Here is a 144179-nt window from a genome sequence, read left to right as displayed (position 1 = left end):
TGCCTGTTATACCACGTACACACGACCATACTTTTTGGCAGACTAGGTCCGAAGGTCTTCTCAACAGATTTTCGGCAAATTTTCCGATGGACTTTCCAAACGAACGGACTTGCCTACACACAAACGGACTTCTTCTTCTGGGCTCCTCCGCTATCTTCTGCTCTTTTGCTGCTTTTTTGCTAGCAGTGGCCCATTTTTTTCTGTCGTCTTCTTCCCTGTTCTCTTCTTCCGATGTTGAGACAACGCTCTCTCCCACTATAATGCTGTGTGCACGGTGCGTAACAACTTATATAGGCATGGGGCGGGGTCACGGGTGATGACCTGTGGTAACCCCGCCCCTTATGACGGCACAGACGGCACAGTCCCAGCATGCCCCGGGAGTCCCCACCCACTTTCCTGACCGGCTGGGCTGCATGCTCGGATAAGGGTCTGGTATGGATTTTGGGGGGGACCCCCACACAGTTTTTTTGGCATAGGGGCTTCCCCTTAAAATCCATCACAGACCTAAGGGACATTGTCGCTTCTCTCTCGCGCTCGCTGCAATAGGAAAAATAGGATTTTTTGTACTCACCGTAAAATCCTTTTCTCTGTAATTCGCCGACCGACACAGCTCCTCTCTTAGCCATTGGATTGCTATGCCCACCACCAGGAGAATACTAGGCATTACTTGTTATGTAACACTCAGAACATTCCAGTTCCGCCCAGGGGGCGGTCCCCTGGGTAACAACCCTCCAGCCTGCCATGCAGTCATCAGTACGTCAACAGGCAGTATAACATAAAGAGAAAAAGGAGGGGCGGGTGCTGTGTCGGTCGGTGAATTACAGACAAAAGTATTTTACGGTGAGTCCAAAAAATCCTATATTCTCTTATATTCACCAACCAACACAGCTCCTCTCTTAGCCATTGGGACGTCCCCAAGAAGTGCCAAACGAGGGGTGGGAAAATAGCATAAAATCCACCATGGCAAGTGTGAACTAGTGAAACTTTACCCACAAAAAACAACAGTGCGTGGAGAAATCCACCACAAAACCAGGGTACCCTAAACAGGAGTGACTACCCACAACCGCACCAAAGCTGTGGAATGTAATGCAACAGCGCATTAAATTAACGGTACTGCATTTTTAATCGAAAAAACAGGAAAAATAAAATATATTTCACATTCAATTGCAACTACACGGCCGTCTGCAAAACTTTGCGGCCAACACAGGCATCAGCCGATGCACTGACGTCTAACCTGTAGAACTTGGTAAACGTGTGGACAGACGACCAGGTCGCCGCTTTACATACCTGAGTGACAGACGCTTGGTGTCGGAAGGCAACAGACGTTCCGATTGCCTTTGTGGAGTGGGCCATGACCGGAAAGGGGGGCACCTGTCCCTTCAAGGCGTAGGCTTGTACTACAATCCGTCTGATCCACCTGGAAATGGTGGCCGAGACCGCCATGCCTTTCTTTGGACCAGCCACCGAAACAAACAGTGAGTCTGACTTCCGAGAGGGAGCAGTGGCAGACAAATACACCTTTAGAGCCCGAACCACGTCCAGAGCATGAAGGGCCACTTCCTTAGGGTGTTTTGGCTTAGGACACAGAGATGGAAATACAATGTCCTCATTGATATGAAAAGCCGAGACCACTTTTGGCAGAAAAGACTGTTGCGGACACAATACCACCTTATCCTTGTGGATAACCAGATAAGGCAACTTGCATGACAAAGCCGCCAGTTCTGAAACCCTCCTGGTCAATGTGATGGCCACTAGACAGACCACTTTCTGGGAAAGCATCAACAGGGGAATCTTCAGGTTCAGATCCCACGGGGGTAACGGTGGATGCACCGGAGGGACTACATGTCGCACCCCCTGAACACAGGTACTTCTTAATGAGTGAGATGCCAGGGGTCGCTGAAAAAAAGACAGCCAGGGCTGATATTTGCCCCTTAACGGTGCTTAACATCAATTTCTACTCCTTGCTGAAGAAACAGCAGGATCTGGGATATAGAAAAGGAGCGCGGATGCCATCCTTTCTCCTCACACATGGAGATGTAAGCCTTCCAGGTACGATGATATATCTTCTAAGAAGAAGATTTCTGTGCCCTCAACATCGTTGGGATCACCGAGTCCGACAGACCCCGGTTCCTCCACACCTGACTCTTAATAGCCATGCCGTTAAAGCCAGCTATGGTAAAGCAGGATGGAAAATCAGACCTTGAGACAGAAGGTCCTCTCGTAATGGCAGTCACCATGGGGCGTCTGCCACCAGATGCACTAGGTCTGCGTACCAAGGGTGCTAAGGCCAATCTGGGGCAACCAGAATCCATGGAATCCCCTTGACTTCCACTCTTCGGAACAGGTGTGGTAACAGTTTCAGTGGAGGAAAGACGTAGATCAGCTGGTACTGATCCCACGGAGCCACCAGCTTGGCTGACGCGTCTGCCCACGGATCTCTTTCCTGGATAGTGATGGCCGAATGGTTCGCCCGGCGGTCGTTTCGCGGCGAATTTCAGCTGTTCGCGGTCCGCCGGTTCAGCGGTCTATTGGCGTCGTTCGCCTGGCGGACTTCCGTGTTTACTGTGTAAAATAACTTTGACCTATGATGACACATCCATCATGGGGTACAGGACAGCCAATTGAGACATTACAGCACATGGACACTTGAACATTCCCCCTAACTTATAAATAGACCCGATCCGGCGGCCATTTTACATTCTTTCTTCTGTCACTATAGGGAGAGGTTGCTGTGTGGAGCAGGGAGAGATTGCAGTGACCCAAATCGCTAGCTATTTGGTACACAAAAGTTCTTTTCAGGACTGGTATAGGTGTATATAGGTTTGCTGTGCTACTGATTGTTGCAGCAGCCTGAGTGTCTTTTGTCAGTTTAGAGAAAGGGACAGGACGGTGTGTCTGACTGTCCAGTTTAGTCATTAGCTGTTACTATCAGGTCCACAAAAGTGCTATTCAAGTTATTGTTCCAGTAGCCTCTGTTTTGTCAGTTTATATAGGGACAGGCAGGAAGCAGTGTGTGAGACAGTGAGGGTCAGTTTAATCAGTAGCTGTTACTATATTAGGTCAACAAAGGTTCTTTTCAGGACTGGTATCAGTGGTATGGTAATAGGCTTGTACACATATAATATTCTTTCTACCAAATATAGAAAGAATATTATACTTGACTGCTGCCCTTCTGCTGCAGTCTGCTAATCATTCACAACCTACTTGTTCCACAAAGCTCCTTATAAGGACTGGTAATAACCTGGTGTAGGGTGCTATAGTACATAGGGTTGAGTGAGGTACAGTCTGCCATTCTATAAGGACTGGTATAGGTCCACAATACATAGGGTTGAGGTGCACTACTGCTGAACGCTGCCCTATACTGCAGCAGTCCTTCATCGGTATAGGGACTGACGTACAGTCTGCTAATCACTCACACACAACCTACTTGTTCCACAAAGGTCCTTATAAGGACTGGTAAGGTATAGGGTACTACAGTACATAGGGTTGAGTGAGGTACAGTCTGCATTCTATAAGGACTGGTATAGGTCCACAATACATAGGGTTGAGGTGCACTACTGCTGACCACTGCCCTATACTACAGCAGTCCTTCATCGGTATAGGGACTGACGTACAGTCTGCTAATCACTCACACACAACCTACTTGTTCCACAAAGGTCCTTATAAGGACTGGTAAGGTATAGGGTACTACAGTACATAGGGTTGAGTGAGGTACAGTGTGCTATTCTATAAGGACTGGTATAGGTCCACAATACATAGGGTTGAGGTGCACTACTGCTGACCACTGCCCTATACTGCAGCAGTCCATCATCGGTATAGGGACTGACGTACAGTCTGCTAATCACTCACACACAACCTACTTGTTCCACAAAGGTCCTTATAAGGACTGGTAAGGTATAGGGTACTACAGTACATAGGGTTGAGTGAGGTACAGTCTGCCATTCTATAAGGACTGGTATAGGTCCACAATACATAGGGTTGAGGTGCACTACTGCTGACCGCTGCCCTATACTGCAGCAATCCTTCATCGGTATAGGGACTGAGAGTTTTGTCACAGGGTCATTTAAAAAATGACAGGCAGAGGAAGAGGCAGGCCCTTCCACAGGGGTGGTAGGGGTAGGGGAGGAGCAACAGGCTTGAGCCAAAGTGGGAAGTTGCAGAAGGTGCGTTCAATTACTTTAAAGGACGCACCAGACTTGGCTGAGTGGCTCACTCAGCCTTACTCTTCTGCACCCTCCTCATCCTCTCGATTTGCACCCTCTTCTTCACTCTCTGCTATGTGCACCCCCAAAGACACTACCACCAACAACACCCCCACCACCACCACCACCACCACCACATACCTTCCGCTTGAGTCACAGTAATTATTTTCCGATCCAAATCAAGACATTTCTGATGCGCAGCCACTCTTGGTATTGGCAATTGTTGCACCGCTGCACACACTGAAATGGGGTACTTGAACCCCAATTGGAGAAGACAAAAGGTAAAAAGGTAGTGGTGCGCGGTACTATGGTGAAGAATCTAGTTAAAACAGGTTTAATATATTCAATAGGTACTCAAAAGATTAGAAGATAAATGTAATATCGTCTCCACTACAGGTAATAAATGGGACGTAGAAGAAGAAAAGACAATATATGTATATAAAAAATATAAAATATATATATATATATGTATATATAGTGAGGGACCCTCACTCCTATGCGTAGTAGTATTTTGAGTGGTAGACAAATGGATAAGAAAAACAATTAATGATAAATAAGACTGGTGGTCCCAATGCGATTTTTTAGGTAGCAGAGTTGCATAAAGTGGCAGTGCTGAATATAAAGAAAGTCCGTGAAAATAACTACTACTGTATTTGTTTCAGTGACTAAAGTACTATACATAAAATAGTGGACGAAATAAAAAATATATAAGGTGAATCACCATGCGATTTGTTAAAAATGACGAAAAACGCATACAAAGTGCTAGTGCTGAACAATAAATAAATCTGAAAAGAAGATCTGTTAAGTCAAAGTATATGTGTAACAGTGTACAAAAGTAATCATTAGCTAGATAAGGCAAAAGATGTAAGTAATGCTTGCCTTGTGACTAAAGAAATCGCATATGGTGTTAAAGCCAAGGGAGGGTTAAGCAAAGTGACTCTGTGCGGGTGTCTTTATACCATAGACTTAAATATCGGTGCAGTGCACTAAATTGAATCATACAATCAAAGAAAATAAATCAAATTGTTGAATCAAAACAAAAACGCATAAACGATCCAAGTGTTGGTGAGAGGGAAACAACCCTCTAGGAATAATCCAAAACAGAAGGAAAAAGGTGCACAGTGTTTGAAGCTATAAAAAATATAAAAAAACAACAATGGAACAGTAATCCTAGTTGAAATTGTCCATTCAGCTGGTGCAACAACAAGTGGCGATTAGCCCAAAATCGCATGTAACAAGACAGTCGCCTGCAGTGCTGGTGCTTAAAATATATGTGCACTATAAGGTAGAGATTTTAACAGTGATAATGGTGATGGTGGATCTCTCCCACGTGGTCCTGTGTAATCAGAATATGGGTGTCCCCTTACCTTACAGCTGTAAGGTAACAGCATATGGTATATGTATCCTCAGGGTTCCTGGTGGTCCTTATCCCTCGAGGTCCTATTCACGTGTCCCCGGGTCCTGGCGTCTCCTGCCTACTGTGCCGTATTGGGCTCTGTAGGTGGTCCCTCAGCGGTACTTCAGCATGGGGGGGGGAATTGGTGGTATACCTCGGCGGTTTTATGCAAGGGGTTAAACAGATAAGGAGGAAGGGAGCCCCATAGTATAGTATTTTTCAACAGTATTGAAATTTATTTATAAAAACAGCTTTGGTACTCACAAACAGACAGAGTTTTTGTATGGTGTATAAACGAGCCTCGAGCTCGATTGCGTCACTTCCGGTAGCGTCCCGACTAGTGTTCGTCACGGTCACGTGACTTCATCAGGGGATGTCTAGTGCTCAGGGAAGTGTCTTTAAATAGAGCCATTAATTGCTTATTTGGCGGCCATTTTGGGGAAGACCCAGAAGTATCCCGGCGGCCATTTTGCGGTGTATCAGGTCGCCGGAAGTGTGCGGACGGCCATTTTTTTGGTGGTCACACCGGGTTTGTTGTATTGTTAGCCAGAAATAAACAAGTGGCCATTTTTTTGGAGGTATCTCAGACGGATTTGCATATGGATATCACCGCCCGACTTAAGCAGCATATTCACTCGTAGAGAAGGGAGAGGCAGGCGGAGTTAATCAGAATATGCAAACCGGATGAGTTATATGGCCTTGTGGTGGAGATACTTAAAGCGGGATTCCACTCTTTTTTTATTTTTTTCTTACCTGTCTCACTGGTGGGTGAGTGCTACCTTCGATTGGCATCCACGTCCGGCGTTTATTTGACCCCCGGCGCCACGAATCTTTTCCTCAGGATGACTTATAAAAACCTGCCCTGGCATTTTCCATTTTAACTGTGGGCGTCTGAAGCCCACAGGCATTTACTTCCTGGTATATGATGACGTCTGGCTCCCAGCATGCTCCGCTCCATCTTGCACATGCTCAGTGAGAGCAGTGACAAGGAAAGAAAAACTTTCATTGTCCCCCATGGATTCTTGGGAAATTTCCCAGGGACCATTGCGAGGACGATAGCCACACCTACTCCCACGGGAGGACAACCAGGAAGTCAGCTGAAACATCAGAAATAAAAGGTAAGGAAATGATATTTTTTTTTTTCAGGGTTCGTTTAGGTAAGTATGCTATCTGTTGATTTTAATAACATGAACTTTCATTTTTAGGTACCAAACCACTTTAATCCTCTGTTTAAAAATAAAACTAGTTAACGAAGATCTGAATAAATTGGATAATGATAACCATAATAATAAGTCTAGGACTCTGTAAAACGGGGCACTCATGGTTAATTGTATATGCAGTGGAAAATGGGGAAATATCCAACTGATGTATAAAATTGTATACTGGAATAATCTATCTAAAAAGATTACTATTTAATTATATATTTATTTACATATTAAAAATTACTATTTAATTATATATTTAATTCATATGGAGAGGAAAATGACAATAGTAAAATAAATTTGAATAATAAGTGGTAAGATCTTACTGATGAGGAAAGTTAATATAGCAAGATCCAAAAAAATTAAAAATAATTAGAATAATCTAAAATTCATTAGTATAAAAAATCAGTATAAAAAATTATATCGAGTACAATATATTAAAAATAGGAGAAAAGAGGGGGAGAACGAAAAAACAAGGGGAAAAAAACATCCCCATTACTCCCGGAAATGACGTTTAGAGCGGGGTTATTCAAACATATTCAAACATATTCCGAGTATTTTTTAAACACAAATACCAAAAATCCATAAACGGTGCATACATATGTGTGAGCCCATCCATATATAAATGTGTCGTATAAACATGCGACTAATGCGATTTGGTGACTCAGGTGATCATATTGCATGCAGATAGTCAGAGTATATGGTGTTTGGCTATTCTGAAAGAGTGGTTATATTGCACCAAGGATCTAGTATATGGACTATAAAATATATATATATAAAATGGTCTAAAAATTATATGTAAAGAGGAGTTGACAGAGGTTTTGAAAAAAGGTTAAAAGTCGCTAATGAAACAATTCAAGTCAAATTCCACGTTAAGTCCCTTTGGCGAGAAAGTGTCTAATGTAAAAATCCATTTGGACTCGATTTGGCTGAGGGTTCTTACTCTATGACCCCCTCTCCAATGTTTAACATAGGGCTCGATTCCCCAGAATTTAAGTTGGGAGGGGTCTTTCTTGTGGTGTAGCGCGAAATGCCTAGATACGCTGTGCTTGTCGAATCCCTTCAGTATGTTCTTTACGTGTTCTTTTATGCGTACCTTGAGTGGTCTCTTGGTACGGCCTATGTACTGAAGGCCACAGCTGCATTCCAATGCGTATACCACACCAATCGTATTGCAGCAAATGAACTCTTTGATGCCATAGCTATTTCCTGTGCTGGTTGAGGTAAACTCATTTCTCTTTTCATTAGGACGCTTTGTCTTAGTGCATGCGTAGCATCGTTTGCAGGGGAAGACCTTATAAAAAATAAACCCCACAACGTGACTACACAGGACAACATTCCCATTATTTTAGACTTTAATGTGCAGTTCAAACAAGTTGAAAAAATTATCAAACGCAATTGGGAGATATTACGCGCAGATACATGCCTCAAAGATATTTTGCCTACTCGCCCAAAATTTGTGTACAGGCGAGCCCCAACCATCAGGGATAAACTGGTAAAGAATATACCAGATCCACCAAGTAGGGGTTTTTCCTTTTTTACAGGGAAAGGATTCTTCCCCTGCAAACGATGCTATGCATGCACTAAGACAAAGCGTCCTAATGAAAAGAGAAATGAGTTTACCTCAACCAGCACAGGAAATAGCTATGGCATCAAAGAGTTCATTTGCTGCAATACGATTGGTTTGGTATACGCATTGGAATGCAGCTGTGGCCTTCAGTACATAGGCCGTACCAAGAGACCACTCAAGGTACGCATAAAAGAACACGTAAAGAACATACTGAAGGGATTCGACAAGCACAGCGTATCTAGGCATTTCGCGCTACACCACAAGAAAGACCCCTCCCAACTTAAATTCTGGGGAATCGAGCCCTATGTTAAACATTGGAGAGGGGGTCATAGAGTAAGAACCCTCAGCCAAATCGAGTCCAAATGGATTTTTACATTAGACACTTTCTCGCCAAAGGGACTTAACGTGGAATTTGACTTGAATTGTTTCATTAGCGACTTTTAACCTTTTTTCAAAACCTCTGTCAACTCCTCTTTACATATAATTTTTAGACCATTTTATATATATATATTTTATAGTCCATATACTAGATCCTTGGTGCACTATAACCACTCTTTCAGAATAGCCAAACACCATATACTCTGACTATCTGCATGCAATATGATCACCTGAGTCACCAAATCGCATTAGTCGCATGTTTATACGACACATTTATATATGGATGGGCTCACACATATGTATGCACCGTTTATGGATTTTTGGTATTTGTGTTTAAAAAATACTCGGAATATGTTTGAATATGTTTGAATAACCCCGCTCTAAACGTCATTTCCGGGAGTAATGGGGATGTTTTTTTCCCCTTGTTTTTTCGTTCTCCCCCTCTTTTCTCCTATTTTTAATATATTGTACTCGATATAATTTTTTATACTGATTTTTTATACTAATGAATTTTAGATTATTCTAATTATTTTTAATTTTTTTGGATCTTGCTATATTAACTTTCCTCATCAGTAAGATCTTACCACTTATTATTCAAATTTATTTTACTATTGTCATTTTCCTCTCCATATGAATTAAATATATAATTAAATAGTAATTTTTAATATGTAAATAAATATATAATTAAATAGTAATCTTTTTAGATAGATTATTCCAGTATACAATTTTATACATCAGTTGGATATTTCCCCATTTTCCACTGCATATACAATTAACCATGAGTGCCCCGTTTTACAGAGTCCTAGACTTATTATTATGGTTATCATTATCCAATTTATTCAGATCTTCGTTAACTAGTTTTATTTTTAAACAGAGGATTAAGTATCTCCACCACAAGGCCATATAACTCATCCGGTTTGCATATTCTGATTAACTCCGCCTGCCTCTCCCTTCTCTACGAGTGAATATGCTGCTTAAGTCGGGCGGTGATATCCATATGCAAATCCGTCTGAGATACCTCCAAAAAAATGGCCACTTGTTTATTTCCGGCTAACAATACAACAAACCCGGTGTGACCACCAAAAAAATGGCCGTCCGCACACTTCCGGCGACCTGATACACCGCAAAATGGCCGCCGGGATACTTCCGGGTCTTCCCCAAAATGGCCGCCAAATAAGCAATTAATGGCTCTATTTAAAGACACTTCCCTGAGCACTAGACATCCCCTGATGAAGTCACGTGACCGTGACGAACACTAGTCGGGACGCTACCGGAAGTGACGCAATCGAGCTCGAGGCTCGTTTATACACCATACAAAAACTCTGTCTGTTTGTGAGTACCAAAGCTGTTTTTATAAATAAATTTCAATACTGTTGAAAAATACTATACTATGGGGCTCCCTTCCTCCTTATCTGTTTAACCCCTTGCATAAAACCGCCGAGGTATACCACCAATTCCCCCCCCCACGCTGAAGTACCGCTGAGGGACCACCTACAGAGCCCAATACGGCACAGTAGGCAGGAGACGCCAGGACCCGGGGACACGTGAATAGGACCTCGAGGGATAAGGACCACCAGGAACCCTGAGGATACATATACCATATGCTGTTACCTTACAGCTGTAAGGTAAGGGGACACCCATATTCTGATTACACAGGACCACGTGGGAGAGATCCACCATCACCATTATCACTGTTTAAATCTCTACCTTATAGTGCACATATATTTTAAGCACCAGCACTGCAGGCGACTGTCTTGTTACATGCGATTTTGGGCTAATCGCCACTTGTTGTTGCACCAGCTGAATGGACAATTTCAACTAGGATTACTGTTCCATTGTTGTTTTTTATATTTTTTTATAGCTTCAAACACTGTGCACCTTTTTCCTTCTGTTTTGGATTATTCCTAGAGGGTTGTTTCCCTCTCACCAACACTTGGATCGTTTATGCGTTTTTGTTTTGATTCAACAATTTGATTTATTTTCTTTGATTGTATGATTCAATTTAGTGCACTGCACCGATATTTAAGTCTATGGTATAAAGACACCCGCACAGAGTCACTTTGCTTAACCCTCCCTTGGCTTTAACACCATATGCGATTTCTTTAGTCACAAGGCAAGCATTACTTACATCTTTTGCCTTATCTAGCTAATGATTACTTTTGTACACTGTTACACATATACTTTGACTTAATAGATCTTCTTTTCAGATTTATTTATTGTTCAGCACTAGCACTTTGTATGCGTTTTTCGTCATTTTTAACAAATCGCATGGTGATTCACCTTATATATTTTTTATTTCGTCCACTATTTTATGTATAGTACTTTAGTCACTGAAACAAATACAGTAGTAGTTATTTTCACGGACTTTCTTTATATTCAGCACTGCCACTTTATGCAACTCTGCTACCTAAAAAATCGCATTGGGACCACCAGTCTTATTTATCATTAATTGTTTTTCTTATCCATTTGTCTACCACTCAAAATACTACTACGCATAGGAGTGAGGGTCCCTCACTATATATACATATATATATATTTTTTATATTTTTTATATACATATATTGTCTTTTCTTCTTCTACGTCCCATTTATTACCTGTAGTGGAGACGATATTACATTTATCTTCTAATCTTTTGAGTACCTATTGAATATATTAAACCTGTTTTAACTAGATTCTTCACCATAGTACCGCGCACCACTACCTTTTTACCGTTTGTCTTCTCCAATTGGGGTTCAAGTACCCCATTTCAGTGTGTGCAGCGGTGCAACAATTAGATTACTCTTTGATTAGGCGCAGGAATATTCTCTTTTATACTCCACTCTTGGTATTGGATCAGGAAGAGAAGGTAGCAACAACCGCTACTCAGCAGTCTGACGACAGTACCCAGATCAGCCCAAGGAGGAGGTTGGTCCCCGGTGTTGCTGCCTACTCCGAAATCTCTACTTATAGCGGTGGAGAAGGTGACATCGACGATGATGTGTCTAGTGATGTCACGTGGGTGCCCACAAGAGAGGAAGAGGAGGGGAGTTCAGAGGAAGATATGGACCAGCAGATAGGGAGGAGAAGCAGGAATAACTTACATTGCACAGGAGGGACAAAGCAGACTGCAAATGTATCAAGAGCGAGTCATCGACCATGTACGGTTACATCTGGCGCTCCAAGGACACCGGCACATGGCTCCGCAGTGTGGGCTTTTTTTTAACGTGTCCGCTGCTGACAATAGCGTTGCCATCTGCAATCTTTGCAGTCAACGCATTTGTCGCGGTAAGCCCAACACTCACCTAGGGACGACCGCCTTAAGAAGGCACATGAGCAGCCATCACCGAGCCGAGTGGGAGCAACGGAACACACAAAGCCACACTCCAGGCTCTCACCGTCCAGCCTCGTCTTCTACTTCTCCTTCTCCTCTCTCCTCACAATTGTCCTCCACTCCACCTTCCATCACGCCAAGCTCACGTTTTTCTGCAAAAAGGCAGGCTTCCGTGGGCCTAATGTTCGAGCGTAAAAAAATGAGGACGCCGGATAACCCTCTTGCCCCACCGGTTGACGGCTGGCTTGTCAGAACTCATAGCCCACCAACTACTGCCATATAAACTGGTGGATGTGGAGGCCTTTCGCAAATTTGTGGCCATTAGAACACCACAATGGAAGGTCCCAGGAAGGAAGTATTTCTCAGAGAAGGGCATCCCAGAGCTATATGGCCATGTTCAGGGGCAAGTGAATGTATCTCTGGCACACAGTGTCGGTGCCAAGATACATCTGACCACAGACATGTGGTCTAGCAAACACGGGCAGGGAAGGTATATCACTTTTACTGCCCACCGGGTGAACCTTCTGACGGCCGTCAAGCATGTAACCCGTGGCACCCGTGTAGATTTGGTTTTACCGCCACGGATTGCATGCAGGCCTGACTCTTCTTCTCCTCCTCCTCCTACTCCTACTCCATCCTCCTCCCTCTCCTCCTCGGCTGACTCCTCCTTTTCCACTGCTAGCGTCTCTTCCGCTGCGCCACCCAAGCTCCCCAGAACCTATTCGACATGCCAGATGAGACGTTGCCATGCCGTGCTGCGTCTGTTGTGCCTGGAAGCCAAGAGCCACACTGGCCCGGCACTCCTTTCAGCTTTGCGTTCACAGGCAGATCAGTGGCTAACACCACTCAATTTGACAGTTGGTAAAGTGGTGTGTGACAACGGTGCCAATCTGCTTAGCGTATTGAAACAGGGCAAAATCACGCACGTGCCATGCATGGCACACGTCTTAAACTTGGTCGTGCAGTGATTCCTTGTCAAATACCCTGGGGTCCAGCACATCTTGCGGCAGGCAAGGAAAATATCGGCCCATTTCAGAAGATCTTACACGGCCATGGCTCGCCTTGCTGACATTCAGCGGCGATACAATCTGCCGGTCAGACGTCTTATTTGCGATTGCCCGACGCGATGGAACTCAACCTTCTATATGCTTGATAGGCTGTTCCAGCAGAAACGTGCAGTTAACGTCTACCTGTATGAACTGGGCAGCACAGTGGTGTAGTGGTTAGCACTCTCACCTAGCAGTAAGAAGGGTCGCTGGTTCAAATCCCAACCACGACACTACCTGCCTGGAGTTTGCACGTTCTCCCTGTGCCTGCATGGGTTTCCTCCGGGTACTCCGGTTTCCTCCCACAATCCAAAGACATGCAGGTAGGTTAATTGCATTCTGTCCAAAATTGGCCCTAGTATATGAATGGGGACCTAGGATTGTGGGCTCCTTGAGGGTAGGGACCGATGTGAGTGTACAGGTACAGGGATGGGGACAATTGTAGACACTCACTCAGGTTGAACTGGATGGACTGGTGTCTTTATTCAACCTTACTAACTATGAAACTATGAAACTCTGTGGCAGAACAGGTTCTGGGGAGCTGGGTTTTTTTTCACCGCGCCAGTGGCTGCTCATGCGCGACGCATGCAGACTTCTGCGCCCATTTGAGGAGATCACCAAACTGGTCAGGCGCAGCCATGGCGCCATCAGTGACATGGTACCTTATGCCTTCTTTATGGAGCGTGCATTGCGTCGTGTCATTGATCAAGCTGTGGAGGAGCAGGAGCGGGAAGATGAGGAAGTCGCAATGCTGGATGAATTACCAGAGGGGGCTACTCTATCTGAGACAAGTCAACAACAGGAGTCTGAAGAGGAGTCAGAGGAGGATGGTGCCGGGGCGGATGAGGAGGAGCAAGAAGAGCATGTTTTAAACCTTTCTGGGATCCCTGTTGTGCGTGGATGGGGAGAGGAGAATGAAGAGGACGACATTATCCTGGATGATGAGCAGGAGCCAGGCCACCACACCGCTTCCACTTTAGTACAAATGGGGGCCTTCCTGCTCCAGTGTTTTAATAGGGACCCCCGTATAAAAAGCATAAGGGTCAAGGACCAGTACTGGGTGGCAACGTACTTAGACCCCCGGTACAAACAAAAAATGGCGGAAATGTTACCGCCGTCACAGAGGGCTGGCAGAATGGAGCACTTCCAGGCCTTGCTTCGAGAAATGCTGCATTCTGCCTTTGCGTGCGCTGGCAGAGGAGCAATTCCCACTCCCAGAGAAGGAGTTGCGGGTACCAATCCAACAGCGCCTGCAAGAAGAGGCCGGTTTGAAGATGTGTTGGTGACTTCGGATATGAGGTCATTCTTTCAGCCGACCCATCGACAGGTGTCATCCGGATCCAGCATCAGGGAACGCCTAGACCGCCAGGTGTCCGACTACATCGGGTTAACGGCCGATGTGGACTCTCTGAGGAGTGATGAACCCCTGGACTACTGGGTGGCAGGCATGACCTCTGGCCAGAGCTTGCCCAATTTGCAATCGAACTGTTGGCTTGCCCCTCATCCAGTGTCCTGTCTGAAAGGACATTCAGCGCAGCAGGGGGGATCGTGACCGATAAGCGTACTCGCCTAGCTCACGACAGTGTTAACTACCTCACATTTCTAAAAATGAATGAGGCATGGATCTCGGAGGAATTCAACACATGTGACCAGTAGACCATGTATATGTCTATAAACAATTTTTTTAATCGAGCACAGAGACCTTCTTTCTTCATTTGGCTCACTTCCTTGTCGAAAAAAAGCACACCGTACTATATGCCCGTACCCTCCTCTTTGAAGAGGTTGAGCGGTGTCATATTTCTACTGGGGCTGCTTATTATGAGGGGCTCTCACCATCCCTGTGCTGTGCTGACATCCTCCTGGGGTTGTACCTATGCTGTGCATATTATGAGGGGCTCCCACCATCCCTGTGCTGTGCTGACTTCCTCCTGGGGCTGTACCTCTGCTGTGCATATTTTGAGGTGCTCCCACCATCCCTGTGCTATGCTCATTATGAGAGGCTCCCACCATCCCTGTGCTGTGCTGACTTCCTCCTGGGGCTGCTTATTATGAGGGGCTCCCACCATCGCTGTGCTATGCTGACATCCTCCTGGGGCTGCTTATTATGAGGGGCTCCCACCATCCCTGTGCTATGCTGGCATCCTCTTGGGGCTGCTTATTATGAGGGGATCCCACCATCCCTGTGCTATGCTCATTATGAGGGGCTCCCACCATCCCTGTGCTATGCTGACTTCCTCCTGGGGCTGCTTACGGTGCAGGTGTCAGTGCTGTATATCACGGTGCTGATGTCAGTACTCTCTATCACGGTGCTGCTGTCAGTGCTGTATATCACGGTGCTGGTGTTAGTGCTTTATGTCACGCTGCTGATGTCATTGCTCTCTATCACGGTGCTGCTGTCAGTGCTGTATATCACGGTGCTGGTGTTAGTGCTTTATGTCACGCTGCTGATGTCAGTGCTGTTTATCACGGTGCTGGTGTTAGTGCTTTATGTCACGCTGCTGATGTCAGTGCTCTCTATCACAGTGCTGCTGTCAGTGCTGTATATCACGGTGCTGGTGTTAGTGCTTTATGTCACGCTGCTGTTGTCAGATGACTCTATCACGGTGCAGGTGTCATTGCTGTATGTCACGCTGCTGGTGATAATCTCCTGCACCCTCTTTGCCTACCCTGACCTTCCCTCTCCTCCATTGCCTTCATGCGCTCCACAGTCCTGAATTGTCACAACAATTTCCCATATAAAAAAAGAATGCTTGTAGTTGTCGATCCCAGATTCACCTCATAAATGTGTTATGTCATTGGCCATGTGGTGGGACTGTGTTTGCACAGCTATTAATTATTTTGTGGCTGCAAATTTGACCTGTAGGTTTGCAAAGTTCGCCTCCCATTGAAGTCAATGGGGCCCGCCGCAAATGTTCCGGTTCGCGAATTATCGGCCGCGTTCGCGAAACGTCCCATTGGAAGTTCGTCCATCACTAGTCCTGGACACGAATCTCGACACCTTCCGATTGAGACATGAGGCCAGAAGATCCACGTCTGGTGTGCCTTCCTAGGTCCTTCTCCTTCAATAGGCAAAATAAAACTGATGACTGCATGGTAGGCTGGAGGGTTGTTGCCCAGGGGACCGCCCCCTGGGTGGAACTGGAAAGTTCTGAGTGTTACATAACAAGTAATGCTTAATATTCTCCTGGTGGTGGGCATAGCAACCCAATGGCTAAGAGAGGAGCTGTCGGTCTGTGAATATAAGAGAAATGTGTTTTTCCTATTGCAGCGAGCGCGAGATGTACAATACCCTGTAGCCGAGAACATTCTCGCCCTTGCATCGTATTTGGTCTGTTGGACCAGCATACAAACGGGTTTCCCTATAGGAACTAGGTCATTGTTCATCTTACGGTCAATGATGCATGGTTATATACTAGAATTGTACCGTTGGTTTTTCTGCAATGTTGGCAATATACTTGTTCTTGTATGTATACTACCCTGTTTATTACAATAAAATATTTTGAAAAAAAAAAAAAGGAACTAGGTCTGGTGAAGTTCCGGCAGGAAGATTGAAAACATGTTCTATTTCTAGATCCGTCTGATTTTTTGAAAAAAAAAAAAAGTCAGATGAAGCCCACACACGATCAGAATGTCCGACGGGATCGTTCCTTCTGACCTATTCCACCAGAAAGTCCAGTTGTGTGTGTGCGGCATTAGACTCTCGCTTGTGGATCAGTGATTAAAGCATACTTTTTGTATATATAAGGACTGTGGCACACATGTGCCGAGCATACAGGTTTTATTTACCCACGCCCCATTAGGCCCCTCCCACTGTTAGTGAAATTTGGCCAAATCCACCATTCAGCACTGTCCTATGTGTTGCCATATTCCTCTCCACTTGCTGACCAATCCTAGAAACACCCCTTGGAGGTGCTGATTAGATTGTCTATGCCCTAGGACAGTGCTTTCTATGAAGTGGTAGATATTTTCCAGCATTACAAGCTATATACTATCTGTGGGTAAGATCATACGTGCAGAAGAGCTCTATTATTGTACATTGCCCAGCTATAATTACTCTTAAACAAAGGAGGAAGCATGGTGGGATGTTTGCAAGTAGGTATAACATAATTGGGAGTCTGTTTAAAAAAAAAAAAAAAAAAAAAAAAGGCAAAAGTACAGTTATATTTTACCCTTTTTGTTTAATAATTTTCATAAAACCCATTAAAATCATGATTTATTAAACCATATACAGTATCTCACAAAAGTGAGTACACCCCTCACATTTTTGTAAATATTTTATTATATGTTTTCATGTGACAACACTGAAGAAATTACACTTTGCTACAATGTAAAGTAGTGAGTATACAGCTTGTATAACAATGTAATTTTGCCATCCCCTCAAAATAACTCAACACACAGCCATTAATGTCTAAACCACTGGCAACAAACGTGAGTACAACCCTAAGTGAAAATTTCCAAATTGAGCCCAAAGTGTCAATATTTTGTGAGACCACCATTATTTTCCAGCACTGCCTTAACCCTCTTGGGCATGGAGTTCACCAGAGCTTCACAGGTTGCCACTGGACTCCTCTTCCACTCCTCCATGATGACATCACAGAGCTGGTGGATGCCCCACAGGTGCTCAATAGGGTTAAGGTCTGGAGACATGCTTGGCCAGTCCATCATCTTTACCCTCGGCTTTTTTAGCAAGGCAGTGGTCGTCTTGGAGGTGTGTTTCGGGTCGTTATCATGTTGGAATACTGTCCTGGGGCCCAGTCTCCGAAGGGAGGGAATCATGCTCTGCTTCAGTATGTCACAGTACATGTTGGCATTCATTGCTCCCTCAATGAACTGTAGCTCCCCAGTGCCGGCAGCACTCATGCAGCCCCAGACCATGACACTCCCACCACCATGCTTTACTGTAGGCAAGACACCTTTGTCTTTGTACTTCTCACCTGGTTTGCTGCCATACATGCTGAACCAAATACGTTTATTGGAATAATTTTGATGGTTCAGCGTCACACAACACCTAACAAAGATGGCACCACATCCCTGAAAATTTGAAACATAAATCAAAGGACAGGAAGGGAGATTAGGGATTTTGGCAGTGCTGGTTAACAAAGTACAATTAATTAAAGTACAAAATTTGTAGTACAAAAATTTATTAAGTTTGAAGTTAAAATCAATAGCAATATATGCTTAAAAGATACAAGATAATGCAATACAGTGATTGTTCTCGTCAAGCACACATAGTCCCGACATGTTTCGCATTGGATTGCTTCTTCAGGGGATGTGCGAATGTTTGAACAAAATCTAAACCAAAAATACAAAATGGTAATAGAGTATATCACAAAATTCATAGGTGCAGAGAGAGAAAAAAAAAACACACACAGACATCAAACCCACCTTCAACCACTACGTTGATGGTAAAGTAGGGGAATTGTCCACCTCGGGGGTTAACTGCAGCAGCGCTGAATCGCAGGGGGCTAAAAAGCCAAACCAGGGAAACTGGTAACAGAAAGGTATGCAGTAAAAGGCGAAATTTGAAATTTTGGGATAGTTTGGAGTTCTTTAATACATGACTTAATTTTAAGGTTGGTAAAATAGAACAACCTTTTAGGGGTGAAAGACCCTCTAAAGTATAGAAATTGAAAAAGGTAGTACACACATATATTTTAATTTCAAATATGTTACTTACATGGGTTGGATAGTTGTGAGAAATGGGGATGCTTGTATTTTGAAAAAAATCTTTTTTTGAGCACTCAGGGAGACACGCCTGCACAGAAGTACCAGCTGGGTGGCCAATCAAAGAAAAAACAAAACAAAGGTTAAAATGGTTGGGTAGGTAAGAAAATATATCTCAAAAGGGAGGTGTGTACATCAACAACTGAGTGTTATAAAAACACAAACACTCAAGCATATAGACATACACTGAGAGTTACACATTGGCATCCCAAAGCATAGAATTCCAAGCTAGGGAGTCAATGCAAACATACAAAAGAAAACATGGACAATAACCCAAGTGTAAAGGGTTAAAAAACAATCAGAAGAAAAAGTGAACGTTTTCAAGGAAAAGGGACGATCGATTAAAGTAAATATAAAAGGATATAACAGTAAGCTTACCAAGAAGTACAAAGTCTGGAGGATCAAGCGCCACCCTTGGCTGCGACCCACAAAGGAATGACGGTATTACGAAGGCTTTTTATATGCCCCGCCATCAAGCCGGCGTCTGACGTAGTCGGCCTGATGTGGACAAAAGGAGCGCTATTGTGCATGCTCACCTATGGGACGAGACTGAATAAGCCTACAAGTCCCATAATGCTTCAAGCACGTGGGCGGGGGAAAGAGGGGAACGAACGATGCCTTAATCGCCACCCTTCGTGAAGGGTGACGGCATAGACGAACGTGGCCACCAATCCGAACGCCCAATCAGGCATAGAGGCAAAAACGATGGAAAAAGAAGGTCGGAAAAGGATGGCCAAAAAGTGGCCAATCCTTCCAACCGATGTAAGGGGAGCGTCGCAGCGCTAAAAAGGGGCAGTGGCACACAAGGTGCCTATGCCCCCGGGCGTCCGTGCGAACAGCACTGATGGAGAAACCGAGGAGGTGGACTGTTAGGGTGGGAAAAAAAAAGGGGGAGGGGGGGATTGTTTCTCTGAAGCTGCACATAGTAATATCATAAACATATAAACATATACATAATATATTCTTATAATTGTTGACATAGTTATTAACAAACAAATCAATACAAACAAATTACAAATAAAACAATAATAGAAAAAAAAAAAAGGGGGGGGGGAAAGGGAAGGGGGAATGGGAACCCACACAGGTTCCCTCTCAGAGGGGCGGTCAGCAGAACTAAAGGACCAGAAAAAAATATATATATCACAAAAAAGGTTTAAAGCTTAAGTTTTCATTGAAGCCAGGTGAGGTTGTGGCCCTTAAATTAAAAATCCATTCAGCTTCATGTTGAAGTAAGATATTATCCACACTGCCCCCTCTCACATCAAGGGGGATGTGTTCAAGTGCAGAAAAGGTGATAAATTTGGGATTGAAAGCATGGAAGAGGCCAACGTGCCGACTGATGGCCGTCTCCATTTTCTTTTTAATAATGGGTTTGATGTGGTCCTTGATTCGAATACAAAATTGTCGCTTTGTTTTGCCTACATAGAATCCTACATATTAATGGCACTTTTCCATGTGGCCATTGTGACGTTTGTTGTTATGTTAACTCACATACCAAACTTAAACTGCCAAATGGCAAATGGCACTCCATTAAACATCGAGTCACATGTCAAACACAGGGCGTTATATATCTTGCCCGTTGCCTCTGTGGCGGATTCTATGTAGGCAAAACAAAGCGACAATTTTGTATTCGAATCAAGGACCACATCAAACCCATTATTAAAAAGAAAATGGAGACGGCCATCAGTCGGCACGTTGGCCTCTTCCATGCTTTCAATCCCAAATTTATCACCTTTTCTGCACTTGAACACATCCCCCTTGATGTGAGAGGGGGCAGTGTGGATAATATCTTACTTCAACATGAAGCCGAATGGATTTTTAATTCAAGGGCCACAACCTCACCTGGCTTCAATGAAAACTTAAGCTTTAAACCTTTTTTGTGATATATATATTTTTTTCTGGTCCTTTAGTTCTGCTGACCGCCCCTCTGAGAGGGAACCTGTGTGGGTTCCCATTCCCCCTTCCCTTTCCCCCCTCCTTTTTTTTTTTTTTTTTTTTTCTATTATTGTTTTATTTGTAATTTGTTTGTATTGATTTGTTTGTTAATAACTATGTCAACAATTATAAGAATATATTATGTATATGTTTATAATATTACTATGTGCAGCTTCAGAGAAACAATCCCCCCCTCCCCCTTCTTTTTTTTTTTTTCCCCACCCTAACAGTCCACCTCCTCGGTTTCTCCATCAGTGCTGTTCGCACGGACGCCCGGGGGCATAGGCGCCTTGTGTGCCACTGCCCCTTTTTAGCGCTGCGACGCTCCCCTTACATCGGTTGGAAGGATTGGCCACTTTTTGGCCATCCTTTTCCGACCTTCTTTTTCCATCGTTTTTGCTTCTATGCCTGATTGGGCGTTCGGATTGGTGGCCACGTTCGTCTATGCCGTCGCCCTTCACGAAGGGCGGCGATTAAGGCATCGTTCGTTCCCCTCTTTCCCCCGCCCACATGCTTGAAGCATTATGGGACTTGTAGGCTTATTCAGTCTCGTCCCATAGGTGAGCATGCACAATAGCGCTCCTTTTGTCCACATCAGGCCGACTACGTCAGACGCCGGCTTGATGGCGGGGCATATAAAAAGCCTTCGTAATACCGTCATTCCTTTGTGGGTCGCAGCCAAGGGTGACGCTTGATCCTCCAGACTTTGTACTTCTTGGTAAGCTTACTGTTATATCCTTTTATATTTACTTTAATCAATCGTCCCTTTTCCTTGAAAACGTTCACTTTTTCTTCTGATTGTTTTTTAACCCTTTACACTTGGGTTATTGTCCATGTTTTCTTTTGTATGTTTGCATTGACTCCCTAGCTTGGAATTCTATGCTTTGGGATGCCAATGTTTAACTCTCAGTGTATGTCTATATGCTTGAGTGTTTGTGTTTTTATAACACTCAGTTGTTGATGTACACACCTCCCTTTTGAGATATATTTTCTTACCTACCCAACCATTTTAACCTTTGTTTTGTTTTTTCTTTGATTGGCCACCCAGCTGGTACTTCTGTGCAGGCGTGTCTCCCTGAGTGCTCAAAAAAAGATTTTTTTCAAAATACAAGCGTCCCCATTTCTCACAACTATCCAACCCATGTAAGTAACATATTTGAAATTAAAATATATGTGTGTGCTACCTTTTTCAATTTCTATACTTTAGAGGGTCTTTCACCCCTAAAAGGTTGTTCTATTTTACCAACCTTAAAATTAAGTCATGTATTAAAGAACTCCAAACTATCCCAAAATTTCAAATTTCGCCTTTTACTGCATACCTTTCTGTTACCAGTTTCCCTGGTTTGGCTTTTTAGCCCCCTGCGATTCAGCGCTGCTGCAGTTAACCCCCGAGGTGGACAATTCCCCTACTTTACCATCAACGTAGTGGTTGAAGGTGGGTTTGATGTCTGTGTGTGTTTTTTTTTTTTTTCTCTCTCTGCACCTATGAATTTTGTGATATACTCTATTACCATTTTGTATTTTTGGTTTAGATTTTGTTCAAACATTCGCACATCCCCTGAAGAAGCAATCCAATGCGAAACATGTCGGGACTATGTGTGCTTGACGAGAACAATCACTGTATTGCATTATCTTGTATCTTTTAAGCATATATTGCTATTGATTTTAACTTCAAACTTAATAAATTTTTGTACTACAAATTTTGTACTTTAATTAATTGTACTTTGTTAACCAGCACCGCCAAAATCCCTAATCTCCCTTCCTGTCCTTTGATTTATGTTTCAAATAAGTTTATCTTGGTCTCATCAGACCACAGGACATGGTTCCAGAAATCCATGACCTTAGCCCGCTTGTTTTCAGCAAACTGTTTGCAGGCTTTCTTGTGCATCATCTTTATAAGAGAGGCTTCCTTCTGGGACGACAACCATGCAAATCAATTTGATACAGTGTGCGGTGTATGATCTCAGCACTGATGGGCTGACCCCCTCCCCCACCCCTTTAACATCTGCAGCAATGTTAGCAGCATTCTATTTCCCAAAGACAACCTCTGGATATGATGCTGAGCATGTGCACTCAACTTTTTGGTCGACCATGGCGAGGCCTTTTCTGAGAGGAACCTGTCCTGTTAAACAGCTGTAAGGTCTTGGTCACCATGCTGCAGCTCAGTTTCAGTTTCTTGGCAATCTTCTTATAGCCTAGGGCCTAGGCCATCGTTCTTGCCATGAGGTGTCATGTTGATCCTTTCAAGGCCGATCACTAAATGTAAACGTAGAGCGATAACGAGATGTTACCGGGTTCTCCTCCTCACACAATCGTGTGTGAGAAGGAGATTGTGGTAACATCTCGTTACCGCTTACAGTGCACAATAACACACACTGCCGCCCCCCCCCAATAAAGAGGACCTGTCCCCACCCATCAAAGTATCTGTCACAGTTCATCTGAGTACCCGAGTACCTGTCGCAGTCCATCTGAGTACCTGTCGCAGTCCATCTGAGTACCCGAGTACCTGTCACAGTTCATATGAGTACCCGAGCACCTGTCGCAGTCCATCTGAGTACCTGTCACAGTTCATAGAAGTATTGAGTACCTGAGTACCTGTCACCACCCTTCAGAGTACCCGAATACCAGTCACCAGCCCATCAGAGTCCCTGAGTACCTATTTGTAGCCCATCAGAGTCCCAGATTACCTATCTATAGCCCATCAGAATCACCAGGCTACCAGAGTACCTGTCACCCGGCCATCGCAGTACCAGAGTACCTGTCTGCAGCTCATCAAGTTACCCAACTACCCATCTTCAGCCCACCAGAGTACCCGAGTACCTATCTGCAGCCCATGCCTCATAGTATATACATTGGGGTGTTTGCTTTCTAAAATGGGGTAATTTCCACTGTCCTGGTGCTCAAGGACCTTCAAAAGTGTGATAGGTAGGAATTAAATGAGATGTGCAATTTATGTTCCTAGAACACCTGAAAGTACTACTTCAGTGTTTGGTCTCTGTATGTGGCCTGGCTGTGTAAAAGTCTCACACATGTGGTATCGCCAAACTTGGGAAGAGTAGCAAAATGTATTTTGGGGTGTCATTTTTGCTATATACATGCTAAGTGTTAGAAATATCTTATAAATTGTGTTTTCATTTTTTTTTTTTTTTTGACATTTTGGTTGGCTCCGCTGCGTGAAATCACATTATTGTACGTGATCTCGCAAGGCTTGGATAGCAGGAGCAGTGGCGCGCGTGCCCACCACGAGCTCCGTGAGTCCGACCACAGGTCCTGCGGACTCGATGACCGCGGGGATGCCCGCTATCGTCTCACGGAGAGGAAGAACAGGAAAATGCTGATGTAAACCCGCTTTTCCCCGCTCTGCCTAGTGGCATTTCCCCGCTCTGCCTAGTGGCAGGACACTGATCACAGCTCCCTGTAATCGGGAGTGGTAAACAGTGTCGTGTCACACACAGCCCCCCCCCCCCCACCACAGTTAGAATCACTCCATAGGACACACTTAACCCCTGCAATGCCCCCTCCTGGTTAACACCTTCACTGGCAGTCACAATTACACAGTAATCAGTATATTTTTAATTGTACTGATCGCTGTATAAATGTGAATGGTCCCAAAATAGCACCAAAAGTGTCCGATGTGTCCTCCATAATGTCTCAGTCACAATAAAAATCGCTGATCGCCACCATTACTAGTAAAAAAAAAAAAAAATTATAAAAATGGCATAAATCTATACCCTATTTTGTAGACGCTATAACTTTTGCGCAAACCAATCAATAAACACTTATTGCAATTTTTTTTTTTTAACAAAAATATGTAGAAGAATACGTATCGACCTAAACTGAGGAAAACATTTTTTTTATATATTTTTTTTTATATATATTATATTTATTATAGAAAAAAGTAAAAAAAATAGTTATTTTTTTCAAAAATTACGCTTTGTTTTGTTTATAGCGCAAAAAAAAAAAACCGCAGAGATGATCAAATACCAGCAAAGAAAGCTCTATTTGTGGGGAAAAAAGAATGTCAATTTTGTTTGGGAGCCACGTCGCACAACCGCGTAATTGTCAGTTAAATCGACGCAGTGCCGAATCAGAAAAAAATGCTCTGGTCTTTGGCAAGCCAAATGCTCCGGAGCTGTAGTGGTTAAAGAAGAAGAGAACTGTGTGCTGCATTTTGAGATTTCTTAATTTGCCACGTCACGAAGCGCTAGTTTACAAGACTGACCACTTCTGGCTTGTCCATGCTTCCGAGCATGAGTGTTTGTACTTTTGTCCGACGAAAAATCTGACAACACACATTTGTCCGTGGAAAATTTGAAAACCTGCTAGCCACAAAACAATTGTCAACAACAATTGTCCAATGGGGCATACACACGGTTGGATTTTCCACCAACAATCTGTCATCACACATTTCCCGTCAGAAAATCCCATTGTGTTTTCCCGTCAGAAAATCCCATGATGCTTAAAAAGTGAAACAATAAAAATTAAATATTCCTTTAACCACTTCAGCCCTGGAAGATTTGGCTGCTCAATGACCAGGCCATTTTTGCGATACGGCACTGCATCGCTTTAACTGACAATTGCGCAGTCGTGCGACGCTGTACCCAAACAAAATTGACGTCCTTTTTTCCCCCACAAATAAAGCTTTCTTTTGGTGGAAAAAAAATATTTTTTTTTCCTCAGTTTAAGCTATGTATTCTTCTACATATTTTTGGTAAAAAAAAAAAAATCGCAATAAGTATATCGTGATTGGTTTGCGCAAAAGTTATAGCGTCTACAAAATAGGGGATAGTTTTATGGCATTTTTCTTGACATTTTTTTTTTAAACTAGTAATGGTGGCAATCAGCGATTTTTATCAGGACTGCGATATTGCGGCGGACAGATCGGATACTTTTGACACATTTTTAGGACCAGTGACATTTATGCAGCGATCAGTGCCGATTACTGTATAAATGCCACTGGCAGGGAAAGGGTTAACACTAAGGGGAGATCAAGGGGTGTTCTAACTGTAGGGGTTATGGGACTGACTAGAGGAAGAGAGAGATCGGTGTTCATACCATCTTGCAGATAAAATGCAGACCACTAACTGAATCTCTCTAGTTAGAGAGAAAGTTCTACATGTTTCGCAATTTAAATGCTTCTTTGGGAGCTTATAAAATATTCTTAGTTGAGACAACACAAAAGGCAGGTCTCAATATATACTAAGTAGACATTGATACAATTCGCGGGCAGATCTCTACTGTTCCGATACCCTCCACGCTTTACACTTCATGCCCAACGGCACAATCATTACTTCCCTCTTTCAACCCCACCACTATAGACGAAGTTGTTAAACTACTTGGTAATGTCCACCTTACCATCTGCCCTCTGGATCCTGTTCCCTCACAAATTCTACGTTCACCCTCTGGCTCTATGCTACACTCTCTAACCCACATCTTCAATCTCTCCCTCCCTTCCGGCATCTTCCCCAACTCTCTAAAACATGCACTGGTCAGACCCATACTTAAAAAGCCCTCACTGGACCCATCCAATTCCAACAACCTACCCCAAATCTCCTTGCTCCCCTTCTTATCCAAACTCCTCGAACGTCTGGTCTACAACTAAGCGTCCACCTCGCTGATAATAGCCTTCTTGATCCCCTTCAGTCTGGATTTCGTCCTCAACACTCCACATAAACTGCTCTCCTAAAACTAACAAACGATCTACTAACAGCCAAAACCAATTGACATTATTCTGTACTCCTACTCCTGGATCTGTCTGCTGCCTTTGATACGGTTGACCATCCCCTCCTCCTCAAAAAAACTCCACACCTTTGGTCTCCGTGACTGTACTCTTCGCTGGTTCTCTTCCTACTTATCCAACCGCACTCCTAGCGTTTCTTACAACTCTACTTCCTCTTTTCTCTGTTGGGGTCCCCCAAGGTTCTGTTCTTGGGCGCTCCTATTTTTAATCTACACCTCCTCCCTGGGTCAACTGATAGCCTCCCATGGCTTCCGATACCACCTCCTATGCTGATGACACCCAAATCTATTTCTCTACCCCTCAGCTCACTCTCTCCGTCTCCTCACGTATCACTAATTTACTATCAGATATATCAGTCTGGATGTCACACTACTTCCTCAAACTCAAACTATCCAAAACCGAACTTACCTCCTGAAAGGGTGGTGTGTGTCCTGGCTCTTTCTGCATGCAAATGCTGCCGTTTGGCTATTAGATATGTGGTGACACCGTTATTTCCTTCTTGGTATTTTACCTTGCGTCAATTATGCAATGTTGCAAGGATATGCTGCTAATTGCCTTTTACAGCTTCACCAATCATACCCACAGTCTACTTGTCTCTGTGTCTACTTAGTATATATTGAGACCTGCCTTTTGTGTTGTCTCACCTAAGAATATTTTATAAGCTCCCGAAGAAGCATTCACATTGTGAAACACGTAGAGCAGGGGTGTCCAAACTACGGCCCTCCAGCTGTTGCAGAACTACACATCCCATGAGGCATTGTAAAATTCTGACATTCAAAGACATGACTAGGCATGATGGGGATTGTAGTTCCTGAACAACTGGAGGGCCGTAGTTTGGACACCCCTGACGTAGAGCTTTTCTTGTGCATTACAACATGATTTTGATCTGCACTAATGTTATGCATCTATCTAATTAGAGAGATTTAGTTAGTGGTCTGCATTTTATCTGCAAGATAAATGTGTTTTGTAATATTTGTTAAATAAAATCTTTGTAAATATTTTTATAATTGGTGCCTATAAAGTCCATTCTTGTTGTCCCTCTATTTAAAAGTACTGTTCAGGACGGGGCACTGCTTAATTTTTTGGATTCCCACAGTTCCATCCTGTGTTGGAGTTTTGTAAAACTTGTTGATTCAAGTTACAACACTGAACCCTGTCCTGCATTCTTCCCAGCTGCCAGCAGAGTTACACAGTGCACCGTGAAGGAAATGTAACACCCCTGACCATGCCTGCTGGACTATGAGTCAGCGGTAATGTGAACCTCGCTGCTGACCACCGTGTCCAACGTGGCAAAAACATTGCCTTCCACATGACGGTACAGAGCTAAATGGCCTTACGTGAAAATAAATGTATTTTTGGAACCTGCCACTGTGATACAGCACATTCCACAAATTCATGAAAGGGGGCAGTCTACCAGATGAAAAGGCAGCACTTGTAGTGCTAGCATTTAGACGCTGAGTATGTGGATGGCTGGGACAGTATTTTTTTTATGGTTCAACAACTGGGGTAGCAAAATTTGCCTGGTGAAGTCAACAGGTGGTGTACTGCTAGCAGATTGGGTGCAAGTACTTGTGGCACCTATTGCTATACCTTCATTCCTCTCAGTGCAGGTTTTTGAAAGGACTTGAGGTATAGTAGGGGGTGAGATCCCAGATGAGGAACTACATGGCAGGTTGTCGTATGTCTAGTCAAGCAAGTGGTGCCCAAGCGACTGGTGTTCTGGCCATGCTTGATCCTCTTCAGACAGAGATTGCAAACAGCAATGAGGTCTGCTACACATGTTGAAAAAAGTCCACACCAATGAACTTTTGGAAGTCAACGGGGAGTCAGCAGTGCCATGCATCTGTGGAGCTCTGTAGTGTGATGCAATAGGGTGGCTGCCCTTGAGCCGGCCCCTGAAGGACATCCTGCCTTTTGGAGTTGTACCTTCTCCTCCTCTGTTCTGTCAGGCACTCAAGTACAGTTAGTGTCCTTATCTTCACCTCCCTCGAGCAAAATTGGCAGTATGCTGCAGTTAGGGGAACATGACTGCTAGTTTCTTGTCCATCTGTGGCACCCCCTCGATCTAGGCTCACATTACTCCCTTCCTCAACCTGGGAACCAACATCAGAGCATTGAATTTGCTGCGCATCCTTCAGTAGCATGTAACTGACACTATGATTGAATAATTCTGGTGACCTGCACGATGGTGGGGCTACAGAAGGAGTAACTGCGGACAAGGAGCCGGTGGAATAGGCCGCTATGGCAGCTGCATTGGAAGGCAAACTAGTATGAGCCTGGATGAGGATGGCTTAGTTATCCACTCCACCAACGCTTCTGCATGTTGTGGCTCAATGACACAGCCAGCAGCAGCAAAAAAGGACAAGCGTGCCTTGCCTGCAGAGGATGCAGGTGTCCGTGGCCACCACTTTTCACTGTAGACACAGAGGTTGCTTGCCTTCTTTTAGTGGCCTGTGAACATCTGCCTCTCCTTGGTGGCCTTTCCGGACATGATGGGGATTTTTCTTCCCACACCGAACTGAATTGGTGGTAGCCATCTTTCTTCAAGTGCCTCCTTAATGTGCATCTTGAAACAGCCATACCACATGTTTTCAGAGAGTCCTATATGTCACCTGAAGTTATTTGTGGGTTTTTCTTTGCACCTCCAACAATTCCCCTGGCAGTTGTGGCTGAAATTTTCGTTGGTCTACCTGACTGTAGTTTGGTTTCAACAGAATCCCTCATTTTCCACTTATTAATAAGAGTTTGAACACTGCTGATTGGCGTTCTTAATTCCTTGGATATCTTTTTATATCCCTTTCCTGCTTTATACAGTTCAACTACCTTTTCCCACAGATCCTTCGACTTTTTTTTTTACTTTCGCTATGAATCAGAATCCAGAAATGTCAGTGCAGCACTGGATGAAGGATGCAAGGGTCTGTCGGGAGTCCAGAAATGCATTGGCCTTTTAATACACACACTAAATTACAAGCAAAACAGATCACAGGTGAGGATGGTTACATTTATTAGCAATTCAAACCTATTTTGTGTCAACTTGTGTGCATGTTATCAGGCAAAAATCACCAGGGTATGTAAATTTTTGATCAGGGTCATTTGAAAAGTTTCTGTTGCCATTATGAATTAAAAAGCATAAACAGTTGATGGATAATAAATGGATTTAGCCAAACACTAACCATGAGTGAAAGAAATGTTTTTGTGTTATTCATGTTCTCTGAAAAATGGTCAAGAAATCATAAATTTTGCCAGGGTATGTAAACTTATGAACACAACTGTATGTAACTGGCTTCTTGAATATTTTAGGAGGAAAACAGTGCGTGTTATACGCCGATAAATACGGCAATTCATTTTGAGCACATGTGGAACTTTGTGTGTCGGATTTGTCTACACATTCGGAATGTAAACGATCGGATTTTGTTGTCCGAAAAATTTCAGATCCAGCTCTCAAACTTTGAGTGTCAGAAATTGACGGAAAAAGTCCAATGGAGACCACACACGATCGGATTTTCCGACAACACAATCCAATCGCACATTTTCCGTCTGAAAGTCCAACCGTGTGTACCAGGCTTAAGAATTAGGCAGTTCTGAAGGCAAAATGGGTCCCAAACCAGTACTAGCAAGGTGTACCTAATAAAGTGGCAGATGAGTACATGCAGTTTCCTCATTTTTCTGCATATGTATCACTGTCAAGTAACGTGTGTTTTAATAAATATTGAGAGTCCCGGTTTTATATATTCAAAGTAGAGAAAAATACAGTGAATATGTAGGCCATATGTGGTTGGATTCTGAAGCAAATCTAGGCTGCTAACCTGTTCAGATATATTTCTTGTATAACAGTTAAATGCAGCCTTCTTGATTTTCATCACTATATGACATTGATGAGACTCTCTGCTGGTTTAGTCCACTACACAATAGTTTGGGGGGGGGGGTGTGGGGGGAGAAGAACTGAATAAGGAACATGGTGACAATTTGTGTAACATTGCAGTTTGGAATGGAGCACACCTTGACCCAAAACATACTAGGTGGTCTTTGTCCTGCCCACAGGGAAGCGTGAGGGCACATGAAAAATAGGAGGTTGACAGCAGCCACAAGGTGTATGGAGATGTCAGTTGCAGCCACATTCCTGACACAGAGGTAACAGGTGGACTCTCTTAGGTGCAATTTTGCTCCAGGTTTTTTTTTTTTCCCTATGAACAGTGCCTTTCTTCAAAAATAAACAAAAAAGTATTGCCGCTCCAGACCAGTGATATCTTTAGGGATGTACCGGATCTCTGAGGAGTGAAACATCAGGGGACAGATGTCTTGTGCATAACCTGCTGATACTACCTTTGTAAGTACGAAGGGATGTATTCAATACTTGGGCTACCATACATTTAGGATATAATTTTTAAGTTATACCAGAATGTTGATATATTGAGTAACAACTGATATATGGCTTTTTAGAACAGCTTGAAAAATGCTGATAAATGTAACTGGGTCCTGAAGAAGTGGCTATATGCCATGAAATGCGTAGACCTGACTTACCTCAAATAAACGTCATTATATATTGTTATATGGCTGGTTTTACAATAACGTATTGTTATGTTATGTGGTTTTATTGGATAATCACATTGACACCCTCTTTTTTTTCCCCAGATAAAAATGTACAAAGGTTTTTTTTTTGTAAGTAAAAACAGTCTGATCAAGAAATTGAGAGTGTACCAATAAAAATAGTTAAATCTTTCAGCAAAATGGTTTCTATGATGTGTTAGGCAAAGTAATTTTGATGTATGGTGTTATGTGACTGCCGTAGGGTGACTGCAGTAGGGTGCCTTCAGCTTGTGGCTGATTAGGATGCATAAAGGTGGACAGGTTCATTGTAGGTAGGCAATAGGAACAGACCAGAGATGGGAGTTCCAGGTGGCTTTTTCAAAAGCAGGAGCAGCACAAAGTTTCTTCTGCACTGAATGACGGGGGAAAAAAAAAAAAAAGCGACTACCGCTCCCTACTTGGCAGTTAAATTTCAACACCCAATGCAATGCCAATGGCTCTGGACCTAGAAAGCATGCCACAGCTAACATTTACCAGTAAACGGTCTGGAAAAAAAAAATGAATAGAGAAAAGGTTTTTCTGGCCTGTATATATTGTGTTTGCCTGCGTTCAATTTCACTGCAGGCAACAATATAACCTGACTTCCTGTGTGCCTCAAAAGCATTTGTTGTAAATGTTGCAGGGCCAGTAGAGGGTAGTATTTAAATTTCCCCTCTCACTCCCAGCTAGCCTTGGTTTTTATTGCAATGAGGAGATCATAGCAACAGAGCGGAGGGTCCTGTGCCCTGCAGTGTACTTCAGGAAACTCAGATTGCACCACGCCCTAACAGTGGAGAATTTCCTTAGGATATTTTGGAGCATGAGATAATGAAAGAAGGACAATATCCTAATCCAAGTGGAAGGCAGAGACCACCTTCAGGAGGAAAGAAACCAAGGGCCTCAACACAACTTTGTCCCCAACACTAAAATTCATGCGGTATAAGGTTGCCAACTCCTCAGAGGTGAGAGCCATGCGCAAGGTTAGACAAGAGAATATCACCCTAAAGCAGTGGTTCTCAACTCCTGTCCTCAGGACCCACACACAGGGAAGGTTTGCAAGATAACTGAAATACACTTTACAGGTGACATTTGCTGCTCAGTGACTGCCGTAGTCTAGTCTGCATCTCCCCACGGAGAACTCCCCATATTTGAACTATTTTAGGAGAGAGAAACCAAGAAAACGTGTAATCAAAAACATGTTTTGGCCTGAAATATTTTTCCAGAGCGTTAGCTTGCTCAGTAATGGACACAGTTTTATATTACAAAAAATACTGTAGCCATTTTGAAAAATAAAAATTTATTCACTTAAAAATCATTACAATATGTACATTTCACAAGTACATTGTGAACTACAAACAAGTTGCTTCTCACAATTAGTTGTGTTCAGGGTCTGCCAGTACTGAAGCGCCTCTGCCGTCCATGTTATATCACCTGAAATACAAATGACAGTTTAATCTGAAGGCCTCAGTAATCTTTGGCCTGTAAAATCAATGCCATTATATTGTACGAATAATGCAGCCGATGTAGATTAATTTACTATTCATTTCTGCTAAAATCAATGTTAAAAATTTCTCCTCACGAAGCATAGAAAATAAAGTCTCTTCAGTTGGTAATTTTGTAATTTTTTTGCACCAACTCCTGATGAATCCTGGGGTGGCAGCTGGATGATTAAATAAGGGCCTATCGACAGGCTTTTGGCTTCGGATGGTGTCAGTTTGAGAAGCTTCAGAGATCATTCAATATTTATTGACCGAAACATTTGCCTTCCTTCCCACAACAGATTAAAACAGGTTTTGCATTTCCATAAAGTTGTATGGTAATGAGAAACCCGCTTGAATCAAAGAAATTACGACATGGGCCCCATCTTTGGAAACTATATACACACATTTATCTTTTCTCATATCAAGTCCCTCATTTGGGCTTGGTTCACACTGTCGCAACCTGAAAGCCGTGTGGCTTAAGGAGTGTGACTTTGCCAGGCGACTCCTTAGCGACTTGAGTATGAGTTGATGTGACTTTCAAGGAATGCCTGGGTAATATGCCTGTAATGTCAGATCCAAATCACAATATAGATGAGGATCCGACTTGGAGGTCACTTTCATTAAAGTCTATGGGCACACGTCGGCTAGAAGTCTCAGGAACCTTTTCTAAAGTCTGAGTGACTTCAGTAGTGCTAAGACAGCGCTCATTAAACATGGGATTTCACATGTCATACAACATGGGGTTTCACAAGTCAGATCCCAAGTCACAGCAGTGTGTACCAAGGCTTACTATAGGATTAAAGAAGGCGGCATTCTCCTATAATACTTTGTATGGAGTAGACCCGGTCAAAAGAATTTCTATTCTCCTGTAAATACAACATAACAAATAAAACATTCATCTGCTACACATGAGTGGCTCTGTGAATGAAGAGAATATGAAGAGAACTCCACATCTAAACGTAATTTTGTTTTAACCAAATCAGGTTAGCCTAAATGTTAGGACTTTCATTTTGCCAAGATATGTACTGCCATTTTACAGCCTTTACCAATAATTAAATGTAATAGTCACCAACACCTATTACAATAGTTCTAATGCCCAGTCCCTGGACATTCTAGGCAGTAATGAAGTTAAAATAATTTTAATTGTTGGCAATGCATTTGTCTTGATTATCTGCCAAAAAAAAAAAAAAATGTGCAGCGTAACTAGAATCTCCAGGGTCCTAGCGTAAGAAAACATGACGGGTCCCCCTGACGCCAGGCAGGGCACTTACCTTTGAGCTCGGGCCCTTTACCCCAATGGAGTAACGCCATCATGCCCCTGCCCCCCCCTACACGGTGGCAGACCACCACATGTGACCATTGCAACCCTGGTAATTCTGCCACTGGTGTCTGTAGGACTGTGAATAGTCTTAGTCAGTAGAGCAGTGGATGGGGTCAGTAATGATTTTTTATTATTTTTCACCATTTTATTTATTTTTTGCTATTTTTTTTTTTTTTTTTTTTAGGAGCTCAGTTGGGGCGCTTTGCTGAAATATCAGGGGTTTAAACAGAGATCTAATGTTTTACCTTTGAGACAGAGAAAAAAGACTGAGGACACAGCCCTCAATCCCCATCGCTGCAGCAGCACAGAATGAATGGACGGGAATAGCTCTGCACAGAGCTTCCCATTCAACCACAAAATGGAGACAGGAACAATTGGTAATGATCACTCACGGTTTCCATTCAGAAAAGGAAGAAGCCGGTAGATTACATATCTTCATCATGAAAGCATGGGGGGGGGGGGGGGGCAAAGGGCAACAGAAACAACTTGGATAGGAGGGACAGCATAGAGAACCTATGCCCTCTATTCTGCTCCTGCAGCTGCTGAATGCAGGCGGAATGGAGAGCAGGAGGAGAAGCAGGCTTGTAGCGGCTGCAGGAAAATAAAGGGCATTGGTTACTCTATATGCGACCCCTTCTATCCAGGTGTAGAACCAAATTTGACAGGAAACAAATGGGCCCCCTGAAGCAATTGCGACCCCTATAGTTACGCCTCTGACGTGCAATTTAACTGTATTTCCTGCAAAGTATCAAACAAACAAGCCTGTATGATGTAAACCTAAAGTGGTAGTAAACAGTTGGAAAAAAAAAAAAAACACCTGCAAGACAGTGGCATAATGTGCGAGTGTGCATCGCATACTAGAACATTATGAAATACCTTAGAACGAAGAGCTTGCAGGGGCACCCGGTCACAGCTGAGAGGGCCGATATCTTCCCCTGGCCTTTCTTCATTTGCGGGCTCCAGCGTTTTGAGTGGCCGAAGTCATGATTATGCAACTTCAGCACATGTGGGAGCCCTCAGTCCCGGCAAGATGCTCTTAAGGTCCGGCACGGTATGCTGGACCTTCAGAGTGCATGTGCCGGTGACGTCAACGGTGCACGTTTAAGACATATCAATTTTACCTACAGGTAAGCCTTATTATAGGCTTAACTTTAGGTAAAAATAACAAAGTGGACTCTTATCACTTAAAGCAACGTAAAGCTGAAGGAAATGATCTGTACCCCTCCAAAAATCTATGTATTCTAAATGGATCAAATGCTGCTGTAGTGAAACAAAGTGTGTCTGGGAATGTATGGTACACGTTCTTAGACCCATTTACTTACATTACCGAAACACCACAATCATATCTTACCCGAGACTTTCTTACATTCAGTTTTTATTAAAAATGTTTACATTTCAAAACACAATTACAACATTCCTATTTATTCAGTTAGTCTGAAACCAGCTAACTGGATTGATAGCAAGTGCTGTAGTTTAGGAGTTGAGACACAACAACAAACATTTAGCTCCAAAGGATTTCACTTTTTAGAATAAGCGCACTTTTATTGCTTCACCACCCCTCCACTGCTCACATTTGAAAACAGAAGTTGTTACCAACTTACAAAACAGCATTGCGCTTGTTTTCCAAGGCTACTCTCTGCATGTGCCTTCTGAAATAAATATATATATATATATATATATATATATATATATTCTGCCCTAGAAAAATTATGTCCGGGGTTCATTTGCAGAGATAGGCACAGAGCTAGCCAAACTCTGTATAGCTACACTTGGTGCACCATTTTATACAGCAATAAATCATCACCTTACTGGATGTTATTTACTTTCCAAATTTGATCAGAAGAGGGAATATGGATGGGATACAGATTGCAGGAAAAAAAAAAAAAAATCATACGTATCCTTTAAAGCCCAACTCCAGGCCGGCCCAAAACATTACATTTGGCTGCCTCCAGAATATTCAGGATTCAATGCTTGTTTAGTCCGGAGGCCCTAATAAAAAGGAACGGCGACCTTACCCCATGGTTTCACAGGCTTCTTCCTGCCAGTTCCAATAAAGATAATCCAAAGTAGAGTCCCAAAAAGTCAATCCTCTTCTCCAGTTGTGTTGCCACCCTTTTTGCCAATATCGTCACATACAAAACAGGGCCAGCAAAGTCCTGGTCCCGAACAGTATGTGATGACACCAAGGGCCCCCACATTACAGGGTCAATGAGAATATGACAAAATGAGGTTACATGACCATGTAATAAGGACTTCTCTTTTAAATCCCCTCTAAGCTATAAATGAATTGTACCCTGAATTTGCTGAGGTGGGTGGGGGCAGAGTTTAACCACTTGCCGACCAGCCGCCACAGTTTTACTGTGGCAGAATGGCACGACCGGGCGAAGCAACATTATGCAATGTCGATTCGCACTGAGGCAACTGGGGCGTGCCCGCCCACTGCTCACCCCCGGAGCCGATTCAAGTGCCCGACGGTCACATTCGTTGGTGACACACAGATCCCGGTTCTCTTAGGGGAGAAAAGACTGATTTGTTGATCTGTTCATCTATCTCCCCTAGAGAGTCCCATCCCCCCTTCAGTTAGAATACAGAGAGGGAACACAGTTAACCCCTTGACCACCCCCTAGTGTTTGAACCCTTCCCTGCCAGTGACATTTTTACAGTATTCAGTACATTTTAATAGCACGGATCGCTGTATAAATGTCAATAGTGTCCTTCATAATGTCGCAGTCCTGATAAAAATTGCAGATCGCCGCCATTTCTAGTAAAAAAATAAAAATGCTATAAATCGACCCCCTATTTTGTTTCGAATCGAGTTTCCAATCTATATTCGCTTATTGCGATTTTTATTACCAAACATGTAGAATACATATCGGCCTAAACTGAGAAAAAATGTGCTTTTTTTAAATAAAAAAAAAATGGGGATATTTATTACAGCAAAAAGTACAAAATGAGTGTGCTTTTTTTCAAATTGTCACTTTTTTGCCAAATCACAAAAAACGGCCTGGTCATTCAGCAGCCAAGTCTTCCGGGGCTGAAGCAGTTGAAGCTTCATGTCAAGTCTTTTTTGTGTAAAGTGGAAGTATAACATCATAGTAATTTGATCAGCTTTTGCAATGCTCAGAAATGAAAAACAAACCATTATGGTTTTTTCATTCCATACTTGCCCCAAGTAAGAAGCAGCCACTACCACTATTTGGCATTTGCACAAGTCTGTCCACCTGGATGTTGAGAGTAATTTTATACCTGAATGTAATAGAATAATAATGTAAGCTGTGCTACAGATAAAATCTGGAATGTTGGCAGCTGAACTGTACAATTCAAGAGCACTGCAGTTAACAGTGGCGCAAAGATTTTTAAAATACCCGCTGGTGATTTGAAGTGTGAAATGTCCAATGTCTTGCCAGGATCCTGTTTGGAAAGCCTCCTCAGTGCGGCACTATACTTCCAGCAGAACATAATGCTATAAGTGTGCAAGAAGAGGCCTTCCGGTAATGCCTGCAGTTTTATATGGGGTTTAGTGTTTCATTTATAAGGTGAACCATTTCATGAATGAGACTCAAGTATAGAAACATCACTATGAAGCATTAAAATGTAACAGAAACGTGATCAAAGATTAGAAGTAATTTAAAATCATAAGGAAGCTTACGTCTTTAATCTAGCTGGGAATTACATATATTAAAAAGGATACAACAGGAAAGGATACGCTCTGAATGCCCAAACAGCAGTTTCATGGTCATCTTTAAGGAGAAGAACAGCAAAACTGTTTTCACCGCTATGTTTTTATGCTGGACAGAAGATATAATACAGACTACCAAGACCTGCATCAGCTTCTCTTCCAGGGAGATATTTTTTCTTTGCTCTTGTCACAGCTAGTTACATTTGTGTAAAGTGGTTGTAAACCTCAGATATGAAAAATGAAAAAAGGGACATCTCTCTATAGCAGCCTTTCTCAACCTTTTCAACACTGAGGAACCCTTGATATAACTTTCTAGTCTCGGGGAACTCCTGCTAAAAAGGACTAGATCTACAACTCATGATACATTAGTGTGATGGTCAGTAGGAAGAATGCTCCTTACACTTGTGGGCACTGGGGAGAGTTACCCCTTACAGATAGCCAAAAATATCAATGGTGGCATTGGGAACTTATCTGAGAGGCAGAAACTGCTAATTTCTCAAGGAACCCCCAGCAACCACTGGAGGAACCCTGGTTGAGAAACTCTGCACTATAGTGTGTAGTTTGCTCAATTAAGAGCACTACATGTAATTTCTGTCTGCTGCTTCATGCCTCTGCTTTCTGGCTTTCAGCATGAGTCACTTTTGACAAGTTTTCTTGACAAGAGAAAAATGGTGACAATGGAGTTCTGTTGTGCTGTGTGAAAAGGGGGGGGGGGGGTGTCACTCTGCTCCAATCAGCTTTTGGAGCTCCTCACTGGGCTTTGTAGAGTAACTTCAGCTCTCTGCTCCCTTTTTCTAACAGCTGATTAATAATTCTGCACTTTGAATGGCTGTAGAGAAGAGATCGCTACAGATAAACGGGTATAAAATATGTAGGAGGATTTGTTTCCTCTCCATGTATCACCTGAGGCCAATCACTTGGGTTTATGTAAGGGTTTAGAAACACATTGAGGATAAGCTGGCATTAATCAAGCTAAGGTTATTTTCTTATCATCTGGCTAATCTACAGATGTAAGGATGTGAACGATGCGGTTTAGACTAAGGGAAGGATATGCCAGCAGTGATTATGACCAGAACAGATACCGTCAGGCACATACGCCCAACAGTTTGCTATGTGCCAATTGTTCAATGTGTTTCAATTTAACTAGCCCAGAAATTGTCTGCTCTAGCTGAATGACACGCTGACACACAAGTGGACTTTCATGGCAGCGAATAGAAACCTTGGTCAGCTAAGAAACGATACATTTCAGTTAACAGCTAAACTGACAATAAGGTTACCAGATCACCATGTCCTTGTTTTTCCTCTTTAAAGTCAGCACTGCTTGAGGAACTAGAGTGAAAAAATAAAAACCTGCAAGCAGACAAACTCTTTATTGCAGGAGAAACAAGCTATGCCTCCTCTGCAATAAAACAAATTGACCTGCATGTTCGCAATCCTTAGAGCGTACACTATGCATGGGAGTTATACAGGAGTTACGTCATTCCTCACCAGTCAGGATAGCTGAAGACCTGACACACAGAGGAAGCTGGTAACGCAGGTCAGCATCAGCAAGGCAAGTTAAGCATCTGTGGACTTTAGTTCCACTTTAAAACAGACAATTTTCCAAATTAAATTCCTATTCACTTGCGACAAAAAGATGTTGGGCTCCATTCACATTAGCACGATTTCCAGTGCGGCTTTGATCGGACTTTACACGCAATAGATCAAAGTTCTACCAAAAGTCGCACCAAAGTAGTGCAGGCACCTTTTCAAAATCTCTGTGACATTAAGTCGCACCAACCTAAATGGGTGACAATGAAAACAATGGCTGTGACTTGTCATGTCCAAAGTTGTATGACAAATCATGCTAGTGTGAACGGATCCTTAAGGATTCCAACTTGTGCAACTGGAAGTGTCTACACCTCTCTCTCGCTCTCTACAAGTTTCTTTAGAAATACCGAAAATGGTATTAAAAAACTTTTTAGAAGTCTAGCACTGGAATGGTCCTGCATACACATAGCATATGTGGCTTCCCATCTGGATCAATGGTGTTTGAGCCTGTACCATTTTCTCCTTGGTCCTTCCTCCCAGCTTTTTAGAAAAAGTAATGTAAAAAGGAGACAGGTCCTTCCTTCTAACCTATCAGGGTGCCTTTGTACAGGCCTTGTACAGGTTAATGAAATTATACAAAACCTAAAAAAGAAACAAATAAAATAAAAATATACAACTATTCTGTAATGTGTTGCATACAAACATTTTAAAGTGATCCTGTTACCAACTTAACAAAATGCAGGTAGAAGAACAAAAAAAAAAAATCAAGTTTTTTAAATGCTTGTTATATATTATTGTGCCTTTAAAACTGGTTAGTTCATTTCACTACTATTTTTTAAACAGCTACTTCCCTTTTTTACAGAACTTGACCCCCTCCCATTCTGGCTGTGTTCAATAACTTTGTGCTGACCCAGCTCCTCTGCAACTCCCTAGAGCTCCCCCAGCTGTTGGGAGAGGAGTGAAGGTTAATACAATAAGAGTGTTAGTTGAATGACAGCACTGAGTCTGCTGGGGCGGTTCACAGCATGTTCAAGATGGTGGCACCCAGGAGCTTTTGGATGTCTACACAAGTGGGGCCTGTTACAGGTAGAAAACATGCATAGATGTTAAATTCACAAAATCTTTTTTTTCTTTATGCTGAAACGAATGGTCGGGCAATGGGGTCTGTTTAAAAACACAATATAGGGGTTTTGAAGAAGTCAGTGCGTTACATAAAATTAAACGTACGCCAGATACCCTGCTATAAAATAGACACAACTAAGGAAATAAGTGTTCTTTTATAACAAAGTTGCTCTCAAAATTGATTCTCCCTGAAAAGTCAATGGGACTTGTTTTGCCTTGATGGGGTCTCTTGTATAACTTACCTTGGCTGCTATCTTTTGGCTGGCATTTTGTTAGCATTAGGCTTGGGACGAGCCGATCGTGCAAACTGCTGTTGTTCAGTTAAGGTCACTCAAATACAGAAGAACAGCTTTATATTTTTGGTCACAAAAATTAGTATGCATGTAAAGTCAAAGAAAAAAGTTACATGACAGTTAAAAATAAATAAAATAGGGAAATATATTACAGACACCTGCATGCTCACTCAAAAACATAGAACACAGGGTCAGAAATAAAAAAAAAATAAAAAATAAAAAAAAACACCCTGCCCCTGCAGCATAGGTGAGCCCACATTAATCATCATTATCAAGCCTGGTTTAACCATTTACAAATTAGCTGGATCAAGCATGCAGCCCATCAAGTCTGAATTTCAGATTTTTTTTGTTGTAGAACAGTTACTTGAAAAACAAAGACATTTACAGAAGGCAGAATAATTAAAAATGTAAATTGAAATACATAAAAAACATAAGTTTCTACACTGAAAATGGCACACAGTTTGGTTTCAGTGCTAAATGCAAAAAAAGAACATGACCAGGAACCACAAATAAGACTTCCCAACGTCATTAAATCTCCAGTCCGTCATTGGAGTGGTGGCACTCCAATATAGGGCTGTATTAAATATAAAAGAAAAAAGGTCCTGTAAGAAAATCAGCCACAGTAAAAAGTTGTCACCAGCTATAATCAATGCAAATGTGGTCCAATACAACCATAAACAGGGGTTTATGTTTTTAGGACTGTCAAATATTGTGTAAATAAAGGGATAATTAAAAGGTATACTGTCCCTTTAACTACTTCAAAACCAAAGACTTTTACCCCTTCCAGCCCAGGTAATTTTCAGCACTGTCCCACTTTAAATGACAATTATTCAGTAGTAATCGTCATGCTACACTGTACCCAAATCAAAGATTTATCATTTTTTTTAAATAGTTTTTTTTGGTGGCATTTAGTCACCACTGGGTTTTTTTGATTGTTGCTATATAAAACGAAAAAAAAATTACCAAAAAAACGTTAAAAGTTTGTTATAGTTTTTTGTAAATAACTTTTTTTCCTAAATTTAGGCCAAAACGTATTCTGTCCCAAATCAGTGTATATCATTTAGTAGGTGTGAAAGTTACAGCATAGAGTCTACAAACAATGGTTTGAACATTTCTTGATGCCCTAAAAGGGCAAAGTACAGATACCTACAGAGCCTTTTTTGGAAAGTAGGCAGTCCAATGTATTTAAAATTTAAATGAGAGGCATAGTGAGTCTTTTGAAGTTGTATTTTTTTGTCACAATTTTCTGGAAAATTAAGACATTAAAATACAATGTGTGTTTTTTACAAAGTTGTAATTTTAACAATTTCTCATACACAGCATAAGCAATATTTACAATAACACCCCCAAAACACATTCTGCTATGCCTCCCGAGTATGGGGATACCACGTGTGAGACTTTTTCACAGCCTAGCTGTGTAGAAGGGGTCATCATCCTAGGAACACCTTCAGACATTCTAGGGCAGGGGTCTCAAACTGGTAGCCCTCCAGCTGTTGCAAAACTACAAGTCCCATGAGGCATTGCAAGGCTGACAGTCACAAGCATGACTCCACAGGTAGAGGCATGATGGGACTTGTAGTTTTGCAACAGCTGGAGGGCCGCCAGTTTGAGACCCCTGTTCTAGGGGCATAAATTACACATCTAGTTTCCCGAGCACCCATCACATTTTTGGAGGCTCTGGAGCACCAGGACAATAGAAACAACCACAAAAAGACCCCATTTTGGAAAACATAGCGAGTCTTTTTAAAATGTCATTTTTTTACCACATGTTTTTGGGAAGAGCAGGAAAAAAATGAAATTGTATTGCTTTTTAGACAAAGTTGTCAATTATTAAAATATTTCTAGCACACAGTGGTAGGGAGTATGTATGTGTGGATGTGCTGAGAAATGTTTTTTTGCAGTTGTAAAGACTATCCTGATACATTTTGTTGTATGTCTACAATGACAAAATACATTACCCTTTCATCTATCAACACATTCTGTTACTCCTGCCAAGTAAGGCAATATTACATGAGGCATTTTTTACAGCCTAACCACATAGAGGCCCTAAACCCAAGGAGCACCTTTAGGCTATCTAGGGGCATAAATTATGCATCCAATAATGATCAGGTATAAAATAGAGTTCAACAATCAGTGCAAAAATGGAAACAAAAACAAATAAGTTAAAACTATAAATGCCGACCTGCCAACCACTGTGCAAGTGATTTCACAATACCTCGAATGATAAATGTAAATAAAATTCAGTGTAGCGCAGAAAAATTAATATATGATCAAAGTGACTGCTCCCCTCCCTGTATATAAAAAAACAGCCGTCAACTCAACCTGGGTAAATGGCTCCACTCCTCCTCAATGGGACATGGGATCCCCTTCTCACAGGTCTCCTCATATTACTTATAGATTAAAATAGACAGGACAGACAGTGTACTTCCATATGCAATGTTGTATTATTAAACCCCATTAGATTACACTTAAAAGAGATAAATAAAAACACGCACGTGATAAACACACCCAGCTCACCAGGTGCGATTCCGGTAAAACAGCACAAAGCTCTACTCACCCCTAGATGCGTGTCTCCACATGACAGGCTTTAGTGCTGCACTACACTAAATTTTATTTACAATTACTAATGATCAGGCACACTAACTGGCATGGTGATCAGGAACCTGTGACAGTATGTAAAAATAAATTTAAAAAAAAATGTGTGCGTACTTCAGGTCTCATCTTCACTGACTCAATGATGAAGGAATACATCCAGAGAAACCTTAGTACTACTTCTAATAAATCTGTATACAAAAGGATACAATGATCAATGGCTTGTCAAAAAGAACATATCCATGGACATGTTTTAAGGCTTTTGCTGCTGCATCTTCATTAGGAAAGCCAATAAAAGCTTGCCCCTTCATCCTTCCTTCTTTCATCAAACGAATATCAAACCTATGTTAAATGAAAAAAACAAAAACATCAACTTACCGAGTAGAAAAGATAAAGCCTACATAATTAATTTAATTTAGGGAAAAAAATAAAAAATCCAGAGTAGCGGCATTCCAGAAAATTAAAATGTGCCCTTTTGCTGACATCACTGCTCAGAGTCTGCTTCTGTATCCACAGAGGTCCCAGCAGCTAGACAGCCAAGAGGAAATGTGTACACCCAAAGAACCCCATCCCCCGCCTCCTTCTGTACACAGAACAAGCCAAGATTTTGGATCTGAAACAGTTCATCACATTACTGTGGATTTTTTAAGTGAAAAAACAAAAAAGAAAATAAATTGACTTATCTGTCATTTCCATATCTTGGAGTACAGTGCATGACACAGGCCTCATTTTCATAGACCATGGATTCTATGCTACTATCTTTAGTAGAGATTGGACAGTTTTTCAATGGGCAATGAGGAGACACAGAAGAGGGGGACCTGTGTCCTGTACTGTACTCCAAGATATGGGCGGTACAGTGGTGTAGTGGTTAGCACTCTCACCTAGCAGTAAAAAGGGTCGCTGGTTCGAATCCCAACCACGACACTACCTGCCTGGAGTTTGCATGTTCTCCCTGTGCCTGCGTGGGTTTCCTCCGGGTACTCCGGTTTCCTCCCACCCTCCAAAGACATGCAGGTAGGCTAATTGGCTTCTGTCCAAAATTGGCCCTAGTATATGAATGGGGACCTTGGATTGTGGGCTCCTTGAGGGTAGGGACCAATGTGAGTGTGCAATGTACAGGGATAGGGACAATTGTAGACACTCACTCAGGTTGAACTGGATGGACTGGTGTCTTTATTCAACCTTACTATGAAACTATATGGAATTTCCTAAAAATTCCTATTATCCTAAAGTGGGTATAAAAAAAAAAAAAAAAAAAAAAAAAAAAAGTAATTTTTTTAAAAGACATTTCAAATGTTGCTCCCCCTCAGTCCATCCCTTAAAGGAGTTGTAAAGGCAGGTTTTTTTAAATTTAATGCATTCTATGCATTAAGAAAAAAACCCTGTGTGTAGCAGCCTCCCCAGCACCCCCCATAATAGCCTACCTGAGCCCCTTCTCTCTCCAGCGATGTCCACGATCCCCTGAGCCATCCAGGACACTCCTCCTGAGTGGCTGATTCAGAGCAGAGGTCCCATTGGCTCCCACGGCTGTCAAAGTCAGGCAGCCAATTAGGGGAGAGGAGGGGGGGGGGGCAGGTGGGGGCTGTGTGTCTGAATGGATACAGGGAGCTCTGATTTGGATTGGATGGCCCCTGTAGCAAGCTGCTGGCTGAGGGGCACTCAAAAGGAGAGAAGGGCTAGGAGCAGCAAAGAGGGACCCAAGAAGAGGAGGATCCAGGCTGCTATGTGCAAAAACAACTGGACAGAGGAGGCAAGTATAACAGGTTTTTTTTTTTTTTATGAGCCTTTACAATCAATTTAAACACTTAACCTGAGCCCAATCCAGTTCTAAGCCCATCTGCAGCAGTTGCTCCCCTCTCTCTCTTCTCACAAGAGACTCAACAGCAGGAGCCACTTGCCCCTGCTGCGATCAGTTAAATCCTGCAAAAAAGGGAGTGGGGGGCGGGACTAAGCACACAGGCCGGCTAAGGATCGAGCTGGCACGTCTACCACCAAAGCAAGCAATTGGATATGGGGGCAGACGGAGAAGAGGAAGAGCAGACCATACCAGCAGGGTACCCCACAAAAGGAGGGTTGACATGTTTGTTATTAACCACTTGTTGACCACATAACAGTTATACGGTGGCAGAGTGGCTCTCCCATGCTGGATTACGTACTTCATATGCAAAAGCTAATCAGCGGGTGCTGGCCAATGGATGACCATAGACACCCGCTGATCGGTGACAAGAAATACATGACAGAGCTCTGCCTATATAAACAAAGCAGAGCTCTATCCTGTCAGCAGGGATGTGTTGGATTTTGTTTCCCTGCAAAGCAGGATTAAGAAGAACACTGGCTTCACAGGTTTAGCACCTTGGTTCAATTGCTGTGTTTCTGTTGCTGACAGCAGCACACTCCACAGAAGGCTGGATCGAGACCTGCTCATATTGTTAAATAATGCCTCTGACCACTTAAAGGTGCATGCTATTACTCACTGGTACCATAAAAAAGGCCAGAATGACAAATACTCAAAATCAGGATGTGTACTGCGAAGTTGTCCGTTTACTAAAAGCAGGTCATTTTACTACTTTGTCATACCTAATATAGAAACTGCAACTTACATGTTCTTTTCAGTTTCAGATGAAAAGTGGATGAATTTCCCAAATATAAACTTGAGCTCCTGTTGGAAAAAAAGCGCAATATGTAGGTAAAACGGAGCACACAACAACAGAAACACAGACCGCAATCTGCATGAGATTATTACCTTTTCAGTGACTTGTTTTGCTAAATTTTTCACATACAGTCTGCAGTTTGGCTCTCCTGGCTCATAGCCCTTGAACACAGAAAGCTGGCGCATTTCTACAACCAGGAATAAACGGTTTTTAAGACGTTACTAATTATTCCATAATCAAACTTTTCATGTACAATATATTTGTGTTAGCTAATCACTTGTAGAGTCCAGGGCCGTTTTGAAATTTTTCACATACATGTTATAATCAGCGTTTTGGTTTTTTTTTGCTCGAAAAATGCTTGGAACTCTGAACTCTTTTGCCTTATCCCTTAAGCAACAAAATTCATAAGTCCCAACTGCAGTGGAAGGCAAGATGCCATCAATGGATGCAGTCAGATGTACACAAATGGCCTTTATGCTACTTGGAGTGAATTGCAAGACTCCCTGACTGTGCTGGAGCCCTGTGAGCACTAAGCCTCACTGCTTGTACTTGGTGTGTGCTAGCTGGGACACACGCTGCACCTTTACCTCATAATTAGCGAATGGACATGCACTACTCTATTCATGAACCATTGGACAATCTGTCTGGAGGGCATATATAGATTTCTCTCTTGTGAGGTTTTATTCATTGTATCCAACTACAAATCTTACCACAATGACTGACTGGGCATAATTACTGGCAGACCTATGGATCATCTACAAAGAAAACTTGCCTTCTTTTGAAATTCTTTTTTTCTCCAATTCCCTCCTAGAAATAAATTCTTTTGGCAATTCATCTTCCTCATCTCCATCATCATCATCCTCCTCCTCCTTAGATACTTGAGTGGGATAGAGCTTGCCAAATCCTGGTATATCCTTACTTTCCTGTAAGACAGTCCTTGCCTCTATATGTGAAACAGGAGCTGTGAAAAAAATAAATAAAAAAAAATGATAAATTTCTTAGATAACCATTGCCTGTAAAACTAAACAATTTCACCTACAATAATTGCAGGTGCTACTATTATCATTTACACAAGTACAGATAAAAAGGGACAAAGTTGAAAACATTTGTAGACCAGTGAATGCTGGGCACAAGTGACATTAAAGCAGAGCTCCACTCAACTATACAACTAGGTCTTAAACTAAAGACAAGCCCCCCCCCCCTCTTACTTTGGTATATATTATACAATAGTGGGGCACCTGATAATGAACAGAAGGAGGAGCAAGGAGCGCCGCCAGGACACCCCAGAAAAAGGAGGATCGGGGCACGCCCCGTGGAAAACCCTTGGACAGAGCAGGCAAGTACGCCGTTTATTTTACAAAAAAAAAAGCATTACAATCACTTTAAGGCCTCATGCACACGAGACGCAGGTGAAAACTCTGCTAAAAAAAAGCTGAAACGCATTTAGACACGCGCATTTTGCCGCGTTTGCATGCCGCGTTTGCGTTTATAAAGATATCATGTAGACCCTCCCCAAGCTCTCAAAGCATGTTTTTTTAACTATTTCTGCTATTTTGATCAGAGTGAGCAGCAGCAGCATAGAGAGCAGTTGTACACTTGCATTTGCCTCTCTTTCTGTGGTATATATTTTGAAATGGATCCCATATTGAATATATGTCAGGAAATGCTCCTGATTTGGCTCTTGATGAGACAGCAACGTCGTCGCAAATTTTCGTGAGAGTTCCAGAGTCAGAGCTCGTCGATATTGGACCCATCCGTTGACGGGACAGCGAATGTCTGTTGGATATTTCACAAACATGTATGTGCAGCTGCGTACCTACCCTGACAAGTCGGGTTACAAAATGTCATTCTCTAATTCAGAAAAGTGCATGACATTTTGCGACCCGATTTTGGGGCCCCCTATCTCGGGGTCACTTGGTGATAGGAACCTAAAATTTGGATATGTTATAGTGCTAGTTACACCGTGTCTGCATACCCACGTTTAGCCGCGTTTGCGTTTATATGTGCTTTTAAAGGAACCCAATTTTTTGGACCTGAAAACTCAGGAATATGATCTGAGAATGACATTTTGTGACCCAACTTTGGGGGCCCATATCTTGGGGCCAATTATTGCCAGGAACCCCAAATTTTGTATGCAGACACTGTGGATCTAGCACTACAACATATCCAAATTTGCTATCACCAAGTGACCCCGAGATAAGGGGCCCCAAATTTGGGTCGAAAAAAAATGTCATGCACTTTTCTGCATCAGAGAATGACATTTTGTGACCCGATTTTGGGGGCCCATATCTTGGGGCCAACTATTGCCAGGAACCCCAATGTCATGTCATGCACTTTTCTGCATCAGTGATACATGGCCTCAAAGTCAACTGTGACCATCTGCGGCAATGTAATTTGGTCATTAGGGTTGGGTGTTATGGTAAGTGGTTATCCGTTAGGGTTAGGGTTATTGTTTAGGATTAAGGGCTGTATTAGGGTTAGGGTTGTTTAGGGTTAGTGTAAGGGATAGGGTTAGCTGTTAGGGTTAGGGTTAGTGTTAGGATGAATGGTTGGGATTAGGATTCTGAATATTTTAATACGGCATTAAAAAAATATTATACTACCATATACAGCAGCAAAGAATTAAAATATATTAATCAATACATATTTCACGATAAAAATATAAAACATGTGCAGCTGCGTACCTACCCCGACAAGTTTTTTTTATTTTAGCCGGATGTCCATTGTCACATTTGATCTGCTCTTAGAAAAAGTACGACCTGGTCTGACATTTGTGGACACCAATATGAAAAACAGTTTGTCACCAGAGGAACGTCTGTTGGTAACGATCAGGTATGTGTATATATTTATAAAATATATTTATCTATAGATGTACAGATTAATTTTTTTATTTTGAAAAAAAAAAAATTTATAGCAAATTATCAAATTTTTTAAAATATCTAAAATTTTCTTGTGGCAATTTTTAACATGTTAAAAATATATAAAAAAATTGGCCAAATAAATTTAAAACAATTATAAAAAATCTAATTAACATAGATTTGCTTTTAAATAAAACAATTTGAAACTAGAAAAAATGAATAAAAAGATATTAAGATTAAAAAATAATTAACTATTTTAATATTGTTTTATATTAGAAATAATGAAAACATGTTAAAAATTGCCACAAGAAAATTTTAGATATTTTAAAAAATTGGATAATTTGCTATAAATAGACTTTTTTTTTTAAATAAAGGACAGAGAAAAAAATTAATCTGTACATCTATAGATAAATATATTTTATAAATATATACACATACCTGATCGTTACCAACAGACGTTCCTCTGGTGACACACTGTTTCTCATATTGGTGTCCACGAATGTCAGATCAGGTCATACTTTTTCTAAGAGCAGATCAAATGTGACAGTCAACATCCAGCTAAAATTAAAAAACTTGTCGGGGTAGGTACACAGCTGCACATACATGTTTGTGAAATATCCAACGGACATTCGCTGTCCCATCAACGGATGGGTCCAATATCGATGAGCTCTGACTCTGGACCTCCCACGAAATTTGCGACGACGTTGCTGTCTCATCAAGAGCCAAATCAGGAGCATTTCCTGACATATATTCAATATGGGATCCATTTCAAAATATATACCACAGAAAGAGAGGCAAATGCAAGTGTACAACTGCTCTCTATGCTGCTGCTGCTCACTCTTATCAAGATAGCAGAAATAGTTAAAACATGCTTTGAGAGCTTGGGGAGGGTCTACATGATGTTATCTTTATAAACGATTATAAACGCAAACGCGGCTAAACGCGCCATGCAAATGCGGCAAACGCGCGTTTCAGCTTTTTTTTTTAGCAGAGTTTTCACCTGCGTCTCGTGTGCATGGGGCCTAAGGGTTAAGGGATAAACAGAGGAACAATTTAATAAAAAACAAACAAAAAAACATTCTTCTATACTTGGCAAGGCTGCTTTAAGCTGACATTAGCAGACCAAAGTTCATCCCTTTGATCTGTAAATGAACAGGACAGACAAGATATGTTTCTTTTTATCTGTCTCTTTCAGCACTAAGCAACCTTGTTGATATACATTGGGAGGGTCAAATCGAGATCAGTATCTTTTAATGATTAATTGTGCAGCTCTAATGAATCATCTGCCCTTACTCAAGATGGCCATAGCCAAAAATGCTAGGGGGTATTTTTCAAAGTGACTTCTCAGATAAAGAAAGCATGGAGGCCCTGGTGGATAGGTTAGTTTGTTTTGAATCAAACAGCGGTTTTGGTTTATGGTGCTCAGATGCTAGTTACGCTTTGTGAACATGTATTACACTTGAATAAAACAGTTCATTGTTAATTTACAATTGCAAGAAATCGTTTGTTAGAAACCTCTCTAATAATTCCCAGATTTTATAGGGAATAGCGCGTTGTCAACGAATCCATACAAAACGTTTTTACTGCAGAGTTTACCTAAAAAGTACCAGTTACTTACCGGTAACTGTCTTTCTGGGAAATCTTCCAGGACGGCACACCTGAGAGATGAGAGGCTCCTCCCTACAGGAAACACAATCAATCGACAGCTGTTTTAAGTCCCCACCCTTCCCCTTGATCCTCAGTTTGTAGAGAAGTAACTCCTGAACCAGGTTCACAAGGGAAATCATTCCTCATAGGTACTCACCTTCTAGTGTTCTAGAATTTTCCCTCCTCCAACGGGCGGGAAGTAGGCCTGCCGTCCTGGAAGATTTCCCAGAAAGACAGTTACCGGTAAGTAACTGGTACTTTTCTCAAGTCATCTTCCAGGACGGCACACCTGAGAGGATAAACAAGTACCTCAGGCCTACCTTAGGGTGGGGCCACTGCAAAACCTTCTTGGCGAACCTTGGCTCTGCAGTGAGCTTTACCTCCACTCCATACGCTCATATGCTTGATGAAGGCATGTTAGCTGGATCATGCGGCTGATCTGCAGGTCTGCTCCACAGATGTTCCTGCCTTTTCCGCTTCAGATGCAGTATCTAGGTGAAATGGGCTCTTAAAAATGGAATCAGAAAACATGTTAAACTTGTAGGTTAGCAATGTTGCCTATCTCACACATCTAACAACCATGGCCTATTATGCCTGTAGGTGCTACTTAGAACCACTAAAAAGATAAATAAGAGACCTGTGTAAGACAAGGACACTACATTAATCAATAAGAGGGCCTGTCTTAACACTATCCTGTTGAGGGAAATAAAACTGCTTCCTTTTTATCTTTATGTTAGCAAAAGACTAAAGGGAAGCCTACTTAAGGGAAATAGATTAACAGAAGCTTGAACCCTGGGTTTAAGGCACGCCCAATCTATGTCCTTACTTACGCCTGAGAGCCTTCTTCAGGAGATTAAAGTCCCTAGCAGGAGTAGACTACCCATATTGCTATGTCTAGTTTTGCTAAAAGGGCAAAATGAAGGCCATGCACCGAGCCAAAACCTATTCGATCGGGTATACATCTTTATACTTCATCCTCAGGCCCTAATACTCCTCTGAACAGAACTCTCCAAGTTCTTACTAAACAGGGCGATTCATTATCCCCTTCCTCCAGTGTCCCATAACCCTACAGGGCTTCAACCCTAGGAAATGGTTCTGGCATCCCTGAATGCAAGTGGTCAAGGTTTTCTGACATGTGGCAGCTGCAGCCCGAACTCCTGGCCCCTCCATGGAAAAGAAGGCTGAAATACAAAAAGGTGATACATGCATTATTAATATCACAAATAAAATGATCATAGATTGTGGGCACGGCACAATAGATTTAGACAGAAAGGACACAAGCATAGACAACAATGTTGTGTGCCTGAGTGTGACTAGCTAAACCAATATATCAAATATGGGAAGAGACCCAAATCTGAACCTCAACGTAGACAAACAGTCCTCATAGTCTGGTTTTCTGATGTGCTGCCAAGACGTAAAAACATTAAGACTCAAGCAAACCCTAAATGCTGCGCATTTCTTTAGTGCAGCTAGCTAGGTCATAACTGATATATAAATACGGAAAGGACAGGAACCCCCTTTACTGTTGTGCTTTACCTATGTACAGCAAAATAAGGCTATAAAGACAGAAAGACCCAAACTTCTATGTTGTGTATTTCTGACAAACCACCACAGTTATAAGATTAATATGAACACCAACTCCCGTGTTGTGCATTTCTGCTATGCCACAGGGAAAAATATGGAACACAAGACAATCCTTTCTGTCATGCACTTCTGTAGTGTAGTTCAGATAGAACCAACACTGAGAAAGGACACAAGCAACCTGCAGCATTGTGTTTTTCTGAAACAGAAAGCACCAACAAGCTTCAATCTTGAGTATTTCTGCTGTGCAACAACATAAAAGCAGACACTGAGGAAAAAGACAGACAGCCTTTACAGCTGCAATCTTTCTGGTCTGCTGCAAAATAAAACAATAACGCCATGATGAGTATTCCTGCTGTGTAGCAAAACCTCAATCAGAAGGGACAGATAAGTTTAGGGTTCCCACACCCGTGCGACCCAACCTGCGACTTGGGACTGCAAGACGCATGAGAAGTCATATACTATGGCTTCCAATGGGTACCATTTGTGTCTGTGCAACACCAGCAGTCCCTGATTCCTGGATCCACAGACCTCAAGATTACACAGGTCGCAGGGAAAAAAACAAATAGCAATTTTCAGGTCGAACAAGTAAGGGGTCCCCAATGCTGTGACTCCCTGGAGGATTGCAGCCAACAAACCCCTGCTGTGTATCCCTAAGATGCAGAAAGGTAGATCCATGAGAAACACTGCTTAGCCTGATATACAAACGATAAGGCAGTAAATATAGGACATACAGGACACAAACATTCAATCTTTGTGTATGTCTGATGTGTAGCAATATACCAATACTGAGCAGAGAGACCAGCATCCTCAATGTGTCTCTCAGCTGAGCAGCAAAAACAAAATCAGAAAAAGACAAGCAACCTTCACTGCTGTGTCCTTTCTGATATGCAGCCAATAAGGCAGTATATGCAAGACAAAGGACAGACAACCTTCAATCTTGTATATGTCTGATGTGCAACAATATAACAATTCTGAATAGAGATAGCACATCCATATTGAAGCGATTTGGCCTTGCGACTCAACATGTCAAATCGCATGGCTAAAATCAGCACAACACCACTTTGTGGTGCTACATGGATTACCAAAGGCAGTATATGTACTACACCTGGCAGGGGTTCAATTTGTATTTCTACTATGTAGCCCAACAAATTCGAACCATCAATTTTCACTGCTGCCTTTCTGATAAGGCAGTAATACAGGACACAAAACCTCACAGACCTTAGTGCTGTATAAATCTGATGTGCAACAATAAAACACTATGAATAGAGATAGCACACCAATATTGAAATGATTTGTCATGCAACTCAACATGTCAAATCGCATGTTTAAACTCGGCAGCCATTGCTGTTAATAGCACTGTCTGAATCAGCACAGCGCCACGCAAATCAGGATCATCAGACTTCACTGCTGCCTTTCTGATAAGTAACCAACAAGGCAGTAAAACAGGACACAAAGCCCCACAGACAGACCTCAATCTTGTGTATGTCTGATGTGCAGCAATATAACCATTATGAGCAGAGATGTCACCTGACTCAACGATGTGCATTTCTGCTGTGCAACACAAAACCAGAAAGTACAGACCACCTTCACTGTTGTATTTTTCTGATCTGTAGCCAAACAAAGCAGTACCTTTAGTATATAAAGGACAGCAAACAAGCTTCAGTGCAGTGCATTTCTGATGTACAGCAATATAGCCCTTATAAGCAGAGATGTCACAAATCTCAATGTGTATTTCTGCTGTGCCACAAAAACATCCCAGCAAGGACAAACTTTCACTACTGAGGTCTACTGGTGTGCAGCCAATGAGTCGTCATGGTCTATCCCTTTATGAAATAACCAACAGGCAATTTATTTCATAGGCATAGCCTGGGCTGTAGATACTAAACCTTCACCACCAGAGAAGGAACAGATCCTAAAATGGTTGGACACCCTACTATTAGTAGTAGTTGTTGTCCTACCTTACCTCCATAGACTGAGCAAACGCTAGCCAGCACATATCCAGGTGGTGCTGATTAGCAACTAAAGTCTCAATGAGCCCAGCCCTAGAGACCAATTTAAGACCTCTCTAGAAGAGGTGGTTACCAGTTTAGCCTGGGAGGTAAATAGCTATTTGCAGGCTTCAAACAATTAATTATGTAGCTCTTGCATAGGTTTGCACAGAAAATCCTCAATTAAAAGGATGTAGGGAGCGATCTATGGTGAATCGCCTTTAGATCTGCCACTGAGTGGATTGTAGCCCAAACCAATAAAAAAAGTTTCTTCTTACCTCCTACACTATAATATAAACACAGTGTAAAGGTGGAGTGGGAGGTTGGAGCTTATGAAAGTTAACTATAGCAGGCAACCCCCAAAAGGAGGATCTGTGACAAGGGAACCCCTACTGTGCCACACAATAGCTTGGTCTCTGCCCATCCTTGAATGTTAGGTCAGCTTTTAAACATTGTGAAGCAACTTCAGATTCCTAGCAGCTGGGCTAATAGGGCCGGTAACCTAGTGCACCTGCTGACCAGGGGAGCTTCTGAATCCACCAACCACTGCCCAATTAATAACCTGTTCAGTGGTATACCTGGCCTGTAAGTAACTTTGTATCTACCAGGTCCCCTCTGTACGCTATATTCATCCCTACTAATGTACCACAACTGGGCATGTAGGGAGAGGCTGGCAACCTACTGCTGCGATAACCACAGTGTCTCTGCTGTAAGAGGGAGCTGTGGCTGGTGGTTTTAGCAGTGGCGTCTGCGCTATTTGTATCCCGACCCCAGGTTCTGCACTGCACCAGTCAGTATATACACGGGGAAGGGGGAGCAATGGCCTACCTACCTCTTTCTCATCTGAGGTGGTTTAGGCACACTCGTTCCTCTGCACCACCTGTCCACCATACAGCTTCTCTGATGTAAGAGGGAGCTGCGGCTGGTGTTTTTAGCAGAAGCTTAAGGGCTATTTGAATCCAGACCCCAGGTGAGATCTCAAATGCCCAGGAACCCTCTGGCTGGAATTGGGGATTTTGCAGCTAAATTCCCAAGGCAAAAGGAAAGTAAAGTACTCACCGTTGTCGTCTTCCTCTTTTTGCCACAGCCAGCGGGCTTGCTTTTCCATCCTTATGGTCCACACGCAAGGAGGATAGCCGCCAAAGTGCTCCCCCCCCCCCAACTGCTGTCCCCATAGGGAGGTGCCAGGTTAGGCTGTGTCCTGCACTGTACCAGTCAGTCTATATACATGGGGGGGGGCAATGCCTTCCATTCCTCATTCCTATCTTCATATCTGAGGTGGTTAAGGCAGACATCCACCGTAGTAAACTGGTGCCTCCTCGCTCTAGAGAAAGGAGGATGTGGGCGCCTGCTCCTACTGACTCTCAGCCTTCCCTCCTGGGTAAGAACGCCGCTGCCATTTTCCCGAAGTTTGAAAATGACGCGGGTGCTTGTTGCCACGCCCTCTCCGGCAGCCCACGCGAGCTACCGGGGACCCAGGAGTCGGGGACAAGCCCCCTGGAAAGAACCGATGGCCAGCACCCCCGTCTGAACAGCCACCTGTACAGGTAAGGAGGGGGAGACAGGATAATGGCCCCTGAAGTTCTGGGTACACCACTGTACCCAGGGTCCTTCAGCTCTCAGGGGGGCTCTTCCAATTTCTGCTGCCCGCCCTGAGGAAAAGATAGGGGAACCCCCCAGGAAGGACAAGAATATCCTACCAGACCCAGAGGCTTCCCAGGCTTGTGGTCCGGCTCCCAGGGGGAGACCACCAGCCCCAGGCTTCGGGTCATTTGGAAAAAAACAAACAGTTTCGCTGTGTAGGGAGAAACACAATCAAAAACTGAGGATCAAGGGGAAGGGTGGGGACTTAAAACAGCTGTCGATTGATTGTGTTTCCTGTAGGGAGGAGCCTCTCATCTCTCAGGTGTGCCGTCCTGGAAGATGACTTGAGAAAGATATCCTAGTTTGGAAAGAAACCCTACACTGCCTGCAAGTGTTAAAAATTCCACTTTTCGAGGGTCAGTTTCATGCTACACTCATATTTAGGGTGCAACAAGAAACATGGTCCCAAAAGGTGAACTTTGCCTTTAACCTTTGAATAGATACCTGTGATCCCCTGGAGCGTATTGGATCCTGGGCCCAGGCTGTATAAGGGGGTTTCACTTCTGCCAAAATTGAGAGTAAAGGCTAACCCACCCAGCACTAAGCCCTACTCAGTTATTCAACTCTCAATTGACACTAAACAGTTGAGGCCCACTTACCTGCACAATGAATGACCGGGTGGAGCTAAGGGCCAAGAAGGATGGGGGGGGGGGGTTAATCTTAGCTGGAGCAGAAGTTGAGGCTCATATACAGCCTAGCCCTAGGATACAAGGGGCTCCACAGGGATTTGAAATCTGACAGGTATTTGTTCCTGCGCTTCAGCACAGTTGTTACTTTAGACACACCTCGAGGCCAGGTCAGGTGCACTTTATGACTTTCACAGGTAAATTGTTAAGACTTTTTACACAAATGATGTCCCTTTCATATGTTTATTATGGATCAACCAGAAAGTTTGTATTTGACGCGGTCTCAGTCAATTTTCCTGCTTAATGTAGAACTACAAACTTAATGTAGAACTACAAACTTGGATAGAGTAAGAGAGGGTTATAACACCTGTTGGTTAATTTTTTTTCCATCTGTGTCCCATTGGGGCGATTACTCTTTGCTTCCTGTCCCATTGCCAAAACAGGAAGTCATAAGAAATCCCTGCAAATTAAGGGAATCCCTTGTGGACCCCCAGGTCACCAGAACTAGTGTGCTCATTGGAAGATTTCTCCTCCATTACTTTTCTGGGGACAACCCAAATTGTGGGATTTTATTTTAGAGAAAAAGTTTGGCATGTAGTTACACTAACAATTGCATGAAAATACTAAAATCCACACTGACAGTATATTGTTTTCGATGAGAGTTCAACACACATTAAAGAGGGATTCCACCTAAAAAAAAAAATATTAAAAGCCAGCAGCTATAAATACTACAGCTGCTGACTTTTAATAAATGGACACTCACCTGTCCCGGGTTCCAGCGATGCCGGCAGCCGAGGCCGATTGATCGGCTCTCCGCTGCTGCCGTCACCATTCTAGGTGAGGGAATCAGGAAGTGAAGCGAATCGGCTTCACTTCCCGGTTCCCTACTGCGCAATAGAAATTCTCCGCGCTGTCGCTGGGACCCATGTGTGTCCCAGCAGACAGCACGGCAGGACAGGATATGACAGACTCCCACGGGAGTCTATGCCCGGAAGTGGGTGTAAATACCTGTCTTTGACAGGTATCTCCACCCCCCTCCCCCCTGTAAGGTGCCAATTGTGACACCGGAGGGGGGGAGGGTTCCGATTAGCGGAGGTTCCACTTTAGGGTGGAACCCCGCTTTAACTGCTATTTTACACTTGCTTCAAAACAAGGCTTCGCACAGGCTTTGTTAAAGCTCCTGTCACTAAATAAAATGGTTAGCTTACAGTCCTGTTTACACGTACTTTTGCTTCGGCTTTGCTTCAAAAAAATATACCCTATGCAGCTTTAGTGGTGCTTCAAAGCGTCTTCAAAGCATCCATTGAAATCTATGGCAAAGCTCGCTTGAAGCCCCACTGAAGCCCCAAGCAAAAGCAAGGTGTAAACGGGACTTTAAGCTAACCATTTTATTGACAGGAGCTTTGACTGGCGTTCAGAGAGCTTTAAAAAAGCGTGTCCAAAACCATGTTTTGAAGCAAGTGTAAACTTGCCCTTGAAGCATAACCAAGACCCCTTTCACACTGAGGCGCTTTTCAGACACTTTGTTCTAAAAATAGCACCTGAAAAGCGCCTGGAAACCGCTGCCCAATAATTTCAATGGAAGCTTTCACACTGGGACAGTGTGCTGTCGGGACAGTGCAAAAAGTTCTGCAAGCAGCATCTTTGGGGCATGTTTGGAGCGCTTTAAAAAGCGTCTCAAAAACGCCCATGTCCCCTGAAATGAATGGGAAGCGCTGTCACATGACCTTAAAATAAGCGCACTGCAAACGTCGCAAAAACGCCTGGCGTTTTATGGGCAGTTTTTGAGCGCCTCGGTGTAAAAGGGGTCTTAAGGCAAAAGTTTTTCAGTTTTAGACTTGTCTGTAGCCGCTAAGGGGACAGATCCAGACTATCCATCCACAAGCTGCAGCCTTCAATAGTAGTGCCACTGGGAGGTTTTCTACACATGCTACTTGTCTGTTGTGCACCGGCCTCCAGTGCACTAAAAAACGTGAGTTTGTTGTATGAACTTATTTAATAGTGTTTTTTTTTATGGTAAGTGCTATGATGGTCCATGTATTTTATTCCTGAGCTTCCAACTGTGATATCTCCCGAGCGTCACTGGGAGAAAACAGACTAGGAGGATCAAATCCTATCCAGATATTGCCATTAAAAGGGACACAACATTTTAGACCTATTAACCAACATAGGAGTTGAGCGGCCAATGGTGGTGGGTACACATAGGAGCATATTTACTAAACCTGGTGCACACAGAATCTGGTGCAGTTGTGCAGAACAACAAATCAGCTTCTAGATTTTATTGTCAAAGCCCAACTGAACAGACTGAAGTTCGAAGCAGATTGATTTGTCACACTGAATACTGTGGTGTGTGCAAGGGTATGCGTTTGTTTATTTAGAAGAAGCTTACCATCAGCAGCAGCAGGTACATCTGCAGGAATGTGGAATTCCATTTTTTTAGGACCTACAATACATGGCTGTTCAAACACCTCAGACGGTAACAGTGGTGCATGTGCATGTCTGAAAAAGACAAGAAATTAGATTAATTTGATCACAAACTTTGTCACACTTTAAATGTACAGTACATGCTTCCAGGACTCACTGGAGTGCCGCAGGCATGCCTATAAGGTCCTTAATCTTCATCTTTTTTCGAGGACGAGATTGTTTCTTCTGACTTCGTCTCTTGGGCAGCATATCTGCCAATTCTTTTAGACGAGCAACCCTGGATATTTAAAAAAAAAAAAAAACAAACACATGCATTATAAACAGTCTGCAAATTTGAAACCTTCACATGCAATTTTTTCAAAACTACATTATTATTATTATTCAGGATTTATATAGCGCCAACAGTTTGCGCTGCGCTTTACAATATGAGGGCAGACAGTACACTTACAATACAAATCAATACAGGAGGGATCAGAGGGCCCTGCTCGTTAGAGCTTACAATCTAGAAGGGAGGGTCAAGTTGAAACAAAAAGGTAATAACTGTGGGGGGTGAGCTGATGGAGAAAAAGAAAATACAGTTAGGTGTGGGTGGGGTAGGCTTCTCTGAAGAGAAGTGTTTTCAGGGATCGTCTAAAAGCTAATAAAGTAGGAGATAAGCGGACAGATTGGGGTAGGGCATTCCGTAGGATTGGGGAGGCTTTGGAAAAGTCCTGGAGGTGAGTATGGGAGGAGGTGATGAGGGAGCTAGAGAGCAGGAGGTCTTGAGAGGAACGAAGAGAACGAGTAGGTTAGTATTTAGAGACTAAGCTAGTGATGTAGCTGGGGGCAGAGTTGTGGATGGCTTTGTATGTAATTGTTAGTATTTTGAATTAAATTATTTGGCTGAGTGGAAGCCAGTGGAGGGATGGACAGAGAGGAGTAGCAGACACCGAGCGATTGGTAAGGTGGATGAGTCTGGCAGCGGCATTCATAATGGATTGAAGAGGTGATAGACTATGTAGAGGTAAGCCAATGAGAAGGGAGTTGCAGTAGTCGAGGCGAGAGATGACCAGCGAGTGAATGAAGAGCTTTGTTGTCTCATTGGTTAGAAAGGGGCGTATTCTGGAGATGTTGCGGAGGTTGAGGCGGCAGGATTTGGACAGTGATTGGATGTGTTGCTTGAAGGAGAGTTCAGAGTGCAGTACTACACCTAGAACCTTGGCATGAGGGGATGGGCTTATGGTTGTGCCATCAATTTTGACAGTGAGATCAGGGGAAGGGGCATATGGGGGAGGAAAAATTATAAGTTCGGTTTTGGATAGATTGATTTTGAGGAAGTGGTGTGACATCCAGACTGATATATCTGATAGTAAATTAGTGATACGTGAGGAGACAGAGGGAGTGAGCTGAGGGGTAGAGAAATAGATTTGGGTGTCGTCAGCATAGAGGTGGTATTGGAAGCCGTGGGAGGCTATCAGTTGACCCAGGGAGGAGGTATAGATTGAAAATAGGAGTGGTCCAAGAACAGAACCTTGGGGGACCCCAACAGAGAAAGCAAGAGGAGAGGAGGAAGTAGAGTTGTAAGAAACGCTAAAGGTGCGGTTGGATAAGTAGGAAGAGAACCATCGTAGAGTACAGTCACGGAGACCAAAGGTGTGGAGTTTTTTGAGAAGGAGGGGGTGGTCAACCATATCAAAAGCAGCAGAGAGGTCCAGGAGGAGGAGTACAGAATAATGTTGATTGGTTTTGGCCGTTAGTAGATCGTCTGTTAGTTTTAGGAGAGCAGTTTCTGTGGAGTGTTGAGGACGAAATCCAGACTGAAGGGGATCAAGAAGGCTATTATCAGCGAGGTGGACGCTCAGTCGGTTGTAGACCAGACGTTCGAGTAGTTTGGATAAAAAGGGGAGCAAGGAGATGGGGCGTAGGTTGTTTGGATTGGATGGGTCCAGTGAGGGTTTTTTAAGTATGGGTTTGACAAGTGCATGTTTTAGAGATTTGGGGAAGATGCCAGAAGAGAGGGAGAGATTGAAGATGTGAGTTAGAGAGTGTAGCATAGAGTCAGAGGGTGAACGCAGCATTTGCGTGGGAACAGGATCCAGAGGGCAGGTGGTAAGGTGGACATTACCAAGTAGTTTAGCAACTTCGTCTATAGTAGTGGGGTTGAAAGAGGGAAGTAACGATTGTGCCTGTGGGCATGGTGTGTAAAGCGTGGAGGGTATCAGAACAGTAGAAATCTCCACGCGAATTGTATCAATCTTCTGTTTGAAGTGATTAGCAATCTCCTGGGCAGTGAGTGAGTTGGCGGGTGGAGGCGGTGGAGGACGAAGTAGAGAGTTGAAAGTAGAGAAGAGTTGACGGGAACGGGATGATAGGTTGCTGATGAGAGTGATAAAATAGTTCTGCTTGGCAGAGAGGAGGCTAGAATTGTAATTTTGGAGGGCAGATTTATATTGGTTGAAATCTCTCTGAGACTTGGTCTTGCGCCACAGGCGCTCATGAGCACGACTAAGTTTTTTCAGACTTCTAGTGGCATCTGTTTGCCAAGGTTGAAGGGGTCGGGGCTTGATTCTGTGTGTAGTGAGGGGGGCCAGTGAGTCATGAGAGGCCAGAAGTGAAGTGTTGTAGACAGAAGTGGCTAGGTTGGTGCAGGATAGGGGTGAGATTTTGTCGTAGAGGTTGTCAATAGCAGAGTAGAGAAGAGAAGGCTTGAGATGACGTAGGTTTCTGCGGGTAACTTTAATGCGGTTGGACGGAGAGGAGGTGAAGGAGAGGGAGAAAGTGAAACTAATAAGGTGGTGATCAGAGAGAGGGAATGGATAGTTAGAGAGGTTGCATGAAGTGCAAAGGTGAGAGAAAACGAGGTCAAGGATATTGCCTTCGGAGTGAGTAGGATCATGTATCCACTGTTTCAGGTCAAAGGAGGAGGTTAGGCTGAGAAGTTTGGAAGGAGCAGAGGTGTTAGTATTAATAGGGATGTTGAAGTCCCCGAGAATGATTGTGGGGATTTCAGAAGAAAGAAAGTAGGGTAGCCAGGCAGAGAAGTCATCAAGAAATGTTGATACTGGTCCAGGGGGCCTGTAGATCACGGCTATTCTTAAAGAAATTGGAGTGAAGAGACGAATGCAGTGTGCTTCGAAAGAGGAGAGTGACAGAGAGGGAGGTGGCTGAAGTACCTGGAAGGTGCTATGTGGGGCTAGAAGGATTCCAACACCTCCTCCCTTATGTCCATTGGATATATCTCCCATCTGAACAATATTACTATAATTGAGCAGTGCTTAGCAACTTTAGAACATGTTTGGCAAATTGGAATTGCCCAAAAAAATAAAAAATAAAAAAAAAAGTGCTAAACTGACACTAAACTATGGCATCTACGTGTACGCTCACATACTTTGCAACAGGCTAGATTCATAAAACTTAACACAAGTGGGGATGAGCTCAGGCGTGTTTGCATGGTCCACGTGCTGAGCCTGCCAGGAAGTCGGCAGAGCGCTGCGCTAATCACAGGCAGTGAGACATTGCAGCTGCACATTGGGGCAATGTTTCACTGATTGATTAGCACAGCTCTGCGCCGACTTCCTGGCGGGTTCAGCATGTGCACCATGCGAACACGCATGAGCTCATCCCTAAACACAAGGACAAGGATCTTTATTTAGCCATGGAACTGTGGATTTTAATCCATGGATTCAGTTGAAAAGAACGGTCACTTTTTTCAAAAGCTAAAATTCCTGACCCTGGTGATTAAGTGTATGAAAACTCTAAGGCCCCTTTCATATTAGCAGACCGTTTTTTCAGGCATACCCAAGCAGACCACCTATTGTTCTCTATGGCGCGACAGATGTCAGCGGGTCACCCGCCAGCATCTGATCCTGTCCGCTAAAAACAGGTGGATGTGGATACGGTCGCCATCCGTTCAGCAGACTGGATCGGAAAACAATCAGAAAGAAAAAACGGACAAGCAATCCATTTTCATCCAACTGCCTCATAGAGGAGAGCGAGCAGGGTCCATGTCCGCTCTGCATAGCGGAGCAAACCTGTCATCCGCCTGCTCAGCCGGGATCAGCAGAGAGAGAAATGGGCCTTTTTTTTTTTTAATCGTTTTTTTGGGAGCAGAACTGCATGTTTTTGATGCTTTTGTCAGGCGTTTATTTAGGTGTTTAACTAAAAGATGTGGAGTGCTCCTGAAAAAGGGGTGGGCGTAAAAACGCTGTTTGAGAAAACATGCGACAAAATGCTTGCAAAGAAAGAAAAAAAAGAATCTCTGGAAAAAAATATCTTTAGGCGTTTTCATTGACGTCTATGGGGACAAAAATGCGGGACAGGTATTTTGCTACAAGGGGGGTGGGGGCATATACCTCTGGATATACATCTCATACACACTATTTACATTTTTCTTTTGTATGCTGTGTAAATGGGTGTGACCTTTAAAGTCGTTGTAAACCCTTACAAACCACTTTGACCTACAGGTAAGCCTAGATTAAGGCTTACCTGTAGGTCCAAGCAATATCTCCTAAACCTATATGGTTTAGGAGATATTTGTCCGAAAACGGGCACCGCTGTCTACGGCGCATGCGCCGTAGACAGCGGCGCGCAGGCGCACTGAGTGCGGCAGTTCCAAGAATGGAGCTGCCGCATTTGTCGACTCCCGTGCGCATGCGCGGGAGTGACGTCATCGCGGCTTCGCCGAATGACAGCGCCGGAGCTGCGAGACACCACCAGCAAGATGGATGCGGCGGACTACAGGGGACAGCGGCGACTTCGCTGGCTCCTGTGTCAGGTAAGTGACACATAATGGGCTACTATGCGATGCATAGTAGTCCATTATGCTTTACTTTTGCAGGGAAAAAAAGAGGAAGTAAACTCATCAGGGTTTACTTCCTCTTTAATATAGTAGGGGGTTTCTCAATTTCAACTGAAAAAAGAGTAAAACACATTTATGTTATTTATTTGGTTTCTTTTTGGCAGCCAACAATTGAGTTGTGTAGATCTGAATAGGAATGGTTGAAAAGTTTAGCAAAAGACACTGGGCAGGGATGACTATGGTCCCTGCATTGGTCTTAATGATGTCAGAGGACCTACAGGGGGAAACAGTCTTTAGAGACCAGTTTAGCATAATGGAGAAGCTTGCAGGAGCACAAACTACTCCACCCCAGACACAAACAGTTAAGCCTTGCAGTGCAGATGTAGCCCCCTCCTCTGCAGGGGAGAACTTTTACTTTTCCCGGGGCACAGCTTTAAAAAAAAAAAAAAAGGAACTCAACAGTCCCAAGTGCAGTTAAAGAGTAACCAACAGCTGTGTAAGGAAAAAAAAAAAAAAAAATGTTTGTAGAAAAATGACTTGACCTGACTCAAAAGACATAGTGAATTTGGGCAGGGCAGGTAATCAGACTAACAGCTATTCTGGGCTAGCAAATTTGACAGGTAGGGCGTTTCACATTTTACTACTAAGATACAATTATCAATAAGATAATATTGCAACCACAAGAATTTGACAAAATCTAGAATAAGGACAAAGGACAATCCTAACTGACCACGATGAAGATCAGAACACTGACAGGGTGTACCGGAAAACTACAATGCTCCTACTATGTCCTACTTGGTACCAACACATTATATTCTTTATTGAATTATAGCTTATGAAATCAGACTGTGGAGATGTTCATGCATTACAGTCAAGACCTACCTCTCCTTTTCTTCATCATCCCCACTTTCATACTCTGACTCTTCTCTGCTTGACACATCCATATCATAGTCATCATCCAGCTCCGGTAGTGGAGGGTTCTCAGGAAGGTCGGGTGGGACTGGTGGGTATAGTGTGGGTGCAGCAAAATGATCTGCATACTGCAACAGATGTGAAAAACAAAAAACAAAAAAACAAACAACCTTATGACAGTTCAAATGCACATTACATTTTTCAAGTATAGAAAAACTTTCACATATCATCTGCTGGCTCGAAACACACAAAAAAAAAAAAAAAAATGCTGCTGCTCCCTCTAGAGACAAAACAAAAAACCACACACATCTGCGTGCACTACCAACGTCCACTGATTAGGTATCACACCACTGGTTCGTACAGCAGACCTCTACTTTACTACTAGGTCACGTTGTGGAGGTCAGAGCAACGAACAAGTAAGAGACGCAGAGGACACGGGAGATGCACACTTCCAACATGTTGGCTTACCAGATTATATTTTTTCGTACGAGATTCTTGGAGTTAACAGATTTGACAGGGTCACTTTAAAAATATATTATAAATGAATACATTTTTGGAAATATTTTACTATATCTATTCATGTGACAACGCTGTCAAGAAATTACACTTTGCTACAATGTAAAGTAGTGAGTGTACATCTTGTATAACAGTGTATATTTGCTGTCCCCTCAAAATAACTCAACACACAGCTATTAATGTCCAAACCACTGGCAACAAAAAAGTGAGTACACCCCCAAGTGAAAACGTCAAAATTGGGTCCAATTAGCCATTTTCCCTCCCTGGTGTCATGTGACTTAAGGTTACAAGGTCTCAGGTGTGAATGGGAAGCAGGTGTGAAATTTGGTGATATTGCTCTCACTCCCTCATACTGGTCACTGGAAGTTCAACATGGAACCTCATGGCAAAGAACTCTGAGGATCTGAAAAAAAAAAAAAAAATTGTTACTCTACATAAAGATGGCCTAGGGCTAGGCTATAAATATTGCCAAGACCCTGAAACTGAGCTTCAGGACGGTGGGCAAGACCATACAGTGGTTTAAAAAGGACAGGTTCCACTCAGAACAGGCCTCACCATGGTCAACCCAAAGAGGTTGAGTGCACCTGCTCAGTGTCATAGCCAGAGATTGTCTTTAGGAAATAGAAGTAGGAGTGCTGCCAGCATTGCTACAGAGGATGAAGGGGTGGGGGAGTCAGCCTGTTAGTGCTCAGACCATATGCCGCACACTGCATCAAATTAGTATGCACGGCTGCGATACCAGAAGGAAGCTTCTTCTAAAGATGATGCACAAGAAAGCCTGCAAACAGTTTGCTGAATACAAGCAGATTAAGGACATGGATTACTGGAATCCGTATACCGTATTTGGTTCAGATGGTGTCAAGCGTGTGTGGCAGCAACCAGGTGAGGAGTACAAAAACAAGTGTGTCTTCTCTACAGTCAAGCATGGTGGTGATAGGGTCATGGTCTGGGGCTGCATGAGTGCAAACATGTACTGTGACATACTGAAGCAGAGCATGATCCCCTCCCTTCAGAGACTGGGCCACAGGGCAGTATTCCAACATAACAAGCCCAAAAAGCCCTCCAAGACAACCACTGCCTTGCTAAAGAAGCTAAGGGTAAAGATGATGGACTGGCCAAGCATGTCTACAGACCTAAACCCTATTGAGCATCTATGGGGCAACCTCAAATGGAAGGTGGAGGAGCACATGGTCTCTAACATACACCAGCTCCGTTATATCGTCATAGAGGAGTGGAAGAGGAGTGGAAGAGGAGTGGAAGAGGAGTGGAAGAGGAGTGGAAGAGGAGTGGAAGAGGAGTGGAAGAGGAGTGGAAGAGGAGTGGAAGAGGAGTGGAAGAGGAGTGGAAGAGGAGTGGAAGAGGAGTGGAAGAGGAGTGGAAGAGGAGTCCAGTGGCAACCTGTGAAGCTCTGGTGAGCTCCATGCCCAAGAGAGTTAAGGCAGTGCTGGAAAATAATGGTGGCCAAAATATGGACACTTTGGGCCCAATTTGAACATTTTCACATAGGTGTGTACTCACTTTTGTTGCCAGCGGTTTACACATTAATGGCTTTGTGTTGAGTTATTGAGGGGAAAGCAAATTTACATTGTTATACAAGCTGTACACTCACTATTTTACATTGTAGCAAAGTGTCATTTCTCCAGTGCTGGTTCACAATAATAATAATAATAATAATAATAATAATAATAATAATATCTCACTATCTGGAGTCTATTCCACTCAATACAAGAAAGGACGTTTCTCACTTAGGAAAACCCAGCTTGGCATTGCATGCTATTATGAAGCTTATGACCTAGCAAAAACCCCAGATTCTTAACCATTGATCCCCCAGTATGTTTGATGAATGCAAATTCTTTCAACAATTAACTGAATCTGCGACAGTCGCCCACTGAAACAGGTCAGAGATCAGCTTGTAAGCTGGAGACATCCTGTAAGGAATTCTATCTTTTAGCCAGTCTTGTTTCAATAGCCGTGTGTGGGGAACTGTGTCAAATGCATAATAATAATAATAATAATAATAATAATAATAATAATAATAATAATAATAATATACATACATACATACATACATATATACATATACAATGGATGTAAACCCACTCATCTAAGCTACTGCCATAGTGGTTATCTATAAGGATATAAATGCCTTCTGCATGTATCCTTACCCTCTGTCTGTTATGAGACCTGAAAAGGGCAGATTCCATGGGAGGGTCTGTTGTCCGGAGCTCGGTGGGTGGAGTCATGATGTCAGACTCCCCGCCCACCTCTACACTCCCCGTCAACATGCATTTTCTCCTGTGTATTTCTTACACTGAACTTCTGCTATGATCACTAACATCCAGTCAAAACCCAGAAAAGTCACCACATGACTTCAGCATGCCAAATCATGCTGAGGTGTGGAGCAGCCAATCCTGGGAGAGCTGGAAAAGAAAGAAGGAGGGGATATGAAGTAGAGCAAGGGGAGAAACACTCCTGGTTTTATCTCACTAAAAAAAAGAAGAATAAGAGGCATGCTCAGAGCTGGATTAACTCTGAGTGGAAAGACTGGGCACAGATTACATGAAATCCTATACTGTACAAGGTGCAAGCCTTAATTAAAAAGACATTTTCGGGTTTACATCCATTTTAAGCCCCAATGCTGCAAAACATGTGTGATACAAACGTCTGCTCACCAAAGGAGGTTGTGCAGTAAGACGTCCGAAAGGAGCTGGAAGATTCATTTTGTTCATTAAATGCAACACCTAAAATAAAATATCTCATTAAATATAGCAAAGATACCAACCACTATTACCCATTGTAAAAATTAAACTCATTCAGCCAAAACAAAGCATATATCCATGATCCATTACGCCAGTTTTTGACAGAGTAAAAACAAAGCATATTCCTTTGGGTCCTTTCAAATGGGAGATCTGTCGGTCCATTTTTCATCCATCCGTTGACGCTTGAAAATATGGACAGCAATGCATACCAATGGGATATAAATGAATAATCAACCATTTACACCAGCATCCATTAAAGTTCATTTTTAGAAATGGAACAAGTCTATTTTTGTTCCGTTTAAAAAAGCGGAAACGTATCTAAAAAACTAATGAAAAAAAAAAAAAAAACAGTCCATGTTTGCATTGGTTGTTCTGAGCTGGCACCCGCCAGCATCCTTACAACCAGCGACTCATCCATGACAGCAGGAATGAGTCACTTGTTGGGATGCTGGCGTTTGCAGGCTCCCAACAACAAATGCAAAAACGGATACAAACACAGGCTATTTGTCCATTTACATTAGTTTAGGTCTGCTTCCCGAACAGACATGGATGTAAAGGGATGATCATTCATTTACATCCACTTGGATGTTTTTGATGAAATATGAAAAAGAGGGAACGTCCGTGTGAAAGGACCCTTAAGAGTTCCAGCTTAACAGCAAACAATCGAGCACACTGGCAATGTACATAAAACAGAACATTATTAGGTATCCTTAAGAAGCTCAAACCCATGGCCCAGGAGCATGGAAGGAATTCCTGAATACCTTTAGGATACACTCCTCCAAAATCTCTCTGTATCAGCATGCTCGTTTTATTCATGCTTACGCATAAGCATGAATAAAACGAGCATCAATAAAAATAGTGCAGTGCCGCGGCTCATAGCGTGCTTGCGTTCTTAGTAGGGGCCGCTAATGCATTTTGACCAATAAGACATCCATTAAAGTACTGGAACTAATCACAGTGGGTCGAACTAGGGTGATAAGAAAAGAGAAGCTCTACTCCAGGCTCCCTTCTAATAAAGTTTTTTGATCCTAGGGACAGGATAACTCCTTAGTCAATCAGTAGTTCTTTAACCACTTTCAGACCGGACCATTTTGCTGGTAAATGACCAGAGGTCTTTTTACACTTTGGCACTGCGCTGCTTTAACTGGTAATTGCGCGGTCATGCAATGTTGTACCCAAACAAAATTTGCGTCCTTTTCTTCCCACAAATAGAGCTTTCTTTTGATGGTATTTGATTGCCTCTGCGATTTTTATTTTTTGCGATATAAACGTAAAAAGACCGCAAATTTTGAAAAAAAATGATATTTTCTACTTTTTGTTATTAGAAAAATCCAATAAACTCAATTTTAGTCATACATTTAGGCCAAAATGTATTCAGCCACATGTCTTTGGTAAAAAAAAAGTCAATAATTGTATATTTATTGGTTTGCGCAAAAGTTGTCACATCTACAAACTAAGGTACGTTTTCTGGAATTTACGCAGCTTTTAGTTTACGACTGCCTATCTCATTTCTTGAGGTGCTAAAATGGCAGGGCAGTACAAAACCCCCCCAAATGACCCCATTTTGGAAAGTAGACCCCCTAAGGAAATTGATAAGAGGCATGTTGAGCCCATTGAATATTTTATTTTTTTGCCTCAAGCGATTGAATAATGACAAAAAAAAAATTTTTATTTTTTTTTTTACACAAAGTTGTCACTAAATGATATATTGCTCACACATGCCATGGGCATATGTGAAATGACACCCCAAAATAAATTCTGCTGCTTCTCCTGAGTACGGGGATACCACATATGTGGGACTTTTTGGGAGCCTAGCCGCGTACGGGGCCCCGAAAACCAAGCACCGCCTTCAGGCTTTCTAAGGGCGTAAATATTTGACTTCACTCCTCACTACCTATTACAGTTTTGAAGGCCATAAAATGCCAAGATGGCACAAAACCCCCACAAATGACCCCATTTTAGAAAGTAGACACCCCAAGCTATTTGCTGAGAGGCATGTTGAGTCCATGGAATATTTTATATTTTGCCACAAGTTGCGGGAAAATTACAAACTTTTTTTTTTTTTTTTTTTTTTTTCACAAAGTTGTCACTAAATGATATATTGCTCACGCATGCCATGGGCATATGTGAAATGACACCCCAAAATAAATTCTGCTGCTTCTCCTGAGTACGGGGATACCACATATGTGGGACTTTTTGGGAGCCTAGCCGCGTACGGGGCCCCGAAAACCAAGCACCGCCTTCAGGCTTTCTAAGGGCGTTACAGTTTTGAAGGCCATAAAATGCCAAGATGGCACAAACCCCCCCCAAATGACCCCATTTTGGAAAGTAGACACCCCTAAATTTAGGGGTACACTAGTGAGACTAGGTAATAAATGGCGGGTGCCCTGAAACTATAAAAAAATAACTAACCAACCAGCGTCACCTGTAACAGTTATATGGTGATCACTGGTGAAAGGGTTAACTAGGGGGCAATCAGGGGGCTTTATGCGGTAGTATATGGGGGTCCCTGGCGCTATAAAAAGCTGCGGCGAACCTAAATACCTACCTGCCTAACTAGCGTCACCTGTGACACTAATACGGCGATCAGAAAAATGATCGCTTATTAGGCTGGGTTCACACTGGAGCGATGCGGAAACGCCGCGAATCCGCGGCGGGTTCCCGCATCGCATGCCTCCCGGCGGCAGTTCACACTGCCCTATGCGGACTGCTGGGAGTGTCAGTGAAATGTTACTGACACCCCCAGATCAGTTCGCATATCGCAGTGCGATCTGCAAACTCGGATCGCATGGTGTGAACACCCATGCGATCCGATTCTGCTGCGGGCCAAAAAAAGGGTCCCGTGCGAATTTGCGGCGGGTGTGGCGGGTGCGGCGAATGGCTGAACTCGAATCGCACAGAGATCGGATGTGATTTGCACTGCAGTGCGGTGCGAATCACATTCGTTCTCATAAACCGCTGCAATGTGAACCCAGCCTTAGTGACACTGGCGACGGGGGGTGATCACGGGGTTAAACCTTTATTGGGGGGGTTAGGGGGGTACATTAGAACTAAAGGGGGCTAACTCTAACTGCCCTAACAGTTATTACAGTCACAAATGACACCAATGCAAAAAAAAAAAAAAAAAAAAAAAAAAATGACATTGGTGTCACTGTGACTGGGGGGCAGGGGTAATTGGGGGGGTGATCGGGGGGTAAAGGGGGGGTGTGAGTGTGCCTGGCATGTTCTACTGTGTGTGTAGAGTGTTGGTGCAACTCACCGATCCGCTCTCCTCCGTGTCGGAACGGAAAATACCGACACGGAGGAGAGAATACATCACTTCCTCTCCTGTGTTTACATTACAGGAGAGGAAGTGATGTCACGGGGGATTTCCATTCGTCGAGAGCGATCGCGAGGGGGTGGCCATGAATGAATGGCCGCCCCCTCATCCCGGACCGCCGCAGGCACCGGGGGGGGGGCCCGATCGGGCCCCCCACCCGCGGGCAGGCAGGGACTTATATATACGCCCATATGCCTGCCCGTGCCATTCTGCCGACGTATATCGTCGTGCGGCGGTCGGCAAGTGGTTAATTTCCCAGTACAACTTTAAAACATTTTCCCCGTGGTTCAAAAACGTACGTCACCCTGCATCTCTTTATGTCTATTACTTGTGACTGGGGAGTGGAGGAAGTACAGTAAAAACGTACATTTGGAATCTTGGTACCAGTCCATTTATATGATGTGAGCAATCCCACCGGTTGTCTATATGCTGTCCATCTACTGCTGGTTGATGTGGAAATTGCCAAGCAATCCACAATTTGAGCTTGGTTCATATAGGTTCTGGTTATGATGGCTGATTTTTTGGGGGTAAAGGGGCAAAAAAATTGCAGTTTAAAAAGCCCTTTGTAGCAGCTTTATTTTTAGTTCCTGTATTCAGAACCAACTGTTTGAATGGCCTAATGTATAATCCCTGCTGTACATTCAGTACTTTTAATGCAAGCACACAGTCCCTGTCCTCTTGTTCTTGTGTGTCTGTATTGTGGTAGTGCTATATAAACTAAATACTTTAAAATACATACTTTTGTTTAATGTAAAATGTAATTAAACAGGTTTTACCTGAACATAGAACTTTGGGACACTTGCTAGGGCATTTGCAATGTTTGCCAAAACTGTGCTTGTAGGAGGTGGATATAAGTACTTTAGGCTGGATTTTATTGGGAAAACTAGCCTGTTAAAAAGAAAAAACAAAAATTATATATCTCTTTTTTTTCCCCATAAGGCATTTTATAGGCACATGAAGAACTAAATAAGCTTGTAATAAAGTACACATCCTAAAATATTATAAAAAAGCCCGTAAAATACCATAACTTTTTTGCACCACTAGTTTGCCATTTTAACAATGCCATTCTGACAGCATTCATGTAAAAATGTAAAAAGAATGTGATAGCAAATAGCATATTACTACAGGAGACAGGTATGCCATAAGCGTTTACTATGGAGTTTAGTTTATGGTAAACCATTTTTTACATTTCTTAACCTTTAATGACCATCCCAAGTGAACAAATTATTCATTCAGCCACATTAAATTCATCTTTTCACGGGATGGCCATTATACCTAACCGGTTAGGAGCAGACAGTACATGCAGGGCTCTGTTCAAAAATATTAAAAATGAAAGTACATTAAAAAAAATATATAAACTCAAAAACATCCTAGCCAACCATCTAGACAACACTGGACCTAGTGGTCGATGCCCCATGCTGCCAGTGTAGCCAATGTGTATACTGCAATACACAGGCCTCGAGTGATTGTCCATCATATTACTTGCAATGGTAAGTACTCATTGTTTAGCACAACCACATAACCATGCTGACCAATTAGAAATGCTTCTTTCTTCTGGGAGAAGAAACCTCACATGCACTTCTCATTGGTCAGGAAGGTTGTACTGACCAAAGTTTTTGCCATTACAAGGATTACAATAGGTACTCACTCTGAGACTGTATTGGCATGTACAGACTGCTACATTGATGGTACAGGGCATCATGGCCGCCATCTGCAGCGGTGTATAGAGGATTGGCCAGAGTTCATTTTTCTGGGGTTTTTTTTTTTTTTTTTTTAAATACAAAAAATTAAGTGAACTTGCCTCTTAAAGACTCTGCAAGTACAATAAAGTACCTATAGATTTGCTATAAATGCATTCCTCTTCAAGGTCCTTTTGTAGACTGACAACACACTTTTTTTTGTGATGCGAGTGGTGTCAGCCCTGCCAAGTGCCTTTGCTAAACTGCTCAAATCAACTGTTGAATGATTGTCCAGAGAAGAACTAACATGGCCCTTTAAGATAACACAGCAAGTGTGCAGATGACACAGGACAGCTCAGAATTTGCAGTTATCAAACAGAGAACAAAATGCTTGCAAAAGGTATATTTACCAAACCAAAGAGAGACCAAACAAGAAAAGTGCATTCCAAGGGTTTACATACACTAACTTTCTTAATTTTTATTAATGTTTGTTCATTTAGGTTCATGTAATTTATAAAACTCATATAATGTTATGTATAGTTTTTAACTGATTACAACATCAGATATAAAATTATAATTTTGGAGTCTCTCTGCCTTTATACAATATATAAGATGTGTAATTGATTTTCAACAACCTTCTAATACATTTTGACATAACAATACCCTTCTCAAAAATAAATACCCACTTCTTTCCAAAGAAACATTTGAATGAAACTCCAGGAATTAATTTGGGGAAAAACAAAAAAAAACAAACACATTTTTCTTTCTCACCATCAATTTGTCCATTAAATGCCAATTTTCGGTTTTAGATTAGCCAAATGATCTGCTGATGACAAGGCGCTTCCGTTTATATGGACTGCTATGGAGGTACCACAATAATATGGCAGCACGTTTGGCACTATGGCAGCATAGAAAGTGCACTGGAGATGGAGGCCTGAAATGACATCAGTACCTCCAATGCAGGGAGAATCTCTGCCCAAAGTAAAACTAAAGGCAAAACTTATTTTTTAGTTTTGGATAGAGTAGAAAAGGATTAGAAAACCCGTCAGCTGTTATTGCTGTCTGTGCCCCCAATGGGGAGATTCACCCTCTCTATTTGTCACGTTTACCATTATCATTGAAAGTGAATGTAAAAGAAATTGCCAAATTTTGGGTTGTCCCCAGAAAAGTAATAGAAGGGGAATTTTCCCAATGGTAACACTAGTTCTGGTGACTTGGAGGTCCCAAGGGATTCCCTTAAGGCAGGGCTCAACAAAACCCGGGCGCCAGGTCGCAGTTGCGACTAGAATTAGCCACCTGGCGCAGCACAGCTGGGGGTATGCTGTCTCCGCGGACCCCCCCCCCCCCCGGTGCGATCGCGTCGGGCCGTCGGCGGCAGGTAATTGAGCCCCCGGCTTTGAGGCCTTCTACGATCCTATGGTTCCTTCTGGAATCTGGCACCCTCTTGTGGTGGCCGTTGGAATTACAACCAGCAATGCCAATTCCCCTGCCTATCTTCCTTCCCTTTACTCAGAACCCCTAAACAATAAATTATATATATATATATATATATATATATATATATATTTTTTTTTATTTTTTTATTCCAACACCCTAGAGAATAAAATGGTGGTCGTTGCAATACTGTCTGTCACGCCGTATTTGCACAGCGGACTTACAAGCGCACTTTTTGGGGGAAAATGTATTTAAAAAAAAAAAAAAAAAAAAAAAAAAAAAAAAAACAGTAAAGTTAGCCCAATTTTTTTTTTATATTGTGAAAGATAATGTTATGTTGAGTAAATCGATACCAAACATGTCATGCTTCAAAATTGCGCCCGCTCGTGGAATGGCGACAAACTTTTACCCTTTAAAATCTCCATAGGCGATGTTTAAAAAAATTCTACAGGTTGCACTTTAAGTTACAGTGGAGGTCTGGGGCTAGAATTATTGCTCACTCTACCGATCGCAGCGATAGCTCACATGTGTGGTTTGAACACCGCTTTCATATATGTGTTCGCTTCTGCATGCAAGCTTGGCGGGACAGGGCGCGTTTAAAATATTTATTTTTTATTATTTTAACTTTTATTTTAATTTTTTTCACTGTTCTTTAAAAAATAAAAAAAAATTTGTTTCACTTTTATTCCTATAACAAGGAATGTAAAAATCCCTTGTAATAGAAAAAAGCATGACAGGTCCTCTTGTATATGAGATCTGGGGTCAGAGAGAACGCACATTTCATATTTACACTAAAATGCAATTTAAAAAAAAATTTGTCATTTGAAAAAAATAAAATGTCCCTCTAAGAGCTATGGGCAATGACTTGGAGACAGGTGAGGGGCTTGGGGCTATCTTGCCCTCACTCGTCTCCATGTCAGGCCAGGGACAGGTCCAGATCGCCGTCACGGACCCGACTCCTAAATTTTTTAGCTGGCTCCTAGATTCCAAGCAAATTTGTCAACCCCTGCCTTAAGGGATTTCTGCTCACTTCCTGTTTGATTATTGGACAGGAAGTGAAGGTAAATCTCTGCAATGGGACACCAATGTCAAAAATAAATCTGACAGGGGGTATAACCCTTACTTACTCTATCCAAAACGGGAAGAAAAAAAAAAAGTTTTGCCTATAATTTTACTTTAACCACCTCAATACAGTGCACTTACACCCCCTTCCTGACCAGACCAATTTTCAGCTTTCAGCGCTCTGTCATGCAACACTGTACCCATATGAAACTTGCGTAATTTTTTTCCCACACAAATAGAGCTTTCTTTTAGTGGTATTTAATCACTAGTGGGTTTTTTATTTTTTGTGCTATAAATAAAAACGTAAATTTTGTGAAAAAAAAATGCCTTTTTCTTTGTTTCTGTCATAAATTTTTGCCAATTAGTAATTTTTCTTCATACATTTTGGCTAAAATGTATACTGCTACATAGCTTTGGTAAAAATAACCCACATTAGTATATATTATTTGGTCTTTGTGAAAGTTATAGAGTCTACAAACTATGGTGCCAATCACTGAAAATTGATCACATCTGATCAGGCCTTTAGTACATCGGGTGTATCTCATTTCTTGAGACACTAACAAGTCAGGAAAGTACAAATACCCCCCAAATGACCCCTTTTTACAAAGTAGACATTCCAAGGTATTAAGTAAGTAGCATGGTGAGTTTTTTTAAGTTGTCATTTTTTCCCACAATTCTTTGCAAAATGAAGATTGTTTTTTATTATTTATTTTTATTTTTTTACAAATTTGTCATATTATCAGGTTATTTCTCACACACAGCATATGCATACAACAAATGACACCCCAAAATACATTCTGCTACTCTTCCCGAGTACGGCGATACCACATGTGTGAGACTTTTACACAGCCTGGCCACATACAGAGCACCAACATTGATGTAGTACCTTCAGACGTTCTACGAGCAAAAATGACGCATCTCATTTCTCAACCACCTATTACACTTTTGACGGCCCTGGAGTACCAAGATTACGGAATTTCCCATAAAATGACCATTTTGGAAAGCAAACACCCCAATGTATAATCTGTGAGGCATAATGAGTCTTTTGAACGGTTAATTTTTTTCCAGAAGTTTTTGGAATATGTGGAAAAAAATGAAAACGCATCTTTTTTTTTTTTTTTTTTAATACCAAAGTTGTCAATTTATAAGATATTTCTAACACATAGCATGTATATAGCAAATATTATACCCCAAAACACATTCTGCTACTCCTCCCGAGTATGGCGATACCACATGTCTAGGACTTTTACACAGCCTGGCCACATAGAGAGGCCGAACATTGAAGTAGTACGTTCAGGCGTTTTAGGAGCATAAATGATATCTCATTTCATTCCTACCTATCACACTTTTGAAGGTCCTGGGGCACCAAGACAGGGAAATTGCCCACAAAATGACCCCATTTTGGAAAGCAAACACTCCAACATATATTCTATGAGGCATAGGCTGCAAATAGGTACTCGGGTACTCTGATGGGCCTGGTGACAGATACTCTGATGGACTGTGAGTGACAGGTCCTCTTCATTAGAGGGGGGGGGGGGGGGGGCAATCAGTGTACACTGTAGGCGGTAACGAGATGTTACTGCAATATCCTCCTCACACACGATCGGTGTGTGAGGAGGAGATCCCAGTAACATCTCGTTACCGTGTTTTTTTTTACATCTTAGTGATCGGCTCTGAAAGGATCACAGCCGATCACGTGGGTAAACAGCCCAATGGCTGTTTACCAGCATCGGTGACGAGCAGTGTTCCCCGGGAACACGCCGCCACCGTCGCGCGCGCATGTGCCGTGCACAGTGGGGGTGTGGCCATCAGTGATCGGCCGTGATGAAGTCACGGCCAATCCTGTGGTAAAGAGCTATAACCAATGGCTGTTCACCCCCTTCGGTGGCGAGCGGTGTCTCTGACACGCCGTCACCAAAGAAACAGCGATGCGCGCGCTCGATCGCACGCATTCCCTGTTTAAAACGGGAGGCCATCATATGACGGCCTCCCGCCACAATAGGTGCGCCGCCTGGCCGTCATTTGACTTCCGGCGGTCAGAAAGTAGTTAAGGGATACTAAAGTCTTTTTTTTTTTTAAGTTAAAAATACCAAACAGACATGTTATATTTACTTGTCCTGTACAGTGGTTTTGCAGAGCAGCCCAGATCCTCTTGTCTGGTCCTCCCTGTGCACCTGGCTCCTCCCTCCTGTTGAGTGCCCCCACAGCACGCAGCTTGCTATTGGGGCACCCAAGCCGAGTCACAGCTCTGTGTCCTTTCTCTCCTCATTGGCTGACTGACTGTAGTGGGAGACAATGACGTCACACTGCTGTCTGCCAATGAGGAGGGGAGTCCTGGGCAACAGAGACACTTCTGCAACATCTAGATGGACCTCAAGTATTGGGGGGGCTGAGAGGGGTTGCTGTACACAGAAGGCTTTTTATCTTACTACATAGAAACCTGACTTTACAACCAAAAAACACCTGACAGATTCCAGCATCAACAATGTGTGATCCAGAGACCTCTCTGCTGAGCTATTGTATTCTGACATGAGGGGAATTCCCTTCCATCAGAATACACAGATAAGAGCTTGCAGCCATTGGCGGCAAGCGCTGATCGAATTGAGGTCTTTCAGCATTACTATTTGACAGAAGCCAGTCATTAGACCAGCGTCTGTTGGACAGACAGCAGTAAACATGGACTGAAAGGCAAACTGGCAGATTTTCAGTCCATATACAGTCAGGTCCATAAATATTGGGACATAGACACAATCTATTTTATTCTATACACCACCACGATGGATTTGAAATGAAAAACAAGATGTGCTTAACTGCAAACTTTCAGCTTTAATTTGAGGGTATTTACATCCAAATCAGGTGAACAGTGTAGGAATTACAACGGTTTGTATATGTGCCTCCCACTTTTTAAGGGACCAAATGTAATTGATAGATTAATAATCATCTATGAAACTTGCACTTTTTAATACTTGGTTGAAAATCCTTTGCAGTCAATTACAGCCTAAAGTCTGGAACACAGACATCACCAGACGTTGGGTTTCATCCCTGGTGATGCTCTGCCAGGCCTCTACTGCAACTGTCTTCAGTTCCTGCTTGTTCTTGGGGGATTTTGCCTTCAGTTTTGTCTTCAGCAAGTGAAATGCATGCTCAATCAGATTCAGGTCAAGTGATTGACTTGGCCATTGCATAACATTCCACTTCTTTCCCTTAAACTCTTTTTTGGTTGCTTTCGCAGGATGCTTTGGGTCATTGTCCATCTGCACTGTGAAGCGCCATCCAATGAGTTCTGAAGAATTTTGCTGAATATGAGAAGATAATATTACCCAAAACATTTCAGAATTCATCCTGCTGCTTTTGTCAGCAGTCACATCAATACAAGAGAACCAGTTCCATTGGCAGCCATACATACCCACGCCATGACACTACCACCACCATGCTTCACTGATGAGGTGGTATGCTTTGGATCGTGAGCAGTTCCTTTCTTTCTCCATACTCTTCCCATCACTCAGGTACAAGTTGATCTTGGTCTCATCTGTTCATAGGATGTTGTTCCAGAACTATGAAGGCTTTTTTAAATATTGTTTGGCAAACTCTAATCTGGCCTTCCTGTTTTGAGGCTCACCAATGGTTTAAATCTTGTGGTGAACCCTCTGTATTCACTCTGGTGAAGTCTTCTCTTGACTTTGACACACATACACCTACCTCCTGGAGACTGTTCTTGATCTGGTCAACGGTTGTGAAGGGTGTTTTTTTCAGCAGGGAAAGAATTCTTCGGTCATCCGCCACAGTTGTTTTCCGTTGTCTTCTGGGTCTTTTGGTGTTGCTGAACTCACCGGGGCATTCTTTTTAAAGATGTTCCAAACAGTTGATTTGGCCACACCTAATGTTTTTGCCATCTCTCCGATGGGTCGTTTTTTCAGCCCAATGATGGCTTTCTTCACGGATAATGACAGCTCTTTGGATCTCATATTGAGAGTTGACAGCAACAGATTCCAAATGCAAATAGTACACTTGAAATTAACTCTGGGCCTTTTATCGGCTCCTTGTAAATGGGATAATGAGAGAATAACACACCAGGCCATGGAACGGCCAATTATCCCATTACTTTTGGTCCCTTAAAAAGTTGGAGGCACGTATACAAACTGTTGCAATTCCTACACCGTTCACCCAATTTGGATGTAAATACCCTCAAATTAAACCTGAAAGTCTGCAGTTAAAGCATATCTTGTTTGTTTCATTTCAAATCCATTGGCATGGTGTATAGAGCCAAAAAGATTAGAATTGTGTCGATGTCCAAATATTTATGGACCTAACTGTATACCCTCTTTTAGTGTGACAACTACACACAGCAGATTACTAATGTGAGCCTCTGAAGTGATCTATCCTTCTAAGCTGCAAGTTTTGAAATGGTTTCTCTACTGAACCATGACTTTATTCTGGAGCCCTGAACATATATGCCAATGAAAGATATAAAATACCTAGGCTGCCAAAATTAACTTATCAAGACCTCATGATTGACAGTCGCATGACCAAATGCCTAGCCTTTACTGAGGGGTGACAGAGATGATCCTCCCCTTTAAAGTTGGGTCCCATGACTGCCACCATATGATCTCAATGTAGCACACTAATCAGGCCTTTTGTTAAGGTGAAAATAAACAGCATGGAAATATGTAACTCCCAGGTGCGTTTTCCATACTGAGCAGCTTTTCATAATATATTTGCATACTATGATGCACTTAACTGCCAAATTGACTGCCCCCCCCCATCCTTCCAGTGATTCTCCTGATCCCATCTTGATTGGCCCAGGTGAGATATTGTAATTCCTGAGCATGCAAGCGTTACTTTGTCCTGGCACAAAATCGTGCCAAGAGCGTACACTGAGCTGTGGCTCTGCGCACAATTAGGACTTGTTCACAACATATTTGTTGAGCTGCACTGATCTGTATACATGAACGCAGGCCCGAGGCAGTTAGAAAACCATGTGCACTGTTCGTATTATACTGCTGTGTTGAAGCAACATTGCATAAAAAACGCAGTATGTCACTGTCGCACTGTCTGCTTTAGCAATGCACCCTGTCTTAGAAGATTGACATCACAAATCTTTATAAAACTAGAGAGAGTGATCTGGTAGGGAAGGGTTTAGGAACAAAAGAATATGGCATGTATGTGCTGGGAAACACTTAGCTACAAGCAGCACACATTATTATGTCCTTGCAATGCGTTATAAAACTAGATCTCAAAATAGATGTTTACAAACTTATTTTCAAGACCTTGGTGTGGATCTGAATTAATATTTAACAGCCACACACATAATCAAAACTGACCGCTGAAAACTCACAGCTGCTGAAATCTTATCTCCTCTGGGACATACTGGTGTTTTTCAACAGCTGTAATACTTGCATAACAGTTTATGTATTTTAACTTTTACAACAGATTTCTATATTGCATTATTACCACCCCAAGAGCCTAAGACTCAAGCTTATACTTAAAAAAGGTATACAGAGGATAGAGATGGCATCCAAAAATGTAAATATTCATTTAACTACTGAGGGACAAACCAATAATGCAGCAACCTGTAGTAAAAAGGAAACCAAGCAAATTAAACAACTATTAAAGCATAGGTAAAAAAAAAACAATCGTTTTCATCTTGCAACAAGCAAGGGAGGGTTTATGATCCCGATCAAATTTTTTTTTTCCCTGTGTGTCCCATAGCCAAAACAAAGCGATAGGAAATCCCTGCAAATTAAAGGAAATCCTTGGGGACCTCCAGGTCATCAGAACCAGAGTCCCCATTGGAAGATTTCCCCTCTATTACTTTTCTGGGGACAACCTTTCTTTTACTTTCAATGATAATGGTAAACAGAACAAATAGAGAGGGTGAATCTCCTAAATGGGGGGACACAGACAGCAATAAAAACTGACAAGCACTCTAATCAATCTCCACTCCGTCCAAAACAAAAAAAGTTTTGCCTTTAGTTAGCGGTGATTAAGGACAGTAATAGGGGAATGGACTGGTGTGAAGGGGGGTTATGATATGAAGGGGAGGGAACTGTGATGTAAAGAGTGGAACTATGATGTGAAGGGGGGACTGAGGATTCTGACACATGGGATTGAGATACGAGGTTTCGTTCAGATCTGTGCATGTGCAGCATAAGGCATCTCATGCATTTTAACCCTTTCGCTGCCAGGGCCATTTTTTGCACAAGTTTAAAAGAAAAAAAATTCAGCCTGACGATTACATAAAACCACCAAACATTATATATTTTCTGAAAGCGGATACCCTAGAGAAATAGTGGCAGTTCCAATTTTTATGTCACACGCAAAGGTCATAGGATTTTGTGGATTTTTTTCCCCAAAAATATAAACCGTATTTATAGGCGTATAACACGCACTTTTCTCCCCTTAAAATCAAGGGAAAAATCGCGGGTGGGTGTTATACACCGATCCTTCGCGATTTCTGAGTGATTTTGAGCCTCTGGGCGGCCTTCAGCCGCCTTCAGTTCTTCTCGGCCACCAAGAACGGCCGAAGGCGTCCGAAAGCTGCAAGAAGAGCCGAAGGTGGCCGCGAGAAGAGCCGATGAACTACCGGGTGCCGCTGAGATACACAGGACATCTTGGCGGCGCCATTTTTAAAAATATCTGCAATTAACACAAGGCTGCAAATGACACTGACAAGGCTTCAGATGGACACTGATAAGGCTGCATTGATGGGCATTTAAATTTAAGTTTTTTTTCCCTTAAATTTCCCTCCTAAACTAAACTTGGGGTGCGTGTTATACGCCGATAAATACGGTATACCGTATTTATCGGCGTATAATTAAAAATTTACCTTTGGGAATTTAAAAGAAAAAAAACTTTTAGGAGGGAAGTTTATGGAAAAGAAATAAATAAAAAAAAAACCTTACATTTAAATGCCCATTAATGCAGCCTTGTCAGTGTCATTTGCAGCCTTCCATTGCAGCCTTGTCAGTGTCTTTTAGTTTAAAAATGGCGCCGCCGAGATACAGAGCGGACGTCCTGTGTAACTTGGCGGTGCTCGGTAGTTCTCGCCGGCTTTCGGTTATTTTCAGCTGCACTCGGCCGTTCTCAAAAATAGCCGAGAACGGCCGAAAATACCCAAAAGCCGCAGAAGAGGTTAGAAGTGATGGGGGATCGGCACCTAACACGCACCCCCTATTTTTCCGATTATAAGGGGATAAAAAAAAGTGTGTGTTTTACGCCGATAAATACGGTAGATTCCCCCCACCCCCCCCCCCCCCCATCTCATAGGGGACAAATAGTTTCCTATGTGACCGGTTCTCATTAACAAGACTTTAGGTTCCACTGAATGTTTTGCAATAGCGATCGCATTACAAAATGTCCTTTCCCAGCTAAAGTTAGCTGGTGGACACCCTGATGGGGAGGGGGGGGGGGGGGGGTTACTGACCCAGAAGTGAAGTCACAGACGCCGTATTCCAGGTCACAACGTGTGCACACTCTTCTCCTTCCACTCCAGCCCCTGGCACCCGCCATGTTGCTCTCGGGGCCACAGATGGTGAAGCAGAGCCTGGAAAACATGGTGGGGCGGTACTGGGGGTGTGTGGAGGCAATCTGGCAGCAGCGCAGCCATCTGAATGCTTTCATCTGACAGGCAGGAGTCTGTCACTTTCACACACAATAACGGTGGCTGCAGCCACTAGATTGTGGGTGTGAAACCCTCCGCTGTCAGGTCCGTATGACATACGGACCTTGCAGAAAAAGGGTTAATGGGTTGCCACAAATTCAGAGAATGAAGTCCTAACCCTTTTTTTTTTATCTCACTGCGCCAAGCTGCATGGTGCTGCAGAACCATGTGGTTTGGAATGCATGAAAATGTGCTATAGGTGCCAACATGTGGGAGTGCCATTAATTTTGAGCATCTGCTAAATTGCAGCGTGCTTCTCTGTGGGTTGGGAACTCATGTTCCCCAGACAAAGAAGCTAGTCTAAGAGGAGAGGGGGTGTTGTGAAAAATCTGAGTAATTGCACAAATATGCGATTTGGTCCTCTGCTGGAAGAATAGAGTATTTTACTGACTGGACCTCTGGGAATTTTAATTCAATGCCACAATGTAGCATCAACTGCTTGGAATCCATCTGCCCTTAGCTCGTACAAGCAGGCAGGAGTGTGTGCTTGGCTGAGAAATCCCCTCCTCCAGACACCTGGTATATATGACAATATTTGTCTAAGCCTGGAAGTAACTGAAGAAAAGAAAAGAAAAAAAAAAAAAAAGGGGGGGGAAGCGATCTCCGACGGACACCCATGCGGGCGCGCTCCCGTGTCCTGCAGGACTCGGCTCTGACCCCAAAGCCCACGTCATTGGATCTGATTGACAGCAGCGTGAGTCAATGGCTGCGCTACTATAAATCTATCCAATCAGGACACGAGACACAGGCCAGAGCTGGTGTGCTCGTTCCCGTCGTGGGAATTACGGGGCTCAAGTATAAGGGGGTGCTGTTGCACTAAAGAAGGCTTTTCACCTTAATGCAAAGAAAGCATTAAGGTGAAAAACGTCAAGAGTTCACAACCCCTTTAAGTAGCAAGACTCAAACAGTTTGAGGCAACTGAGCACCATAAAATATTATTTACTTTGCAGAAATACTGTCGTTTTCCTTGAGTATTTTTTTTATTAGCATTAACAAAGAAGAAAAAAAAAAATTTGTCCGAGTTCCAGTTCAAATGCGGAGAGACCTTTTTTAAATTTAAGGCAGACATACACATTGCAATACAAATGCTCTACAAAAGTAATCAAAATAGTAGATGTTACAATCAAGGCAACGCATACCCATGATTTGGGGCTATTCCTCTCTCAATGGAAACCTGGCTTGGGAGCTTTGAGTCTTTACAGTCATCAGCTTTCTCTGCACTGCTGGGAGAAGACAGGAAATTATTATAAAAAGACAGAAGTTTTTGTACCATAATGAATATAAGAAATTATACATCGTTAGCCAATAATGCATGAAATACTGGTTTCCTTGGAGAATGGCTGCACTTTCGATGTAAAACATCTCCAAATAAACAGCTCCCACCATCCCTTATCTAATTAGTCAGTAGGTGGAAAGACCTTGGACACAGGCTGCACCCAACTGTCAGTTTTCAATTTTTCTCTATGACTGCCAGTGTATGTGCAGTCCCACGAAGGCCACTGGCTCCTGGGAGGCTGTAAATACAAGCAGGCTGCAGCATTGCACTTATGGGACTGTGTCCTATCAGCACAGCTCTCAGTCTGTCAAAGAATGACATTTCGAATTTTGTAAAATACTAGAGTGGAATACTGCAGATTAGTTGCCTTAGATCCTTAGTAATCATGAGGTTTGATATAATAAAACTGGAGTGTAAAATCTGGTGCAGCTGTACATGATAACCAATCAACTTCTGTCTTCAGCTTGTTCAATTAAAGCATTGTACCGGCCTCCCCCTCCAAAAATTAAGTTAGTATGTGTAGCTGCCATGTGTAGCTGCTGACTTTTAATATTAGGACACTTAGGTGTCCAGCGACGTTGGCACCTCAGCCGAAGTTTCCATTGGCTGTCGGGTGATGCGCCGCTATTGTCAGTAAGGGAACCCTACTGTCCATGTGCGAACAGCCCGACAGCAGGGGGAGGAGGGGGGCCGAACTTGTGACGTACATCGAGGTCTGACGGAAGTGGGTGCAGGGTAGCTGTCAAAAACAGGTACCCGCTCCCACTCCCCCAAAAGCTGGCATTTTAAAAGCAAAAAATTACCTCACCCCATTGTATTGCTATGCTTATTTACAATTTTTTAGTACTATTTTAGCACATTCGTCAGTACTATTTTAGTATATTTTCACTTAGGCAAGAATGATATCTCTGCTCCTGCAGCTTCCTGGGATATCCCATCACATATCATAGGAGATTGCAGGAACATGGAGACACAGAGTTGGAGAGAAGTTCTGTGGGTGTCATCGGTGGCTGGCTACAAGAACCCAGAAGAGACAGCTGGCTCCTGGTGACACTGGAGGGGAAAATAAACCAATGCAGAATTTGGCCTGTGATTTTTGTGGTTGTTTCTCACACTTAAATGATTCAGATCAACAAATAGATTAATATTACACAAAGATAACCCGAGTAAATCCAAGATGATGTTTTTAAATTGGAAAAAGCTGTTCAAACCTGCCTGGCCCTATGTGAAAAAGTAATTGCTCCCTCCCATGCTGAATTATGAATGAACTGTGATTAACCACAATTTTTTGGAAAGCAGAGTTAGATTTTACTTGCCACACCCAGGCCTGATTACTGCTAGACCTTTTTAATCAATAAATCACATAAACAGAAGCGGTCTGACAAAGTGAAGCACACTAACCGATCACAAAAAGCCACAGATCATGCCACAATCTAAAAAAAAAAAAAAAATTCAAGATACAGATAATGTACATGTATCAGTCTAGGAAGGGTTTCAAATACATTTTTAAGGCTTTGGAACTCCAGAGAGCCATTATCCACAAATGGATAAATTGGAACAGTGGTGAACCTTACCCAGGAGTGTCCGGCATACAAAAATTACTCTAAGAGCATGACAACGACTCATCCAGGAGGTCATAAAAGAACCCAGATCATCATCTAAAGAACTGCAGGCCTCACTTGCCTCAGGTAAGATCAGTGTTCATGATTCAACAATAAGACTGGGCAAAAATGGCATCCATGGGAGAGTTCCAAGGCCAAAGCCACTGCTGACCAAAAAGAACACAAAAGGCTCGTCTCACATTTACCAAAAATAAAATAAAAAATCTTGACTTCCAGGCAAATATTCTGTGGACTGATGAGACAAAAAATTTACTTTTTGGAAGATGTGTGTCCCGTTATATCTGGCATAAAACAAATACAGCATTTCATAACAAGAACATCATACCAGCAGTCAGACATGGTGGTGGTAGCGTAATGGTCTGGGGCTGTTTTGCAGCTTCAGGACCTGGATGACTTGCCATAATTGATGGAACCATGAATTCTGATCTCCAATGTGGCTGAATTAAAAAGAATTCCAAAAAGAATGCCAAAATTGCTCCACAGCAATGTGAAAGACTCATTGCCATTTACCGCAACCGCTTGATTGCAGTTGTTGCTGCCAAGGGTGGCACAACCAGTTATTAGGTTTAGGGGGCAATTACTTTTTCACATAAAGCCAGGCAGGTTTGGAAAAAATAAAAAAAATGTAAAAGCCAGCAGCTACACATATAGCAGCTGCTGGCATAGGACACTTACCTGTCCTGGAGTCCAGCAATGTTGGCACCGCAGCCGTTTCCATTGGCTGTCGGGTGCTGCCGCTATTGCGGGTAAGGGAAACGCAGTGTAGCCTTACGGCTTCACACCGGGAACCCTACTGTGCATGAGCGAGGCCCCGCTTCTCTCTCCTACTGGCCTGGTGACAGGTGGAGGATGAGGGAGCCCCGTGGTGACGTCATGGGCCACAGCACAGACTCCTGGAAGTGGGATTAGGCTGTAAAAAGACCAGTATCCTGTCCCCCCTCCACCCCGAAAGGTGCCAATTGTGGCACTGGAGGGCAAGAGGAGACAACAAATGAGTAGAGATGCCACTTTTGGGTGGAACTCTGCTTTAATTAACGAAACAATCATTTAAAAACTGCATTTTGTATTTACTCAGGTTATCTTTGGGTAACAACAACATTTTTTGATGATCTGAATCATTTAAGTGTGAGAAATATGCAAAAAAAAAAAAAAAAAAAAAAAAAATCAGAAAGGGGGCAAATACTTTTTCACAGCATTGTATATACATATAAACACACACACAAAACACCGGCAAGAGGTGTAGAGCTTAGTCATGTTTTAGTCTACATAGAGCAAAAAAAAAATATCCACAAACCTTTTCTTTTTTTCAGAGAAAGGTGGCTGGTCTGGTAAGTGAACATGGTTCTCCTTAGCATATTCAACCACAAGCGTGTGACCCAACACTGTGAGCTGGTGAAGCACTGAAATACCCTGTGAATGAATGGTGAGAGATCATTTCAAAGTTCTTGAACATTTCAAAACAGAAAATGATAAACTGCACAAAACAATGTTTAGTTACAATAAGAGACTTTATTTGAGAAATCCAAAAAATAAAAAAATAAAATAAACTCAGGGTTGGAGAATTCAATATTTTCCAAGAGAAGAGGGAAAGTAGGCATTTTCTTTATTTCTATAATGGCTGTAAAGTTTTTCAGGTTGATGCCCTTGAAACACCGTACCTTGCTAAGCCAATTATGCATCATATAGGAAACCTGTACAGACAAAAGTTACCAAAAAAAAATAAAAAACCTAAAATGCCCAGTGGTGTAGTGGATAGCACTCTCGCCTGGCAGTAAGAAGGGTTGCTGGTTCGAATCCCAACCACGACACTACCTGCCTGGAGTTTGCATGTTCTCCCTGTGCCTGCGTGGGTTTCCTCCAGGTACTCCGGTTTCCTTCCACAAAGACATGCTGGTAGGTTAATTAGATTCTGTCTAAATTGTCCTTAGTACAAATGAATATGTATTAGGGACCTTAGATTGTAAGCTCCTTGAGGGTAGGGACTAATGTGCAATGTATATGTAAAGCGCTGCGTAAGTTGACAGCTCTATATAAGTACCTGAAATAAATAAAAAAAAACTGGAGTTAGTACTTACCGGTAACTCCTTTTCCGGTGGTCTTCCAGGACAGCCCTTGAGAGATGGAGCTCCTCCCATCGACACAGGAAACACATTGCCACAGTTCAAAAGGCGGTCCCTCAGGTCCCTGGTCAGTCATTCACCAAGAACCGAAGGATGGAACTGAAAAACATATAAACCATAACAGGTAATAACATTAGTACATCACTACAATCAAATAAAGGGTGGGATCGTGCTGTCCTGGAAGACCACCGGAAAAGGAGTTACCGGTAAGTACTAACTCCAGTTTTCCCAAGTGTTCTTCCAGGACAGCCCTTGAGAGGATCCCCAAGTACTTACCAGATTAGGGGGGGACCACGGCCTGGAGGACTTTCCTCCCAAAGGCCTGATCCTGACTAGACATTAAGTCCAGTCGGTAATGCCTTGTAAAGGTGGAAAAGCTTGACCATGTGGCTGCTTTACATACCTGCTCCGGGGTGGCACCAGCTCTTTCTGCCCAGGATGCAGACAACGCTCTTGTGGAGTGAGCTTTAACACCCTCAGGAGGATCTCTATTCAAGGCCTTATACCCCTCTGCTATAGCTAGCCTAATCCATCTAGCTATGGTTACTTTTGAAGCTTTCTGTCCCCTACGCTGTCCGGAAAAAAGGACAAAAAGGGAGTCTGAGATTCTGAATGGATTTGTTATTTTAAGATATTCTAGAATACACCTCCTCACATCCAATAAATGAAAACGTTCCTCTTTCTCATTTGCTGCATTTTGACAAATGAAGGGAGGACAATATCTTGGGACCTATGGAAGCTAGATGCTACCTTTGGTAAGAACCCAGGGTCTGTCTTTAGAATGACTCTGTCTTCTAGGATCTGTAGGAATGGTTCCCTGATGGAAAGTGCTTGGATTTCACTGACCCTACGGGCTGAAGTGATTGCCACCAGGAGAACTGTCTTAAAGGTAATAAGCCTTAGGGAGGCCTCTGAGATAGGCTCAAAGGGTGACCCCAAGAAAGCTTTTAGCACAACTGCTAAATCCCAGGATGGGACTTTTGTGATTCTGACTGGCTTGCGTCTAGCGACTGCCTTACAGAATCTAGCGACAAAAGGATTTTCCTGTAAGCGTTCATCTAGGTATACACTTAAGGCAGCTATCTGTACTTTAATAGTACTTAGGGTTAAACCCTTGTTTACACCTTCCTGTAAAAACTGTAGAATATTAGCCGTATTTATGTCCCGGCCATTCAGCCAGCTATTGAATTTTTTCCAGACTTTTTTGTAAATAGCTCTCGTGACTGGTTTGCGACTCTGTAGTAAGGTCGCAATTACCTTGTTTGACAGGCCCTTACTCCTTAAGATTTCCTCCTCAGTAACCACGCTGACAGCTTCAGTGTGGCGACCTGCGGATGGTAAAGAGGTCCCTGCGACAGGAGGTCCTGTCTGTAGGGAAGTCTTAGAGGCGGACAGTCTGTCAATTGTAGCAACGTTGTGAACCACGGTCTCCTGGGCCAAAAAGGTGCTACTAGAATCAAACAGGTTTTCTCCTTGAGGAATCTTGCTAGGACCCTCGGAATGAGATGAAGAGGGGGAAATGCATACGCCAGACTGAAAGTCCATGGAGTTTGCAAGGCATCTACCGCCAGGGGTTGATCTCCTGGGTTTAGCGAGAAAAAATTGGGAACCTTTGCATTTTTCTTGCTCGCAAAAAGGTCTACCTCTGGTTCTCCCCAGTGAGCTGTTATGAGATTGAATGCCTCTGGGTGTAAGGACCATTCTTGGTTCGAAATCCTCTGTCGACTCAAGAAGTCCGCCTTGTTGTTCAGCTCCCCTTTCAGGTGAACTGCAGAAATGGATTCCAGATTGGCTTCTGCCCACTGGAGAATGCGTCTGGCTACCAACATCAAACGAGGACTTCTGGTTCCTCCTTGTTTGTTTATGTATGCTACAGCCGTCGTATTGTCTGAACGGACTTGTAGATGGTGACCCTGTATTGCGGGGTGGAAAGCTAGAACAGCTCTCAGGATTGCTGTTAGTTCTTTCCAATTGGAAGAGAAACATTTCTCCTCCGAGGTCCACTTGTCCTGGACCCAGCTTGAGCCTAGGTGGGCTCCCCAGCCCCAACTGCTCGCATCCGTTGTTAGTGTTGAAGTGATAGGAAGGACCCAATGAACCCCTTTGTTTAGGTTCTCCCTGTCCTTCCACCACCAGAGGGAGCGTTTTACCCTTGAGGGGATCGATACCTCCTCCTCCAGATCTCTGCCTTTTAATTGTTCTAACAGAAAACCCTGAAGTTCTCTTTGATGGAACCTGGCCCATTGTACGGCTGGAATGGCTGCCGTCATAAGACCTAAGACCGACATTACTTCCCTCACCGTACACTTGGGGCTGCATTGAAGAAAAGATATTCTCTGCCACAGATTCAAAATCTTTTCTTCCGGCAGTATAATTTTCTGATCTACAGACTTGATCCAGTACCCCAGATACAGGATCTCCTGTGTTGGGGTTGTCTTGGATTTCTCCTGACTGACAATCCACCCTAATCGACTCAGACTGAGTTGAGTCAATTCTAGGTCCTGAGAAAGACGACTCTCTGAGTGGGCTGTTAGGAGCAGATCGTCTAGGTAGGGGATAATTGAGACGGATTGAAGCCTCAGAGGAACTAAAGCCTCTCCGAGAACCTTGGTAAAGATTCTCGGAGAGGATGATAGACCGAAGGGAAGTGCTCTGCACTGAAAGTGGTAAACCTTTGTGTCTATCTGCACTGCCATCCGAAGGAATTTCTGGCATTCCTCCCTTATTGGAATGTGCAGATAAGCATCACTTAGGTCCAGGGTTGCCATAAATGTCTCTTTCTGCAGGAGATTCTTTATGGAATAAATGGACTCCATCCGAAATCTCTTGTAACGGATGGAGCGATTCAGTGGACGGAGGTTCATAATTAGTCTGAATCTCCCTGACGGTTTTCTTACCACAAAGATGTGCGAGTAAAAACCGTCCCCTTGTTCCTGAATAGGGACTGGTGTCAATACTTCTTGATCTACCATTTCCCCTATTAGTAAAGGTAAGGCCCTGGCCTTTTCTGAGCGACTTGGAAGCTTTGTCACCAGAAACTTGGAAGGAGGGTTGCTGTGAAATTCCAGCGCATGACCCCTTTTTATTATATTTAAGACAAACTCGTTCGAGGTTGTCTCTTCCCATTGAGGAAGAAATTTGCTTAATCTTCCTCCCACAGGAACCCTGACGTCACTGGGGTTTGGGATCCTGATTGGGGCGGCTAAACAGTATGCCCCCTTTTCCTTTCCCTTTATGTCCCGACCAATGTTTTTTGGGGGTTGAACTCTTCTCTGATTTAGAGGGTTCCTTAAAGGGACGAAAAATTTTTCTTTGAAAATTTTTCTTTTTTGCGGGAAAGGTTTTCTTTTTGTCCGCCGTCCTTTCTAAGGCGGAGTCTAATTCAGGCCCGAAGACTAAGTCTCCTGTAAAAGGGACGCTGCACAGGCGGGTTTTAGACGCCGTGTCTCCCCCCCCAGGTTTTCATCCATACTGACCTCCTTGCTGCCACTGAAAGTGCTGCAGATTTAGCCGTAAATTTAACGGAGTCCGTGGAGGCGTCAGAGATGAAACTGGTGGCCTTAAAAAGCATAGGGAAGGATTTCAAAAGCTCCCCCCTAGGAGTGCCTGCCTTTAAGTGTTCTTGTAGTTGTGATAACCAGAACTCCAGGTTTCTAGCTACACAGGAAGTGGCTAGAGCTGGTTTTAAGCCTGCCATAGAGGCATCCCAGGCCCTCTTTAAGACAATGTCTGTTCTCCTGTCCATGGGATCTTTCAGGTGGCCCATATCCTCAAAGGCCAGATCAGCCTGCTTTGAGATTTTGGACAGAGGGGCGTCTAGTTTTGGATTTTTATTCCAGACCGCCTCTGGGCTCTCATCAAAAGGGAACCTTCTCTTAAGGGATTTAGGAAAGAAAACCTTGTCTGGTTCAGACCACTCCTTAAGGACAAGGTCAGAAAGCACCTTATGTATAGGAAAAACCCTTGCTTTCCTTTTCCCCAGAGCCTCATACATTTGATCATGTCTGGATAACTGAGTTTCTTCCTCCTCAATTTCCAGCGTATCATAGATAGCCCCCATTAGCTCATCTACTTCCTCGAGAGATAATCTATATTTTGAGGCTTTAGATGCTGCTTGATCCTCTTCCTGACCCGAGTCAGTGTCAGAGGATTCGGGGCTAATCAACGTGGGGCTAGGCTCCCTGACCATACGGGGCTCCCCTGAGCTGGGTGTTGTAAGGCATGGTGAGGATGAGATTATAGTTGTTTTACTCGTGGAGGCAGCTGCAGCTGATCCCACGTCAGTGATTAACTCCCGGAGGGACTTAAAGGTCGACGCCATTTCCTCTTTAAAGGAGCCCAAAAACTTTGCTAAAGGGGAATCTGCCTCAGATTTAAGCAAGCTTGCAATGCATTGCTTGCATAGGGCTTTGTTAGAGCCAGAGGACAACCTATTCCCGCAATTAGGGCACTTTTTGCGGCCTGTCTTGTCTTCCCTTGGCATCTCTTTAGCCTGAAAATAAGAAGACAAAGGATTTCTTAGCGTCAGCACCATGTCCCTCTTAGAATCACCACTAACAAACAACCTCACTGTGAGTAAACCACCACCGTGGGGTACTACAGGGCCCAGCCTACAAACACCACCACTCCACCAGAGTAATAGCATGCCCAGCAGCCTACCTGGGTTTGGCTGGTGCCTGTCTCCGCCGGAGTATCCTGGGGAATAGCCTCCATGGTCCCCCTCTGACGCTCCGAATCCCGCCGCTAATCCGGTATAGCTGGACGCTGGTCGGGCTTCACAGGCACAGCGCTGGCTCTCCCTCTCCTCCTTGTACCCTTAGAGACCCGGAACCGGAAGTCTCGGCACGCAGTGATGACGCGGTTCCGCCGGAAGTGAACGCTCGGCGTCTCCGACCCCCTGCAACGAGGAGGGAAGATGGAAGGTTCCACTCACCACTCCTGGGGGAAACCGGCGTCATTCTGCCCCTGGCCACCTCGGCACTGGAAGGAGGAGGGTAACGGGTCTGCTCCGGTTCAGCTGGACGGTACCCGAGCCAAAGAAAAAAGGTATGGACCCAAACTGCAGCCATAAACCAGGACCCGGTCCCTTAGGCTTGCAGGTTCTCAGGCAGCCCCTGAGAGGGGCCTCCAGGTTCCTGGCAACATGTTCCTCCGACGGAGGAAACACAAATGACTGACCAGGGACCTGAGGGACCGCCTTTTGAACTGTGGCAATGTGTTTCCTGTGTCGATGGGAGGAGCTCCATCTCTCAAGGGCTGTCCTGGAAGAACACTTGGGAAATGCCACTTGCCTAGCTGGCTTAGCCCTCAAGGTTGTCAGTTTCCAAACCCCACACATCACGACTGGTCCCGTAGTTATACAAGTGTCAGTGGATGAAACCCCCATGCACACAATATAATACCCAATTTGTAAAATATATTAGATGATATTGTGTCAAGTAAATAGATACCAAATATGTTAAATGTAAAATTGCACACACTGGTGAAATGACAAACCAAGATACCTAAAATTATCCATATGGAACACTTTAAAAAAAAAGTCTTTACAGGCACCAGTTTAGCATTATACGGGAGTTTTGGAACTAAAATATGTGCTCTCACTCTGACATTTGTGACGATACCTCACGTGTGTTGCAATCACCACTTACACATGTGTTGGACTTATGTACGTGTTTGCATTTGCACGCGAGCATGAAGAGATGGGGATGCATTAAAATTTTTATTTTTTGCACTTTTTTTTTCATTCAACTTTATTGCTATCACAAAGGGGCGAACGCCACCCCTTGTGATACACTGGGCAGTGAGAGGTACCCATTATAGAGATATCTGAGGTCTATTAGACCCCTGACCCCCCTCTTCTGCCCTACAAGTCAGTCAATCAAATAGATCTGTTTGATCAGCTGCTTGCTTGGCCGTACGCGCCAGGGAAACGACACCAAAGCATGAAGGGACAAAATAAATAAATATATATATATATATATTAGTGGTTTACAGAAAAAAAACAAAAAAAAACAACCTGTAGTGGGAAAGCACCAACACTGCCATTTCAGACCTCTCCTGAATATACTACTTACCCAGCCATTGCCCTAATCCAATGGCTTCACAATTTCTGAGTAGCGTGAACCAAGTATGAAAATCAGGAGCCCCTAATTCACTCAGAATTTTCTCATCTTCCTATTTGTTCCTGATCAGTGTTTACTATGGTATGCATAGCCAACACACTTCATATATTGCAGCTATTTAGTCCTCAAGACATGCAGTATATAAAATATGAAATGATACCTTTGCAGCAGCAAATTCATTTGGGTACGTTGCGAAAGCCACATGCTTCTGAAAAGAAATAAAAACCAAAAACAAAAAGTTTAGATCTGATATTACATTTTCATCATTGTCTTTTTGATCACTGGTAGGTCCAGTGCTACCCTCCAGTTATTTTCTTTACAGCACCGTTTGGTCAACGTAAAGTCTTGTTTTTTTTTCCTATAAAAATAACAGACAAGTTATACTTACCTGCTCTGTGCAGTGGTTTTGCACAGAGCAGCCTGGATCCACCACTTAGGGTCCCTCTTCTGTGCTCCTGGCCCCTCCCTCCTGTTGAGTTCCCCCACAGCAAGCAGCTTGCTATGGGGGCAACAGAGCCAAGCCACAGCTTTGTGTGTCCATTCAGACACAGAGCCGTGGTTCGGTCCCGCCCCTTCTCTCCCCTCATTGGCTAACTGACTGATTAACAGCAGCGAGAACAGCTGTGTCTCAGCCAATCAAGAGGGAGAGTACCAGATGGCTGAGGCATGCGTGGACTTCGCTGGATCTAGATGGGGCTCAGGTAGGTATTAGGGGGGCTGTTGCACACAGAAGATGTTTTTATCTTGAGCATACTTTCTGACTTTACAATCACTCTAAGCTCAGATAAAGTATTTAAGAGTACACAAAAAAGTAAGCTCTTATTATTTGATATGCACAAGCGGTAACAAGCAAGAGGGGGAAAGCTTTATAAATGCCGCTCCACAATTGTATACTATGCTTAAACGATGCTTAGGCTTGCATGGGTAGCATTCCATGACAGAAACACCCACCAAATGCAGCATGCTGCTTTTTTGCAGTGGCACACAGCATTGCCACTGTGGCATGTGAACATCTCTGAATGGCTGCATGCTTGCATTCAGGTGGGTAGTTGGGTGGGGGTGTCAGATGGAACCCCAAAAGAGAGGAAATGAAAATGAAGGTTGGGTCTAATAACTTCAACTTAATGTTCTGAGGGTCCCAGCGATTGCCTGTTGGCCTTTAATTACCCCACACACTATCACAAGCTTCTGATGGAACCATTCACAGGATTCTAATTTCCCCAATACTACATCCAGCTTTGATGGCTCCTTGGCACCTCCTTCTACATTTTAAATGACATCACAAACTACCTTTAGCTGCTCAATGGCCCTATTAGATCGCAAACTAACACCAGTTTTTGCTGGTTCCATTGTACTGCTCACTATAGTCTAAACACCTCCCTGCACACTGACAATGTCAACACTTTCAGAAGCGTGGAATACCCAATTCCCCAGCTGCACTAAGGGGTTCCTCCTGTCAGGGACACGGGACTGTACAGCAACACGGGGCTGGCAGAAGGAACCATTGAGCATAGCAGGAGGATGGGGACACCCAACATTTCTGGAAGCGTTAAGGTGGAACTTTAGTCAGTAAATAGGGTCCTGCTAGATGACTTAAAGTGGTTGTAAAGGAACTTTTTTTTTTTTTTTTAAATAAACATGTTATACTTACCTCAACTGTGCAGCTCGTTTTGCACAGAGTGGCCCCGATCCTGGTCTTCTGGGGTCCCTCCCTCCCGCAAGGACTCCACAACTTCAGGTGAGCTCCCTTGCATGATGTGGAGTGCTTGCAGGCGCGCTCCCGTGATACAGCTGGCGGCTATAGCCGCTCGCTGCATCACTCAGCCCCATGTGATTGACAGCAACGTGAGCCAATGGCTGTGCTGCTTTCAATCCATCCACTGTAACCAATCAGCGGCCAGGCTGATCGCTGAAGAGGATGTCGGGGACAAGCACGGGAGTTTCAAGGGGTCAGGTAAGTATAATGGGGGGGGGGGGGGACAGTATTGTCAGATGTTTTTTTACTTTAAGGTGAAAAAACTTTTACCTTTACAACCCCTTTAAGGCTGGCCCCTTTTGCATGTATTGCTATGTAAAGCATTAAAAATAAGTGCCTAAACTGTTTTTTTTTTTTTTTTTTTAATCTGTATACACTGCCTCACCAATGCTCAGTTGTTTTTTTTAGGCACTGACAAATTTGTAGAGATCTTCGGATAGCCTTAAAAGGGAATTAAGCCCTCCTATGCTTTAGATCAGAGGTCTCCAAACCCCCGGCCCACTAGTGCGTTTTGTCCAGGCCCGCAGCCCACCCAGACTCTGCCGATCTGCTGCCTTTTAAAAGCAGCTGCTGTATGGCAGGTCCCGGAAACAAAGCCACATCCTCCCATGCTGCCACGCTGTGCTGAGGATTGGCTGCTAGGATCGACCTTGTCTTAGCAACCAGTGACGCCATCAGCGTAACACCTCCCTGCTTACCGCTCGCTGTTTGTATTACAAATCCTTCCACGTGTGTAGCAGAGGGTGGAAGTCGCAAGAGAGTTGGAGTTAGGTCATACTGAGGCGAGAGGCAAATGGGCATAAATGTGTTGAACATGTACAGGAGACTATGAGGAGGCACCCAGACGTGCGGAAAGGCACGATGTGGCACAAAGACATAGGCTCCATGTAAACTATAGTCATTTAAACTGTATTCATTTATAAATAACTGTATTTTCAGCCCCTGAATACTTGTAAAATCTACAATGTGGCCCTCCTGTTGAAAAGTTTGGAGGCCCCCTGCTTTAGAGCCAAGGAAGCTGTTTCTGTGATCTGCAACTGCCATGGTGCTGCACATGTGACCTGTTATGATTTCAGCCATTTGATGGTTTAACAGTTTGCTCAAGGACACACGCAAATGTGACAATTAGCAATCTCGTTATTGTCCGAGTAGGTGACCCATCAAATCTTGTAACGGAAGTGACGTTTCGTCACAGCTTTCTTGGTACGCCCCGCACTCTGCCGCAGTAATCCTACAGCCCGAAGTCACCAAGCAGACATCTTTTTACACCCACCAAAGTCTTGCATTTCACAATTTTTACCATTAATCCGAGCTTATATCATGAAATACAGTATTTAGAAGTCCATGACACTGTTTAGATGCTGAATTTTAAAAGTAGCGGTGTTCTGTCAGAATGGCAAACATGTGATATCAGCAGGCTTGCCGCCATTTTTAAAATTCAACATCAAAACAGTGTCACGGACTTCTAAATACTGTATTTCATGATGAGTAAAAGTGTGTGTGTGTGTGTGTGTGTGTGGGGGGGTAGCTGGGCTGGTGCTGCACTACAATAGAATGCATTGAGGTGAAAAACTGAGGTCCCTTTACGTCGCAGGGGGGTTCTGGGAGGACCGTGCTGTAGCTGTCTTTCAGCTATAGCGTGGTTGGCAATTGGTTGAGAAGTATGGACTGTTTTTTATTTACGAAACCTACTTACCTAGGTGGATGCAACATCTGCCCCGCCGGCTTTAACACTGAGAACTGAGCCATTGGACACCACTGATCGCTCATCTCTCTCTGCTCTGTCCCCTCCTCGCTCACTGGAGCACTGGGCTGTGGAGGGGCGGGAGCGACCGGCTCAGGTTCTCAGTGGCTCACTGAGAGGCTGAGCTGGGTGCCGGTCCTGGCATGTGGGCGGATCCCGACTTCATTATCACGATCTTGCCAGAGCCTGGACTGACTATGTGACAACAGCCAACAGTGGGCTTCAGTCCACTCTCTGCTGAAAACAAGTCACGTGAGTGCAGAATGAACTGCACTCACATGATCCACAGAAGTCCAGCCAAATGAGCTTTAGGCTCGATTCACACTACTGCAATGCGGGAACCAGTGCGATTCCAGTGCATGTTCCCGCATTGCATGTCTCTGGCAGGCAGTTCACACTGCCCTATGCGAATCGCTGTGGGTGGCAATACAAAGTTAACGACACCCCCCCCCCAGATCAGTTCGCTGTGCGAACTTCCAAACGGTGAAGGAATCTGGTCACATGGTTGTGTAAATCCATGGGATCCGATGCCAGCGCGGACCAAAAAAGGGTCCTGCACCATTTTGGTGCGAATTCAGCCATACAATCTGTATGCCCGAATTTGCATCGCACAGATCCCATGTGATGTGCACAGCAGTGCGGTGTGAATCACACAGTGTGAACCCAGCCTCAAAATGGTTCCAAAGGCAGAAAGGTTTTTTTTTTTTTTTTTATCTTAATGCAATCTATGGATTAAGATAAAAAAAAAAAAAAAAAACCTGGGTGCAGCAGCCCCCCTAATTCTTACCCTGAGTCCATATCGAACCAGCAACGTTGCCCAAGAGACTAGGTTTTCCAGGACTCTCCCTCCTCATTGGCAGCCGCTTCTGTCAAAGTCAGTGAGACAATAAGCAGAGAGGGGGCGGGGCTGAGCTGCAGCTCCCTGTCTGAATGGATACACAAAGCAGGGGCTTGGGTGCCCCTGCATCAAGCAAGTTGCTGTGGGGACACTTGTTAGGAGGGAGGGGCCAGGAGAACCAACAGGGGGACCCAGAGAAGAGGAGGATCTGGGTTGCTCTGTGCAAAACCGCCACACAGAGGAGGGAAGTAGGACATGTTTCTTACTTTTTAAACTAAAACCAAGACTTTAATCTTACTTTAATGAATAAGGGGTATACTCTGACGAGGTGTTCATCAAGACATCACCACCCCTCTACCAATCATAGAAAGCCTTGTATTCATTAACCACTTCAATGCAGGGCACTTACACACCTTCCTGCCCAGACCACTTTTCAGCGCCGTCACACTTTGAATGACAATTGAGCGGTCATGCTACACTGTAGCCAAACTAAATTTTTAACATTTTGTCCCCACAAATAGAGCTTTCTTTTGGTGGTATTTCATCACCTCTGCGATTTTTATTTTCTGCTAAAAAAAAAAAAAAAAAAAGTTTGTTTCTGTAACAAAACTTTGTAAATAAGTAAGTTTTTTCCTTTCACTGATGGGGCTGCACTGAGAGGAATGATAAGGCAGCTCTGATGGGCACCAATGAGTGGGTACACAACATAGTTGGCACTGACATGTGGCACGGATGTACAGTAATTGATGGTGCGGATGGACGCTAATCTGTACCAAATGATGCCTGGCAATCAGTGATGCCCATTGTGGGCACTGATTGGCATAACTGGTGGTGACATCCCTGGTCGTCCTAGTGGCATCCCTGGTGGTCATCCGTGGGGGGTGCACTGATAATCAATCAGCACCCCCCCCCCCCCCACCTCGGGAGAGGGGCAGCCGATCGGCTCTTCTACTCGCGTCCGACAGACACGCTTCCAGTTTACACTGTGATTACCTGTGATTGGACACAGCTGATCACTTGGTAAAGAGTCTCCATCAGAGACCCTTTACCCAGATCAGTGCTGCGGTGTGTCAGACTGACACCCCAAGACATCAATCGCCGCAATGTTATCATGCTGGACGTCATGCGACATCTGGTCACGATATTGAAACCACTTTTCCGCCATTTTGCTAAGCAGCAAGTGGTTAAACAAAATTCAAGATGCTCTGTAAATGGTGGCAGTGTCCCTGTGGTCACTATACAGGACCAGCTGTTCAGCACTGGTCAGAAGACTGCGATCAGGACTAATACAGGGTTCCCTCACTGTGCCAGCCTGGCCCTATGTACCTATCCAATACAAATCATACCCACATGTCAGCTTTAATGAAAGCGTCAATACTGTGTATGTCTAAGCGGATTGTACGGACACAGATCCGAGCACACATGGGCTCATACACGGTGCTCCCCTCTTACCAGGCTCCCCCTCGTCCTCCCACAACACAGGCGCACACTGCACGCTCCGCTCTTCTCCAGCAGCTCCCTCTGCTCTTGGGGACTAAGCTCAGCCGGCAGATGCCGAACCAACAGCGTCTTCCTACCCCCTGCATCCATCTCTCTATCACCCTCAGGCTACAAACACAACTTCCGCCCAAACAGGAAGGACTTCCTCATGAAACATCGCGTGATTTCAGACGCCATCTTTGGTTTGACTGTGTTTCGTCAGATTAGGCGACTCGTCAGAATGTGTACTGGAAGTGACTTTACGTCACCGCCATCTCGCTACATTGCGCACTTCTTCCTAGTAAGGATACAATGAGAAGGAGGAGCGGACTTCTTGTTATACCCACCGGAGTTTTGCATTGTACACTTATTTTTAACAGTAAAGTGAGTTTATATAGTGAAATAAAGTACTTAGACCTCCGTCTGACTGGTAAGATGTTGAATTTTTAAAGCAGAAGTGAGCCTGCGGATCTTACAGGTTTGCTGCTTATAAAATCTGACAGAAGTTCGCTGCTATAAAAATTCAACATCTAAACATTCATACTGAGTTCTAAGTACTGTATTTCAGTATATAAACTCACTTTACTGTTAAAGTGTTTGTAAACCCTTATAACACCCTTTGACCTACAGGCCTTGCCTGTAGGTCCAAGAAATATCTCCTAAACCTATACGGTTTAGGAGATATTTGCCGAGAACAGGCACCGCTGTCTACGGCGCAAGCGCCGTAGACAGCGGCGCGCAGGCGCACTGAGCGCGGCATTTTCAATGACGGAGCTGCCACGCGCGTCGGCTCCTGTGCGAATGCCAGCGGCGGAGCTGCGAGACCCCACCGAGAAGATGGATGTGCTGGACTACAGGGGACAGCGGTGACTTCGCTGGCTCCTGTGTCAGGTAAGTGACACATAATGGACTACTATGCGATGCATAGTAGTCCATTATGCATTGCCTTTGCAGGGAATGAAAGTGGAAGTAAACTCATCAGGGTTTACTTCCTCTTTAAACATAAGTGTAAAATGCAAAACTTCAATGAGTGTAACAAGATGTCCGCTTTCCTCTTCTCAATGTATCCTTGGAGGAGTGCGGGGCGTAGCAAGATGGCGGCAATGGAACGTCACTACCGTTACGCATTCTGACGGGTCGCCATATCTGATGAAACACCTGCCATCCACCGAAACAATACGCAGGCGCCCCCAATGGTTATTGCGAGAAGCGCACTGCAGTGCTACATTACAAATGAGAGTGCTACACGCAGAGATATCAACTGGACTACAACTGTATGCTTCCATGGTGGGGGGATGGATGGAGTTGTGATCACATGCCACTTGACCTCTGAAAGATGCATTTTGTGATATGGAATGGCACTATGCCTTACTTTAACTGGCAACTGGGTCATGCAACGCTATACACAAATAAAATCTGTACAAATAAAATGTCCTCCCACCCCCCACATTTAGAGCTTCCTTTTGGTGGTATTTGATCGCTTTTTTTTTTTTTTATGCTCTATAAACAAAAAAAGAACGACAATTTTGAAAAGAAAACAATATTTTTTACTTTCTGCTATAAAACATACAGTATACAATACAAAAGTATAAAAAATTTAATTTCTTCATCAGTTTAGCCCAATATGTGGGTGTGTAATGTACAGAGCGCAGGGGTCAGGAGTGTGTAATGTACAGAACGCAGGGGTCAGGAGAGTGTAATACACAGAACGCAGGGGTCAGGAGGATGTAATGCACAGAACGCAGGAGGGTGTAATGCACAGAACGCAAGGATCGGGAGGGTGTAATGCACAGAACGCAGGGGTCGGGAGGGTGTAATGCACAGAATGCAGGGGCCAGGAGTGTGTAATGCACAGAATGCAGGGGTCAGGAGTGTTTTGAGTCTGCATTTTTTTACTACATTCTTTTACTACATAAAGAGTGCAGTGTTGTGGGGTGCGCTACATACTGAGTGCAGGGTTGTGGGATGTGCTATGTACAGAGTGCAGGGTTGTGGGGCACAATATGTACAGAGTGGAGGGTTGAGGGGCTTGCTATGTACAGAGTGCAGGGTTGCGCTACATAAAGAGTGCAGTGTTGTGAAGTGTGCTACATACTGAGTGCAGGGTTGTGGGATGTGCTACGTACAGAGTGCAGTGTTGTGGGGTGCGCTATGTACTGAGTGCAGGGTTGTGTTATGTACTGAGTGTAGGGTTGTGGGGTTGCTGTGCATGGAATGCAGTGGTGAAGGGCATGCTACGCACAGAGTGTAGGGTTGTGGGGCGCGCTACGTACAGAGTGCAGGTTTGAGGGGCACACTATGTACAGAGTGCAGGGTTGCGCTATGTACTGAGTGCAGGGGTATGCTACATAAAGAGTGCATGGTTGAGGGGCGCACTACATACAGAGTGCAGGGTTGAGGGGCACGCTACATACTGAGCGCAGGGTTGCGGGGTGCATTACGTACTGAGTGCAGGGTTGCGCTAAGTACTGGGTGCAGGGTTGCGCTACATACTGAGTGCAGGGTTTTGCAGTGTGCTATGTACTGAGTTCAGGGTTGTGGGGGTGCTACATAAAGAGTAAATGGTTGCGGGGTGCGCTACGTACTGAGTGTAGTGTTGAGGGGCGCTCTATATACTGAGTGCAGTGGTGCATTACATAAAGCATAAAGGGTTGCGAGGTGCGATACGTACTGAGTGCAGGGTTGCACTATGTACCGAGTGCAGGGTTGTGCTATGTACTGAGTGTGGGGTTGTGGGATGCGTTATGTACTGAGTGCAGGGTTGCGGGGTCACTACGCACTGATCGCAATGTTATGGGGCGCGCTATGTACTGAGTGCAAAGTTGCGGGGTGCAGTATGTTCTCTTCTACCACTAGGTGGCTTGGTACTTGGTGGTACTAGGTATGAGAAGGGCAACCCAAGGTCAGGTTATGAGTATACGAGGTATCTGCCAATGGGCAGGGGTTTTCTTGAATCCCTTGGTCTGCTGGGAGAACCTATATATTCGGGTGAGGTCAGGTGATCTGTGTTCTGTGCCACCTGGACGGGTGTCTGGGTGCACGTGTGTTGTACATCCCGGGCTGATAGGCCCAATATTGAGCCTATCCCAGGGGCATTTGGCTGCCAGGCTGTGTGAGGGCCTATCTAGAAGTAAGAGGGCAGCGCAGGGTTGGGATTGCGGTTTGCAATCCAACCAAAAGTGCCGGTTCTGCCGGCCGGAGAACCTGTCAGTGGTCGGAGATAGAAGGGAAGCTGTCACAACTAAGCACCCTTGGGTTTCCATGATGATGTGCCCAGGTGCATTCTGGGAATGCTGTGTGAAAAAGTGTACACGCCCATTGTTAGCTTTTGAAGTACTTGGGAAAGGTGAGACGCTCGAGCAGGTAGATTGTTAGTCATAAATAGGGAAACAAAGTAAATTAGGAATCTCCCTTGCTTATACCCAAATATCGTGATTGGTAAGTAGTTTTGTATGTACAGTATCTCACAAAAGTGAGTACTCCCCTCACATTTTTGTAAATATTTTATTATATCTTTTCATATGACAAAACTGAAGAAATTACACTTTGCTACAATGTAAAGTAGTGAGTGTACAGCTTGTAAAAGGCCACTTTCACACTGAGGCGCTTCTAAACTGCTAGTAAAAACACTGAGCGCTTTTGAAGAGCTTTTCAGGAGCTTTTGAAGAGCTTTCCATTAATTTCAATGGAGAGGGGAGTTTTTCAGAGCCCTGCCAGCACACTGCCCCAGTGTGAAAGCATTCATTGGTTTTAATGGAAATAAGTTTTCGTGAGCTTTTTAGGCGCTGTTTTTAGCGTGAAAGCGCCTCAGTGTGAAAGTGGTCTAACAGTGTACATTTGCTGTCCCCTCAAAATAACTTAACGCACAGCCATTAATGTCTAAACCACTGGCAACAAAAGTGAGTACACCCCTAAGTAATGTTTATATAATCTGCAAAATTTTCTTTAAAGAATGAAAGAAGGTATGGAGAAAATGTCAAATGTGGGTAGGTCATCACTTAAGGTGTTAAAAAGACTAAAGAAATTAAGAATTTTTATTTTTTTTGTTATGCATATGAGACAAAAGGTATTTTGGCTATGCGATGTAAACTTAAGGCTTTAATTACCATAAAAAAAAAAAAAAGAATTATAACGAGAGTTACATGGAGAATTCAAAGGAACAACTTAAGGGTTAAACAAGAGAACGTTTTTTGCTTAAAGTGGGGTGCCCCTTAAAAAAAATAAAAGTCAGCAGTTACAAATATGGCAGCTGCTGACTTTTAATAATCGGACACTTACCTGTCCCAGGGTCCAGCGATGCAGGAGAACGAAGCTCCGCTCATTTCCCAATCCGCTCGGCGGCGCCGGCATTCTTACTGTGGGCACCCGGCTGTGGCTTCACAGCTGGGCACCCACTGAGCATGCGCGAGCGGCGCCGCGTGCCATGATAAGCTGCGCTGTCATCTGGGACCCGTCCCAGATGACTGACTGCGCCAAGGTGAAGTGATGTCAGGAGCTCGGGCCCTGAAGGAGGCAGACTACGAGGGAACCCCTAGCAACAGGCATTTAGAGGTGAGTTACATTTTTTTTTTTTTCAAATGTTTTTTATATAATTTTTTTATGAATTTTAATCATATTTTTTTTTTGGGGGGAGAAACACCACTTTAAGTTACCACAGTCCCTGGTGCATTCTAACAGAGGGGTAGAAATGGATATTTATATTCTTACAGAGTGACTGTCAACAAATATCTCAAAAGGGGAAAACAGTTATACAGTACATAAAGAGAATTCATTTTAAAGGACCAGTTTCAGTAAAAGTGCAATATTATATGAGGTACATGAGCTCTCCCCTTTAGTAATATTTGTTTATAAGTGCTTAAATTGCTTGCAAGAAGTATAATTGTTTAACCACTTGCCGCCCGCCCTATAGGCAATTGACGGCTGCAAAGTGGTTGCATAATCCTGACCGGACGTCATATGACGTGATCAGGATTATGAGCCGCTGCGGGCCCCGGGGGCGCGCATCACAGCGATCGTTGTTGCGGGGTGTCAGTCTGACACCCGGCAACTACGATCTCGGTAAAGAGTCTCAGACGGAGACTCTTTACCACGTGATCAGCCGTGTCCAATCACGGCTGATCACAGTGTAAATGGGAAGAGCCGGTGATCGGCTTTCCCTCACTCGCGTCTGTCAGAAGCGAGTAGAGGAGAGCCGATCGGCTGCTCCTCTGACAGGGGGGGTCTGTGCTGATCGATTATCAGCACAGCCCCCCCGAGGATGCCCACACTGGACCACCAGGGACGCCACCAGGGAAAAGGTAATCCTCCCTAGACCACCAGGGATGCCAGTCAGCACAATGGGTGCCAATCAGTGCCCATAATGGATGCCAATCAGTGCCCACAATGGGCATCACTGATTGGCATGCATTATTGTTTGGCACTGATTGGCATCCATTACTATAGTATAACACCAATGCCGCCTATGAGTGCCCACCTGTGCCGCCTATGAGTGCCCACCTGTGCCGCCTATCAGTGCCGCCTATCAGTGCCCACATGTGCCGCCTATCAGTGCCGCCTATCAGTGCCACTTCATTAGTGCCCATCAGTGCCGCCTTATCAGTGCCCATCAGTGTAGCCCCATCAGTGCCCATCAGTGAAGGAGAAAACGTACTTATTTACAAAGTTTTGAAACTGAAACAAAAAAAAACATTTTTTTTTTCTAAATTTTCGGTATTTTTTTATTTGTAGTGCAAAAAATAAAAACCGTAGAGGTGATCAAATACCACCAAAAGAAAGCTCTATTTGTGGGAAAAAAATGATAAAAATTTCATTTGGGTACAGTGTAGCATGACCGCGCAATTGTCATTCAAAGTGCGACAGCGCTGAAAGCTCAAAATTGGTCTGGGCAGGAAGGTGTTTAAGTGCCCGGTATTGAAGTGGTTAAATACATGTTTTGATGACTCTTTGAAGGTAAAAAGAATAGAATTTTGAAGGTTACAAAAGAATGTGTTAGGTGTGCTGGGGGGGGGGTTGTGTAAGGAGAAGGAAGTGTGTTTAAAATACCCTACTTTGTGGTAAGGATAAAGTAAGTGAGTTTAAGGCCTCATGCACATTGGACGTTAAAATAACATTATAAAAACGCTAATAGCTTTGCAGTGAGTTTTTCAAAGCTTTTTAACACTTTTGCAATAGCGTTTTTTTAGTAGTTTTTAGCGTTTTGCCATGTCAGTGTTTTTTTTTCAATGGTTTAAAGAGCTGGTGAGCCACTTTTTTTAGCGTTTATCGGTGTTTGTCAGCGTTTTTTGACATTAGAGCGTTTTTACAGCTGAAAACAGCTATAAAATTCCTCTCAGAAACCATTCGTTTTGGGGGGTTTTGAAAGCCAAAAAAACACCTCATCCAAAAACTGCTGATAACAGCCTATGTGTGCATGGACACATAGGATAACATGATGGGGAGTTTATTGACTGCAGAAAAAAAAAAACGTCTGAAGCCAAAAACATCATGAGGCCTAAAAGTGTTTTTAATGAAAACACCCTACATTGTAGATGGTATTGTAAGTTAAGATTTGAAGGAAGAGTAGAGAGGAGTTATTTTAAGGAATGCTTTTTAATTGTGCAATTACCTACCCTCACATTGTTAAAGGTTTGGAAGCTATTTTTCAATGTCAACAAATATTATATTTCGGATTGATAAAATTGCCTTGAGCTCCGAAGTGTTCAAGATTAATTATTAAAAAAATGTATTGTACGTTTGAGGGGTAGTTGGGCCGATGGGCTCATTTGTTGATGTCGAAATTAAAGAAATGGGAACTTGATATTGTACAGGGACATTACCTGTTACAAAACAAAGGGAATAGTTATTTGTGTAAATGTTTTTTAATTATGTTTAAGTTAATACAATTGATACAATATTGGAATAATTATAACAATGCTTGAGGATTTATAAATGTTTGATTTTTACTTTTAGGTTAATAAAAAAATAAAATAATAAAAGAGGGAGTGTTCCAGGCTATGTATTCCAGGTGCTATGCCAAAGGATTGGTGGTTAAGAAAGAAACAGGGCATTAACTTAAGGTTGTGTAATCCTATGTACTAAGCTACCACTATAAAAGGAAAAAAAATATACCTTAAATATTGGAAAAGGTGTTTGAGGGGAAAATATGATAACAATTTCTAAATGGAGAATGAATGAAATGGCCAATGAATGTGGCATGAGAAAGTGGTTGTATTGTGTTTGATTGTGGGGCCCCATGGTTCGTAGATATGTCCCTGCAAACAGTGCGGGACCAGTGGATAGCCCGATCACATTACAGCACTGGACAGAACAGGTTTGGAACAGAGCTACTTCTGGATGCTGGATTATGGTATTATTCTGTTATATAATTTCTTAAAGTGTAAACTCCTACATATACCCAGTGAAGTGACTGGCCTCAAGTGATACACAGAGATGAAACGAATCCTCCTACATTAGTTGTACCTGCTTATCTGCAGTCTTCTCTTCGCTACATCTGTTCAAAGTGCTACATTTTAAGGCTCATCTGTGGGTTCAGAAAAAAGGGGGAGGAGTTACAGAGTTACACTCTGCAGAACTCAGTGAGAAGAGAACCGAAAGCTGATTGGAGGGAAGAGGCATCCCACCTCTCCACACATGAACAGAGCTGAGGCTGTCAATCAGCTGGAGCTCCCTCCCCGTCATAATTTTTCTCTTCGTGTCAGGAAAACCTGAGAAGTGACTCATGCTGATAGCAGAGGAGGGAAGCAGCAGACAGAAATTACACTTGCTCCGGAAGTGCACACTATGCTGAGGTTTACCACCACTTTAACAGGCATTAAATCCTTTATCCTTTGTGTATAGCCAGCATAAAGTGTTTGATACTGTTCCTTTAAATTCGTTTATGCAGAATAGTGCTTGTGCTGTATAATTTAGCCCCCTGTATCACCTGAAATACCTAGCTGATCCGGCCTGGTTCTGACCTCCCTTTGTAAACTGACCGCGGTTTATCATGGATGCTGAGCCCTGACACCGTGGTCTAATTAACGTGCCTCTGTCATCTGCAGCTCTCCTCTCTGTTCTCCCCGTCCTCTCCCCCCTTCCCTCCCTGCCTGTCAGTTCAGATGCAGTTGGACAGTTTTTTCAACTGCCCCTGAACTCATTCAATGTTATCCTATGTGTCCATGCACACAGTCTCGTTTTTTTCCGTTTTTATGCAGTTGCGTTTAGTCTCGTTTTTCCAGAAGCAAAAAAATGCGTTCAGAAACAAAAATTTCCACGTTTCAGACGCAAAACGCGGCAAAACGCCGCTACCGCGTTTAGCCGCGTTTGCGTTTATATGCGTTTTTAAAGGTGACCTTTTTTTTTACATTAAAAATCTCAAAAATGATTGCAAATGATGAAAAACCATTAGAAAAATATTATAAACAATTGCAGTTGCAAGTGGACAATCCACAACTTGTGGCAAGTGACATGGCAGGTGGCAAGTGACGTGGCAAGTGGGCAATCCACAACTTGTGGCAAGTGACATGGCAGGTGGCAAGTGATGTGGCAAGTGGACAATCCACAACTTGTGGCAAGTGACGTGGCAGGTGAAGTGGCAAGTGACGTGGAAAGTGGACAATCCACAACTTGTGGCAGGTGACGTGGCAAGTGACCTGGCAGGTGACTCGGCAAGTGACCTGGCAGGTGACGTGGCAAGTGGAAAATCAACAACTTGTGGCAGGTGACTGGCATGTGACGTGACAAGTGGACAATCCATAACTTGTGGCAGGTGACGTGGCAAGTGACGTGGCAAGTGGACAATCCACTTGTGGCAGGGGACGTGGCAAGTGACGTGGCAAGTGGACAATCCACTTGTGGCAGGGGATGTGGAAAGTGACGTGGCGAGTGGACAATCCACAACTTGTGTCAGGTGACGTGGCAAGTGGACAATCCACAACTTGTGGCAAGTGATGTGGCAAGTGGACAATCCACTTGTGGCAGGTGACGTGGCAGGGGACGTGGCAAGGGACGTGGCAAGTGGACAATCCACAACTTGTGGCAGGTGATGTGGCAAGTGGACAATCCACTTGTGGCAGGTGACGTGGCAGGGGACGTGGCAAGGGACGTGGCAAGTGGACAATCCACAACTTGTGGCAGGTGACGTGGCAGGTGATGTGGCAAGTGATGTGGCAGGTGATGTGACAAGTGGACAATCCACATCTTGTGGCAAGTGACGTGGCAGCTGACGTGGCAAGTGGACAATCCAGAACTTGTGGCAGGTGACGTAGCAAGTGACGTGGCAGGTGACGTGGCAAGTGACGTGGCAAGTGGACAATCCACATCTCGTGGCAAGTGACGTGGCAGGTGATGTGGCAAGTGACGTGGCAAGTGGACAATCCACAACTTGTGGCAGGTGACGTGGCAAGTGACGTGGCAAGTGGACAATCCAAAACTTGTGGCAGGTGACGTGGCAAGTGACGTGGCAGGTGATGTGGCAAGTCACGTGGCAAGTGGACAATCCACAACTTGTGGCAGGTGACGTGGCAAGTGACGTGGCAAGTGACGTGGCAAGTAGACAATCCACAACTTGTGGCAGGTGATGTGGCAAGTGACGTGGCAGGTGATGTGGCAAGTCACGTGGCAAGTGGACAATCCACAACTTGTGGCAGGTGATGTGGCTGGTGACGTGGCAAGTGGACAATCCACAACTTGTGGCAGGTGGCATGGCAGGTGACATGGAAAGTGGACAATCCACATCTTGTGGCAAGTGACGTGGCAGGTGATGTGGCAAGTGACGTGGCAAGTGGACAATCCACAACTTGTGGCAGGTGATGTGGCAAGTGACGTGGCAGGTGATGTTGACAATCCCCAACTTGTGGCAGGTGACGTGGCAAGTGACGTGGCAAGTGGACAATCCACAACTTGTGGCAGGTGACGTGGCAGGTGACGTGGCAAGTGGACAATCCACAACTTGTGGCAGGTGACGTGGCAAGTGACGTGGCAGGTGATGTGGCAAGTGACGTGGCAAGTAGACAATCCAGAACTTGTGGCAGGTGATGTGGCAAGTGACGTGGCAGGTGATGTGGCAAGTCACGTGGCAAGTGGACAATCCACAACTTGTGGCAGGTGATGTGGCTGGTGACGTGGCAAGTGGACAATCCACAGCTTGTGGCAGGTGGCATGGCAGATGACATGGAAAGTGGACAATCCACATCTCGTGGCAAAGTGACGTGGCAGGTGATGTGGCAAGTGACGTGGCAAGTGGACAATCCACAACTTGTGGCAGGTGATGTGGCAAGTGGACAATCCCCAACTTGTGGCAAGTGACGTGGCAAGTGACGTGGCAAGTGGACAATCCAAAACTTGTGGCAGGTGACGTGGCAAGTGACGTGGCAGGTGATGTGGCAAGTGACGTGGCAAGTAGACAATCCACAACTTGTGGCAAGTGACGTGGCAGGGGATGTGGCAAGTCACGTGGCAAGTGGACAATCCACAACTTGTGGCAGGTGATGTGGCTGGTGACGTGGCAAGTGGACAATCCACAACTTGTGGCAGGTGGCATGGCAGGTGACATGGAAAGTGGACAATCCACATCTTGTGGCAAGTGACGTGGCAGGTGATGTGGCAAGTGATGTGGCAAGTGGACAATCCACAACTTGTGGCAGGTGATGTGGCAAGTGACGTGGCAGGTGATGTGGACAATCCCCAACTTGTGGCAGGTGACGTGGCAAGTGGACAATCCACAACTTGTGGCAGGTGACGTGGCAGGTGACGTGGCAAGTGGACAATCCACAACTTGTGGCAGGTGACGTGGCAAGTGACGTGGCAGGTGATGTGGCAAGTGACGTGGCAAGTAGACAATCCACAACTTGTAGCAGGTGATGTGGCAAGTGACGTGGCAGGTGATGTGGCAAGTCACGTGGCAAGTGGACAATCCACAACTTGTGGCAGGTGATGTGGCTGGTGACGTGGCAAGTGGACAATCCACAGCTTGTGGCAGGTGGCATGGCAGATGACGTGGAAAGTGGACAATCCACATCTCGTGGCAAGTGACGTGGCAGGTGATGTGGCAAGTGACGTGGCAAGTGGACAATCCACAACTTGTGGCAGGTGATGTGGCAAGTGGACAATCCCCAACTTGTGGCAAGTGACGTGGCAAGTGACGTGGCAAGTGGACAATCCAAAACTTGTGGCAGGTGACGTGGCAAGTGACGTGGCAGGTGATGTGGCAAGTCACGTGGCAAGTGGACAATCCACAACTTGTGGCAGGTGGCGTGGCAGTTGGACAATCCACAACTTGTGGCAGATGACATGGCAAGTGACGTGGCAGGTGATGTGGCAAGTCACATGGCAAGTGGACAATCCACAACTTGTGGCAGGTGCCGTGGCAAGTGACACGCTAAATACAAGTACACTGCAGCTCTCACAGCTGCTGCTACTCACTCTGGTCTCACAAAATTGCTGAAATAGTTAATTTTTGAGCTGGGGAGGGTCTATGATGTTAGCTTAACTAAACGCTTCTAGACGCAAACGCGGTAAAACGCCACTAAATCGCGGTAAAAATCGCGGCAAAACGCGCGTTTCTAAACGCCGGTTTCAACATGTGTCCAGCAGCGTTTGCATCTGCGTCTCGTGTGCATGAAGCCTTAAAGGATACGTATGATCTTTTTCTTGTAATCTGTCTCCATATCCATGTCCATATCCATGTCATCCATATTCCCTCTTCTGATCAAATTTGGAAAGTAAACAACATCCAGTAAGGTGATGTTTTTGATGCTTAGGAGTAAAGCAGTTTTATTGCTGTTTAAAATGGTGCACCAGGTGTAGCTATACAGGGTTTGGCTAGCTCTGTTCTTATCTCTGCATATGAACCCCGGACATCCTTTTTCTAGAGCTGACTTGGTATATATATATATATATATGCAACAGTTTACTACCACTTCATATTTACATCATGCATACTTGTTTGTTTGATACTTTGCAGCAAATACAGTTAAACTGCACATGAGAGGCGTAACTATAGGGGTCGCAATTGTGACCCAGCCCCATGCTTCAGGGGGCCCATGTGGTTCCTCTCATATTTGGTTCTACACCTGGATAGAAGGAGTGGCATATAGAGAAACCGATGCCATCTATTATCCTCATACAGCCGCTGCAAGACAGCTTCTCCTCCTGCTATCCATTCTGCCTGCATTCAGCATCTGCAGGAGCAGAATAGAGGGCATAGATTCCTCTATATGCCACCCCTCCTATCCAGGTTACTTGTTTCTGCTGCCCCCAGACCCTCCGCCCCACTTCTTCCTTTTCTGAATGGACACAGTGAGTGATCGTTACCAATTTTTCCTGTCTCCATTCATAACTGAAGAAGTTGTTTTTATAATGTTTTGGTTTGTGATTGAATGGGAAGCTCTGAGCAGAGCTATTCCTGTCCATTTATTCTGTGCTGCTGAAGCTGCAGCGATGGAGATTGAGGGCTATGTCCTCAATCTTTTCTCTGTCTCAAAGGTGAAACATTAGATGTCTGTTTAAACCCCTGATATTTCACCAGAGCACCCCAACGGGGCTCCTAAAAAATTGCAAAAAATAAATTAAATAGTGAAAAATAATACAAATTCATTATTGAAACCATCCACTGCTCTACCGACTAAGACCATTTACAGTCCTACAGACACCAGTGGCAGAACTACCAGGGTTGCAATGGTCACATGTGGCGTTCTGCCAATGTTTGAAAGAGGGGGGCAGGGGCAGAAGGTAAGTGCCCCCCGCCTGGGGTCAGGGGGACCCGTCATGGTTTCTTACGCTGGGGCTCTGAAGGTTCTAGTTACGCTGCACATGTTTTGTTTTTTGTTTTTTTTGGCCAGATAATCAAGACAAAAGCATTGCCAACAATTAAACATTATTTTAACTTCATTACTGCCTAGAATGTACAGAGACTGGGCATTAGAGCTATTGTAATAGGTGTTGGTGACTATTACATTTAATTATTTTTAAAGGTGACTGTAGTATTGGAAGTACATCCAGCATTCAACTTCCTTGTCAGAAGGAAGGCAAATGCTATGGTCAATAAATGTTGAAGGATCTCTGAAGCTTCTGAAACTGACACTATCCGAAGCCAAAAGCCTGTCGATAGGCCCTTATTTAATCATCCAGCTGCCACCCCAGGATTCATCAGGAGTTGGAGCAAAAAAATTCCAAAAATTACCAACTGAAGAGACTTTATTTGCTATGCTTCGTGAGGAGAAATTTTTAACATTAATTCACTATTCACTGCCGCTAAAAGATCAATCATTCTACATTGGTTGCATTATTCGTACAATATAATAGCATTGATTTTATAGGCCAAAGATTACTGAGGCCTTCAGATTAAACTGTCATTTGTATTTCAGGTGATATAACATGGAAGGCAGAGGCGCTTCAGTACTGGCAGACCCTGAACACAACTAATTGTGAGAAGCAACTTGTTTGTAGTTCACAATGTACTTGTGGAATGTACATATTGTAATGATTTTTAAGTGAATACGTTTTTATTTTTCAAAATCACTACAGTATTTTTTGTACTGTAATATAAACCTGTGTCCATTACTCAGCAAGCTAACACTCTGGAAAAATATTTTAGTCCAAAACATGTTTTTGATTACATGTTTTCTTGGTTTCTCTCTCATAAAATAGTTCAAATATTTGGTCTACATTATTTCTGTACATACTATCTATATGTATGTGTGTCTGTTGTCCCAGTAGTAGAAAATGCTCACAAAACTATAAGGCCCCTTTCACCAAAGGGTCAGATCAGATAAGACTAAATTTTTTGGGTGGCCCTAATCAGACCCTCCATTCATTCCTAAGGACCAGTGGGTATAAACTGACTTGTGTCCGTTTACACCCACCTACTTTCAATCCGATCCAGTCCGCTAAAGTAAAACAGAAGAGCATCTATCCCTCTCCGTCTAGGCGGATTGGATCTGATGGCACTCCGATGTGCGTTTTCACCCACCTGTCCATGTCTGCTCTGCATAAATTGACATTGTCAATCTGCCCACTCTAAATCCGTAAGGAATCTGATCTGAGTAATCAGAGTCCATTCCATGTGAAAGGGCCCTAAGCCACCAACTATTGCTGAAGTTGATATTTAAACATCTGGTTGTCCCTGGAAAAAATTGTCTAAAAGCTAATAATGCCCATAATGGGATACTATATTGGTTTGGTGTTGGTTTAGAGGAACTCCAGCTGTAAATAACCTGGAGTGTCAGAGAAGAGCTCCAGCTGCTGGGAGTGTGACATGTAAGTGAAGTAAAATGTCTTTTCCTGAACGAACAGTACAGGACACATGTTTCTTTAAATCCTTACAGCTGGGTTATATGCAGCTACCTTAAGGGCGATTTGAGATGGACGAAAAAAGAGGCTGCAAGGACATACACTCACTTTATTAGGTACACTTTGCTAGTACTGGGTTGTACCCCCTTTTGCCTTCAGAACTGCCTTAATTCTTTGTTACATAGATTCAACAAACATAATAAACCAATTATTTAATCTCCAATGATTAACATATCCTATTCCACAGATGCATGTTAACCCTTCATGGTCATGAAAAAATTTAATCCAGATATCAAATCTTATCTGCAAAGTTAATGATCATAAAATTGAAAGAACATATTTGCTTGTAGGTTCAGCAAGCTTTGAGTGGCAGCATAGCGCTGCACTCTGTAACTTATAAAACACTACAATGAATCGATTGATTTTCTCATTGTGATCTGTTGCACCTGTATTGCATCAATATTATCACATGGAACTAATTTTTTCATCTTTGATTATAACTGCAGGTAAATATAATTTCTATTCCTTTTTATTCTCTCTAACAGTATACTACTTATATATCCCAAACAGTTACCATTTACAACCTATATATTAATTAGGCGTAACCCTAATTATAATTACAATCAATTGTTGCACTCTTCTGATAATCAGTATTTCTTGTCTCAATATGGAGGCATTTTCTTTAGCCCCAATTCCCTCCTATAATTGAGGGAATGATATTGTTTACTCTCTCTGCTACAAAGTAACACTTTTCAATGTCTGTACTGGATTTGTAAACTCAGCACTTATCTCTGGATTCTGTTTTTGATCTTTGTAGCGCTTGTCTACCTCCATCTATGCCCTGCATGGGGCTGGGGTGTTTTTAGCACTTGATCCTGTCCCATAACTCTTGCCACCTATTCCACCATCTATTGGCTTGTGTATTGCGATGTTGGGAATGACTATATCTGGGTAAGCATTGTACCTCCTTGGACTAAGCACATTGAGACTAATTTCATATTAAATGTCCTGAATTTTATATGTATCTAATTGTACGGCATAGATGTACATTCTGTACTCTTAAACCTTTTCTTTGTGTTTATGTTCATGTTAGTTGCATACTCCCCTGAAGAAGCAAAAACGCGAAACATGTCAGGAGGAAATACGATCAGTCTCAGCAACTAACATTTTCAGGATCCCCTATGCTTTATGTCATGTACTGTTTTGTATAATGAGTGTATTTGCTATTTTTGCTATTTTTGTCTTTACAAAATATTTTTAATATATTTCTAAATATTAAAGCTATGAATTCTTTTATAAGAAATCTCTGTCTCTTTATAAAGTGTACCGTATAAAAATCCCCTGCTCCCCTTTTTTCCTACCTTTGGATACAATATTTGCAGAATTATTAGGGGATGAGGTACCTATAATAGTAATGTGTTTCTGGGATAGTGTGGACCAACTTATTTCTGCCTTAATTCTTTGTTACATAGATTCAACAAACATAATAAACCAATTATTTAATCTCCAATGATTAACATATCCTATTCCACAGATGCATGTTAACCCTTCATGGTCATGAAAAAATTTAATCCAGATATCAAATCTTATCTGCAAAGTTAATGATCATAAAATTGAAAGAACATTTTGCATAAAAAAGGAACATCAAAGAGGTACAGCCAAAGCTCGTTTGCTCCTGTGAATCACAGGTGTGCAGTTCATTCTGCAGTCCAGTGACCCATTTTCAGCAGACAGCAGATTAAGCCCGCTGTCAGCTCACATCACAGAGCCGGTCCATTTTCCATTGTGGAAATTTTTTTTTGATCATCTGCTTTTAGTGTTTTTTTTCTCTGGGGAGGAGATAGACCTTTTTGGGAGTTAGCCCATGTTTTGACGGGACTTCCTCTTGGCCTATCTATAGGGGGTTGGGGGAAATTTGGAATGCCTATTTATATTCTGCTTTATCATAGCTAATCAATTATGTAGTTTTACTCTTTAGGGTGTCTATTATTATTTTTTTGTTTTCAATTTTTTGGGTCATATTCAAGAAACCAGTTACATACAGTTGTGCTCATAAGTTTACATACCCTGGCAAAATGTATGATTTCTTGGCCATTTTCAGAGAATATGAATAACACAAAAACATTTCTTTCACTCATGTTAGTGTTTGGCTGAAGCCATTTATTATCAATCAACCGTGTTTACTATTTTTAAATCATAATGGCAACAGAAACTACCCAAATGACCCTGATCAAAAGTTTACATACCCTGGTGATTTTGACCCGATAACATGCACACAAGTTGACACAAACGTGTCTAAAAGCTATAAAAGGTAACCATCCTCACCTGTGATCTGGTCAGTGCATTTTTGGACTCCTGACAGTAGACATGTGCATATAGTTTCGTTTCGATTCGAAATTCGGACAAATTTTCATTATTTGGACATTCGGATGCATCCGAATTACCGAATTACAATGCTAACGAATTCGACCGAATTCGGACAAAATTCGACTCAAATTCGGAAAAAATCAAATTTGAAAACAATTCGAATCGAATTCGAAAACAATTCTAGTTGAATCGAATTTGAAAACAAAAGAATACAATAAAATAGAATATAAAATAATAACACAATAGAATGAATATATATATATATATATATATATATATATATATATATATATATATATATATATATATATATACCATCTTCCGAAATTCAAATTTCCTATAGAATGAATTAGAATAGAAAAGATTTGAATACAAAAGAATAGACTAGAAAAACAATTGAACAGAATAGTATAAAATATTATTTTTCTATTTATTTTATTCTATCACTGAGTCCAAGCCTTATTCTTCAAGGGGAAACCCTAACCCCAACCCTAACCCTAAACCGAACTCCAAGTTGGGGATTGTCCACTTGCCACATCACCTGCCACAAGTTGTGTATTGTCCACTTGCCACGGCACCTGCCACAAGTGTCATGACACCTGCCACGAGTGCCACGTGACCGGCCACGAGTGCCACATGACCGGCCACGAGTGCCACATTACCAGCCACGGGTGCCACTTGACCGGCCACGGGTGCCACGTGACCTGCCACGGGTGCCACGTGACCGGCCACGGCTGCCACGTGACTGGCCACGAGTGCCACTTGACCAGCCACGGGTGCCACGTGACCTGCCACGGGTGCCACGTGACTGGCCACGGGGGCCAAGTGACTGGTCACGGGTGCCACGTGACCTGCCACAAGTGCCACGTGACCAAGTTGTGGACTGTCCACTTGCCACATCACCTGCCAAAAGTTATGGGGTTCCTAGCACCAAGTGACTTACAGCTAGAGTGTGGCCCCCGAAATATGTGGCCCCAAATTTGGGTCACAAAATGTCATTCTCTGATATGGACAATATGTCAAGCACTTTTCTGTAGCACAGAATGACATTTTGTGACCCGAATTTGGGGCCACATATCTCAGGGTCACTTGGTGCTAGAAACCCCAAATTTGGTGATTTGGTGAAATCATTATATACTAAATTCGAATTTCGGAAGATGGTGGTTTTATAATATATATATATATTTCTTTCCGACGTTCGAATTTCATATAGAATGAATTCCTATTTTAATTTGAAAAGATTAGAATGGAAAAAGAGAATAGACTAGAAAAACTATAGAACAGAATAAAATATATTACATATATATATTTTTTTTTTTCGACATTCGAATTGCGTATTGAATGAATTCGAATTTGAATAGAAAAGATTTTAATAGAATATAAAAGAATAGGCTTATTCGAAATCTTTTCTATTCAAATTCGAATTCATTCTATACGAAATTCGAATGTCTAAAAAAAATTATATATATATATATATATATATATATATATATATATATATATATATATATATATTATAATTATTATTTTTTCGACATTCGAATTTCGTATAGAATGAATTCGAATTTGAATAGAAAAGACTTTGAATAAGTCTATTCTTTTATATTCTATTAAAATCTTTTCTATTCAAATTCGAATTCAATCTATACGAAATTCGAAATTCGAATTTTTTTATATATATATATATATATATATATATATATATATATATATATATCATTTTTTTTTTTTTTTAGACATTCGAATTTCATATAGAATGAATTTTAATTTTAATAGAAAAGATGTTAATAGAATATAAAAGAATAGACTAGAAAATCAATAGAAAAGAACAGAATAAAATATAATATATTCTATTCTATTGTTTTCTAGTCAACTTTCTATTTTATTATAATCTTTTCTATCCAAATTTAAAATTAATTCATTTAAAAATTTTAATTCATTCTATTTGAAATTCGAATTTCAGAAGATGGTTGTATATTCTTTCTATTTTATTCTATTAAATTATATATTTTTTCTAATCTTTTCTATTTGAATTAGAAATTTTGGAAGATGGTTAGTTACTTACTTATATACATCTGTCACATCAACTTCTCATACTTGCAGTGTACCAGTGCAATAAAACCCACACACATCTTATTTCATTTATATTTATCACATCAATGAAGTTGTCAGCATGCCTGATTGAAGAAGTCACAGATGTCGATCTTAAGGTAAGTACATATGCTGTATGTCATTGTCCACTTGCCACGTCACCTGCCACAAGTTGTGTATTTTCCACTTGCCACATCACCTGCCACAAGTTGTGTATTGTCCACTTGCCACATCAACTGCCACAAGTTGTGTATTGTCCACTTGCCACAACACTTGCCACAAGTGCCACGTGATCGGTCATGAGTGCTAAGTGACCGGCCATGAGTGACACTTGTCCGGTCATGAGTGCCACGTGACCAGCCACATGTGCCACGTGACCTGCCAGGGGTGCCACTTGACCGGCCACGGGTGCCACATTACTGACCACGGGTGCCACGTGACCTGCCATGGGTGCCATGTGACCGGCCACGGGTGCCACGTGACCTGCAACGGGTGCCACTTGAACGGCCACGGGTGCCACGTGACCGGCCATGGGTGCCACGTGACCAACCACGGGTGCCAGGTGACCTGCCACGGGTGCCACTTGACCGGTCATGGGTGCTACATGACCTGCCATGGGTGCCACGTGACCAACCACGGGTGCCACGTGACTTGTCACAAGTTTCACGTGAACAGCCACGAGTGCCACGTGTACCACGTGACCTGCCACAAGTGCCACATGACCTGCCACATGACCAAGTTGTGGATTGGCCACTTGCCACGTCACCTGCCACAAGTTGGGGTTCCTAGCACAAAGTGACCCATAGATATAGGCAATATGTCAAGTACTTTTCTGCAGCAGAGAATGACATTTTGCGACCCGAATTTGGGGCCACATATCTCGGGGTCACTTATAGCTAGAAATCCCAAATTTAGTATGCAAACACAATAGTACTAGCACCACAACATATCCAAATTTTGAGTTTCTAGCACCAAGTGACCCCGAGATACATGGCCCTAAAATTGGGTCACAAAATATTTTCGAATGCGGTTGAAATAATTTCGAATCATGTTGAAATCATTTCGAATGCGGTTGAAATAATTTCGAATCATGTTGAAATAATTTCGAATGCGGTTGAAATAATTTCGAATCATGTTGAAATCATTTCGAATCCGGTAGAAATATTTTCGAATTTGGTTGAAATATTTTCGAATGTGGCCGATTTTTCGAATTCGGTAGAAAACTAAACAAAATCCGAAAATGAATTTAAGGAAGTTAACGAATATAACTAAACGAAATTAATGAATTAACGAATTAAAACGAAACGAAGCTAAACAAATTTTTTCCTTTTGCACATGTCTACCTGATAGACCCTTGCATCTTTCATCCAGTGCTGCACTGACGTTTCTGGATTCTGATTCATGGGGAAAGCAAAAATATTGTCAAAGGATCTGCAGGGAAAGGTAGTTGAACTGTATAAAACAGGAAAGGGATATAAAAAGATATCCAAGGAATTAAGAATGGCAATCAGCAGTGTTCAAACTCTAATCAAGATGTGGAAAATTAGGGGTTCTGTTGAAACCAAACCATAGTTAGAACAACAAAAATTTCAACCACAACTGCCTGGGAAAGTATTCGGGGTGCAAAAAAAAAACACACAAATAACTTTAGGTGACATATAGGACTCTCTGAAAACACGTGGTGTGGCTGTTTCAAGATGCACAATAAGGAGGCACTTGAAGAAAGATGGGCTGCATGGTCAAGTCGCCAGATGAAAGCCATCACTACGCAAATGCCACAAAGTATCCCACTTACAATACACCAAACAGCACAGAGACAAGCCTCAAACCTTTTGGAGTGATGAGACCACAATTGAACTTTTTGACCACAAATAGAGATGGGCTTTATGTTCAGGTCGAACATGAGTACGATTCGAACATTGGCGGTTCACACGTTCGCCGAATAGTGAACAATTTGGGGTGTTCGTGGCAAATTCGAAAGCCACAGAACACCCTTTAAAAATCTAAGGGAGAAATCAAAAGTGCTAATTTTAAAGGTTAATATGCAAGTTCTTGTCATAAAAAGTGTTTGGGGACCTGGGTCCTGCCCCAGCGGACATGCATCAATGCAAAAAAAAGTTTTAAAAACGGCCGTTTTTTCGGGAGCAGATATAATGACTATAATGAATTGTCGGTCCCGGGAATACACATAAACGTCATTGAAAAAAAGGGGCACCCTGAACCAAAATTGAAAAAAAAATTCATGGGGGTCCCCCCAAATTCCATACCAGGCCCTTCAGGTCTGGTATGGATATTAAGGGGAACCCCGCACCAAATGTAAAAAAAAATGGCGTGGGGGTCCCCCCAAAAATCCAGCACGCAACCTGGCTGGCCGCAGTAAAAAAGCGGGGGACGAGAGAGCAGCCCCCCTCCCCTGAACCGTACCAGGCCACATGTCCTCAACATTGGGAGGGTGCTTTGGGGTAACCCCCCCAAAGCACATTGTCCCCATGTTGATGGGGAAACGGCCTCATCCCCACAACCCTTGCCCGGTGGTTGTGGGGGTCTGCGGATGGGGGGTTTATCAGAATCTGGAAGCCCCTTTTAACAAGGAGACCTCCAGATTCGGCCCCCCTGTGTGAATTGTACCCCTACCATTTCACAAAAAACTGTCAAAAATGTTAAAAAATACAATAGCTGGTTTTTGACAATTCCTTTATTAATGTCTTCTTCTTTCCCCGCTTCTTCTTCCATCTTCTTCTGGTCTTCTTTCGGTGTTCTTCTTCTTCCTCCATCTTGTTCTTCCCCTGCTTCTTCCTCTATCTTCCTTTGCTTCTTCCTTCGGTCTTCTCATCCAGCATCCTTCTCTGGCTTCTTCTTCCCTGCTTCGTCCTCTGACAAGCCACCTCAATGGGAGTCTCCCGCTGTGTGACGCTTCTGTTCTTGTGACAGCTCTTATATAACGGAGGGTGGGGCCACCCAGTGACCCCGCCCCTCGGACGCATAGGGACTTTCCTATGGCTTTCCCCGTGGTGTCAGAGGGGGGCAGGGTCACCCATTTATGTAAACGGCTATTTTTGACACTTTTTTGTGAAATGGTAGGGGTACATTTGTGAATTACATGGCGGGGCCTGGGAACTGGGGGTCCCCTTTTTAAAGGGGGCTTCCAGATTCCAATAAGCCCCCCACCCACAGACCTCCACAACCATTGGACAAGGTGCTTTGGGGGCTACCCAAAAGCACCCTCACAATGTTGAGGGCATGTGGCCTGGTACTGTTCAGGGGGGAGGCGCTTTCTCGCCCCCCTCTTTGTCTGCCAGGTTGTGTGCTCAGATAAGAGTCTGGTATGTATTTTGGGGGGACCCCACACCCTTTTTTTTTACATTTTGGCACAGGGTTCCCCTTAAAATCCATAGCAGACCTGTCTGGTATGGATTTTGAGGGGTACCCCCACGCCATTTAAAAAAAAAAATTTGGCATGAGGTTCCTCTTAATATCCATACCAGACCTGAAGGGCCTGGTATAGAATTTGGGAGGAGCCCCACACATTTTTTTTTATTTTGGTTTGGGGTTCCCCTGTGAGGGAATCCCATGATGTTTTTTTCAATGGCTTTTGTGTGCATTGCCGGGACCGACAATTCATTATAGCCACAAGTAGTTTTAAATGACTTTTTTTCCTTTAGAAATTTCATTTTTCTCTCAAACTGTGCTAAAAACGGGAAACATGCGCCACTTTACAGGCATACTATAGACACCCCCAGGTACGAAATTTTAAGGAATATTTCACTTTTATTGTTTCACTTTAAGCACTTTTTATGAAAATAACTTGCATATAAGCCTTTAAAATTAGCACCTTTGATTATTCATGTTCGTGTCCCATAGACTTTAGCGGTGCTCGCGTGTTGGAACAAATTTTTTGCCTGTTCGCATGTTCTGGATGCGAACCAAACCGGGGCGTGTTCAGCGCATCCCTAGCCACAAACATAAAACACTACATTTTGGAGAGGAGTCAACAAGGCCTATGATGAAAGGTACGGAGGTGGATCGCTGATGTTTTGGGGATGTGAGCTACAAAGGCACAGGAAATTTTGTCAAAATTGTTGGCAAGATGAATGCAGTATGTTATCAAAAAATACTGGAGGAACATTTGCATTCATCAGCCAGGAAGCTGCGCATGGGACATACTTGGACATTCCAACATGACAATGTTTCAAAACACAAGGCCATGTTGACCTGTCATTGGCTACAGCAGAATAAAGTGAAGGTTCTGGAGTGGCCATCTCAGTCTCCTGACCTTAATATCATTAAGCCACTCTGGGGAGATCTCAAATGTGCAGCTCATGCAAGACAGCCAAATAATTTACAGGAACTGGAGGAATGGGTAGCGTTACCATCCGAGAAGATGAAGAACCTCATCCACAAATACCACAAAAGACTTCAAGCTGTCATTGATGTTAAAGGGGGCAATACACGGTATTAAGAACTGGGGTATGTAAACTTTTCATCAGGGTCATTTGGGTAGTTTCTGTTGCCATTATAATTTAAAAGTAAACGCAGTTGATTGTTAATAAATGGCTTAAATGTTGCCAGGATATGTAAACGTATGAGCACAACTGTATATGGTAAGGTTGAATAAAGACACCAGTCCATCCAGTTCAACCTGTGTAGGTATGCATGTTCATAATCAGTTCCCGTATCCCTGTATACTGATAAAACTATCAATATCAGTGCTGACACCACCAATTGTGCAAGTGAATTCCACATCCTTACTGCCTTAACTGTGAAAAACCCCCTACGTAATTTAAAGTTAAACTGCTTCTTCTCCAGATCCATTGAGTGGCTTCTTGTCTTCTTATACTCCCTGAGACTGAATAGTTTTTTCCCTATTCCAGAATCGCCATTGTAGGTATTTGTATATTTCTATCATATCTCCACTCAAGCATCTCTTCTCCAGGGAGAATGTTTAATGCTTGTAGTCCTTCCTCCTGAGGTCCTCCAGCCCCCTTATTAACATTGTTGTCCTTCTCTGGACTCTGTCCTGAGGATTGGTGTCCAGAACTGGACAGAATACTCCAGATGTGGCCGAACCAGAGTTTTATAAACTGGCAGGATTACCTTTTTGTCTCCTGGAGTAAATGTATTTTTTTATACATGCTTGCTGCAGCTTGGCATTGCATGCTATTGCTGAGACTGTGATCTACTAGGACCCCAGGATCTTTTTCCATCCTGCATTCCCCCAGAGGTTCTCCCTCTAGAGAGCAATTCATATTTTTAGCCCCCAAGTGCACTACTTTACATTTTTCAACATTAAATCTCACATGTAGTTGCCCATCCCATTATTTTATTGAGATCCTCTTGTGAAGTTTCTATATCCTGCTGTGAAGTTATTTTTTTTTTTTCTGTTGTCAGCAAATACCAAGATTGAGCTATTTATGTCAACCTCTTTATCATTTATGAAAAAATTTAATAGAATTGGTCCCAGGACAGAGCCTTGGGGTACCTCACTTACTACTCAAGACCAGTCTGATTATTCACTATTTATCACCACCTCTGGACACCCCTGTGACCAGTTTTCTATCCATGTACAAACCCTATGGTCCATGTCTACAGACCTCAGTTTGTGAATAAAGCCCCATACACACTATCAGATTTTTTTTTTTCTTCAGATTTACCAAAACCATGTAGTGCAAGGGCCTGCCTGACTGCATACAAATTGAAACTTCTATGTTTTGACCTCATATTATATGGTTTTGGTAAATATGAAGGAAAAAATCTGCAGAAAATCTGATAGTGTGAATGGGGCTTTAGGTGTCTATGGGGGACTATATTGAATTCCTTTAAAAAAATTCAGATATACCACATTAGGAATTGTCCCGATGCTCTAGTCGAATGTAAGTTTGTCTCGAACATATGGGACGTTTGCACACCGATAAGCACCCCTTAATGCACTGCGATCTTGCAGTGCATTGACGGCTGCTGATTGGTCAAAGCATGCATCTGACCTGTATGCTTTGGCCAATCACAGTGTGATGCACTGTCAGAGACAGAATGTAAGAATGTAAGCTCTGCGAGCAGGGCCTTCCTGTACCTTTTGTATTGTACTGTAATTGTGTTGTCCCCCCCTATACATTGTAAAGTGCTGCGCAAATTGTTGGCGCTATATAAATCGTGTATAATAATATTAATATAATATATGGTTTAATAAACCATGCCTTCCCTATCATGATTTTAATGGGTTTTATGAAAATGATTAAACAAAAAGGATAAAACATAGGTGTATGTTCTTTTGCCTTTTTTGACAGAATTATGTTCTACCTACTTTTAAACATCCCACCATGCCTCCTCCTTTGTTTAAGAGTTATTATAGTTGGGCAATATACAATCATAGAGCTCTGGGTGAAACTCAGCTGCATGTATGACCTTATCCACAGATAGTATATAGCTTGTAATGCTTGAAAATATCTACCACTTCATAGAAAGCACTGTCCTGGGGTATAGGCAATCTAATCAGCACCTCCAAGTTTTCTAGGATTAGTCAGCAATTGGAGAGGAATATGGCAACACATAAGACAGTGCTGAATGGTGGGTTTGGCCAAATTGCACAGTGGAAGGGGCCTAATGGGGCGTGGGTAAATAAAACCTACATGCTTGGCACATTTGTGCCACAGTCCTTGTATATACAAAAAGTATGCTTTAATCACTGATCCACAAGCGAGTGTCTAACAGGCATGTACAAACCTCAGCATAAGTCTTCTCCTTGGCTGTATTATGTGACACTGCACGTCAAAGCCAAGAAGGAGCTTAGGGGGGAGCCTTCCTTGCCTATGAACTTCCATGGTATCTGATGTTTTGAGAGGTGGAGCAAGCTGGCAGCAGCAGTGCAAGTGGTACTGCAGTGTGAAAACCTGTGAAAAATTCAGGCACTTACAACATCAGAATTTGGGGGACCAAACAAGAGATGCAAGGCTAGCAATGCCTATGATGTCCACCTAACGCACTGCAACTACTTACCATACGTATATGGGTTTAAAAGGCTTTTAAAGAGAATTGTAAGGCCTTGTACACACGATCGGAGATTCTGACGGAATGTGTCCGATCGGAGCGTTTTGTCGGATATTCCGACTGTGTGTGGTCTGCATCGGACTGTTTCCATCAGAATATCCGTCGGACCAAATTTTCCAACTTGCCGGAAATATTTTCCAACAAAATTCTCCGATCGGACATACTCCGATCATGTGTAGAGAATTCCGATCGGTCAAAGTGCCACGCATGCTCAGATCAAATTCCTACATCAAAGCTATTGGCTACTAGCCTGAACATAGTCCCATCGTAACGAAATAACGTCATCACGTTCTGAACGATCGGACATTCCGACAACTTCGTCCGACCGTGTGTATACAACTGGTTCGGACAAAATCCATCGGACAAAATCCGACGGATTTGGTTGTCGGAATCTCCGACTGTGTGTACAAGGGCTAATAGAGTTTGGAAAGCATTGGTATATAAAACATCATCTGAACCCTGCTGGCAATAGCTTTAAGGTAAAGGCCTCATATGTTTGCCGCCATGTACACCTGCTACTTTCCCCACAGTGATAAAAACAGGAGAATGTTTTTGTGAAGCGTTCTTACAGCTTAATAAATGCTCATTAAATGCCTATGCCTGACAATAATTTAAACTAGCCAATAATATAAAAATATAATATTAATAGAAGTTCAATACCAGGGGGAAAGAATGGCAGCAACATATCTAATGCATGAACTCCCAGACACTCCATTATATAAGTGCATCCTTGTACCTAAAATGTAGAGTGTATGATTTATTGGTACACAAAACATCTATATTAAGTAAGCATATTTAAGATAACAGCACTTTCAAACATTAGATAATTTTATGTAACAGTGAGAAATTTTTGTATGCACTCACCTGCCACATTGGGGAATGTATTGACGTGTTCACTCTACGTCAGGATTTGAAGATAACGCCAGTATTTAAAGTGGAAAAAAAAGAAGCCTAGCTACCGTAGAGTCCAAGATGAAGCTTCTACTGCTTTTTGTATTTGTGGGGCTTAGCTGCGCCCAGTACAATACAAATTTTAGATCTGGCAGGACTTCTATGGTCCACTTGTTTGAATGGCGCTGGGTAGATATTGCTGCAGAATGTGAGAGATACTTGGCTCCCAACGGATTTGGTGGTATACAGGTAAGTGCATACTGATTGGCTTCTATGGCTTGTCCTTGTTCGAATGAGCATATGCTTGTGCAGGAGTAGTGTGTATAGCAAGATTTTCAAAGCTTATGTAGAGCTTTTAGAAATCTTCAAGCAGCTTTGTTCAAGCCTATAAAGCAGTGGTGGACAGTTAGTGACAGAAAGTGGTCTATAGTAATTCTAGCATAGTTACTACTCTCAACTTTATCTTCTATGTGTGCTTTTATGTTCTGCTATGTATACTATGCTTTTACCAATATAATAAGTATGTTTATTTTAAACCTAATGTGTGTCTATTTACTGGTAATAATTCAGAGCCAGGATGAAGGTATTTTCCAATTGTGTCCTTATACATGTTTGCAGTCATTTGCATTCAGCCAGGTGTGTCAGAGGGGTTAAGGTTGCTTTTGGCGTCGAAACGCAACTGAGAACCCATATTTACTAATTAGCTCCTTTGGGAGTGGCACTACATATACATATGTGATGTCATAAATTATACCGTTCCTATCATGATTTTAATGGATTTTATAAACATTATTAAACAAAAAGGATAAAACATAGGTCTATGTTCTTTTGCCTTTTTTGACAGAGGCTCCCAATTATGCACTACCTACTTGCAAACATCCTACCATGTCTCCTTCTTTTTGTAAGAGTTATTATAGCTAGGCAATGTACAATTATAGAGCTCTGGGTGCGACTCAGCTGCATGTATGATCTTACCCACAGTGAGTATATAGCTTGTAATGCTGGAAAATTTCCACCACTTCATAGAAAGCACTGTCCTGGGGTATAGAAAGTCTAATCAGCACCTCTAAGGGGTATTTCTAGGATTGGAGAGACCTGGGGCATTCTTGGACAGCAAGAGGAGAGGAATATGGCCACACATAAGATGATGCTGAATAGTGGGTTTGGCCAAATTGCATTAACAGTGGGAGGGGTCTCTAATGGGGCATGAGTAAATAAAATCTGTATGCTTGGCACACATATGCCACAGTCCTTGTACATACACAAGTATACTTTAATCACTGTTCCTTCACTGGCACATGCTCTCTGAAGGAACAGCATACCTGTGCCATACCTTCAGACCACTGTGCTGTGGCCATGACCCCCATGCATGTGAATGGGAGTGATGCCGTTGTGGCTAAGATATTGCTGCAGAATGTGAGAGATACTTGGCTCCCAATGGATTTGGTGGTGTACAGGTAAGTGCATCCTAATCGGGTTTTATGGCTAAGTCCTTTTCCAAATGAGCATACACTTGTGCATGAGTAGTGCGTACAGCAAGTTTTTACAAAAATGATGTCGAGCTTTCAGTTGTCTTTAAGCCTATAAAGCAGGGGTGGATAATTCATTTTTCCAGGGGGGCAAACCAAAGTTTAGTGTATAGTAAAAAAAATCTTTTGACTGAACCAGCAGCCTTAGGTGAACAACACTGGACAAGGAAGGCCCATAAGTACGTAAACATATAGAAAACAAACACCTGTCTCTAGGTATAATAGGAACAACTGAAATATGAATTAGTCTGCACACTCATGATTATTAGAAGCAGTAGTGAAGAAATGTCCTCTGCTGGTCACAATGTAGGTGTAGGGAAGGGTGGTAAAAGCAGTGAGGGAGCTGTCAGGCACAGGAGTTAATTAGCTGATATGCCATTCTGAGTGCTAAAGTGTGACTGGCAGGCTTAAGGAGATAACTGACAGGGTTGCAAGCACTGTGACTGGAAGTAGAGAGTCAGAGATCGGTACCGTTGGGGTCTCTACAGATACTGGAGTGAAGGACAGGTGCTTGGCTCCTGTGGTTTGCAGCATGCAGGCACTAACACAGGAAGAACTTGGCTGGGTAGCAGAGCGGCAGAAGAGCCTCAATATGTCTCCTAGGCACCATTCTCCCTCCAGAATAGAGTTATACCAGTCAGTTCCTCAGGCTCTCTCCTTCCAGTTCTTACAGCTCTACATGGATATCTGTCAGCATGCCTCTCTGAGACAGCTTCATCACCGAGGCTCAGGAATGCATGATTGTCTAAATGGAATTTAGAAATAAATGCAAACACGCACATGTATTGTTTGTTTATTAGTAAAACTCTAAAACCATCACATTTACTGACTGTAATTACTTTTTTTTACCGCAGGTCTCCCCACCAAATGAGAATATCATTGTTAACAATCCCTGGAGACCCTGGTATGAGAGATACCAGCCAGTCAGCTACAAACTCTGCTCCAGATCTGGTAGTGAGGCCCAGTTCAGAGACATGGTGACCAGATGTAACAATGTTGGGGTATGACTCTTATCATTTCCTTCTATTAATTATACACACATTTTATGCTGTGTGCCATGTTTTTAATGTATGAATGCCAGTATAGTAATAGATATTTACATACATGCATAGCTTTCCATGACTTGCCTACCAAGTGTATTTCTTTTCTTAAGAACTCTTTTTGATCCCTCCTTCTTCAAAGTTTGTTTTAGTGGACAGCAAAATACTTAGTGGACCACAGCCCATGTCCCTGTTTGAAGGAAAAACATCCTTCCTAACCCCGTGCTGGTACACAGCTCTCTAAGGCTCCATTTACACTTACCCGATTTCTAAGTTGCACAATTTCCAGTGTGACTTTAGAGCGCAACTTTAATGCGACTTTGAGTGCAACTTTAATCCAACTTTACACTCGCTGGCACTAAGTCGCATCAAAAGTGCCATCAAAGTAATGCAGGCACCTTTTCTAAGTGGCACCCATTTGAATGGATGCTATTGGATACATTGAGCTGCACCACCTCCTTACATGAGGCCTTTTGCTGAATATGTTTACAGAAATAAATAATATAAAATCAGCATATCTACGCCTTTCATTAGACTACTGAAACATGACAATGTAAACAATGCCAGCATTACTTGCTATAATGGACAGTGTTGGGGTAATGCTCTTTGTTGGAGAAAATATTGGTAAAGCTATTCAATCATGGAAGGATCACCCCTTCTGCTCTGGAAGCGTAATTATTGTTTAGCTGTGTTTAGCTCTGAACAGAAAAAAATCTCAAATAGGTTAACTGCTTGCCGATTAGCTGCCATCATTATACTGCGGCAGGTTGACTTGTCCCTGCAAATCGCTGAAGGTGTATGTCAGCTCATGAACTCAATTTTTTTGGGCACGCGCGCTCCCATTGGCCAGCAGGGGAGCCAATCAGCTGGTCCAGCGGACTTGATGTCTGCTGACCACCCACAAACCTTTGCCGCAGTGACAGAATGGGGATCTGCCTATGTAAACAGGAAGAAGGATCTGTGTGTTTCCCCAGTCACACAGTCCCCCCATACAGTTAGAAAACACAAACAGGGAATATATTTAACCCCTTCCCTGCCAGTGTCATTAGTACAACAACAGTGCATATTTTTAGCACTGATTACTGTAATAATGTCACTGGTTCCCAAAAAAGTGTTAAAAATTTCATTTTGGTGTTCGATCCGTCTGCCGCAATGTCGCAGTCCCGTTAAAAATCACTGATCGCTGCCATTACTAGTAAAAAACAAAACAAAAAGTGCCATAAATCTATCCCCTATTTTGTAGACACGATATTTTGTGCAAACAAATCAATATACGCTTCTTGAGATTTTTTTTTACCAAAAATATGTAGCAGAATATATATATATCGGTCTAAACTGATGAATAAATTCATTTTTTTACATTTTTGTTTTTGTAAATGTCACAAATTTTTTTTTTGTTTATAGCGCAAAAAATAAAAACCGCAGAGGTGATCAAATACCACCAAAAGAAAGCTCTATTTGTGGGGAAAAAAAAGACATACATTTTGTGTGGGTACAGCGCAGCAACGACTGTACAATTGTCAGTTAAAGCGACATTGTGCCATATTGCAAAAAATGGCCTGGTCAGGAAATGAGTAAATCCTTCTGGGGCTGAGGTGATTAAACTATGTGGCTGCTTCTGTGGTACAGCATTGGGATGACTATCATCTTTTTTTCCCCCTACAAATGCAAAGGTGGACCCTGTTTGTTCCATTAGGAACAAATAGTATAAAAGATACTTACATAGCTTCTAAATGTCCCTGATTTGGAGGAACTGTCCCACTTTTGGAACAAAGTCTCTCTATCCCTCTTTCCTCCACGGTTGTCCCTCTTTTTGATCTGATGTATACAGCCCCCCAAAAAATATAAAAAAAAATGTAAAAAAATTCTAAAAAACTAAAAAGTGTAAAAAAAAAAAAAAAAAAAATAGAAAACTACTGACACTACTCTCTCCTGCCCTACCAACACTGTCCACTGCCCCAACCCCCCCCCCCCCAAAAAAAAAGCATTGTGAAAAAAAAATTAAGAAACAAAATAAATTGTAAAAAATCAATTATTAAAAATAAAAAAAACTACTGACACCGTCCACTGCCACATACCACCCACCCCCGTCCCCAGAAGCACTGTGGAAAAATGTTAAAAAGGTGATTTAAAAAATATTTTGCCACAGAGGTGGGGTGTGGGGGTTGCTGGCATGAAGCACCACCTCCCTGAAATGAGTTCTTGCAGGTTGGAATGTCTGCATACTGCTCTTAGCACATGTTCATAATGATGCCAAGCTTCAATGCTTTTGTGATATGTTATGTGATTACATAAAATTCAAACTCAAATGCATTAATAATGGCAGCAGGCTTAACAAGGAGATGCCATAGAAATGTTGAGACCTCGAACAGGACTGCAGCAAAACCAGAGATGGTCAAATGCTAGTTGAGCACCAGAGTCTCCTAACGCCCTTTTAAGATCTGATGTTAACTTTACCCACAAGTTGGCCCAACGTAGCTAAAATACAATAGCATTTGTACTTCAAATAAGTAAAGATAGTTTAGTATTATATAAAGATAGTCATATGCAATGTGACGTTCAACTTAAAGTAACTAATTAACTTAATAACTAAAGGCAACGCTTTTTTTTTTTTTCGTTTTGGATAGGTTAGAACGCCACAGTTTTTATTGCTGTTTGTGCCCCCATTAGGGAGATTTGCCCTCTCTATTTTTCCTGTTTTTGAGCTGTCCCTAGAAAAGTAATAGAGAGACAATCTTCCAATGGGGACACTAGTTCTGGTGACCTGGGAGTCTCCAAGGAGTTTTCTTAATTTGCATGGATTTCCTCTCACTTCCTGTTTAGCTATGGGACAGGATGTGAAGGGAAATCTCTGAAAAGGGGACCCAGTTGGCAAAAAATACTCTGACAGGAGTTTTTTTTCCGAAATTAAAAAAGTTTTGCATATAGTTCTGCTTTAATTAATAAGAGATAATCTTATATAAGACAGAATATTACAAGTGTGGCATATTCCTCTTTATTCAAATAAAGCGTTCATATTTAATATTGAAAAATACAGATTAAAAAAAAAACAAGATGAATCAGGATACTAACTGGACATGTAATACATTTTAGGTTTATATCTATGTTGATGCCATCATTAACCACATGTGTGGATCAGCTGGTGGTGCGGGAACACATTCAACTTGTGGAAGCTATTTCAATACTGGAACCAAAGAATTCTCTGGAGTACCTTATTCTTCTTTGGATTTCAATGACAACAAGTGTTATACAAGTAATGGAGAAATCCAGAACTACGGAGATGTTAATCAGGTACAATATTGTGTTGTGTTTTCCCTGATATTGTAAAGCAGGGGTGTCAAACTCAATTTCATCGTGAGCCGCATCAGCATTATGATTGTCCTCAAAAGGGCCGGTTGTATCTGTAAGATTAGATGTCCAGCACATCCCCTCCCTTTGCATTAGATATCAAGAGCCACCTCACCATCAGAAGTTGAGTCCCCTACTCTCCCTAACATCACAGTGCACCCCCTTTCCCTATGCTGCTGCTGGGAAGAAGCTGGATGCATTGCTTGAAAGCAGAATGTAGGGGTCTGGAGCAGGACCAGAGCAGGGCTGGAGCCCTCCTGCAGTGACAGGAGAGGTGCGAGGGCCACATGAAATGGCCTGGAGGGCTGGATTTGGCCCGCGTGCCTTGTGTTTGACATCTGTGTTGTAAAGGCTATAAACTGGATTATTTTGTTATTTAAACACCTTTACACACCTTGAAATCTTTTCAATTAGCATTTTTTTGCATTAGAAAAAGTGAATGGTATTCTGTAGAAGGATGGCTTAGCAGTTGTCGTAGATTCCAACAATTTGTTGCTTGGTAAGAAAACAATCCACTCTTAGCAGCATTTTGAACTGACTACAATTTAGCTTAGGATGCTCAAGTCACAGCAGTGATTTGTAGTATACAAATGTGTTTTTTTTTTTATCCAGAACCAGCAGCAACCTGGTAGGCATCTGCAAAACATTTTAGAAATGGATTAAGGAGATTTGTAAAAGCTCCAGAAAATCTAACCACAAAATCTGTTATATGACTGCACCCCATAGAGAGAAGATATGTGTTGCTCTAGATATGCCTTATTCATACAATAATTTAACCAATCCTTGTATCACAGCTCATATACCATGACACGTTTTATTTACATAGACATTTATAATGTTTTTTTGCAGACTTGATAACATATGTATATATATTGTGATATGTTGGGGGCCCGGATGAACAGCTACCTGTATTGGTAAAAACAAAACAGTGTTTCATTTTCCAAAAGGCAACCAAAGCCAGCTTTCACAAACAAAACAAAACTTTGGCTCACTCCCAGCATACAATTGTTCCCCAGCAGGGTGCAGAGTCCCTGGCTACTCCAGGGTTTTAGAAAGGTGCTCAGAAAGCATATTAGCCAATCAGCATCCCTCTGACAACTTTGTCCTGTTCCACACCGTACCTCATGGAAACCCGCTGACGGCTTCCTGCCCTTTTCAGCTCGCTAGCACAGGCTTGTTAACTCTTTAAGGGCTACAGTACCTGTAGTCAGGGTTGGGAGCTCCTTTCAATCCAAAATCTCTCCAAGCCTCCAAATAAGGATTTAACAATCCTGGGGAAACTGCAAGTCAGTCTTCCCTTTATGCCAGATTACCCTGGAACCCCCCACCCTGAATAGATGAGAATCCCTGAGTACTTCATCCTGTAATATGTCACCCTTTTAAAGGACCACAACCCAAACAAATTAGACACATACATCTTAGCCAAGACCCATCCCTGGCACTGCTACTATATAAATATATATATACATACATGCAAACATATATATTTATTATTTTTGGTACAGATTTGAAGACTTTTTTTTAACTTCACATGTATACCACTTCAACAGGTGAGGAACTGCAGACTTGTGGGCCTCTTGGACTTGGCACTGGAGAAGGATTATGTCCGAGGAAAAATTGCTGCCTTCCTAAATAACCTTATCAGCATTGGTGTAGCTGGCTTCAGACTGGATGCTGCCAAACACATGTGGCCTGGAGACATTTCTAACATTGTGGGCAGATTGAACAACCTGAACACTCAGTGGTTCCCAAGTGGCACCCGTCCTTTAATCTTCCAGGAGGTATGAATTTGTCTGTTATTTAACAATCTAATGATATTTGTCTCTTTGGGTAATGATTTAGGCGTTTAACACATTGTGAATAGTTTGCACAGGTAGATATATGAGAGAGCTGATGTTTGTGTATAAATTATGATTTTCTCAGGATTCAAAGAGAACAAAGTGCTAAAATTGTTTAAGAGACCATTAACACATGTAATTGTTAATTACTCAGAGCAAGCAATCTAACTGGCTGGCACTGGCTTAGGCCGCGTACACACGGGCGGACTGTTCGTCCAACTTTGTCCGCTGAACAGTGTTTCAGCGGACAGTCCGCTCGTGTGTGGGCTTCAGCGGACAGTTTCAGCGGACAGTTTGACGAACAAAGTTTTTCGGAATTTCCGTAAGACTGTCCGCTGAAACTTGGTTTGAGCGAACAGTCCGCTCGTGTGTAGGCTTGTTCGGCAAACTAAGTCTCGCGCATGCTCAGAAAGAATTTACACGGCGAAGGTTGCATTGCAGTGTATCGGAAGCCGAATTTCTCGTCCCGTCGTACGTGCCGTTCACGTCATCGCGCAAGTTTTCAGCGGACTGTTCGTTCGTCGTGTGTGGTCAAGTCCGCTCATGCAAATTTTGAACGGACTGTTTGTCAAACTGTTTGACGAACCTAGTTGGGTGGACAGTCCGCCCGTGTGTACGCGGCCTTAGGCTCTTTTTTTTGAACGATTGAGCAATTTTTTGGACAGCGCTGTTTTCCAAGGATTTTTTAATCTATAGCAACTGAATTCAGCAAGTAAACAAGGCAACTAACAAGGATGTTATTTATTATTATCATTTAACAAATATGTCTGCCAATTTCACAAATAACACATAAAAAAAGAGCTTATATTTGGGGGGTCTTTTTTTAAATAAAACATATGTTGGCTATATGACAGATACATTTGTGCAAGCTGAACAAAATGTTCCCTTACTTTTTCTAATAGACTCATTCCTGTACAGGGATATGCAATTAGCGGACCTCCAGCTGTTGCAAAACTACAAGTCCCATCATGCCTCTGCCTCTGGGTGTCATGCTTGTGGCTGTCAGAGTGTTGCTAGGCCTCATGGGACTTGTAGTTCTGCAACAGCTGGAGGTCCGCTAATTGTATATCCCTGCGTGTATCATCAACTCTATCTAGTAGCCATATTTTCTCATTGAGGGATTTCAGAAAACTATATTGCAATTTGGTTATTAGTGGAAGCTGATGACACAGGAATGAATCAATTAGAAAACATACAGTGAAGTTTCATTCAGATTGCACAAAGGTTTTCGACATTCGTGCAGCGAATGTTCTATAAATATTCACTTGTTAATTTTTGTCAGACACATATTGTCAAATTTTGAATATTTTAATTCTTCATTTAAATAGCGTGGGAAATAAATTCTAGAAGAATAAAAAATATCCTTACATTAAAGTGTACGTTACCTTTAAACATTTCTTCACATCTTCAAGTGTTTGTCTATACAGTATATGTATTTTTCATAGTAGTCTATTGTTTTATTTATTATATTCAAAAGAAATACCTGGTTGATTCCGACAGTCCCCTTTCTTCCTTTTTGCAAACTGACCATGAAAAGCACAGAAGCAGATCCATGCTTGCATGACCAGTTTGGATCTCAGGGCTTGCTTTTGTGAAGTACAGGATGCAAAACCAACAAACAGCATGCCTGTATCTTCCATGGTCTGATTAGCTTGCCATGCCCCTGCCAATCACAGCCTGTTTTCTGTAATGCAGTGCCACTCTTATGTAGCGCAGTGAACTTTGAGTGACATAGCGAACTGCCCACAAGATTTCAAAAATAACCTGCCCCTGGATAGCTGGAAAAGGACAAGAAGGAATGCAGTGAAGTCACATAACCACACATTGAAAGCTGAAAAACATTAAAAAAAGTGCCAAGTAGTATTCAAAACTTTACAGTGCTGTAAAAGTGTACAGTGCTCCAAATCAGCAAGCTATAGGAAACAATTATCAAGTCCGCCACTGATAACAATATTGTACAAAGTGCTCCTCAATACTTCCACTCTGTGCTTTTCCAGTTCTGTCTTCCCAATGTGCTGCACACAACCCACGTCTGTGAGCACCTAATTAGTGAGAACTCACCAGATGTTGGGACGCCTTATTTTAAAAGTGGATCAGAATGCGCTCTATGATTTGATTAAGGCAATTTCTTTCACGCACTGTTTTTTCAGCTGGATCCCATCTGTATTACCTCCCAACATATAGACCAAACAAAGGGCGAACAAGAGGGGCATCATAGTATATTTATTTATTTTTACAATATAAATGTAATTTGCTCACATGTCAAGGTGCCTGTCCCGGCAATGGTAAACAGAGCTCAGTCGTGTGTGGCGGACGCAGTGTCAGACCTCGGCCACCTTCACCTACTTGTGACAAATGGCTGGTCAAACTTATACCGTGTTGTCACTGATACGCCACAATAACACTCTCAGCCTCACCCTTCACAAAGAAGTTCCAGCTCACGGGACCACACTCTAAGTGCCAGCAATCTGAGAGCAATCGACGCTAGGTTTCCTTAACTACGCAGTTAACCCTTTATACCCCAAATAAATGACTGCCACCTGATATTTTTATCTTAAAATATCAAATGTTCATGCTAACAATTATTACTTATAATAAATGCCTGTAATATCCAAAGAAAATGCAAACTCCAGTCAATAAAAAAAATAAGATGGATCAGTGGATCTCATGGATCTTGGCTGATGTTTCTTCTTTGATGGTAGAAAGAGAGCTCCAGACTAATGAGGCAGCCCCTTTTTTCTGGTCCCCAAGGAAGGTGTTGACAGAAATGATCTGACCAATGAGAAGGTCTGAGGAGTGACTGATGGGATGTGACAGTCTTTTTGGTCATTCAGCTATCCCACCCTCCAATACAGTTTCCTACATATATTAATATCTTGTAATACCCACATTTTGCATTGTGGTAACTTGTACAATATTGTTCAGTATGAAATTACAGTATGAGTACAAATATGATGGGTATGGGACGGCTGTTGGTACCTCCTAGGACAGTGGTGCTTGGGCTTAAGATGCTGCTAATTAATTGATACAGATAACTATGTCCTTATTTTGGCAGTCATTTTCTTAACCCAGGAGTTATGAAATATACTGAAGTTTTGATACTCCAGGAAGAGATAAACAGAAATGTGTATTCGCCAACTACTCCAGCTATACTATTTATGACAGGTGTTTTAATCATCTAAAAGGATGTCTGCTTGCTTTCCTAATTACCTAAACTAAAGCCTGGTACAATCTATTAGTTTTTTCCGTTCCAGGCAGTGGATTCAACAAAAAAGAAACTGTAGGCTCTGGTCGAGGCCACTATATTAACTATGCAAAGTTAGTAGGGCGATAACCCCCGCTTAGCTATTGTGTTCTGATAGGGGGATAGCCCCCACCAAAACACTCCGATCAGCGCTCTCCACCATTGGCAGAGAGCGATGATTGGGAGCCAGTTTTCCAGCATGCACATCCAACAGAAGCCGGCTTATGTCGGACAGACTGACACAGGTCGAATGCAGGCTGTCTGTACCTGGCTTTGGACTGAAGGTTTATGATGGCTATTAGAGTATGACTGAGATGTGTATTGTGTTAATTTCTGTCAAGAGGGTTTATGAGAGTTAACACAAAGGGTCTGTTTGCCATGCTTTGTTTTGATGTTGGTTAATTTGCTTAAGAGGTTCTGTTGTGTCTATCAACATGCTAAAGAGTTTATAATTATAGGAGATGCACACCCTGGGATTATGGAAAGGGAATTACTGCTGTTATGTGTCCCTATTATACAACATGTCATGGCTGACTTAGGCATTCCGAATAACATGGCTGTGCTGGGCCATCTCACACAGCTTTTTGTGGTGCACAATATCATCACAGTGTATACTAGCCGATGTCCTATCATATTGTGTCCCCCATCGGATAGTGTCCGCTGTGTACTACGCATGCGCCGTGAGTCCAGGTTCTAGCCCCACCATCCAAGTGGACATAGAGTTAGAATATAAAAGAGCCGAGCGTAAGGAGGCCATGCCCGAAGCGTGGCGAGCGAAGCGAGCCCACGAGGGGCCCTCTAATATCGGCAGCCCTATGTCCACTTGGATGGTGGGGCTACCACCTACACTCATGGCGCAGGCGCCGTTCATCTTCGGAGATTTTCCGAAGATCCTTCTGCTCCGTACTGCACAAGTGCTGCGCCTGCGCAGTACGGGGTGGACAGTATCCAATGGCTGGACTGAATATGCCAGGACACCGGCTCCCCCCGCTTTGATGCAAACTCAGCTCTTGTGCAGGATAGTCTTACCCTAATGTTAATTTTCAAAAGACATCTTCAAGGGACGGATAATCTCTTACATAATTTACAGTGTAATTTAGTTCAGCTTGCATGAATACTTCTGACATTCACGCAACAAATGTTGTTAAATAAATCCTTAAGCATAGATTTTCTTACAGACGTGCCTGAACAATGAAAACACATGTAAAGGGAAAAAAAAAACCATATGCAGTACATCAATGCAAAACTTGGACATTGATTATAAGCATAGCGGTAGTTCAGTGGTTAGCACTTCTGACTAGCTGCACTACTCTGGTTTCCTCCCATTCTCCAAGGATATGCTGGCAGGTTCATTGGGTCCTCTAAATTGTCCCTAGTGTGTGTATATGTATGAATGTGAGCTATGGACCTTCGATTGTAAGATCCTTGAGGGCAGGGACTGATGTGAATGTACAATATGTATGTAAAATGCTTCATAATTTTCCGGTGCTATGTAAATAAATAAATCTTTATCCCGTTAAAGACCCTGCAAGTACAGAAAGAAAAAAAACAAAATACAAAACACGATGATCTGGCAGAAATGCAGGAGGCTCCTGTTCTGCTTCAGCAATCTAAGCACTGACAGTTTGATCTATATAACTGATTCAGTTGCGGTGAAATAGCTTAACTTACAGTCTAGTAGCTTGGCAAACAGTGACTCAATCCAAATGACATCCTGCAGATCATAGAAAGCTTTAATCAAAAACTGTGCAGATCGTCACAGAAGAACATCACTACATAGAGAATCCCCTAGCTACAGAGTGAGAAAAGGACAAAATTATTTAAAGGCAAGCAAAAATCAATGCATATGTAACATGATAGCTCCTAATTCCTGTTGTGAGCTGAGAACACACAGCATTTTCGAGGACTGAGTGGTGTCAGCTGTGTTACGTTTTCTTTTTCTAAGCTACACAGACCCACCTACTCCCTGATCTCTACAACATAAAGACTAATCATTCTGTGGCCCAACATAACAACTAGGAGGGCTCAATGGTCACTTTAACTGCTTTCTGTCCAGCACACGGCGATATACATTGGCACAATGGCACGGCTGCGCAAATGGGCGTACCTGTACGTTCCCTTTAAATCGTAGGCTACTGCTCCCCCCCCCCCCAAAATTGTTGCTCTTTTTTTGTTTATAGCGCAAAACATTAAAACCGCAGAGGTGATCAAATACCACCAAAAGAAAGCTCTATTTGTGGGGAAAAAGATGTCAATTTTGTTTGGGTGCAACGGCACACGACCATGCAATTGTCAGTTAAAGCGAAGCAGTGCCGTATCGCAAAAAATGCTCTGGTCAGGAAGGGGGTGAATCCTTCCGGGGCTGAAGTGGTTAAGATAACACAGGCACAAGTCACAGGAAAACTGAACAGATATAACTATATGGTTTGAGTGGTATCATTAATAGACTGAAATGTAGCATGTAAGAGAGTTTCATTGTTATGGTTCACATACACTTTAAGTCTAATGCCGCATACACACGACCGGACTTTTCGACATCAAAGGTCTGACGGAACGATTCCGGCAGACCATTCGATCGTGTGTGGGCTGCAGTGGACTTTTGATTTGCAAAAATCCAACAGACTTTAGAAATTAAACATGTTTCAAATTTTTCTGCCGGAACTCCGCCGGACCCAGTTCCTACCGAGAAATCCGCTCGTGTGTATGCTAGTCCGACGGACAAAAACCAACACGAGTGCAGCTATTGGCTACTGGCTATGAACTTCCTTATTCTAGTCCGATCGTACGCCATCACGTTTGAATCCTTCGGACTTTGGTGTGATTGTGTGTGGCCAAGTCCGTTCATTCGGAAAGTCCATTAGAACTCCGTCAGAACTCCTCTGAAAGTCCGTCGGACCTAGTCCCTCGAAGTCCGGTCGTGTGTACGCGGCATTACACTATCACCTATAAATAGAGTGTGACACTTCATTTAATATCTTTCATTTTCATTTTGACCTGACATGGCATGAATAATGAAACAACGTGATCATTGACGTGAATTATGTTTTTTGTGTTTCTGATAGGTTATTGATCTAGGTGGGGAAGCTATTTCAGCTAGTGAATACTATGGAAATGGCCGTGTGACTGAGTTCAAATATGGAGCCAAGCTTGGCACTGTGGTTCGCAAGTGGAACGGAGAAAAGTTGTCATACCTGAAGTGAGTACAAATGCATCTACTTGGGCTGCACAGCGGCCTAGTGGTTAGCACTTCTGCTTTGCAGCACTGAGGTCCACAGTTTAATTCCTGGCCAGGACATTATCTGCATGGAATTTACATGTTCTCACTGTGCTTGTGTGGGTTTCCTCTCACACTCCAAAGATATGCTTGTAGGTAATTGACTCATGTCTAAAATTGTGGCAAGTATGATATTCTTGCATTAAAAGGTTCTTTTGTGGTGAACATGAACTGTATAAAGGGTATTACCTGTCACTAATTTGCCCTATAGGAACTGGGGTGAAGGATGGGGTTTCATGCCTTCCAACAGAGCCCTGGTGTTTATTGACAACCATGATAACCAGAGAGGACACGGTGCTGGAGGTGCTTCCATCCTTACCTTCTGGGAATCTCGGTAAGGATTTACTGTAAACACAAATAAATAAAAAAAAGATTCATACATGTTTTCATAAGCACAAACCTGTTCTATTTCTAATTTTTACAGCCTGTACAAAATTGGAGTTGCCTTTATGTTGGCACACCCCTATGGTGTCACACGTGTCATGTCCAGTTATCGTTGGCCAAGAAACATTGTCAATGGAAGGGTAAAGAACATTTTCAAAAACTCAAATTCCTGTGATCCTTCTTTCCCTGCTTCAAATCATCCTATAATTTTATGTCATTAACTAAATGTTAAGCAGAAAATTGACTATAGACTACACCTGACTGGTTCTTTTTACTCTCCAGGATGTCAATGAGTGGGTTGGACCTCCAAGCAACTCTGATGGATCAACTAAGCCAGTTACTATTAATGCTGACTCAACCTGTGGCAATGATTGGATCTGTGAGCACAGATGGCGCCAGATTAAGTGAGTTAAAAGAGAAGTGTGGGATGTAAAAAAAAAACTAAAAAAAAAACATACATACACATCTAGATGGCTGCAGCATCAATTGGTCTGATGTGGCAGCTATTGTTAGCTATGCTGGTTCTATACCTAGAACTGAGTGATCAAAGACTGGTAGTTATCAGCTCTGTGCTCTTCCCTTCCAGCGCTCACTGAAGCACCAAGCTGTGGTGGGGATGAGAGCAGCTGGCTCAGACTGAGCTAGCTGTAGGTCAGGCATCTGGGCAGATCTGGATATTATTGATGGGATCCCTGCAGAGCCTGGACTGGCTCTGTGACATCAGCCAACAGCAGACTTCAGCCCACAGGAGTGCAGAACTAACGGCACTTCTGTGACCTAGACATGTGCAGAATGGAAAAATTTGTTTAGTTTCGGATAGATTTGTTATGTTACTAATCTCGTTTAGTTGATTTGTTTCAGAATTGTAATTTTGTTTAATTTTATTTCATTTAGTTTAATTTTGTTCATTCATTTTTTAATTCCAAATTTTTGAAACGATTCAAATTCGGATTGGGCAAAAAATTATTGACCATTTCGAATTCTGTGTGAAGAATAGCTGGTTGTTAAGGAGCGGGCCGGGGAAGCCAGTCGACACATTCTTAACCAATGACTTATCAGCTGTCAGCGGGCTTTCCTGCTGAGAGCTGAAATGTAAACAAAAGAATGCCAGCAATAGAAAAGTCAGAAAAAGAACAGCGTGTGCCCCCCCCCCCCCCCCAATCCATATCAGGCCCTTTGGGTCATGTGTGTATTTTAAGGGAAACCATGCCAAAATGTAAAAAAAAAAAACAGTGTGGGGGTCTCCACCAAAATTCAGACCAGACCCTTATACAAACATGCAACTTGGCAGACCAGGAACGGGGGGGGGGGGGGGCAAGCTCTGCTCCCCCCCCATCCCACTCCAAAGCACCTTGTTTAGCTGGAACCGGCTAAGATTCAAATCGTCTATGGCCAGCCTTAGCCCTGTGTACCCAGCATTACGTTAGTCAGAACTTTCAGCTACCAGATTATAGGTGTACATTAACATGCAAGTTGGAAAATAAATCCAGCATCTGACAGATTAATATGAGATGAAGTAAATTTCTATGTATAGTACCTTTTCTATTTTTTTCTTTTGCTTTTAGGAACATGGTAATCTTCCGTAACACAGTTGATGGGCAAGCATTTACTAACTGGTGGGACAATGGAGGAAATCAAATTGCTTTTGGCCGTGGCAATAGGGGATTCATTGTTTTTAATAATGAGAGCTGGTAAGTAATTCTAATATTAGTTACAAACAATGAGTAGCTTTGAAGACCCAGGAAAACAATTTAAACCTCTTTAGTGCCATCAAATATAGTTTTGAGAATCACTTTGGGAATACTAAAAGATAGGAATGATATGCAGGCACACAGCTGTGTGCCAACAAGCACCTGAAGCACGGTTAGTATTGTTATTCTGGTTCTGAGCTGGCAATGTTTCAACATTTTCATGTAGTGTGGGTGCTTTCCACTGAGTGTCTCACCCCACACACTTCTGTTGGCCCATCACTATTTTAGGCTGACTTACTGCAGATATGATTGGATTGAAATTTGGCCGGTTCAACAGGGACCGACTTTATCTTCAGAGCTCTGCCGTGCCCCTTACCATACTGTTTCTACTGAGGAAATGCTTTGGCTGCAATAGTGTGCCAATGGGCTTTAGTGCTGTTTCATTTCTCTTGAATGCCACTATTAGATAAACATAAACTACAGGTTCACATAGATCTATTGCAAGAAAACAGTCAAATAGCAGATATATTTACAGACACTTGTGACAATGATGCAAACAACTATGTCTGGCTTCAGATTTTATCATTATTTTCCATAATCTTAAGGTTACATTTTTTGGTGGACACTGGAGAGGTAAACTACCTAAATTTTATCTTGTATCTCTATGGAACCAGTTAGAGAAATCTCTACTCTTGAGTTCCTATATATGTATAAATGCCATAGCCCAGTGATGGCGAACCTTGGCACCCCAGATGTTTTGGAACTACATTTCCCATGATGCTCCACTACACTGCAGAGTGCATGAGCAGCATGGGAAATGTAGTTCCAAAACATCTGGGGTGCCAAGGTTTGCCATCACTGCCATAGCCAATAGGAGGCAACCCCATTTTACTTCTTGGAGTTTTACTTGAATTTAGATGGAAGTAATAAACTAACCGTTATGGAAATTCACCAAGGTGGGTGGTAGCTTGAAAATTTCCAAAGTGACTGAAAACAGAGCAAGAAACTATGACAATAAGATCGCAACAAGGAGATTAAACTAACCCAGTGGGTGACAATACCTGAGAGTTACCTATACCTTATATTATTTAATCATTGCCTTATTCTTGCAGGAACATGGATGCTACTCTGAACACTGGACTTCCTGCTGGCACATATTGTGATGTCATCTCTGGACAGAAAGAAGGCACTCGCTGTACTGGTGTACAGGTCTCCGTGAGCAGCACTGGCTCTGCCCGCTTCACCATCAGCAGCTCAGCTGCAGATCCATTTATTGCCATTCATGTGAATGCTAAGCTGTAATTGTTACCATTTAACCTAGCACCTATAAAGATATTCAGACAGTGACTAACGTCCTTGTCATTTTTTACTTGGGAAACATGATTTTCTGGTAAGGCAACAGAAAAAAACAAAAACAAAAATACTTGTATTCTGTTTTCAAAACCAAAATAAGTTTGGCTATAAATACATCTTAATTTCAAATATACAGTGAGAATACATGTTAAAATGTGTGTTGAAGCCCAAATTCTGGCCTGATAACCAGATTACATCAACATAATTTTTTTTGCCTTTTGTCAACTTTTTATTGT

The 144179-nt window shown here is 42.9% G+C and overlaps 2 protein-coding genes across 4 annotated transcripts; one reads left to right on the top strand and one right to left on the bottom strand.

Annotated features, from left to right (window-relative positions):
* Positions 1 to 32349: 32349 nt before the first annotated feature.
* RNPC3 (RNA binding region (RNP1, RRM) containing 3) lies at positions 32350 to 99763 on the bottom strand. Of its 3 annotated transcripts, none has more exons than XM_077452790.1 (15): positions 99558 to 99763; positions 93928 to 93975; positions 86820 to 86935; positions 83767 to 83850; positions 71569 to 71680; positions 67387 to 67455; positions 64169 to 64326; positions 58667 to 58786; positions 58475 to 58584; positions 46511 to 46699; positions 45831 to 45925; positions 45688 to 45746; positions 43297 to 43429; positions 40445 to 40512; positions 32350 to 37611 (listed from the first exon to the last, which is right to left on the bottom strand). In XM_077452790.1, exons 1-14 carry the CDS (start codon positions 99693 to 99695, stop codon positions 40453 to 40455), a joined length of 1491 nt encoding a protein of 496 aa, XP_077308916.1. In that variant the 5' UTR covers positions 99696 to 99763; the 3' UTR covers positions 32350 to 37611; positions 40445 to 40452. The 3 variants fall into 3 exon arrangements, with proteins under 3 accessions (XP_077308916.1, XP_077308918.1, XP_077308917.1); XM_077452792.1 differs by having other exon boundaries at positions 83767 to 83847; XM_077452791.1 differs by having other exon boundaries at positions 32350 to 32500; positions 99558 to 99762.
* Positions 99764 to 126295: 26532 nt separating this feature from the next.
* Positions 126296 to 143937, top strand: LOC143928127 (pancreatic alpha-amylase-like). The gene is made up of 10 exons (XM_077452789.1): positions 126296 to 126491; positions 128626 to 128772; positions 131905 to 132102; positions 133710 to 133940; positions 140304 to 140437; positions 140727 to 140849; positions 140940 to 141039; positions 141182 to 141303; positions 142465 to 142590; positions 143703 to 143937. The coding sequence occupies exons 1-10, from the start codon at positions 126324 to 126326 to the stop codon at positions 143890 to 143892; spliced, it is 1539 nt and encodes a 512-aa protein (XP_077308915.1). The 5' UTR covers positions 126296 to 126323; the 3' UTR covers positions 143893 to 143937.
* The last annotated feature ends 242 nt before the right edge of the window (positions 143938 to 144179 follow it).

The sequence above is a fragment of the Lithobates pipiens genome, unplaced genomic scaffold, assembly GCF_037356315.1.
Source record: "Lithobates pipiens isolate NorthernLeopardFrog02 unplaced genomic scaffold, aLitPip1_a1.2 Scaffold_23, whole genome shotgun sequence".
Taxonomy (NCBI): domain Eukaryota; kingdom Metazoa; phylum Chordata; class Amphibia; order Anura; family Ranidae; genus Lithobates; species Lithobates pipiens.
Note: the sequence above shows the minus strand (reverse complement) of the source record. Positions and strands in the feature narration are given on the sequence as shown.

Bases quoted from the DNA above. Each gene is read 5' to 3' on its own strand.
- RNPC3 (XM_077452790.1), bottom strand. From the start codon at position 99,695: ATGGATGCAGGGGGTAGGAAGACGCTGTTGGTTCGGCATCTGCCGGCT. The intron at 71,681-83,766 runs GTATGCGTTGCC...TCTTTTTAACAG, and splicing joins GGAATAGCCCCAAATCATGG to GCTAGTTTTCCCAATAAAAT. The intron at 58,585-58,666 runs GTGAGTCCTGGA...TGTCTTTTTCAG, and splicing joins GGCATGCCTGCGGCACTCCA to ACATGCACATGCACCACTGT.
- LOC143928127 (XM_077452789.1), top strand. From the start codon at position 126,324: ATGAAGCTTCTACTGCTTTTTGTATTTGTGGGGCTTAGCTGCGCCCAG. The intron at 132,103-133,709 runs GTACAATATTGT...CCACTTCAACAG, and splicing joins ACTACGGAGATGTTAATCAG to GTGAGGAACTGCAGACTTGT. The intron at 141,304-142,464 runs GTGAGTTAAAAG...TTTTGCTTTTAG, and splicing joins CACAGATGGCGCCAGATTAA to GAACATGGTAATCTTCCGTA.